General features: G+C 53.7%; 16 protein-coding genes across 16 annotated transcripts; 9 read left to right on the top strand and 7 right to left on the bottom strand.

Annotated features, from left to right (window-relative positions):
- Nucleotides 1–29,390: 29,390 nt before the first annotated feature.
- Nucleotides 29,391–30,793, top strand: E0L32_006237 (uncharacterized protein; the record flags this gene model as incomplete). The annotated part of the gene is made up of 3 exons (XM_031140848.1): nt 29,391–30,191; nt 30,249–30,554; nt 30,611–30,793. 3 exons carry the CDS (start codon nt 29,391–29,393, stop codon nt 30,791–30,793), a joined length of 1,290 nt encoding a protein of 429 aa, XP_030994975.1.
- An 11,779-nt stretch (nt 30,794–42,572) lies between these two features.
- E0L32_006236 (uncharacterized protein) lies at nt 42,573–44,970 on the bottom strand (the record flags this gene model as incomplete). The annotated part of the gene is made up of 5 exons (XM_031140847.1): nt 42,573–44,376; nt 44,437–44,588; nt 44,673–44,738; nt 44,824–44,896; nt 44,960–44,970. The coding sequence occupies 5 exons, from the start codon at nt 44,968–44,970 to the stop codon at nt 42,573–42,575; spliced, it is 2,106 nt and encodes a 701-aa protein (XP_030994974.1).
- Nucleotides 44,971–46,574: 1,604 nt separating this feature from the next.
- Nucleotides 46,575–49,938, top strand: E0L32_006235 (uncharacterized protein; the record flags this gene model as incomplete). The annotated part of the gene is made up of 5 exons (XM_031140845.1): nt 46,575–46,751; nt 46,835–46,919; nt 46,983–47,104; nt 47,171–48,776; nt 48,833–49,938. The coding sequence occupies 5 exons, from the start codon at nt 46,575–46,577 to the stop codon at nt 49,936–49,938; spliced, it is 3,096 nt and encodes a 1,031-aa protein (XP_030994973.1).
- A 1,098-nt stretch (nt 49,939–51,036) lies between these two features.
- E0L32_006234 (uncharacterized protein) lies at nt 51,037–55,285 on the top strand (the record flags this gene model as incomplete). Its single annotated transcript, XM_031140844.1, has 2 exons — nt 51,037–54,272; nt 54,352–55,285. The coding sequence occupies 2 exons, from the start codon at nt 51,037–51,039 to the stop codon at nt 55,283–55,285; spliced, it is 4,170 nt and encodes a 1,389-aa protein (XP_030994972.1).
- Nucleotides 55,286–56,532: 1,247 nt separating this feature from the next.
- Nucleotides 56,533–59,238, bottom strand: E0L32_006233 (uncharacterized protein; the record flags this gene model as incomplete). Its single annotated transcript, XM_031140843.1, has 3 exons — nt 56,533–57,777; nt 58,289–58,744; nt 58,822–59,238. 3 exons carry the CDS (start codon nt 59,236–59,238, stop codon nt 56,533–56,535), a joined length of 2,118 nt encoding a protein of 705 aa, XP_030994971.1.
- A 2,131-nt stretch (nt 59,239–61,369) lies between these two features.
- On the top strand, nt 61,370–62,671 carry E0L32_006232 (uncharacterized protein; the record flags this gene model as incomplete). Its single annotated transcript, XM_031140842.1, has 1 exon — nt 61,370–62,671. One exon carries the CDS (start codon nt 61,370–61,372, stop codon nt 62,669–62,671), a length of 1,302 nt encoding a protein of 433 aa, XP_030994970.1.
- Nucleotides 62,672–63,278: 607 nt separating this feature from the next.
- On the bottom strand, nt 63,279–64,884 carry E0L32_006231 (uncharacterized protein; the record flags this gene model as incomplete). The annotated part of the gene is made up of 2 exons (XM_031140841.1): nt 63,279–64,587; nt 64,688–64,884. The coding sequence occupies 2 exons, from the start codon at nt 64,882–64,884 to the stop codon at nt 63,279–63,281; spliced, it is 1,506 nt and encodes a 501-aa protein (XP_030994969.1).
- Nucleotides 64,885–65,570: 686 nt separating this feature from the next.
- E0L32_006230 (uncharacterized protein) lies at nt 65,571–69,244 on the bottom strand (the record flags this gene model as incomplete). The annotated part of the gene is made up of 4 exons (XM_031140840.1): nt 65,571–65,722; nt 65,781–67,523; nt 67,574–68,200; nt 68,254–69,244. 4 exons carry the CDS (start codon nt 69,242–69,244, stop codon nt 65,571–65,573), a joined length of 3,513 nt encoding a protein of 1,170 aa, XP_030994968.1.
- Nucleotides 69,245–72,335: 3,091 nt separating this feature from the next.
- Nucleotides 72,336–76,580, top strand: E0L32_006229 (uncharacterized protein; the record flags this gene model as incomplete). The annotated part of the gene is made up of 2 exons (XM_031140839.1): nt 72,336–75,365; nt 75,423–76,580. The coding sequence occupies 2 exons, from the start codon at nt 72,336–72,338 to the stop codon at nt 76,578–76,580; spliced, it is 4,188 nt and encodes a 1,395-aa protein (XP_030994967.1).
- A 7,946-nt stretch (nt 76,581–84,526) lies between these two features.
- Nucleotides 84,527–85,173, top strand: E0L32_006228 (uncharacterized protein; the record flags this gene model as incomplete). Its single annotated transcript, XM_031140838.1, has 2 exons — nt 84,527–84,651; nt 84,717–85,173. 2 exons carry the CDS (start codon nt 84,527–84,529, stop codon nt 85,171–85,173), a joined length of 582 nt encoding a protein of 193 aa, XP_030994966.1.
- A 4,950-nt stretch (nt 85,174–90,123) lies between these two features.
- On the top strand, nt 90,124–92,714 carry E0L32_006227 (uncharacterized protein; the record flags this gene model as incomplete). The annotated part of the gene is made up of 6 exons (XM_031140837.1): nt 90,124–90,276; nt 90,356–90,736; nt 90,812–90,931; nt 91,008–91,117; nt 91,373–91,813; nt 91,868–92,714. 6 exons carry the CDS (start codon nt 90,124–90,126, stop codon nt 92,712–92,714), a joined length of 2,052 nt encoding a protein of 683 aa, XP_030994965.1.
- Nucleotides 92,715–93,632: 918 nt separating this feature from the next.
- On the bottom strand, nt 93,633–96,441 carry E0L32_006226 (uncharacterized protein; the record flags this gene model as incomplete). The annotated part of the gene is made up of 2 exons (XM_031140836.1): nt 93,633–96,230; nt 96,289–96,441. 2 exons carry the CDS (start codon nt 96,439–96,441, stop codon nt 93,633–93,635), a joined length of 2,751 nt encoding a protein of 916 aa, XP_030994964.1.
- A 1,142-nt stretch (nt 96,442–97,583) lies between these two features.
- Nucleotides 97,584–98,531, bottom strand: E0L32_006225 (uncharacterized protein; the record flags this gene model as incomplete). Its single annotated transcript, XM_031140834.1, has 1 exon — nt 97,584–98,531. One exon carries the CDS (start codon nt 98,529–98,531, stop codon nt 97,584–97,586), a length of 948 nt encoding a protein of 315 aa, XP_030994963.1.
- Nucleotides 98,532–99,315: 784 nt separating this feature from the next.
- Nucleotides 99,316–103,306, top strand: E0L32_006224 (uncharacterized protein; the record flags this gene model as incomplete). Its single annotated transcript, XM_031140833.1, has 5 exons — nt 99,316–100,310; nt 100,384–101,021; nt 101,340–102,286; nt 102,338–102,979; nt 103,082–103,306. The coding sequence occupies 5 exons, from the start codon at nt 99,316–99,318 to the stop codon at nt 103,304–103,306; spliced, it is 3,447 nt and encodes a 1,148-aa protein (XP_030994962.1).
- Nucleotides 103,307–106,940: 3,634 nt separating this feature from the next.
- Nucleotides 106,941–109,017, top strand: E0L32_006223 (uncharacterized protein; the record flags this gene model as incomplete). Its single annotated transcript, XM_031140832.1, has 2 exons — nt 106,941–107,093; nt 107,152–109,017. 2 exons carry the CDS (start codon nt 106,941–106,943, stop codon nt 109,015–109,017), a joined length of 2,019 nt encoding a protein of 672 aa, XP_030994961.1.
- Nucleotides 109,018–111,032: 2,015 nt separating this feature from the next.
- Nucleotides 111,033–111,361, bottom strand: E0L32_006222 (uncharacterized protein; the record flags this gene model as incomplete). The annotated part of the gene is made up of 1 exon (XM_031140831.1): nt 111,033–111,361. A coding segment is annotated over one exon (329 nt), but the record flags the coding sequence as incomplete, so codon positions are not given.

Below are 111,361 nucleotides of genomic sequence, written 5' to 3'. Positions count from 1 at the left end.
AAAAGAACCGTGCATGATCAACCGCGCTGCCATGAGTGGTTCGACCAAGAGAGATGAGGAGTTGGTCGAGTCGCCGAAATGAAGGGAGAATGTGCGTGATCGGGTAACGTGCATCAAAAGTGACGAAACAAAAACCGGACACTAATAAACAGCTGCACTTGAACGAAAAAAGGTCGGCGAATGTTATGTGTTATTAAAATTTGATCACTGCACGCATGCATGTGCCGGGACGATCTCCCATGCAACTAAAGCCTTGACCAGATAGAGTCGCAGCAGCACACACACACACACACACAGGCAATCCCGAAGCAAAAGCAAAAGCCGCATTTCTTACGCTGCGCAAGCCCATCCCCTCGGCTACTGTTTCCACTCAGACTCGCCCTGCCCGCCGCCCGCCAGCCACCTCCCTGCTTTGGGCTGAGGGCAGCCAGCCAGTCTGTCACCTGCGCGCCGGGCTTGGCTTGCAGGACTGTGTCCTTTTTTGTCCGTTTCCTTCTTCCTCTCTGGAGGCCCGGGGATAGGCACCGTTCGTGCCGGTCACAGCACGCGATGTGGCCTGACAGTGCTGGCCGACACACACACAAAGAAGCAATGCTCCTCCATCGTCCGATGAACGGTCTCGTCTACCGTATTGGGACATGAAGGCAGCAGCTCGACAGGGGTCCCGGGGAAAGGTGAAGATGTGTGCCTCCGAAACTATTGTTGGCAAGCCTCGGGCCCCATCAGCTTGTCTCTGATGTATGTCGCCTATGTATGTATGTAGGTAGGTATGTGCCGTCATTGGCTGGCTGCTTGCCGACTGATAAGGCCAGGTCAAGATCGGACCCATAGCTACGCTCTGTGGAAACAGAAGCAGACTGACGTGCTTTCAGCGCAGTTGGTCCACCTTGGCATCCTCATGATCGCGTGTCACGCTCTCTTTCTCCTCTCACTGCCTCCGAAAGGGGCGTAAAGACCCATCATGTTGCGCGATTGCGTCTAACTCAGATGAGGATGTGGTGGTGGAGGAGGAGGAGGAGGAGGAGTAGGGGAGAAAGATACAAGAGAAGCATGACTAGAATTCCGCACATTGATAGAGGGGGGTTGCAACGCCGCTCCTGCACCACACTTACATATCTTAGTAGCCAACTTAGTTTGGCAGGCACAAGGAGCAGGAACCACTGCGCAAGTTGCAGCGTTCTCCATCAACATCTTTGGCGGCGGGGGCTGTCGATGCGGAGACGCTATTTGGAGAGCTCTCGGGAGGGGGACTGGGACGACGATGAGGGGTTCGTCCGGCCGAGCCTCCAACGGAGGCTCCCTCTAGCGCCCGATCGCGAGGCATGCGGAGCCTTCCACAGGATCTCACATGCAAGGGAAGACAAGATGGGCAACGAGCGCGAGATGCAGCGACGCCTGCCGCTGCCGCCTCACGACTCGAGCTGCGTCTAGCGTCAGAAGGGTGAAAAAAGAAAGAAAGGGAAGACAGGTGCCGCCAAGGGTAGGTAGGTAGAGGGGGGTGTATCTCCATCACAATTGCAAAAGGGGGTAGGACTGTGATGTACAAGTAGGTAGGTCGTTGGTTCGAGAATGGAACAACACGGGGAGATTGGCGAATGGAAGCCGTCCTTACACGCTAGATTGGCGTTGAGCATCACCGAATTGACGATCCAGCTAACCACGGACGTGCTCCAATCCCGTCGAAACGGACTGCAGGCCAGACGCAGCCATCAGGCCATTCTCATGGCTTGGCGGCACTCCAGGTCGTCCTCAAAGCGGGCAGTGGGAAGCGGGCCTGAGCTAGCACCGCGGAAAGGAAATAAAAAAGAAAACAAAAAAGAGCCAACTGACGGCGAGGCTGAGAAGCTTGGAGGCAATGAATGGGACTAGTTGCGTTCAGGGGTCCTGCCGTTTTCGTGAGCCTGTGAAGCTATTTTGAGCTAGCTTTTGGTCCGTCGATGGGTCCATTGATGGGTCTGTGTGTGGTCTGCAGTCTTGAGGGAGATGGGTGCATGCATGTTACACGTCCAGGGCGTGTGTAAGATTTGCTGCAAGCTTGTCTGGAGCAAAGAGTACCATCAACGGCGACGCGTCGAACGGGGGGGCCTTCCGGATGGCTCTCGGTGATCTGATCTGATGCTGCATGTCGCCAGCAAAAAGACGGTGCTGTTCTGGCCCCCGAGTCATGGAAAGCTCTGACTGGCTGATGGCCGCCTGGTTCATCCACCCCTCCTCGCTTTGGATCCTTGTTGAGCGTGGGAGTTGGGTATCGCCTCCATGCATATCGTCCAATATTGACAGGACCGGTCAGAGGCTTCGTCTCGATCTGGCGGGCTGCAAGCCGCCGACAAAGAAAAAGCAGCGTCTTGAAAAGGCAAGGTGCTGGCGTTTGGCCAGAAGCAAAAGCCGAGAAAGAACAAAACCAAAACATGTGAGACATTTTTATGACCGGTAAGCTAAAAGAGACTTTTGTGACAGATCAACTTTCTTCTTTTGGCTGGCACGCAGGCTTTTGAGTCTTCAGCCAAAACGCCAGCCAGCTGTCCCCTACCCTTGTTTATCCTTATTCTCAACTGACCACGGGCACCCAAACGGGCAATGATGGGCACGCATTCGCTCGAGCCAAAGGGTTCCGCCCCGTTGTTGCCCGTCCGCCCGCGCCGCTTCCGCTCACATCCGTACGCCATCCGCTCCGCTCACACGCGCAACATGTGGCACCAAAATCCAAAGGGCCAGACTCTCCAGCCAACCAAAGTAGATCCCCTCTTCCTGTCACCTGGCTCACTAGAGCAAGAGAAGCCCACTTGGAGCGGCGACACCACGAGGCGGAGCTTTGTATCCAGCGGTGGCAAAAAAAAAAAAACATCTAGACAGACGTCTAGGTACCTTTTTTGCGGAATTCTTTAGCCTCTCTCGAGAAACGCGTAAGGGCGTCGATACCCCGAAAGAGGAGGCGAAAGACATGGAAAACTTCCTCCAGACAACAGCGGAGCAAAAGGAGATAAGGCCTGGCCCGCTCGGGCATGCACTGTGCTGTCTTGTCTCGTCTTGTCACGTCATGTCTTACAAGAGTCTTGCCTGGGTCCTGGGGGAATGAATGCATCCCAACGTGCATGTAAAACTCGCCCGTTGACCTGTCCCGTCCCTGAACTGGCAAGATGGCAAGCTTGCGGCCCACGAGCCAGCCAGCCAGCCAGCCAGCCACAGCCACATCACATCACGGGACACGTTTGCTCCATACGAAGCTCTCCCCCCCCCCTTTTCAGTTCCCAAGAGGGCAGGCAGGTAGGTTAAGGAGGATAAGCGTATTTTTTGACTTTGTGATCGGTATGCGGGCGTGTATGTGTCGCCAGACGAAACCGGGGAAGATGAATACGCGTCGTTCAGCTGGATCGAAAAGAAAGAAAGAAAGAAAGACATAGGACCCCCTCCTCTTGACACTCACATATGCAAGGCAGGCAGCAGGCCAGGCGATGCCACTCCCTTGCCGTTCGCGTCGTCATTTTCTTGCATTTTCGAGACCGGCTCCGGCTAGTTGCAGTTGAGTCCGAGGGCGTGCCTGTTGAGATGGTCTCGACCGTGGATGGCGCTGCGCCGATCAACAACTCTGCTGAAAGACGCAACGCACTATTTGACCCCCATATCGGAAATAACGACCTGCTGGCTAGCTCCTGGTCTAGGAAAAAGAAGAAAGGGTAGTTCCGCCCCTTTAGGAACGGGTGGCTTCCGGGGTGGTTGTCAAGAGAGACCTCTCTGCTCGAATCCACGGCCCCTTCTCGCAGCTTTGCAAAGAAGCAATGGTCGAGACCGATGTACGTGTGTGCGTGCGTACTTGCGCTCGCGGAGGTAATCCCAATGCCCACGCCCCATCTGCAGAGCTGAAGGTACAAGAAAATCCACATCACACAGCAGGCTTTCTGGTATGTGTATGCTGGCCATGGTCGTGGGCCTGTTGACCGAGTCGTCGACGAGGTATCTTGGTCTTCCAGATCGGACTGCCACTCACTCCCACAAATGCCCTCTTTTGGAAGGGGAGTACTTTTCGCCAGAGATTGCCCGTAAAAAGAAACCCGCCGTGTGTCAGCGTGCAAGTAGCTTGCCCAAAACGAACATGCAAATGGTGCTGCTGCAGCCCACATCTGCCGGGAACCCGTATCAGCGAATCACGGCCCCTATCCCGAACGCCTCCCTCCCCAGGCCCCAGTGGCCCCAGTGGCTCCAGTGGAGGAGCAGTGGCAGCAGCATCCACTCTCGTTCTGCAACAAACAAACAACGCATACGCATATACATGTACAAGTATGTACGTACGTGGGGACAACAGTACGGCCCATAATACTAAATTCCCCAAACGACATCTGGTATTTGTGACACGAGACCTGTCGAAAGTGACAAGTAAAGCAGAGGAGGAAGAGGAGGAGGCATGTGTGTGAAGTGTGTTTCCGTGCGGCCACAGAACCTGTCTGTCTAGCGGGCATGCGAGGTCTCTCTCTCTCTCTCTCTGTGTGTGTTTCTGCGGTGGTGTCTGCTTAATCTGTTTGGATCACATCCATCCGCGTTACGACTCCCTCCCACCCATGTCAGATCGGACGGGCGGCTGGAGACGAGATACAGTAGGGGTTTCGATAGATTGGATTTCACATCGGCGATGCACACCCGCATCCATCCATCTGCCTGCCTGCCTGCCTGCCTCCATCTATTGCTCGACTCTGGTTTTCCCAGATTGCTCTCATGCGTCACACCACTCGGCACACAGACATGCGCAGCCCCCGGCCGTGACCTTGGCGCCCATTCAGTCACAATTCTCCTTGCATCATTTTGGTTCCCCTGCAACGCAAAGGCAGGGCCACAGACGCCACCCACCGCAACAACCGTCCCGGGGGGGTGCGCAAAAGGAGATAGAGGCGAGAGAGATGGCCGACTGCCGTGCGTGAACACCACAGCATCGCATCGGGTGGTCCAAACAAGGTTCGGGCGTGGCCCCGATATTGGAATGGGTGTGAAGAGATTTTGATGGATAACCGCAGACCTTGGCCTGGCACCACCACCCTGCCCACAACGTTTCTCACCAAACTGTTTCCGGGCCCTCGTCTCGTTTCGTGATTCCCCCCGGCCGTCTTTACGACCTGTCACTTTTCTTCAACGAACCCCCCCGTTGATGCCCTCGGTTTGCCTGCTCCCACCGGCCACCATCTTCCCGTGCCCTTTGGCCTAGGTTGCTTGTTTTGTTGCTCGTATGTTCGTGTGTGTGTGTGTGTGTGTGTGTGTGTGTGTGTGTGTGGAGAGAGAGATGCGGATTCGAAAGCACTCTAACCACCACATCACCCCGGCCAAGCTAAGAATAAACGTTGTTGGCACTCCATTGCCTTACATCCCATCCCATGCATCTGCACAATGAATCGAATCCAGACGCCTCCCCTCCTCCAGATTACTCGAGGCAATAGACCTGCAGAGCTGTCAATAAACGAACAAAAAGGCATTTGCACGCCCCAGCCATGTCAGCGCCAAGAACCCTGTCCGTCTGGTCCCTGGTCAATGAACACTCAATTCATGGTTCCCAGGCTCTTTGGGAATCGGTCCGACGATGTCTGTCTGGTGTGCAAGGCTAGGAGGGGCCCGTTGAGCTCAACTCATCGAGTCAATCGCAATACTCTGGGGCTCCAGGCTTCCAAGTGGCATAGAGAAGATCCAAGTTCATGTGCACGGCGTGAGATATCTGGTCACGTCCTTTTAGAGACGCGATGCTTCTTGTTCTTATCCTTCCTGTTCGCGGGATATGGATGAGATAAAGGAGCCGGTTTATGCAGAGGAAAGCCCGGTGTGAGAGCCACGGCTTTCTGGACGGTCTGGGCAAACCAGGTCCGACAGAGAAAATCAAGATCGCGGCAACAGGCACGACCCAAGATGAAAAGCCATGGCCCACTCGAGCCAGATCCCAGGGATCTGAACTGCGATGACGCTTGTCGTTTAGCCTGAATCCCCTCCATCGCTCCCACCAACGAGGGACCTCCCGAGTGGAGGGGAATGGCCTTGTTGACGACCCAACTTTGTCCGGGGTTGGGTGGGTAAGACGAGTTGAGCTCTTTCCCTTGTTAGTGACAGACCGCGAGGTGGTTGAGAACACCTAACTGCACCCCTTCCCGCGGGTTGGCAAGGCTTCTCCTCTGGCCCCCTTGGAGGACAACAACGACTGGGGTATGAGGCTGTCGTGCCATGGGAGGCCTAGAAGGAGACTACAGCTCATCTGACCAGCGCTAAAACCTCATCTGACCGCAACAGGGGCAAAAGTGGAGAAATTTTAAGTTTATCTGCCCTTATCACTATTTTCAATTTCTTTTCCGACCAGATCAGATGAGCTCTTATCAAGAGATAATAGATAAGAGAAGTAGCCAGATTAAATAAGCAATTTAAAATTGAATCTAACTATCTTCTTTAATATTCTTAACTCTATATCTTTATGATATTAATACTAATAGAAATAGCTTTAGAATTTTCCTCTTTTCTATTTTAATAAACTTCTTTTATATTTAATTCTAATTAGTAATAAGCTCTTATAGATTTTAATAATAATAATGATATTATTATAGATTAGATTTATAATTATATAGATATCTTAAGAGAGAAATTAATATATTATAATTAATTAGAAACTAATTAGATATAGATTACTTATTAGTTTATAATTAATTAGAAATTATTAGTATCTAAATATTAATATATTACTTAAAGTAATAGTCTTATTCTTATTTCTTCTTTATATAGATCTATAATTAATACTCTTTAGATTTAGGATTTAGTTTTTATATTAACTATCCTTAAATATCTAAAGATAAGTAAATATAGAGTCTATTATATTATCCTTATTATAGGACTTTATAATACTTAGATTAATAGCCCTAAGAATTATATATATAATTAAAATTAATTACTATATATTTTATAGTGGCTTCTAATTATTTACTAATTAATTATATTATAGCTTTAATATTCTTAAAGATAGATAGTAGCTTTTAACTCTACTTACTTAGCTTATCTTAAAGATATCCTTTATTAATATTCAACTTATTTCTATAGTAGGGTTAAGGTCTATAAATATCTTAATAAGAGGATTAAAGATCTCTCTTATTCTTCTATATCTAAAGAGATTTAGATAATTATAAAGAAGATTTAAGAGAGTTAAGGAGAGTTTATAATATAAAATAGACTGATTAGATAAGTATTTTCTCTATAATTAGTTTCTAACTAATATCTAATTAATTCTCTTACTTTAGATTTATATTTAATCTCTAGAAAGCTTTTCTAGAGAGGAAGGTCTATTAATATCTACTTACTATTTATAAATAGGTAATAACTAATAGTTAGATATATTATATATCTTCTTCTTATTATAATTAGTTACTAATTAATTATTATAGACTATTATTAATATAAGATTAATCTTAATTTACTATAAGAACTTTATATCTATACCTAGAACTCTTAATACCTATTTTTAAAAATATTTAGTAGTTAAGCTTCTTTTATATCTTAATCTACTTAAGAAGATACTTAATTCTAGAACTATTACTTTAATATCTATAATAGAGACTTACTATATTATTAATAGTATATCTTATTAGAGTAAACTATATAGTAGGCTTCTATATTAATTAGTAATTAATTATAGATTACTAATTAATTATTAGATTATATCTATTCTATAGGTTATAGTAAGATAGAGATATAAGAATATTTAGTTTAATAGAACTTTTTAATTTCTAAAGATCTAGTAGCTTATAGTTATATCTTAATAACCTTATATAGTATCTATTCTTATCTATTACCTCTATCTATAAGACTATTAGAAAAGATACTTAGAGAGCTTCTTAAAGTATATTAGAGGATAAATAATCCTCTATTAAGAAGGAGTAAGAAATCATTAGAAAGTTAATTAGAAAGTACTTACTAATTAATTCTAGCTGATTTTCTTACTAGTTTAGCTATAGCTAAATATTATACCTCTTATAATAGAAAGACTCTTATTAATATTTATAAGAGTCTTATAAATATTAATTACTTTTAGGTATATATCACTAAGTATAGATTACTTCATTCTTCTAAGGGTTCTAGCTTAGAGGCAGCCCTTTTTAAGTTTTAGAGATAGTAAGACAGTTCTCTAGATACTTAGGTATGCTTAATTACTAATTAATTATAGAGCCTTTACTAATTAATTCTTAGTATATCTAATATATTAAGATTATAGGACCTTAGTTCTTTATTATCTGCTTTCTTAAGGAATAGGTAGAACTTCTTTAATCTTATATATTTAAATTAATTTAAATTAATATAAACTATAAATATCTTTAAACATCTAGAGATAATAAGATTATTTAGGCTGTATAGTCAGAAACTTCTTAATAAGATATAATATCTTTATACTAAATAATTACTAATTAATTATAATATACTAATATTCTTTTAGCTCTACCTCTTATCTATATTATTATTAATATTAGTAATACTAATACATACTATCTAATATTTAAAAGGGTATTTAATATCTTTAAGATTTAATATAATTATTATTAGAAGTAGTATTATATCTATAGATTAAGGCTCTATAGAGTTATATTTAACCAGAATTATAATAATATCTAAGATTTAAATTAATTATAAATTGCTTATTAATTAAATGCTAATTGATTTCCTAGGATTAGGTATCTATCTCTCTATAGATGTTAACCTAGAGTATTATCTACCTAAATATTAGATCATAAACTATATCTATCTTTATTAGATTTATTTCTAGTAAGAAATTAATTAAGTTATCTCTTCATTATTAAATTTAGAGACTACTTAACTTTAAAGAAGGATAATAGATCTAATTAGCTATTAGTTAGAGGTCTATAATAGTATTTATTAATATCTTTAAGGTATTAAATCATTTAGTAATTAATTAGATACTACTTACTAATTAATTCTTATAGAACACTCTAATCCTAGGGTTGTTAAGTAGGCTAAATATAAGACTTAATAAATCATTAAATTAGAGCTAAATCATTTTTATTTCCTAATATAAGATTTTTAATAGAATAGTATTTCTCTAAATACTAATCTAGTAGAGATTCTTTATAAACAGGCCTATATTTAAAGTAGACAATATATATCTATTCTTAATTATATCAGACAGTAAATCTTCTCTTACTCTTAATTAATTATTAACTAATTCTATGCTAATTATATCTTTAGAAACCAGAAGCTTGATTCTTAGGTTATATTATAAGATAAGACATATTAATTATATAGTATTTAATTATTATATTACTCTACTAGTGTTTAAATACAGGCAGAGAATAGCATTTATTATAAGAGTATATAAGTGATCTATCTTATATTAAATTAATTACTAACTAATTATAAAGACTAAAAAGCATAAAAGATATAAGGCCTTTTATAGACACTATAGTCAATCTTAAGATTAAAACCTTAATAGTAATAAAGAGTTATTATTTTCAGTTTCCTTATTTAATATCTCTTAAAACAGCCTAAGAAGCAGTTAAGAGAGTAGTTAATAAGAGTATAATACCTCTTAACTACTTATTTATTATTTACTAATTGATTTTATAGGCATAGTTATAGAAGGAGTTAATAAGAGTATATTACTCTATATTTAAATAGAAATCACTTATTAATTAATTCTATAGATATAGTAATTCTACTAGATCCCTCTATTATATATCTACTTAAAACAGCTATTAGACTTAAGATAATCTATATTATTAAGAGATAGAATAAGAGAATCTAAATTAATAGAAGGCATAAGAAGAGTTTAAAAGAGAAAAGAAGAGAGAGAAGCTTTAATAAGAAAAGATAGAATAAGAGTATTAATAAAAGCTAGAGATAGAGAGAATAAAACTTAAGTTTTAATTATAGATTAAGAGGCTTAGGTATAGACTTAGCTAGAATTAATTATAAATTAATTATAGCTAGATTACTTCTTTACCTACTAAGGATCTTTAAACTATAACTAGATTATATACTTAGAATTATACTTCTCTACTAAAGGATATTTTTACTTCTTTTACTAATAAACTTTATATAGGTAGATAGTCTTATAAACTTGCTTTTTTAAGCTATTAATATCAATCTAGATGATAGTTAATTAATTTATAAATTATAATTAGTTTATAATTAATTTCTTATATTACTATTCTTTAGAAATAGGACTAGAAGCTTTACTTAAGTAGATTTTATCTACTATATCTTCTTTCTATTCTTTCTTTAAGATCTTATTATACTAGCTAAAGAATAAGTATAAGTAGAGAATTAGACTACTAAATAAGCTAAGAGGTTATTAGTACTTATTAGTCTTACTTATTATAGAGGTCTTATCTTACTTTAGAACTAATTAAGAAGTAATTACTTCTTCTTAGTATTTATTTTAAGTAGAAGTTAAAATAGAAGAGCTAGAAACTAGAAGAGAACTAGAAGTAGGACTAGAAGCAGGACTAGAATTAAAACTAGAAGTAGAACCAGAACTAGAAGTAGAAGTAGAAGATATAATCTAAGACTAGAACTATAAATTAATAAGTAATTTATAATTAATTATTAATAGCTAAGAACTTACTAATTAATTATACTAGTATTATATAGTAAGTTACTTTATAAGAGTTAGTAGCCTAGCCTTTTCTTCTAGTAGGGTTATACTATAATAATAAAGATATTAATATAGATTTATTAAGAAGGATGATCCTATTAGTATAGTTAATAGATAGATCTTATTTTAATCATCTTAGAAGTAATAGAATTATTCTCTAGAGTATATAATAATATAGCCTTATTAATCAGTTAGTAAATAATTATCTAGAATATATAAGAGAACTAGATAGTATAAATATTAAGCATCTTATAAGATAGGAGATTATCTAGCTAGATAACTAACTAGACATACTACTTATAGCCTGTAGAATCTCTATATAAGAATGGTATTATATTAGAGATAGATTAAAAATTAATTATAAAGTGATTAAGATATATCTAGAGAAGATAGAAATTACTTACTCTATTTATATATAGTATCTTATACTAGTAAATTATATATTAATAGAGCTTATTTTAGATTAATCCTAAAGAAATATATTAAGTAGAGTAGGTTTAGATATCAATAAACTCTATAGTATAGAATTAATTAGTATATAGTTACTAGGTAGATAATTAGTAAAACTTTACTAATTAATTTTAAGAGAGAGAAAAAATAAAGCTTAGTTATTATTATTATTAAATTCTATCTTCTTAAAGAGATTCTTAAAGATTATCTAGATTAGACAACTCTTATCATACTACTTAAGAGGTAGGCAGGCTAAATTAATTAGTAAATAATTAATAGAGTAATTAGCAATTAATTTAAGACTTATACTACTTCTTAGTAATATAGTAGTAATAAGAGCCCTATTATCCTATATGTTTATATATCTTAATTATATTAATTAAGAGTTAGTTCTTATTAATTATAGAGATATAGAGGAGGAACTAAAAATAGTTAGTAATTAATTCTTAATAAATTAGTAATTAGCTTACACTCTTAATAGTAGCAGAAGCATTAATAATAGTAGAGCTAGAGGTAGTAGTAGAGCTAGAGAGAGTGGCAGAGGCATAATAGAACTAGAATTAATTAGTAATTAACCCTACTTAACTTATAGTCTTATATATAGTAGGGCTAGAGGTAGTAATAGGGCTAGAGAGGGTGGTAGAGGCATAATAGGACTAGAACTAATTAGTAATTAACCCTACTTAGCTTATAGTCTTATATATAGTAGGGTTAGAGAGAGTAGTAGAGGTATAATAGAACTAGAACTAATTAGTAATTAACCCTACTTAGCTTATAGCCTTATATATAGTAGGGCTAGAGGTAGTAGTAGAGCTAGAGGGGGCGGCAGAGGTATAATAAGACTAGAACTAATTAATAATTAACCTTACTTAGCTTATAGCCTTATATATAGTAATATTAGAGGTGGCAGTAGAGCTAGTAGTAGAGATAGCAGTATAATAGATATAGAGGTTATAGAGAGGCTGAAATTAATTAGTAATTAATCTAGCTTAACTATAGGTCTTATATATAGTATTATTTAATAAAGAGTCTAAGATACTAATAATAATATAAATAGTATAATAAGTCTAGAATTAATTAGTAATTAACCCTACTTAGCTTTAGGCCTTATATATAATATTATCTAATATAGAGCTAGAGGCAGTAATAAAGCTAGAGGCAGCAATATTATAGATAGCATAATAGATAACAGTAAGACAGGCAGTATAATAGATATTATATTAGATAGCAGGCTAGAACTAATTAGCTATTAGTTTCTATAGACTTAGAAATCATCTTATACTCTTCTTAACCTTAATCTTAAAGGATAATAATAAGGCCTAAGTAGGGGTGGTGGTAGTAGAAGTATAGAGGATTAAAGGGGGTAGGATATTATAGTAGTGATATTTAAGCTATATATTTAATTAGTAATTATTTCTAATACCTATTAGAAGTACTTACTATAGTAATAATAGAAGAGCCAGCCCTAGCTCCTCTATTCTTATTATTAGAGGCACTATCTAAAGATAACACCTCCTCTAAAAATACTAGAGAAGGAGTATTACCTAGAACCTTAGGCTAGTAGAGGGTTTGATTAGGGTTCTGACTAGCTATAACCTTAATATACCACTCTAATAATCAATTAGTAAATAAATAAATAATTTATAATTAATTAAAATACCTACTATTCACCTAGATTATATATTTAGCTAGCTTATAGCTAGAGTAGTACTTCTTAATTATAATCTAATAATACTTCTAATAGTAAGTATATAGGTTATTAGCCTTAGAGAACTTATAGTTCTAATTAATTATTAATTGACTATACTAAGTACTTACTAAATAATTCTATAGGATATATATTAGGATATAGATTGCTCTTACTATCTTAGGCTTAGTAGTAAATCTTACTAGTAACTAGTATTATCTCATCCTAATTATTAGTTATTAGAGAAGAAAGCTAGTTATTAGAAGAATAGCCATTCTTAACATACTATTAGTAGGCAGGCTTATTCTTATAAAAGGAAGTTAAGAGTAATATAATTAATTAGTAATTAGTTCTATATATAGTTAGGTTAGTGATTATATAACTAATTAGTAATTAGTTATAAATATAGGTAGAAGAGGTAGAAGATTATAATATTTATAATAGTCAGAAAAAAAAGAGGGTGGTATAATTAATTAGTAATAGATTAGCTAGAAGAAAAATAAATTAATCTTAATAATAGTATAGATCTAAGTAATAAAACCTTAGTATAGTAAAACCTTAGCAATAATTAATTATAGGTCTTATTAGTAAAACTCTAATATAAACAATTATTAAAGGATTTTAGTATTATATATATTTATTATTAATTACTAATTATTTATATATTAGAAAAAAATCTAGTTTTTTCTATCTATCTATCCTCCTCTAATTATAATTATTTACTAATCTATTATATAAATATCTATAACCTCTCTCTCCTAGAATTATTTATTAAATATTTCTATTTCTAGTAATTAATTATTATAATACTATATAAGGCTTCTTCTAACTACTAGGCATATCTAGTAGTATATCTAGCCAACCTCCCCCCTCTTAAGTATAATATATATAATAAGATGATAATTATATTAGGTAAGATGTTCTACTGTTATATAGATAATAAGAGCTAGCTCTATATCTATATAAGTATAATTAATTATTAATTATTAGATAATATCTTACTAATTAATTCTAGGACTAACTATTTCCTAAGACATATAATCTAAGGGCTTATTATAGTCTTATCTATAGTATATAGGTTAAGAAGAATAAGTTAGATATTATACCTATTATAATTAACTATAAGATAGCTAGTATAGATATAACTAATTAGTAAATACTTTATTTACTAATTAATAATTAATATAGTCTAATATATAAATATTATAGTAGGTAGGATGAACTATAACTTCTCTTATAATCCAGCCTCTTAAGGCTAGACTCCTCCCCTCTCCCCTATTCCTATAAGAAAATCTCCTTATATCAATCACTTAGTAATTAATTTACTAACTAATTATAGATAGATATTAATAATAATAATAATAATAATAATAATAATAATAATAAGAATTATAGCCTAGATACTAGTAATACTACTAACTAGATATAATAATTAATTACTTATTAATTATAGGCTAGAGAACTAATATTTCTCTAAGACATACTAAATATCCTTATTATCTTCTTTAATGCCTCTATTATTAAGGTATATTAAATTAATTTTTAATTGCTTATAGCTAGATACTAACTATTAGTAGGAGAATACCTCTCTATCTCTAGCTAGCTTAGCCTCTAGTAGCTCAGCCCTTATTATCTTCTCTAATACCTCTACTACTAAGATATATTAAATTAATTTTCAATTGCTTATAGCTAGATACTAACTATTAGTAGGAGGATAATAACCCTATAGCTCTAGCTAGCTTAGCCTCTAGTAGCTTGGCTCCTACTATCTTCTCTAGTGCCTCTACTACTAAGATATATTAAATTAATTTTTAATTACTTATAACTAGGTACTAATTATTAATAGAAGGATAATAGCCCTATAGCCTTTAGTAGCTTAGCTCTTAGTGGCTTAGATCCTATTAAGTTAAGCTTCTTAATATATTAAATTAATTTTTAATTACTTATAATTAGATACTAATTATTAGTAGAAGGATAACTTATCAATCTTCTTAGTATATTAAATCAATTTTTAATTACTTATAGCTAGATACTAACTATTAGTAGGAGGATAATAATAACTCTATAGCTTCTAATAAAGGCTTATCTCTTCTATCCTCCTCTATCTAGAACTTTAACTATTTAGATAAGACTATTAATAAGCTTTAGAAAGCTATAAATAGAATTAATTACTAAGCCTTTATCTAGTATTTACTAATTAATTATTAATATACTTATAGCTTATAGATAATACTCTCTTATATTATAATAATAGCTATAGTTTTAAAGATAATAAGATAGCTTTCTTACTTAGTATCTATATAGATTAGCTAAGACCTATACCTATAATTATTTAGTAATTAGTTACTAAATATAAGGATATAGATAATAAGGCATCTAGTTTACAACTAATTAGTTTATAATTAATTATAAACTAAATAACCTATTAGCCTTAGAAGAAGTATGACTAGACTCTTCCTCCCTCTTCTCTCTCTATCTTAAACCTCTTTACTTTACCTCTTACCCTTATAGCTAATACCTATACTATAATAGACCCTTCTTATATTATTAGCCTAGAGACTATAAGTATAATTATTTAGTAATTATATAGTAATAGCTTAATAATTAATTTATTAATAGAGGCTCTAGAAGTTATTCTCTTATGCCCTCTACTTCTAGAGTAGTAAGTTCTAAACTAATAAGATGGTCTAGACTATTAATTTCTACCTATATAAGCCTAATAATAATATCTAGAGGTATACTTCCTATATTTATAAGTATAAATATAAGTTATAATTAATTATTAAGTTCTTTTTAACTTCTTTCTAATTAATTCTAAACTCCTATCTTTCTATTTAGTATAATTTAGATTATACTATCTAATATCTCTACTAAGACTCTATTATAGATATTAAGTCTTATTCTTAGAAGATTTATTAATCCTTTAGTAATTAGTTTTTTTTATATTAATTCTTTTTTCTTATTATTATATTACTTTACTATTATTATATACACTCTTTAATCCTCTAGATATTAGATTAGATTATAATACTATAAGCTTAATTAATTATAAACTAATTTCTAACTTATTTTTTACTAACTATATATCTTTTCTTATCTTTAATATCTATATTTTTATATATCTCTTCTTCTATTATTTAAATATTCTTTAAATAATAAAATAATTAGATTTATTTTTTAAATAAAGCTATAGAAATATTTTTATATTCTTATATAAATATTATATTATCTTATATATATTATCTTATATCTATATATAAATATCTATTTTATAATTCTATTACTCTATTTAAAATATTCTTTTCTTTTATAAATATCTAATATAATATATCTATTTCTTCTCCTTTTATTTAAATTTATATAGTATTTTATATAATAATATAATAAATATTCTAGATAATATAGAGAAATTTCTTACTTATAATTAATTAGTAACTAATTATATACTAGATATCTTAGATAACATACTCTCTTCTCTTATCTATTATCTCTTAATAAGAGCTCATCTAACCTGGTCGGAAAAGAAATTGAAAATAGTGATGAGGGTAGATGAACTTAAAACTTCTCTACTTTTACCCCTGTTGCGGTCAGATGAGGTTTTAGCGCTGGTCAGATGAGCTACACACTCGCCTAGAAGCCTCACTAGAGAGGACGACAAAAGTCGGACCATAATGGCGTCACACCTTGCACTGGCGCAGCGCGATCTATTGGAAAAAACCCTGCACTTACTACCACCATGGTGCTCTTTTCCTCTTCTTTGATTTGTTCACCACCATCACAAACGGCAAGGAAGATATTCGTATACGGGCGAACAGGTGCGACTCGCGCCAGCTGCACACGCCCCCAGGAGCGAAGCGTGGTGGGCGCACACACGCGCGCCCGCACGTACTTGTACAGTGGTGTGCTCATCCCCCGAAGGCGGCACAAGTTCATTTCAGATCGATCTGCAAGCTGTCAGCAGGCAGCATGTGCACCGCGCGCGCCTAACTATGCGACCAGTCCTGGGGGGTTGGGGGAGGGAATTGACAGGGCATCGTGAAACCGTGTCATTCCACCCACAGGATCCGATCCCAGGGGCCACCGTCTTCGCTGATTCGCCGACACATGCAGAGATCTCACCCATCGGTGCTTGGGCCGCATCTGCCGTGACGGTCCTCCGGTGCAATGTGCAGAAACGTGTTTCTATTTCCGAGCCTGTCGTCAAAGGTGTTGTCGACATGGCTCGTCGGCACGACTTTGGGCATGCCATTTGTTTTGCTTGTGACATCTGGAAGAGCAAGCACCACCCACCCTGATGGTTTCATTTGTTCCAGCGTACCTCAGAGCAGATGGGTACGACTCTTTAACTTCTCTCTCCTTCCCTAGTTGCAGCACACCCTCCCGGCCGGCCCGCAAAGAACTGCTTGCCAACACCGTCTCTCACCGGTTGAACCTGGCCCCATTCCTTCAGAGTGTGGGAGGTCTGCATCCATGCCTCAACTGGTGCCACATGTCATCCAAATGCAGAACCTTGCATCCACCGTCCGTCGCTCCTCGGGCAATGCCACGATAGGAAGCAAGTGCGACAGCTGGAAAGGCGACGTCGGCAGGTGAGATCTGGTGCCCCAAAGAACTTGCCTACGACACAGCATGGGACATGAGAGCTACATGGCCAATGACAATACGTAAGTCTCCCGAGAGTCTCGCCTGCCGTCATAGTTCAATAAGAACAACCCCGTTGTTCATCTTGGGGGCCAAAGACTCGGTAGGTACTCACGCAGTGATGGTCCTGTAATAGGTGCAATGCGATGCGTCCATGTCTAGAAATCACGCACAAGCAGAAGTCTCTGCAAGGATCGTCGTCCACATATTGGTAATCCTAGTAGGGGGCCCGGCCCATGGTTGAGGGATCAGTGCATTGTTCTGTCAGAAGAGGGTGCATTAGTTGGAAACCCGGGGATCGATCCTAGCGTCGAACCATCCATGCGACAACAATGGGGAGTGTTTCCAAAGGATGAGACCCGTTTGGTCTTCGTGCGTGCTAAAGAGAGCCAGGGTTAAAGTGCTGAGTCGATCCGCAAAGGATGCATGCAAGGGTTTGCCTTCCAACGGTCGACCAGGGGGGGGTGACAGCGGTGAGGACCGCCTCGCATTTTTGGCCTGTCACCTGGATCTGAATGAGCCGACGAGCCTTCCGGTTCCGTGTTCGAGAACCCTGAAGCAGTCGCTTGTGACCACCAAAGCAGACCAGAAACGTGCGGCGCGTGGCCAAGAACGGGGAATTTCCCCGATAGATGTGCACTCCCAGGAAGCACAGTACCGTTTCTGGGTGCTACCATACAAGGGTGGGCGTATAATCGGTTACGGGCGATGGTTGTGGTTGGCGCGAGCAGGGAGCAGGGTGACATTGACAGCTGTTGGTGATCAGATCAGGTATGACGGGGAGCCGATCTTGATAAGGTCCAGGATCAGCTTGACCGATCAATGCTCCTGCCGAGAGTGCACGGATTGATTAATTGCTTCTCCTGGTGCGCTTCATTAAGCAAACATACCACATCCAGTGCCCATGAACAGAGTAGCGGAAAAGCAAAGGCTACCTCTCCTGGAGCGAGTGTCGTGGTAAGCTTATGGGATTTTGGCCCGAGAGACAAATCCTTTTTGTTAATGGAGACCCCAGTGACGTGGAATCCACAATAGACCCAGGCTCGGTTTCTTTAGCAGAGGGATGCAACTGGCTGCATCCCCGTTTGTTGGACCAGGGGGCTCCTCAACGAGTGCCACGCCGCCATCCAAGGCCGAACCGAGTCTTCACCGTCGGGAGACGCCCGGTGAGCAAAAGTCCCCTAACCAGTCCTAGGACAACATGGCTCGTTCGAGACGAAGCCCCATCCCAAAGTTGCCTTGCCCTTCGATGCTACAGAGTAGTGTCGCAACTGTGACTCTGAGTATTGGGCCAATTCACCTGCGCTACACGATGAGCGGCATCGAGATTGGTGATCAACCGAAACACAAATAGGGAAGTGGCCGAGGCGTTTAACTACTTCCACCGGAAAGGAGGATGTGGTGAACCGTTGAAGGAGGCTTCGCGCAATTTCGCTTCCCGTGGTTGTACTTGTATGTGCTCCACAGCCTGTAGACGATCACATAATATATCGCATTGATTATTGCTGTTCCAAGGAGGTAGAAAGAACGTGAATTGAGTATGGTTATGCGAACCGTTGGGTACTGAGGCCCTGAGTGGTGGTGGGTGACGTATCGGTCTGACCAGCCCCTTGGCAAAGCTCAGGGCTCAGGGGAGAAGCCGGAGAACGTCTTTACTCTGGTTTGCTGGAAATTGTCCGATGAGATCTCGTTAGAACATAGATGAACCGGGTACGATCACGCACGATAATCCTGGGACCCATGACATGATGCAACATGAACCCTGAGCGGGGTTACAATGCTGAGTCAAGTCGAAACAGCCTAAAAATCCGGAGGGATCGAGTTGAGCCAGACAGGAAAATGTTTGTCAAAGAGAACGGTGGTTTATTTGGGTCCCGCCGAAAGCCAGCTTTCGATGCCGAATGAGAGCCAATTGAGGGACCTGTGAGCATTGTCTCCATGCTGACCTGAGTTGGCTGCGTGTGGCTGCGGGTTTACAGGCAGAGAAGATGTGTAGGACACTGTTGTGCAGGTGTAAAATGCCCAATGAAAACCAGTGGTGAACCCGCGAACTTCGGCATCTGGCCTGGAGTAAACCCATTGTGTCGGGGTCGTGCAACCGAATGCCATGGTTACTTGTCTAGGAGTTGACAAGGGTCGCGCGATCCTGCATCGATTGCCGCAAGCAACCGGTTGCGATTTGGTACGACCGGGCCTTGACCACGAGTGCGTACAAGCACAAAGCAATACTTGACACGGGACCAAGACGGTTGTACGGCGTCTGTGTGTGTGTGTGTGTGTGTGCGTGTGCGTGTTCGGCTCGGAAGGATAAGACACGAGCATATCAGGCCGGGATTGGCCATCTGCTCAGGCCATATTGACAAGAAAGCCCGAATAGGTCGAAGCTGCGAACCCACCAAGGGAGCTGGTCAAACTCCGGCAAGGGTTCAGATGGGCTGCGATGTATCAAAACACGGGGCTGTGTCAGTCGTTTCTGGGCGAGGAGAGAACCCGATAGTTTTTGGAACCAGGTTAATCTTCTGAACATTTGCCCTGAAACGGTCCTCATTCCAACATCGAAGACCAGGCTCTGGAGAGAAAGCTAACGCTCAGCAAGGCGTACTAGTTCGGAAGGCTTTCTAGATCAAGACTGGGCTGTATGCTTTGATCTCGACAACGAACAATCGTAGCTTCTTGGAGGTAAGTTAGTACCATTCCACTAGGATGAAGGGCTAAACCAAGGCCCACCACACGATGCGATGCTCCCAGTCAACTACGGAGACACTGAGGGATCCACGCCTAGCCCAGAATGGTATTAATAACCTCGATATCGCCTTGATTATCATCTTTCCTTTGAACGGTTTAGCTGGAGGGTGAAAGGCAAGGCGATGCCGGATGATCGGCTCGTATTCTCAGTCATGCGTCTGCTTAACAGGCAGTGACCACTCCCTTCCAATGGGCCTGGGGGAGCCAGGCGGTCGCACACGCCGCCGGCGTCTGCGAAGAGTTGGTGACAAGTCGCGTAATGCGCTGGAATGCACATAGCCTTGGCGGATGGGACAATCTCCAGCCTGCAGATATCAAACATCGGCGGGTTCAGCCCTGAGTCACTGAGGAATGACGAGGGCACCTGGTAAATGAAAAGAGGAGGGATGTTTCATAACGGAGCACTGGAGGGATATGCTCGAAAGTGAAAACAAAAAGGGCAAACAGTCGTTGTTTCGCCTTGCAACCCCCTCTGAAGCAAGGAAGGCACGACGCTAATGCCAATAATACCTTCCCACGGAGCACACAAACACGGCGGCGGCGGCGGCGGGCTAAACGAGGGCAGGCCCGAAGCGGGGCAAGGCATGCCTTCCTCGCGTGGCAGGTGTCAGGGAGTGGAGCCACGGCAGAGACAACCTAAAGAAACTCCCCTGACATTCCAGATTTTGGCAGGTCTGGGCCTTAACGTCCGCTAACGATTTGCCCGCCCCGTGGAAGGTGAAGAGAGACAGGTACCTAGATGCGCTGTATCTACAGTGCTGCTGCGCGTACGCAGGTGTTATGGTATGGCGATACTCGACCGCAGAACCAGAGATGGAATGGATTGGATAGACGCACCCAAATGATGTCGTCTGTTGTGCTTGTAGGAGCAAAGCCACTTGATCCAATGTAGACAAGAGCATCGTCAGTCTGGGACGTTCCAGCTCCCGGTCTCCAGATGCGATGGGAACCTGCACGTCCTTCTTGGCCGACCTCGATGTGCCGTGGGGCAGACGATACGGTTGCACTCAGCAAGGCGACCACCCCCCGGCCGTTTATTGTCATCATGCATCGGGCTTTTGCCAACTTTGCTTCAGGAGCAGTGCCACAAGGAGACGAATCGTGGTACTCGGTCGGCGCCAGTGCACCGACGCCAGCGACATCCCCTTCTCTAGAACCCACCTTTCTGGAGCCATATTGCCTGCGACCATTCAAGCGAGCGGTCATGTACGGAGTAACTCATGTCAAAGCGATGGACGACGTCGAGTCATACCGTTCATGTCATAGGCGAGCAGAGTCTCGGCATGCTCTCCTGGGGTGCAGTCAGTGGTGCGTTTATCGACGACGGGTTTCTTAGTTGACGGCTAGTCTGATGGCCTTGACCACGCTCTAAATCTGGGCAATCGCTTGGCAGGCCAATATCGTGAATCTCAACCTCGGGCTTAGGGAGAAGGATCAACGGTAGACAGGTAGATCCCATATGTACGCATAGGAAGAATGCTCCAAGATGGAGAGGGTGTAGCAGTAAAGCAGTGAAGCAGGCATGGTCCGTGGGCGAGTGAGTCCCCGACCTCCCCGAAAGATGATTCATGGTTGCAGTAGGCGATGCAATCTTGTGTCCGCCACGACACGACCCTGGATAAGACGGATAGGCCACGCCTGGCGATCCCATTCATTGTAGTGCAGTGGACGAGAAATAATCAAGTGCCCGGCGGTACATCGCCTCCTTGGGACCTGGCTGGGGTCGACTGGATTGGCGTGAGGAATGCGAAACGTACGGGGGGAGAAATCCTTCCGGAATAGATCATTGGGTGAGACGAGACGTCACCAGGCGAGATCTGTGGCAGGATTTAGCGGGCAAACCCACCTAAACTATTCGGCCAGCCTTCCGCATGGCCCAACAGCCCAGAGATTTGCTTTTTCTTGCTCGAACGCCATCGCCCGCCGGGGAGAGCCATCCCTCACCCATCCATCGGATCTGCCCTTGCTTTCCCATCCTTAATAGGTACTTAGTGCTGCCCCCCGCATACCTATCCATGGATCATGTCTCGGTGACCAAAATCTCCCACTGCTCCCACGCATTTGGCCCAAACATGCTTGGCAACCGTACGTAGGTAGGCAAGGGAGTGCCTGTGCCCCTGTCTCGTCCACAATAAACTACGTCAAGTCGAGTCCAGGACAGGCACTGACAGGAGGCCCCCCCGATGCAAATCACAATCGCACAATCCGTGTCGGGAAGTAGCTCCGCCATCGAAAAGAAAAGGGTGGTCTCAGCACGCCCGCAGCTTGCTCGGGCGCCGACGTGGCACAGAAGGGATCAGCTAAGTCAATGTTGGTTGCTTGAGAGGCCAGAGCTGGCTGCGCTAGAGTATGTACACAACGGGCATTCCTCAGCTTACCAAGGGGGTTGCGTGTCGGGCTTGTGCGTTTGGTGGGCTAAGCCTGTCCGATCTGCTTAGCTGCATCGATCTCATGCAGACCAGTGTGATGGCCCCGTGCCTTCGACAGTCTCCCGCGGCGAGGACTGTGAGTACCCAAGGTAGAGACAACCGGTCCGTAGTATTGTAGTCACATATTGTGGACGATTTATCAGGATGTTCAACGATAGTAGCCGCTTGGGACGCCGTTGTGGATGTACGCCCAGCCATCGGGGCGGCCACACTTGTCATTATCGAGGTTGGCATTGCCTGTCGGACCCCTTCAAATATCGGACTGGTGACCTGAAGAGGACTAGACGGCTGAGCTGGTATCGATTGCCCCAAGGCCGGGTGACAGGTCATGCAAAAGCCAGCATTTGTTTTGCAGCTAGCCACCGCACTGAAGGCAGGATTACGCGGTGGTGATCAGCATGATAATTGCTTGTCTTGTAGCGACAGCTACCCTCCACAGCCAACCGAGTCTAGTAGATCTTAAGTGGTGATACTGACATGTTGTGCGACCGCACAACGAGAGCCGGCTTCTGGCCTGAACAGTCAAAGTTGACGAGAGTGTGTTCGAGGTGCAATTTCAACCCGATGCGCTGTGTGTCCCAACCCTAGTGCCTACGGAGTCGGAGTATGCATCCCTGTCATGTCAAGACCGCTGACAAGATTGACCGCCAGTAGAGAGGGACATGCAATTTGCATAAGAAGAAAAAACAGCAACGAGAGTCGGCGATTAACCTTTCTTCTGCCGGCATGTCGATAGTGGTTTTGTCTCGGCCGGGATGAGAGTCCCAGGCCGCACTTTGCAACGACCGTCGCCTGAGCTCACATGACGAGAGCAGGAAGGAGGATACGACACCGCCACATACCTAGGTACTTATTCGAAGTTGACAGGAGAGTGTCATGATCGTGCGCATACCTAATCTGCAACAGAAGCTCCGCCGCAACGTGGACCGGGTGGGTTGAGCTACTGCCTGGCGATGCTCGATTTGGGAGTCGCGGTCAGAGCAAATGAGGCGATTCAGCTCATGGAGCCGGGGGCCCCGATCTTATTGGATTCGACGTTCACCTGACGTCTCCAGCTGGCGTGGGGAATGTCCTGATGCCAAAAGCGTTCCGCCGTCCAGTCATCCAGAGCGAGAGCCTGGTCTACTCCGTACTGGTCTAGATGCTGTGTGGTCTGGTCTGGAGTAGCGTGCAAAGGGCCTCAGTGACGATGGCCTATCCGCCGGGTGCAGTGACATGCCCGTGGCGGCATTTGCATTGATGACAGAGACATGAAATTGTTTCGGTGTAACCAGGCCGAGCTGGTTCTGCGGTATCTTGTCTATCATCTAGCGTGCGGGAGGTACTTCTGTCCTTTTCCACATGATGTGTATGCCGCCCCGAACAAGGTTTAGATTCGACTTTACCTACCTACCTACCTACCTAGCACACCCCTGTCTTGATCTGTTGACGGATGCAGAGACCAAACGCTGTCACGGTTTTTCTCCTGCCTGGCCTGCACGGCTTTGGTATGTTGGAAATTCGTGTCGAGAAAAAGGTTACATTGTCGAAGGAGAGGGGTGGGGCCGGCGAAGGGGGGGGTTTCCCAGGGAAAAGGGTGATGTTAGCCCCCGCTAGCGCGAGACCTCGATCGCCGACCAACCTTTCCCTTTCCGCCTTACCAGAATCCTGGGAAATCTCGCGTTCGGCCCCCCCTTTTTTTGACCCCAGCCCGCGCCGCCGCTGTTGAGATCGGGACTGTGGGCGAGAAACGGCTGTACCCTCCAGTCCTTTGGCAAGTCCACCAGGCCCATCGCTGGCCCATCGCTGGCGCGCGCTGCAACTCTGGCGAACCAAAGTTCGGTCATGCCCCCTTTCCCCCCACCCCCCTGGTGGCTTCCGTCTCTCTGAACCACTTCTAGCGGCTCAGTTGACGCACAAAACCCGCACCATTATGACGCCCTTCCCCCCATAAGTGTCCCCTCAAGCCCCCTAGACCATCCCCCCTCCCCCCCAAAGAAAAAACTAAGACCAGAACCCGCTTCCCGACTCGCAAAGCCAATCTTCGATCTGGCCCGCTAGAAGGCGTTTTGGCTGTGGCCAATAATAGTGGGATGGACCCTGCCTCCGGGCCACTAGTCGTCGAAAGTGGTACGACTTTTTCGTCAAGAGAGATGAGCCCATACCCTCCCAGACCCAGCTTCCCCCCCCCATACTGCCCATACTACGGTGCCCTCCGATGGCCTCGGCAACCCACTGTAAACCTTGTGCTGCAAGATGGGAATGGAGCTTCTTTTAGTGGTTTGCTCCCAAAAAAAACCCCCCATGGCCAGCCAGTCTTGGCCTTCCGGGTGAGCTTCCGGTAACGTGTTCGAGTCAGTTAACTGCAGTCGGGACTCGGACTGGTCGGCTTCTGAGATCTGATGTTGGTTCGCATCTTTTCTCTCGAGCAGTTGTTGTTACCTGCACAAAACGACCTCCGAAGTTGTGCAAATACACACGTCGCACGGCCGCTTTGCCAGCGCCAGGCGTCGAGGAAAGACAAGCTAGTGCTGTCTCGCTGACACTGAGTCCATCTGTTCTGCGTCTCGCACTGCCGAATTAGGGCATGGACAGCCTCTGAGGCTGCTGTTTTGTCAGGGTAACTTAGCTAGTTCGGTAGCCCTGTCTACCCTACTAGGTACAGGCGCCACACGCCGCTGTACGGGTGGGAAGCTCCAGTGGCAACTCGTGGAAACCCTTGGCTCAGCTATGGCTTCAACGGTCTTTTTATAGAGATTTACTCTGCGAATACGCATACGCGATGCGCCCTCTTTTCGACGCCGCTTCCATGGCCATTCCCGGATGCGCTCAGAACGGGGTAGATCGAACGTTTGCGACTGCATGCAGGCATAATCAAGGTTACTGCGCTCGTGATAGCTCACAATACGAGAGCTGAGGAGATCTGGCACGGTGAGAATCGCTGTGGTCAAAGCGTTTCTCGGTCAATCTACCATCCCTAGAGCATAGGACGACCTGCCGGAGTAAAGTGCGTGGCACACAGATTAGAGGTCCTGCTAAGGTGAATTATGTACAGCCAAACAAGCAGCAAAGATGTAGCCGTCGTTTACTGTCTGTCTTGTCTGCCGACTTGGCGTGCAGTATCTTAACACCATCGTCGAAGACCTACGAAGTACGAAGTAAGTAGGTGTGCTGTGCCAGACCGGATGCTTACTTTGGTATGATCTTAGTCCTGATGGTTCTGCATTAGTCGCACCGTCACACCGTCTTCGCCTCTAAGGGTTATCCATAACAGATCACCACCGGCAGAGAGATCGGACAACAGTTCCTACGTGTTTACCTATGGTCCTTCTTCTCCTCATGCCTCGAGTTTCACCTCTACCGGCCATCGTCCTGACAATGTAAGGTGAGGGACCGAGATTGCACCTGTGAGGTAACTCTCCTATTCCCCACCGGGCTCACACTCCTGGGCGGTCCCAGCATCTATCCCCATCCCGGAACAATCCTAGCACATCTGTCTCCATCCCAGAAACCAGATTTCGTTTGCTTCTCGAGATCCACTCCCGAGACTCCCCACACCCTCGTCTGGCTCCAAGGTCCAATGTCAGGGACAGGGGGGTGAGCAACAGGCCCTGTGCAGTCTTACTGGGTTCACCCCTGCTACTGCGGAATGCACTCCTCTGCACCAAACCAAAAGGGGGGCCCTGGTCATCCGTCGCGATAATTGCATCTGGCTTCCATCACCCCCCCACCCACACGCGAATCTGGGTTGCATTGGTGGGTCTGCGCCTTGGACGATGTGCCCGATTCCCACACATCAACATCTCAGAAGCTAAGGTGGGTGGACAGGGATTGATCCTGGTCCAATGATGCAGAGGATGCAGAGGGGATGCCATGCTTGCGGCCTGTAGGAAGTGCAGAAAAGCCTGGACAGTTGAGCTTGCGGCGGCGAGAGGTACCTGATGCTTGGCTGCAAAGGGCGTGCTGCATCGTACGTACATGCTCACTTGCAGATTGGATCTGTGATTCCTTTGTAGACTACGTACTTGGCAGACAAAGTTCCCTCACTTCACCCTGAAACGGGAGTCCTGCGGGAATGCTCGTCCGGCACCCAGACCAACTCACGACGTACGTCTGCTTGCAAGAACGGGGAGACAAGCGACTCCTGCCGGCCGACTGCCCCTCTCGACACCCTTGCGAGGTCGACGGGCAGAGAGACTGGTGGCTGTGTGGTGTTTCCTGTCGATATCACCGCATCCGGGTTCACTCGGTGCGCGCTTCCCAAGTCCCGTGGACATGATCTCGCGGTTCATCGATCCCCGTTGTGTATATGTGTGTGTATAGCTACCTCCCTTGTGTATGTACTAATGCATGAATGAATGGACGAATGCATGTACATGCAAGTTTGTGCTCCCCCATCAAGACCCTGCCCTCCCCTCAAGAATGCACCCGGAGATGCAGTTACACACCCACACCACCCAAGAGATCTGGCTGCCTTTTGCTTCATGGACTGTGGTTCCCTTCGTCATTGCGTTGGATCGTCTTCGTCAAGCTGCCAGCTTATCGTGGCAGCCAAACCCTGGCCACCCCCCCCCTATCGATCGTGTCCCGTCTCGTCCTGTCCTGCCTGTCCTTGTCCTGACCACCTATGTAACCGTGGATATCCACATTCACACATACATGCTATCCGTTTCTCGGGAATTGTTTCTCCTGGGCCATCTGCTGTTCTGCCTTGCACCACCTTACCTTAATCTTGCGCTTTAAACCTTACAAGCCTCCGTCCTTCTCGAAGCTTTCCTTGCTCTTCTTCCCCTTCTCCCCCCTCCCGCTTGGTTCCCATCTGACTCTCCAGCTGCCGTCCCTGGATCACCACCCTGGCCTCTGATCTGGGAATGGGACGGTGATTACCCGAGCTCTTGGACACAGGGCTTTTGGCTTGGACCTCTCTCTCTCTGGCCCGCGCTCTCTTTCTCTCTTGGTGACTTGCGCTGGCCCTTGTCTAGCCACCCTCGTAACTGCACCTAAAAGCTGCCTGGCGTCATTTCCTACCGTGGTTGCCGAATCCTTCAACCGCGGCGAATCGCGCATTCCCTCCTTGGAAGACACATGACAGGCCCGTTTAATGCCCTCCAACTCTCGAGAAAGAAGGGCTCCAACGGCCGCCATCGAAACCAACATCCATACACTCCATCCATCCTTCGACATCATCTCCACCAGCGGTCGGCGGCAATAGATTAGCCAATTCTACGCAGCCAACACCAGAGACCAACACCCTCGTTGGCGAACAGGTGAATGACAAAGCGTTTCCCAAAGCCAGGTAAGAAGCCGCCAAGAGCGTCCGTATTTGCTCCCCCTTCTGCCCCATCCATCCCCTCGCAACCACCACATCACTGGCGCGATCGACGGATCTCATCTTCGGCCACAGTCAGAACTCGGCCTAGCTCCCAGGTCCATCCTCGGCAAGCCAGTCCTTTGTTTTGTTTGGCACTCCAAACATCGTCACCCCGCCCTGTCGCGAGATCCAGACTCAGAGCAGGTCTACGCCATCTGAGGCCAAGTGGTATTGCCTGCACACCCCGGCAGGGCTCTTCGGCACCTGTCTCTCGAGGTCTACTAGCTCCATCATCTTCTTCTCCTACTGCCTTTGGCACCATCGTGTCCCCCTCTTCACCAAGCAGCAGCCGCACCAACACCCTCTCAGACACATGCAGCACGCAACACTGGCACCGCAACCGGACACGGGCGGCTTACACGGACCAGGACTCGATACAAGATACCGGCTTCCAGGGACGGGACCCTCCCAACAGCTCCGAGACGAAAGAATAACCGTCCACCCAAAGTCCCAAATCCCACAATCCACAACCCAGGCCCGCGGATTGCTGTCCGACCCACTTGGGGCCCAAATTGAAGGGTGGGAAAACAACGCCGCCACTCTCGTGGGTTGCATGACCCCCCGGCTCCCTTCTAAACCTCGCGCTTGAGGAGCCTGGCGGAAAAGAAGCTTTGAACACCCAACTGCTCGCCAAACCCACCCGTCTGATCAGATCTATCTTAGTGGGACCCGCCGCTAGTGCAAGAGACCCTCCCTCCACCGAGAGCGAGCCACCAGGCTTCATTAGCCAAGCCACCGTCACCGTCACCGTCACCGCTAGGTACCCTTCCCCAATCTCACACGCCGGCTTATCCTTCCCAGGCAAGTTCAGCCCTGGCCCAGCGTGTTGCTCCCTCTGTGCCCACTGGCGTGACTGCTACCTACCGACCGGCCTACCCTACCCTGCAACCTGGTTCCATACTTGATCTGGACACCTCCCACCACGTTTTTCTCGCACCCTCTCTCTTCAACTCTTTAACATCCCTTCTTTTCTTTTGTCTATACATAACCGCAGCTCCTGTCCTTGTCTTTCCTTGGTCCGAGCTGTCACCACCTATCACGACCAGAAGCTTACCTCAAGCTTTGCAGCACCCAGCAGACCAACAACGTCAACATTACAACGAAACATAATAATACCACCCTCGCTCCCTCCCTCCCATAGGTCGACTCTGAGCTTGACAACTCTTGCTGCTCTACTTTTCGGGATCAGATGTGTAGGGGCTGCAACTGGCTCCGCCCCGGATCTTGTTCACTTTGGAACGAAGCACTCAAGTCCCGCTATGGAAGCGGGCGGACTTGCTAACAGGCAAAGGTTGGTGCCGACTTGGGGAGCGTTGCTGCTGGCCGATTTTTTTTCGACCGTGCGTGTTGGGCCCTGCTAACACACAACCCTCGCTGTGAAGCGGTTTCACCTCTGCTAGCAACTCTGATCGAGATCGATACGACCAGCGCCCGAGAGACCCCGCGGACAGGTTACCTAGAGAAGGACCATCCAATATGGCCACAGCCGCCCTCATGACGCCCACAACGCCTTACAACCCTCATCAACCCCCGTCGGGGTTTCCTCCCTATCACAGCACACATGCAGCGAGTGGCCCCGGCATGATCTCTCCCGTTGATTCGAGGAGGACGTCTGACGACACGGAGAGCTCACATCGCCAATCTCTTCCTTCTATCCAGGAGGTCATCGGCGTCAAGTCATCGTCTTTCCCGCCTCAAGCACCTGCCACTGCCATGACGGGCTCACAAGGCCTTCCCTCCCCGTTCGCCTCCACCCACTCGCGGCACTTCTCCGACATGTCCCAGGAGAAGAACCCGTCCCCCAGAACGTTGCACCCGACATCCTCTTTCCCTCGAGCCGATCCTGCACCTCCTTTCTCAGATAGTCGGCCCCCAATGTCATCCCGGCCTGCACCTCCTCCGCCGCCGCCGCCTCCTCAACCCCTCGGCGCGTTCTCGCGGTCACAGCCTTCACCACCGACGAAGCTGGACCAGCACCCGATACAACGGCATCACGAACCTGAGCATCGTCTTGTCGAATCCCACCAACCCAATGGCGGCTACTCTCACCCACCCCCTCCGCCGCCGCCCGCTGCATACCCGCCGCCCGGCCAGCTACCACCAGGCCAAATGCCCCTTCCAGGTTATCCCATCTCGCCACCTCGCCACGGAGCTCCTTTTGATCCCCAGCGTCCACCGCTCCACCCGGACGAGAGAGACTACAATGGCAGAGACAAGTACGAAGCCACTTTGAACCGCCATTTCGAGGCATGGAGTTATGCGGAATATCTTGCCAAGGTATGTCCCCGCCGAACAACGTCGTATGCAGGGAATCACTCACTAACTCGCGTCTAGATCGGATCCGCCGCTCGAACAGTGTACAACTTTGCCGACGCCTACGGGAGACTGGCACAGGAGGAACATGGTGCCCACCCGATCCCACAGAGGCTACCGAGCGATCGTGAGCTCGCCGACATGGTCAGCAACGCCGAGTGGATTAAGAATATGCTTGACAACATCAGAAATGTGGTTCAGCAGAGCATTATGAACGAGAGGGCACGAGAAGGCGCAAGACCGAAACCACCAATGGAAGAAGAGGACGCCACAATGTACGATGCCAAGTCTGGTTACGGGCACCCAGAGGTGAAGAAAAGGCGTAATGTTAGTCTCTCTAATTCCTGGACGAAACAGCATCGTTCGCTAATCATGTTCTACAGCGTGCTGCACCGCCGGGTCGGTGTCATAGCTGCAATAGGATTGACACGCCCGAATGGAGGCGTGGGCCCGATGGCGCTCGCACACTCTGCAACGCCTGTGGACTTCACTACGCCAAGCTCGAACGCAAGAGACAGCTAGAGCTAAGGTCGATACGCCCCCGGCCCTCGGAGGAACGAAGTTGACAATGAACCAGACTTAATCCCACCACTAATTAATACGAATGGTCCGGTTCAGACCTCGGCAACTCGACGACACCTATGATTGGGGACTTTTCAGCCGGCATGGGCTTATCGCCTTCATTGCCACAAAATCAAAGCTTTCAGCAGGCGTGCATGGGTGCTTTTCTCGGCAGGAACACAAAAGAAAAAAGCTATTATTGGCGTGTATTGAATATTGGAGCCTCGCAGGGCTCATGGGGGTCGCCACTCGCAGGCTGGCGACGCAGACTCTGTACATACATCACCTTACCTATGGGATATCCGGCAACGGGGCGGATGGGCGGGGCTACGGCATCATGCGGCGTTTTATATCTCTATCACTTGCCTGCTCTTATTCTCTCTTTTTATCTTACCGTCTATAAAACATCTCTTTTGTTCTGGTGTAACCTTTTTTTTCTTTTCTTTTTTGGTCTCTTCCTCCTACTCGGGTTGGGGGTATCATGTTTGTAGAATGGGGAACTTGTTCCAGGCCGACGATGAAGCACCGGACGTGGACGTGGAGGCGGAGACGAGCCTGATCGCCCCTCTTGCTTTGCTGGGCCGTACATGTACCCGCTATCTATCAGCGAACAACCCTGCAGCAGCAGCAGGGTTCCTTTGGCTTCTGGATCCAAGGCATGGACACTTTGACACAATGGCATCTGGAGAGTGGACAAACGCCACAGCACGTCGTTGCGGGACTCGATGGTTCTTTTTCTTTGCGGCACTTTGCATTGAACTGTTCGTTCTGTGGGAAAACGGAATGATCGACAGATGGCAATGTGGGGGATGGGGGGCCTATCTATTGTTATTTTCTTTCCCCCTTCTATTGGATTCTCATGTGGATGCCCAAAATATCGCCTCCCCCCCCCCTTTTCTTTGGATTCTCTAACCGATATTCTCTTTTTTTCTACATTTTGATATATATATATATATATATACCCGATCTTTAGCGTGGAAAGAAGAGTGGGAAAAAGGCAAGACGTTGGTGATGGGAAGAGGAAGAGAGAGAGAGGAGAGAAAGAGAGATCCAATATGAGACTTGTTTTTCTTCGTTGAAACGTATGTCTTTCCCCTTGCGGCAAGCAAGCCAAGATGCAACAGTAAATGATCATGATATGGTTACTGGTGGTCAGTTGTTTTTTTTTGGGATTCCCCGGTACTGCCAAAACATCGGACCCAAAGTACGGATCTGCGCGGCACTGCCAGACGCCAGGTTTGCCGGGCATCTCTTGGCGTTAGTTATTAAGGGAAGATCGATATCCGTTATGATTCATGCATTCGTATGATCTGCTCTTCTCCTGACTTGCATCACTTCTTCCCACGGGATATCCCAATTGTTGAGCAGTCTAGAGAGGAGGTGATCGTGGAGATCGACAGGTACATAGAGAGAGAGAGAGCTTGGAACGTTTACGGTTGTACGGCCAGCACTAGGATCGCAGGGTACCTAATGTACCATGCCGACACAGGCGAGATTTTGTGGGCTTTCTTGTTTTAAAAGTGGTACATGACGATGGTGAAAAGGGCCACCACATACATGGGGGGCGGGGGCAGGCAAAGACAGGCCCCAGAATGGCAAGAAACGGTGCCCAAGGCGGAGGCGGAGAGGAAGAAGGAAAAGAAAACACACACAGGATCAATGCTCGTAAAGGGGAGAGAGTCAAGGATTCGATTCAACCAAGGGAAAAAAATAAAAATAAAAAGGGGGGCGCTTTAAGCAAACAGGGTTTCAATAGATTGATCGCGGTTAGCAGTCCATTGTCCACACTTTCGGCGGCCGGCGCGCGGCGCTAAAAGGGGGGAAGGGGGGACGTTCCCCAACGGCTTTGCGGCGGAACCATACCCATACAAAACGGACGACGATCGGGACTTGTCGCGCGATCTCACAAGATTTCCTGTCTCTCTCTTTCTCCGCCGGGCTCTTCCTTGCTTAGTTAAGTCGATGGCTCGGAATGTCGAGTCTGCATAATAAAACCGGGGGGCCCCTGCTGAACTCTGAGCAGAAGAAGTGAAAGATGCAGCGGAGAGCAACGATATCCGCACGAAGGATCTAGTAGTGGAACACTCAGATGGGGAACCGGGAAAGGGGACTCCTGGTGAATAGGTGTTCGCTAATGGAACCCCCCCTTCCACTGCTCGAGATCGAGCTCGTGTGAATACCTCATCCGGGGGGGCCCAGGGTCGCATGCATGCTTTGGAAACGAATCGCAAAGTTGAGCGCAGCATTTTTGCTGTTTTGAGCACTAGCATGGCCGACAGTGCAGAGGGGGGGGTCGGAGATTTACCCATCAGGTACGATCTGCCAATGGTGTGACAAGATAAGATCCTGGAATGAGGGAATATGGGGGGCCCTGCAGAGCTGGGAGCTGGGAGCTGGGGCTGGCGGCCGGGGTGTGGGTAGATCATTGTTCTGTCGGGGGTTTTACAAGGTAGACTGTCCCTCCCAATCGCGGTTCGCTGGTTGCTGGCACCCGGACGTCGCTCCGGATGGCGAACTCCAAGCGATGAATCAAGATGAACACTAATTCTTGATGAGCAGGAGCAGCTTTTTTGTCGATCGTATGTGGCGCAGCCCTGAAATGCAATCAGTCCGTGTCTCCTAGGAAAGAGCTGCCCTGTCAACGTCATCATCGTCGGACATTGCAAGAGCGTCAAGGCCGGGATCGCCATTCGCGCTCTTGAGACGTAGGGAACTTCTGTGAGGGCTTTGTTCCTTTTGCCTACGGCGGCGCGGCTTCGGGCCCTGCCGTGTGATGTGACTGATCAGATTGAAGCACGCTATTCGGGCGCAGGTTGAACTGGAGTTTCCGAGATTGTCACTCCAGGAAGCCGCTCTACCATCCGGTTGGGCGTTCACGTGCTGAATGTTGACCGACAGTCCGACAGCACACTTTGTCGACTTCCGGCTTTTCAACTTGATCCCTTTCACGTTCGGGACGAAGACCGTGATCCTTCAGGCTCGTCTTCGATCATAGCGTGGCAAATTTTTCTCTCGAGACGCCGATCATTAGGCACGCACTGATGAGATCGACGATCACACGGGAAAACAGCAGGGGAAAAAAGACGCGCGGATGGCCCTGGCGAACCGCTGTCAATTTTGTTTCCAGTGCCGCTAGGTGATCATCGGTTCTGGTCTAGACGGCCACGCTACCGTGTGATTGTCTAGACCGCGAGGTGCATTCTTGTCTGCCCCGGTCTCACAGCGTGCATTAGCTGACGCTGGAGCGAGCAAGGATGTGTTGCTGTCCTCGCGCACCATCTCTGTGTTGACCATCTGGCATTTCCAGATGCCAGGTCAGCAGGTCTGGTACCAATCCGATGCCCGCTTCGCATGTATAACACGGTTCCCCAGCAGGGCGCAGTGATACAAGCACCAAATAGTTATGTGATGTAACGGTATCAGTGCGTAGGTTTGGGTGTACTTGTAATGGTCGAGGCGACTGTTTCCGAGATCTAGGTGCCACATAGGAAATGATCGACCAACCTATCAGCACAAGGCATGTTGAAGAGGGGTGCATGGTTTTCATCGTCTGGCTCTCGCGCAGGCAGGCAGGTGAGCTACAGGATCGCCGTGCGTGCGAGAGGAGCCAGCATGCAAGACTTGAAGCAAACGCGAGGTCGTGTTGCAGCGTCTGGCAAGACGTGGCGAGCCGCCGGTGAAGTTATATCAAGGCGGTTGAGTCGGCCCTTGAACACCGATTGTGAGAGGTGATTGATCAGTTGTCAGATTCGTCAGGAGTCCGGACTCGGCCTAGATGGGCTTCCCAAGTGAGCATCACACGCCACGCATATGTGCGCATATGTGCACACATGGCGAACAAAGCCAGCTCGAAACATAACGGTCTGGCTGGGATGCCAATCTCCACATACCGTTTTGTCCGTCTCCTGTTACACGTCAAAAAGCCCGTCCTTCTCCTCCTGCCTCCCGCAAAGGCCCCTCCCTCTGCCGCTCTGTCAGGGGTTGTCGCCAAGACCCATAGCCAAGGTGCTTTGCCGTCCGCAGGATGGTGGCCGCATAACAGCTCGCATGAGACGTGCAGCAGGCATCGAGACGCGGCGCAGCCATTATCGTCGCTGTCGGAATGGAGGTGATACCTAGGTAGGTACCCTTTGGTCAGTTGAATCTGGGTAGAGCCCTCCCAGAACCCTCATTCACAACTGTTGAGGCTATCCAGCCCGTATGTTCTGCCATGTTCGGTAAGGTGCGAAAGAAGGAGAAGGCGTCAGCTCAGGTGGAAGATTCGCGATGTTTACTGAGGAAGGTAAAGGGCGAAAGGGAAGGCGCGAGGCCGTCGAGCCCTTGCAGAGACTTAGGAGGCAAGTGCGGGCGCCGTTGTGAACTTCCTCGCGAGCTTCCAGTGTTGCTGTGGGCAGGTGCAGATCAAGGGTCCGGACTAGGCTCGCAAGCGTTGGTTAGGCGAGAGACCTGTCATATTTCTTCCAAGGTTCCCATCGCCAGCACGACTTGACCGTACTGGTTTCGCTGTCCACATCGTATCGGCGTGGCTGCTGATCGCTCCTCTGGATCACAACAGAAAAGCGATCGATGGGATGCCATCAACTAGTGTGTGTCCAGACTTGCCAACCATGCACCTGCTTCGAGATCTTTTAGTCACCCACGCCACGAAAGCAACTTTGCACATCCCCACCCATGTATATCCCCATTCCTGAGCGACGGCGAGCTATCTACTGCAAGCCACACCGACTAAGACTCTCAAAGATTGGCACTATGTCTCATTCTCACCGAATTTGTCTCGGCAGCTTCACGCTCGGCGTACTCGCTGACCCCGCCAACGAGTTCGCACTGAGGAGGAAACGCAGAGGTCTTTGACCGCGCACGAAGCGTGCAATCCTTGCCAGTTTTCGCCGGGGAATTACTGGATGCGGCAATGATAGCTCTGATCATGCCAGTGCCCATGCAGGAAAGAAAGACGCGGCATAGGTTTGCTGATCAGCCCGCTAGAAGGGACGTTCAACACGCCAATCTGGCTCGACTACATTGTCTCTCGATCGGCACCAAAGGGTCCCGAGATTGCTGTGTACGTGTTGCAGGTCACGATCCCTCCCTCACGTTGCACAACAGGGTGCGTAAATCCTGGTCGTCGTCCTCAATAAGAGGAGCGTAACGTTGAGTCTCATTGCTGCCCAACCGCAGATTGCTAACGGCAATTGTCCACAGAGGATTCCTAGCGAGTGGTCCGTCCAGCTCCTCGCCTGTCAATCCCAAGCTCAATAGATACCCGATCGGCAACCCACGTCTTTGATGGAGATGAGACCCTGGATTAAAGTGGCTCACCAGCCGTCGCAGCCGACCACTCTATTACCTATCAGCGTGGCGATCGTAGCACCAGAATTTCCCGATCACTACCTAACCTCGAGGAACTGTCATGTCTTTCACCAAAGCTGAACACATACTGAGCTCGGAAATGCGTTCCGAACCGTGACCTGGCTTTTCTGCAGCCAATTCCGGGCACTTGGCATTGATTTCCAAGTCTTATTTTCTCGCTGTTGATGTAGCGATGAGCTGATTCGGTCTCTGTTGGGCATGGCTCCGTCCTGTAGCAAGACAAGTGTCGGCGCTAGCTTCACTCGATGCGACGCCCATCCACTCAGAAAACGGGGCACCAAAGCATCGTTGCGGTATGGCACATTGCCCCATTAACAATCTATCAGGAAGAAAAAGGGGGGAAATGGCAACTTTTCTCTCCTAGCGGAGCCCGAGCAAGATAGCCCAGATGGGTGCGAATGCGAGTCTCCAACCGTGCGTCGCCACGACTTGAATGACCCCTTCCGCCTGGGGCTTAGCATTAAGGAGTTTGCCTATCGATCTTTTGTGTTATAAGCTGTCCGCAATCTGTTGCCCGGCTCCAGGACACTCGGATCAAATGCTTCTACCCAGAGTGGGTTGAGTTTGGGCATCAACAAGAACATGCAAAGGAAACGATCTGCTTACCATAACGATTTAGTGCTTAGACCTATCCAGCCTTGGCCTTCAAACAGATACCTACATATGTACCCATCTAGGTACAAGGCCGGGCATTTCCACGTGGGGAAGGGTTGCAAGATCGGTTTAGATCCAATTTAGATCTGATCGAACGGGCTCGGGCGAGCCAAGGATGACAGATCCCTGGATACGGATACCCTCCTGGTCCACATAGGCTATAGCGCATCACCACTGTGAACTCCACCTGTTCAAACCCGCGCAGCCCGTCGACGAGACCTATTGTACGGCAAGCACGACTTCACCTAGGTGTGGCCGTCGAGCAACCAGAATCATATGTTTGCCAGGCGATCGTTTCGGCCAATCTTCATCAACATCATAAATGCAGTGGCCAACAGGAGGCCGGGACAAACTGACTCGTGGGTGCGGGGAACTCACACCCCACACCTGCCATGATCCCATCAGACTTCGGTGTGCGTTTCTAAATCTGTCCTCCCCGTTCTGCCGCTGTGGGGATCCTTCCAGGCTTTGCTTCTAGTCCGGCGTCATATTTTCCTTTCATCGCTCACGAATTTCACTAGTGCACCAGCGCTCGCTAAACATTTCCAGTTTACTCCGAGAAGCTGCGCTCGGTTGCGATTGTCTGTGCACAAAGGGCAGTGTATTCCTCTTGCGATTCAGCCAAGCCTTCGGGCCTTTTTCTACCAAGTGTCAAAATGTTTGCAGTCCATTATCCCGTTGGCTTCCTAGGCAGCTTGTCCGGCGGATTGTGTCATTTCCCAGGGCCTCAGAAACGGTTCATCGCCTAGCACGATGACATCATGGCGTCCAATAGCGGCCGCTTTACGAAGCCAGTGCACCAGTTACGATATGAACAGCAAGGGTTTGGTCGGTTCCGGCTTTGGGATGTTGGAAGATGCTAGGACACTGGATTAAGGGCATCGCACGCCCCACGACCACGAGGACGACACGAGGACCCCTCGATGTTGTCGATCATCGTCAGTTCATTTGGGCTGATGAGCTTCCCGCCCTGGTTGTCCAGTACGGGATGGACTCCCTGCTAGATCATCGCACCCCCCTGGTCCTCTACCGTCCTCTCTACAGCATCGTCATAGATGCTTGGGCACGGGCTTTCCTCCAAGTATGCGTTATTCCTGTGTCGGTTTGGTGGTGCCTCAATACAGGAGCTATCGGACGAGGTGCAATACTATGGCAATAAAGATGGATTTCCTACCCACATGCGCGAAAAGGGGTTCGCTATCGACAATCCCCACGTTTTCACAGTCCAATGTCCTTTGACAACAGGTCACTGATCCTAATCCAGCGCCGCTGTGGCCTTCAGAAAAGACCAATTCGGAAACGAGCTGAGTGAAAGTTGTATGGTGGGTGGCCTGCGGGAAATGAAAGTGAGACAGATGGGCTGATTGACCGTCTGTGCTCGGCCTCCCTGAAGGGAATACGGACATGGAACTGACCCCCCTCCCCCCAAAACACAGCTATCCTTCGACCGTTCTAGCGTCATCACCAAGTCATGAATCCCTTGACCGAAAGGTTTCCCTGATTCGGACGTCATGACGCCTAAGGAACGGCGCGGTCACCAAGTACCTGGTTCACGGCGTTCCTTGTTTCGACCAATGGCGGCCCAGGTGTTTCACGGCAGTTGCGTTTCCAGCAAGAGAGCCAAAGACAGACCTTCCCCTTGCGTTTCGGACGGACAGCTCTGAGAAGTGTCTATTCCAACATGGAAACACACCGATGTTGAATGCCCGCAATGCCTTAGACTTTGCTCAACGTCGGTGATTGTATGAGGTGCCCATCGCATCCTTTGTGATCATTCACACACCACGTAACTACAAGACGTAGGAACCGTCGGGTAAAACACACAGCAGCCCCCTCTTAAGATGATCTGCATTACAAGCTTCAGGTTCCGCTGGCCTGGAACTGATCGACAAGCGACTGCCCACACGAGGATAGAAACAAGGGGAAAACACGGGATCAATGCTACGTAGATATTTTGAGACTTGCCGAGACTATCCTGTCCTGGATCCCTTGCGCAGACACTGCAGACCGCAAACTTAGCCGAATACGGCAGGGCATTGTGATTGCGAGTTGTGCACGGAGAATAGGGGCATGATGCCCCCAGAGCTGTCCACCGACTTTGAAGTTAGACCACCACCCTGCGGGTGGCTTTCTTGGATGGATCAGCGTCAAGCTTGCGACGTCACAATTTCTGACGGTGTCCCCCAGTCCAGTCGGGTCCCTCCACGGGGAAGAACCCATGGTTTTCCCCGCGAAACTTCCCGTAATGTCCGGGGTCGGTCCCCACCACGCGGTCGGGACTCAATCCGGCGGTCAGAATCCCTTGGCCAGTTGAGTAGGATGTCTCAGCAGCAATACGGAATACCTGCCAGGCTACCTCCACCACCTCCCAGGGCCGTTTCATATCTTTGTTTGGGTCTAATAACGATCGCGAGTCTTTTCAAATTGCTCCCTTGCAAGCGTCGTGCCCTATCCCCTTCTAGACAGTCACTAGAAGTTTTCAGGTTGCCCGCCCGCGATTCGCCAGTCTGGAACGGCCTGATTAATAGCCCCGATCCGAAGAGGGAGCGAAAAGTGCATCTCCGCTCGACGTCCGGCACCTCCACTACCAAAGTTCACCCTCCTTCCGAGCGAGAGTTCAAGACACAACCGCCTAGTCCTGTTCGGTCTGTTGATCACCTGTGGATGGCGGTCACCCCAAACCTCGCACTATTACACATTGACGCACCAGAATGCAACGCCGTGCGACGACGCTCATCGGCAGATGGGCCGGTCACCTGACGAGCACCCTCTGCGTTCGCCTCTGGCACGACGGGTCTTGACTAACTACAATACTGGGCAGGGCTTCCTAGCCTAACGCATGATTCATCTTACTAAGGACCCCCGTTCTTGATCCTGCTGGTCTGGGGCCTCCACCAGGATGCGATAGCTTACCTAGTTCCAACGGGGGAGGCCGGCATGCAAATCCGATCCATGTGCTTGCAGTAGCGAGCGTTACGCCTGCAGGGTTGCAACTCATTGTCGATGCAATGCAACGAAGGGTGAACCTCCTCCACGTTGGGGCTCGAGCGTGCATGGGGGATCAAAGGCAAGGTGTTGCAATGTTCGTCAACTTCGACAGTACAACGGATGTGACCTGTCCCAGGTAAAGGATCATCGCTCTCGGAGCAAGGTCTAAGGCAGCCCCAGGGGCCCCGGCTGCTGCCGACAGACACTGTCGGATGGATGACGATCTCGGTTACGCAGGCAGGCTTTCCCTGTTGGCCTGAGCGACTTTTACGAAGTAGCCAAGTATGTTACGGTACTAGGCGTACTCTAGGTGCAGGCTGCAGAAACAAACCAAGGCAAGTAGGTACCTACTTGTACAAGACGTAGAAAAATGAAATTAAACCTGACTGGACAGAAGAGGTTTCAGAAGCGAAACGCCTTTCCTGTTTCAGGGAAGGTGAGGGCAATGTTCTCCATAGGGCGTTTAAGGTGAGGGGCCCAAAGGGGAAATGATCGGAACTCTCCGTCGACGACCCCTGGCCCTGGGCGACCTTGGTAGGCCGATGGAGTTTGGAATGTTTAAAGAAGATTCTGTCAACCAGGTAGGTACTCCGTCGGTGATCGCACGGTGGTGTGTACTAGTCCACACCCTGATGGACTTGGTCTTCTTCATCCTGCACGATGGCTTGCTGGTCGTGCATGCGGGGAAATGGATCATATCATCGCCGTAGTGACCCTGCGAAAATACCAGCTTCAAGAGGTTGGCAACTCGAATTTCCCTCAAGGTCCAGGCGGATAGCGCGCGTTGGATGTCTTGAGCTGACATCGCGAAGGGGGGACCTCGAGTCGCGGACGAGATCTCAGACCCTTGGAGTCCACTTCAACCGCCGTTGAGCGCTCTCTTCAAACCTGAGGGTCCAAAATCATCATATCATGCCCAATCATCTAGCATACCAGGCGTCGCTCTTGGTTTGAGACATTGCGGCACCAGAAAGATCCTCTCGGCTTCTAACCTAATAATGCGAGACCCGCCACGATGCCCCCCTTCTCATCCACGAACTCGTGGCGTGTTTGAAGTAACGAGAGGCTATGCCGCACACGTTCGTGCGTCGATGGTGGTGGGCCTGGTGCTGTTGATGCCTGAAACGGGGCACAGATCGATGGAGAACCGGAACCCCAATGTCCTCGGAGTTCTCCGCCATATCGTGAAGCAGGAGCTGAGGTTGGAGCCCTCGTTCGCACTAGACGAGATGACCAAACAAAGTGGCTAATAAGCCAGGCGAACAAGGTCCAGAAGCCGCCGTTCGACTGGTCTGTATGGGGAATCGTTTTGATAATGCATTGACGAGGTTGGTAGGAACCCAGGCCTGGCTCGACGCCACGCATGCCGGCGAAGAGGCATCTTCCCTGCAGCTCGGGTTCAGCTCCTGCCCAGCCCCATGCAAGAAGCACATGCCAGGAGATCGGGCTCTCGGCGTCGTGCCGACAAATGCTTGCCCGGGTTTCATGGGCTACTCTGTAACTTCGATTGCGGAATCGAAAACAATGACTTTCCTTCTCCCTTGAACCCTACCCGGATCCTTCTTTCACACAGGCATCTTCCCTGCAGCTCAATAAATCCCTCGAAAGTGGGCTTCCGCGCGCCCTCGGAAACAAGCTCCAGAACACCAGCTATATGCACTTGTAGCTGGTTTTGCGTTTTTTGCGACAATGGGCCCCCGATCCTTGGGCTGCGTCGAAGCAATCCCGATCTCGAGATGCAGGGGCAGGGCCCGAGCCGGGGAAAGAACGGGAAGAAACCCTGGCGGCAGCGGTGATCCATGCGTCGTTCTGCGAGCGGCGATGTAGGTACTAACTATCCTAATGATATCCCGGACCTGGTGATTTGGGGGGTGTGCATAGCAACTATGCCCATGGACCCCGACTTCCGTCATCCTTGTTTTAGGGACTTGGTTCTTGGAGGCGTGGTGTCGTTCAGGGAAGGACCATGGCTGGCCGGAATTACCGGGATGTTGGCATGGCCGAGAGAAAGAGGTCTGGTTGGGACTTTTGATCATTCTGGGCCTGAAATAGGGGGGTGAGGCTCGCGAATAGGTGAGTGTCGAGGACGGGCCAGATCAAGGGATGGGGGACTGAGAATTGCCATCGTATCTGCAAAGACATCTGTGATGGGGTCGGGAGCCCTGAGGAACTCCAAGGCGCGTATACCGACGCTTCCTGGAACAACGTGCAGCTGCTACCACTCTCTCCGCACTGTAGTCCAGAAGTCACGATGCGCTGGATTGTGAACACAGGTGGTTAAGTAGAGGGACTATACTCGGGCCCTCGGGACTTCTTCTAAAGTCACTCGTATGTCTTCTCAAATTTCTACCTTTTCTAGACTTTCTCTGCGGCCTGAGTGACTGTTCAAAGATTCTTCCATCTTTCCGGAAGAGGATAGCTCAAGTTCTCAAGGGTATCAAGGAGAGGAGGAAGGCAAGTTCTCGCAAAGCTTTGTACCTAATTGTGCTATCCTGCCCTTGCATATGGCCACGCAAGTAATATTTCAACTCTCCTTTTTCCTCCTTTTGACAGAAGCGCTCACTTCTTCTCCAGCGTTCGCAGTCTTGACGTAGGCAACCGCTGAAGTCTACGAGTGTAACTATGCTTCCAACGTCCAGCAACGCGAGAGTGACCCTTTCCATGCTATGAATGAACCCCTTGTCAATGCATCATGCCCCCCTTTTCCCTCCGTGACTAAAATCCCAACTCTGAGAAACAAGCAAAAAAAAAAAAAAACCGAACCGCCCCTGATTTTCACTTCCTGCACCGCGCCCGGAACTTGCCCAGCATCCTGTCCAGCCCGGGCACGTCGAGCCCCTTCCACCCCTCGGCCGAGCACTCCTTCTGCCCGATCTCGACCACGGCGCCGATGAGGTCCTTGGTGATCTCCTCCGAGACGGCGCTGTCGTGCCCGTAGGCCGGGTGCTGCGCGACGAACTCGCGGATCCACTTGGCCGCCGTCCACAGCTCGCCCGAGGCCCGCTTGCGGATGAGGTCCAGGTACGTCGCCAGCTCGCAGCGCGTCGCGACGTCGACGTTCATCGAGTCGAGGTAGCTCTCCACGAGCGGGATCAGGCCCGGGAAGTAGTCGCCCTCGAAGTCGTCGTCGTCGTCGTCCTCGGCCTCGGCCTCGGCCCCGGCCTCGCCGTTGCGCTGGCGGCGGCGGCGGCGGCAGCTGCTCGTGCCGTTCATGATCTCGTCGATGGTCATGAGCCGGTACTCGTCCTCGACGGGGCCGGTCGGGGTGGGCGGGCGGCTGACGGCGGGGGTGTTTGTGCCCGAGGTCATGCTGCGGGCGACGCGCTGGGGGAAGGGGTTGCGGCGGAAGTAGAAGCGGCGGTCGAGCACGGCGTCGCGGGCGTGGGCCGTCTGCATGTTGTCGTCGACGCGGGCGATGGGGATGTAGAAGTTGAGGTCGAAGGAGAGGACGGCGCGGGTGACGAGCACGAGGAAGACGGCGAAGGCGGCGTTCTCAAAGTCGGTGACCTGGATCTCCATGGAGCGGAACTCGACGCGCCAGCCGATGTTGTTGTCGGGCGGCGGCGGCTTGAAGCGCATGTGCTGCCAGTTGGTCGACTGCAGGTTCTCAAAGTGGTCCGCCTTGGCCAGGTCGAGCTCCTCGAGGTCCTCGGCGAAGACGACGATGGGGTCGCGGATGAAGAGGTGCCCAAAGTGCGTCGCGAGCCGGTCGTCCATGCCGCCCTCGAGCAGCTTGGCCTTGATGTCCTCGTCGATGACCAGGTCCGGGTCCATGTACTCTGGCCGCAGGCGCGGGTCCGTCGAGATGTACGTCGAGTTGGAGGCGTACCGCGACTTGGGGATCCTCCACCTGTCGTTTTTCAGGGGCTTCTCGCCCATCTCCTCTGCCGTCCGGTCGTCCACCGCGTTGCTGATCTGGTTCCACCGCACGTCGGTGTCGGCCAGGAAGCCCTTGTACACGGGCGTCGCCGCCGTCAGCGCCAGCAGGATCGGGCCCAGGGGGCTCAGCTGGTCGTACATCTGCCGGCCCTCGGTGATGTTCTTGGCCTGGAAGGTGATCTGCAGGCAGCAGCTGCCCATGCCGAACGCCATGGCGTCCATGTGGATGAAGTTGTCGGGAGCAGCCCCGTTGCGCACGTCGTCGTCCTCGGGCCAGTTGTGCAGGTCGTAGTTGACAGTCGGGTCCTTCCAGGGCCACGCCGTCTTCTCGTCACGGAAGACCGGTACGTTCACTTGTACCTTGCGGCCGCGGCGAGAGCGGATGTTTGCGGCCAGTGTGGGGAAGCGGATGTGCGGGTTGGCGATCTCGTCGGGGACAAACTGTGAGCGCAGCCGGGGTCCGGAGACGGGGTAGTGAGGTTCGGTGAACTCGCCAGGCGATCCTAGGCGTGGGAAGGTGGTGAGAGTGATGGGCCACTCGTCAGCACGCATGTGGTCCTTTGCAATGACCCTCCTCAGCCTCATGTTGTACTCGACATCCAGAAGGTCTTTGAAACCAATGCCCCACGGCTTGCCCGGTGTCGCCTCCAGCATGAACCTACCAAACTCCGGATGGAAGACGGGCAAGGGCTCGTTGGCCCTGATCTATTTGTCAGTCGCCGTCGGATGCCAATGTGGATGAGCATGAGACAAAACTCACTTTCCATCAGTGAGAACCTGCAGGTCAGGCACGCAGCCCCCCTTTGCGGCCAGGGCAGAATCGTCTGCCAGGGCTTCGAGGATCTCTGCTTGTCTCAGGGACAGACGCACATGAGGGTCGTCCTTGGAGTAGGTGACGACAAGGTATTCGACCTGCAGTTTCATGAGCCAACTGAAACATCACATTGCTTTTTTTTCCACTCCAAGCATTGGCTGCCGTGATATGAAGAAACCTACCTCATCACCCCACAACAAGGCATCACGCTCCTTGTATTTAGCCTTGTTCCATATCTCGAGAAGTTGCTATCCTCTCATGTTAGCGACTTTGTTGTCCCTTTCCATATCTTCGTGATGAGAGACGGAGATATGGCACGTGAGCTTCTCATACCTTGATGCCCCATTCCCGCACCTGCTGGGCCTTGAGCTTGGCTTCGTCCCATTCGAGGGCCGTTCCCAGAGCCCTAGGAAGCAACCACTGTTAATTGCTGCCGTGCTGGTTCACTGGCAATAGAGTAAATACTCACAGCAAACCCATGTTGGAAGAGGCGTTGCCGGAAAGCCTTGTGCGACTCAGAAGGAAGACTCCGAAGTTCTCCGAATCGAGATAATTGGGGCGGCGCCGGTGCTAAGCCGAGCAGGGTTTTCGTCAACCCGCAGCGCCAAGGGGAAAGGTATCGGCGCTGGAGCAAGCAGAGAATGCAATGCGCAAAAACCAAGCAGCCCTGGCGTTCTCTCAGAAGACACCTGTGACAGACGGGCAGTGAAGGATGGAAGGCTTTGAGTTTTTTTTCACAAGGTCTCGAATAATGGCAGGCTAAGGGCAGGCCGCTCGTAGGACCGTCCCGGAACGTCAACTGACTCGGCGTCGGCAGCCTTACCGGAATAGTAGGAGGGGATGGTGTCTCGAGATCTGATTTGCGGCGATGAAATCGTCATGGACAGCACGCAATACCTGGACAACGTGATTGGCGCGCACTAGGGTTTTTCGCTGGTGCTTCTGGAAGCGGATAATATGGGGTTTTATGTCTTCATCGACGCCGGAGCAGACACAAGGGCACGATGGGACTCCCGAAGGTTATCAATCAGGCCCGAAATCTCACTCTCGAATTCGAGACATCAGATCGCTTCCCGCGGTTCAGACTTCAAAATGGTAAAATTCTGTAATGGCAATACCTGCGCATAAAAGGCGCGCCTCCCCATCTACCGACCAAGGCGGGGCAGCGCAGCAACGCCGAACGCCGTTGGTGTAATCGCCATAGTGTTTTTAGGTCTGCTTAGAAATCCATTCTCGAGATTCTAAAGCCGCTGGGCAGCCGGAGAATGGGGTCCATTACAGAAGGGCGCTGGAGGGCGCGCTGGAGGGGCGCTTGCTCGTCCCGACTTCCACGGTTCGGGGCGACGAAAGGGAGAGGGGATCATCGAGCAGGTGGTTGCACTGCTCTCTCGGCACTTGCTCGAGGCATCACCATTTGTTTGGCTGGGGTGGTTGGCCACAGGTGGGAAGATCTGACGACTCGGATGGATATTCCACCAGGTGCGTAGAGGGGGACGGCATGAAATGAAACAGGAGAGAACTTGTAGGATGATGGTATGGGTGGAATATCGCATCGGAGCCGAGATGCGCTTCAAGTCTGTAGTCAGTCTCCTCAATATCAGTATCGATTTTCTGGAATTATTACTATTGCCAGCCAGTTCTCATCAGAGAGTGCAGTCAGAAAAGGCGAGAAGGACAAGGACCAGATCTTCTGCCTCAGGCATCCCATTCACAAATTTAGGCAACCACTCTCGTTACCCTTTCTTTGTGCCCGCCTGCAGCAGCCCCCCTTTTTAGCGTTTCTTGCTTGCCTACACCACGCCTGAGGCCTGACTGATGGCGGCTCTTAACGCGTGACGTGCGTGACGCGAAGCTACTAAATTTCCGCCCTCTCTCCAAGCTTGGGACAGCTCATCCACCAACCAACCAACCAACCAACCAACCACCACCACCACCACCGACCTTATCCCGGGATCACTCTCTTTTCATCAAGGCGTCACCCGGCCGTTGTTCCAACCAATTTTGGTTCAACATCCATCTCTCCCCCTTCCAGCCTTGTCGCTGTCCTCCCCAATTTCTCGCCATCGCCCCTCCGGTCAATCACCATGGCGGAAATCAAGATCGACAGCAAGCTCTTCCAAGAGCGCATCTCGCACTTTGCCAGTGCGTGGAAGGCTGACAAGCGAGCTGGCGATGCCGTCTTCTCCGGCGCCTCGTCCATCCTCATCATGATGGGCAAGGTTGAAGAGACTCCCGAGCTGCACAAGAACAATGCCATGCACGTAAGTTTGATCAATTATTCTGCTTGGCTCGGTTGTCGCGTGCGCCCGAAGGGTCGCATACACGGAACTAACTTGTCTCGCAGTTCTGGCTGCTCGGCTACGAATTCCCTACGACTCTCATGCTCTTTACCGTCGATACACTTTACATTGTGACCACACAGAAGAAGGGTATGCGCGATCGGCGAGGTCGAAGATGGGCGTGAGGATCAATCAGGCTGACAAGTGCGCTAGCAAAATACCTGGACCAGGTCAAGGGCGGCCGCTTTCCCGTCGAGGTTTTGGTTCGCGGCAAAGATGCCGCTGAGAACGAGAAGATCTTTGTCAAGATCACCGACATCATCAAAGAAGCAGGAGTAAGTCCTGATGCGCACACGTGGGTGTGAGCGACTCATGGATAAGCTGACATGTCTGGCGTCTAGAACAAGGTTGGCGTCCTGACCAGAGACACCTCCCGAGGCCCTTTCGTCGACGAGTGGAAGAAGACTTTTAGTGAGAAGTGCAAGGATGTGGAGCAGGTCGACATCGCCTCCGCCCTGTCCATTGCTGCCTTCGCCACCAAGGACGAGACCGAGCTGCGCGCTATGCGAACCTCGTCCAAGGCCTGCGTTGCTCTGATGCATCCTTACTTCCTCGACGAGATGTCCAACATCCTCGACCAAGACAAGAAGGTCAAGCACAGCGCCCTGGCAGACAAGGTCGAGAAGAAGCTCGACGATGACAAGTTCTGGAAGACGGTTGAGCTGCCTAACAAGCAGAAACTGCCCAGCGACTTTGATGTCGAGCAGCTCGACTGGGTCCTGGGTCCGGTCGTTCAGTCTGGCGGAAAGTTTGACCTTAAGTGGCAATCGGAGGTGAACAACGACAACCTGCACCCTGGCATCATCATCTCGGCTCTAGGCCTGCGCTACAAGTCGTACTGTTCCGCGATTGCGCGCACCTTCCTGGTCGACCCGAACAAGTCCCAGGAGAGCAACTACAAGCTGCTCTATGCAGTTCACAACTTGATCTTGAAGGAGATCCGGGATGGCGCCGTCATCAAGGACGTCTACAACAGGGCCCTCAGCTATGTCAAGAGCAAGAAGCCCGAGCTAGAGAAGCATTTCCTCAAGAACATTGGCTATGGTGTCGGCCTGGAGAACCGCGATCCCACCCTTGTCCTGAACGGCAAGAACTCGAGAGCTTTGAAGGATGGTATGACCCTCTGCATCACGACTGGTTTCAGCGACATCGAGAATCCCACACCGCAGGACAAGAACAGCAAGCATTACTCGCTCGTCATCACCGACACTATCCGGGTCACAACCGCTGAGCCTGTTGTCTTCACTGGCGATGCCCCCAGCGATGCCGACGCAAGCTCGTTCTTCTTCAAGGATGACGAGGAGGCCCAGCCGACCCCGAAGAAAGAGAAGAAGGACTCGCGAGTCGGTGCGGTCGCAACTAAGAATATAACGAGTACCAGGCTGCGATCGGAGCGCTCTACGCAGGTCGACGAGGATGCCGAGAAGCGGAGACGTGAGCATCAAAAGGAGCTGGCAACGAAGAAGCAGAAGGAGGGCCTTGCCAGGTTTGCCGAGTCCACCGGCGGCCAGGACGGCAAGGAGGTCAAGAAGTTCAAGCGCTTCGAGTCCTACAAGCGAGACAACCAGTTCCCTCTCAAGATCCGCGACCTTGGCATCGTTGTCGACGCCAAGAACAACACGGTGGTGCTCCCTGTCATGGGACGCCCCGTGCCTTTCCACATCAACACGATCAAGAACGCGAGCAAGAGCGACGAGGGAGAGTGGTCCTACCTCCGAGTCAACCTTTTGTCGCCGGGCCAGGGTGTCGGTCGCAAGGATGACCAGCCCTTTGAGGACGCTTCGGCGCACTTTGTCCGCAGTCTGACCTTCCGATCCATGGACGGCGATCGGTATGCCGACATCGCCAACCAGATCTCCAACATGAAGAAGGACGCGAACAAGAAGGAGCAGGAGAAGAAGGATATGGAGGACGTTGTTGAGCAAGACAAGCTGATCGAAATAAGGAGTGAGTATCATCAAGACTCGTCTGCAGGGGACAACCGAGGACTAACGCGAGTACAGATCGACGACCTGCGGTGCTGGATAATGTCTTCATCCGCCCTGCCCTGGAAGGCAAGCGTGTTCCGGGCAAGATCGAGATCCACCAGAACGGTATCCGCTACCAGTCTCCTCTGAGCACCCAGCAGAGGGTTGACGTGCTCTTCTCCAACGTCCGCCACCTCTTCTTCCAGCCCTGCCAGCACGAGCTCATCGTCATCATCCACATCCACCTCAAGGACCCCATCCTGGTCGGCAACAAGAAGAAGACCAAGGATGTGCAGTTCTACCGAGAGGCCACCGACATCCAGTTTGACGAGACTGGCAACCGGAAGCGCAAGTACCGGTACGGCGACGAGGACGAGTTTGAGGCGGAGCAAGAGGAGCGACGCCGCCGTGCCGAGCTGGACCGTCTGTTCAAGGCATTCGCCGAGAAGATTGCCGAGGCGGGCCGCAACGAGAACATCGAGGTCGACATGCCGCTCCGTGAGCTGGGTTTCAATGGAGTCCCGTTCCGGAGCAATGTCTACATCCAGCCTACAACCGAGTGTCTGATTCAAGTCACCGAGCCGCCTTTCATGGTGCTCACGCTCGAAGACATCGAGGTGGCCCATCTGGAACGCGTGCAGTTCGGTCTGAAGAACTTTGATCTCGTATTCGTCTTCAAGGACTTTACACGAGCGCCTTACCATATCAACACGATTCCCGTCGAGTCCCTGGAGGATGTCAAGGAGTTCCTCGACTCGTCCGACATCGCCTTCACCGAAGGTCCGCTCAACCTCAACTGGCCCACCATCATGAAGACGGTCACGGCCGATACTCACCAGTTCTTTGCCGATGGCGGCTGGTCCTTCCTGCAGAACGAGTCGGACGACGAGGACCAGGAGGAGTCCGAGGAGGAGAGCGCCTTCGAGATTGACGAGAGCGAGCTGGAGGAGGCGAGCGAGTCGAGCGAGGAAGACTCGGACTTTGACTCGAACGCATCGGCTGAGGCTAGTGACGAGGATGTTAGTGAGGAGGAAGAAGGCGAGGACTGGGACGAGCTGGAGCGCAAGGCCAAGAAGCGAGACCGCGAGGGAGGCCTCGAGGACGAGGACCGCAGCGGCAAGAAGAAGCAGCGACGGCGCTGAACGATCGCCTCCGCGGTCAGGAAAAAGCGGGTGTAAAAAAGGTGGTTTGTAACGCGGGATTTTTGCACAAAACATCACGGCGATGACAAAAGGAAGCGGAGGGAAATTGGCCATGTCTCGATAGTTCGTTTTTTTTTTGTTTGGGCTCGATCCCCATTGCGCGTTGTTAGGCCTCGAGGATTTGTCACGGGCGATGGTTATTGCCTGTCTTGATCATGGGCGTAGTGTTGTTAGGTATTTGTAGTCGATACTTGGGCAGGAAGATACGGAATACATGGGACTTCTCAGAGATGCAAGGGACAAGTCGACATTGAAGGAGCATCAATCACCACTGTATTTCTCGACATGGAATGGTCAGGTTTGTTTGTCCTTCTTGCGCCAGACCGGGCGGGTGTGCCACTGACCATTGCCCAGAATAATGCAAGCAGGTACCTAAGTTGTGTCATCCAGAGCTATCGCACAAGGCTGTTCATGGATGGTCTATCTCTACTAGTCATCCGTGGCATCGCACGTCTCTTCCGAGACCAACCACCACAGGCCTTCCTTATCATGGTGTCCCCGCTGTCGGGCGTCGTGCCCGATGATGGCGGCGTGGGGTTCACTCGATGGGTCCTCGAATGAATAATGGATGATCGGAGGCGGCGGGGTAGCTCTTGGAGCTAAATCGTACCCCAAAGAGCTCTCTCTCTCTCCACTGTCGGCTCGGAGGTGAGGGCGGCAGGCTCTCCCACCATTGCATTGAGCAATGACATGACGACAACGCCATTTGTAAGACAGACTGGACCTGGAGCTGACTAGATGCAGGTAGATATGTGTTGATCGTTTCTGCACTATCCTTTCTTTCATACTCGTTCATCGCCAACTGTGCCCAAGAATAGGCTCACTAGAGAAGCAGAAGAAGAACACGGAGCTGTCATTACGGAGCAATACTGGATTGTTACCACGGAATCGAGCTCGTGGTGTTATCAGGGTCAAGAAGCAATATTCATGCCATGACCTCTGGTTAAGATAAACAAGATCCTACTACATCATAGACTCGGTCGGTATACTCATCCCAACCGTTTCCTTCAAAAGCACAACCACCCCGAGCTCACGAGGATGGGAGCAACGGACAAGAAGGAGCGGGGCATCCGCATCGCCATCGACCGCGGCGGCACCTTCACCGACTGCGTCGGCAACCTCGACGGCGAGGACGTCGTCATCAAGCTCCTGTCCGAGGACCCGGGCAACTACGACGACGCGCCCCTCGAGGGCATCCGCCGCATCATGTCGCACTTTGGCGGCCGCGAGATCCCCCGCGGCGAGGCCCTCGACACCTCGCGTATCGACAGCATCCGCATGGGCACCACCGTCGCCACCAACGCCCTGCTCGAGCGCAAGGGCGAGCCCATCGCCCTGGTCGTGACCAAGGGCTTCCGGGACTGCCTCGTCATCGGCAACCAGTCGCGGCCGCGCATCTTCGACCTCGCGATCCGCAAGCCCGACGTGCTGTACGAGCGCGTCGTCGAGATCGACGAGCGCGTCACCCTCGAGGACTACGCCGAGGACCCGCGGCGGCACGTCACGAGGGCCGAGGCGGCGCAGGCCGGCTCGGAGGCGGCGCGCCGCAGCGAGCTCGTCGCGGGCCTGTCGGGCGAGGCGGTGCGGGTGCTGCGCCGCCCCGCCGAGGACGAGATCCGCCGGCAGCTGCGCGAGGTGTACGACGCCGGCGTCCGCAGCGTCGCCGTGTGCCTCATGCACGCCTACACGTTCCCGGACCACGAGGCCGCCGTGGGCCGGGTCGCGCGCGAGATGGGCTTCGCGCACGTCTCGCTGAGCTCGGAGCTCATGCCCATGATCAAGCTCGTGCCGCGCGCGACGTCGGTGTGCGCCGACGCCTACCTCACGCCCGCCATCAAGAAGTACATCTCGGGCTTCCAGCGCGGGTTCGAGGGCGGGCTGGGCGCGCGCGGCGTCCGGACCGGGGAAGGGAGCCGCGGGGCGCGGTGCGAGTTCATGCAGAGCGACGGCGGGCTGGTCGACGTCGACAGGTTCACGGGCCTCAAGGCCATCCTCTCGGGCCCGGCGGGCGGCGTGGTGGGGTACGCCATCACGTCTTATGACGACAACACCAGGATCCCCGTCATCGGGTTCGATATGGGCGGCACGAGCACGGACGTGTCGCGCTACGGGGAGGGGAGGTACGATCATACCTTTGAGACGACGACGGCTGGCGTCACGATCCAGTCGCCGCAGCTGGACATCAATACCGTTGCCGCCGGCGGGGGCTCCATGCTGTTCTTCAGGAACGGCCTATTCGTCGTCGGTCCCGAGTCCGCGGGGGCGCACCCGGGGCCGGCGTGCTACCGCAAGGGCGGCCCCGCCACCGTCACGGACGCGAACCTGTACCTCGGCCGGCTGCTGCCCGAGTTCTTCCCCAAGATCTTTGGCAAGAACGAGGACCAAGGGCTCGACGCGGAGGCCAGCAGGAAGGTCCTGCAGGAGCTGGCGGACCGGGTCAACGCTGAGTCCGGCAGGGACATGTCCGTCGACGAGGTGGCCTACGGCTTCCTCACGGTCGCCAACGAGAGCATGACGAGGCCGATCCGGTCGATCACGGAGGCCAAGGGCCACGACTCGTCCAAGCACCGCCTCGCGACTTTCGGCGGGGCCGGCGGGCAGCACGCCGTCGCCATTGCTGAGTCCCTGGGCATCAAGCAGATCTTGATCCACCGCTACTCCTCTGTGCTCTCGGCCTACGGCATGGCGCTCGCCGACGTGGTCGACGAGCGCCAGGAGCCAGAGTCCAAGGTCTGGCAGGACGACGGCGAGGTGGTCGAGGAGCTCCAGGCCAGGATGGAGAAGCTGCGGGAGAAGTCGCGAGAGGCGCTCCAGGACCAGGGCTTTGAGGATAAGGAGATCGTCTTTGAGGAATACCTCAACATGAGGTACCGCGGCACCGAGTCGGCGCTGATGATTGTCAAGCCGAGCGAGGAGGACGCCAAGGAGCACTTTGACGGCGCGGACTGGGCGTTTGGCAAGGCCTTTGTCAAGCACCACCGCTACGAGTTCGGCTTCACGCTCGACGACAGGGACATCCTCGTCGATGACGTGCGGGTGCGCGGTATCGGCAAGAGTTTCAGATACGACGAGAAGACGGTCGACGAGCAGCTCAAGGAGGTCCAGAAGAAGGACGTGCCTGCCGATAGGAAGCACTCTACCGCACAGGTCTACTTCGAGGGAGGTCGCCTAGAGACGCCCATCTACAAGCTGGAGGATCTGAGCGTGGGCATGCAGATCAAGGGCCCCGCCGTTCTAGCAGACGGCACGCAGACGATCGTCGTCGCGCCAAAGACATCTGCCCTCGTCCTCGAGACCCATGTGATTATCGACCTACACGATGATAAGAAGAAGGACGGCGACGACGACGACGGAGACACGGACGGCTCCAAGAAGAGAGAAGTCGACCCCATCCTGCTCAGCGTCTTCGGGCACCGCTTCATGGCCATCGCGGAGCAGATGGGCCGCGCGCTGCAAAAGACGAGCGTCAGCACCAACGTCAAGGAGCGGCTCGACTTCTCGTGCGCCATCTTCGACTCGGAGGGCGCGCTCGTCGCCAACGCGCCGCACCTGCCCGTGCACCTGGGCTCGATGGGCACCTGCGTCAAGCGGCAGGCCGAGATCTGGCGCGGCCGCCTCCGGCGCGGCGACGTCGTCATCTCGAACCACCCGTCGTACGGCGGCACGCACCTGCCCGACGTGACGCTCATGATGCCCGCCTTCGACGCGGCGGGCGACAAGATCCTCTTCTACGCGGCGTCGCGCGCCCACCACGCCGACATCGGCGGCATCACGGCGGGCAGCATGCCCCCGCACTCGCGCGAGCTGTACCAGGAGGGCGCGGCCGTCAGGAGCGAGAAGCTCGTGTCCGAGGGCAGGTTCGACGAGGAGCTCGTCGTCGAGCTCTTCTACCGCCGGCCGGCGCGGCACCCGGGCTGCAGCGGCACGCGCTGCCTCGCCGACAACATCAACGACCTGCGGGCGCAGGTGTCGGCCAACCAGAAGGGCATCTCGCTGATCGAGGGCCTCATCGACGAGTACGGCGAGCAGACGGTCGACTTCTACATGCGCGCCATCCAGGACAACGCCGAGGCGTGCGTGCGGCGGCTGCTCAAGGGCGTGAGCAGCAAGTTTGAGGGCAAGGACCTGTCGGCTGTGGACTTTATGGACGACGGGAGCCCGATCCGGCTGAGGGTCACGATCGACGCCGACCAGGGGGAGGCGGTGTTTGACTTTGAGGGGACGGGGCCCGAGGTGTACGGGAACGTGAACGCGCCGGAGGCGGTGACTTATAGGTGCGTATCAAGAACGATGCTACGGTTTGGGAACTACGAACCAGGGGCTAGCTAACATGGTTCATGAATCACCACGCAGTGCGATCATCTACTGCCTCCGCTGCCTCATCTCGGAGGACATCCCCCTGAACCAGGGCTGCCTCAAGCCCATCCGGGTCAAGATCCCGCCCAAGTCGCTGCTCTCGCCCTCGGACCACGCCGCCGTGGTCGGCGGCAACGTGCTGACGAGCCAGCGCGTGACCGACGTCATCTTCCGCGCCTTCGAGGCCTGCGCCGCCAGCCAGGGCGACTGCAACAACCTCACGTTCGGCTTCGGGGGCAACGTGTCGGGCCAGGACGAGGTGAAAGGGTTCGGGTACTACGAGACCATCGCCGGCGGCAGCGGCGCCGGCGAGAGCTGGGACGGCACGAGCGGCGTGCACACGCACATGACCAACACGCGCATCACGGACGCCGAGGTGTTCGAGCGCCGGTACCCGGTCCTCCTGCGCGAGTTCTCGATCCGGAAGGGGTCCGGGGGGAAGGGTCAGCACCGGGGCGGGGACGGCGTCGTGCGGGACATCGAGTTCCGGATCCCCGTGCAGGCGTCGATCCTCAGCGAGAGGAGGGTGCACAGGCCCTACGGCCTGGCGGGCGGGGAGCCGGCCGAGTGCGGGCTGAACCTGTGGGTGCGCAAGGTGGAGAAGGCGAGCTGGGAGACGTCCCTGAAGAGGCTGAAGCGGGACGAGGAGAGGAGGAGGAAGAATGGCGGAGGGGACGGGGACGGGAACAGAGAGGTAGAGGAGGAAGAAGAAGAAGAAGAAGAAAAGGAGTACGAGGAGCGGTTCATCAACCTGGGTGCCAAGAACAGCGCGCCGATGAAGGCGGGCGACCGCATCATCATCTGCACGCCCGGCGGCGGCGGCTGGGGCAGGCCTGGGGAGAAGCAGGCGCATAAGACCAAGGCCGATCCGCAGCATGCGTGGAGGAAGGGTTCGCATGCTGCAAGGGAGGATGCCGCGCTGCAGGTGTAGTGTGTGGTGAGCCAAGTGTAGGGTAGGTAAGGCTCTTGTCTTTGCTTACCCTTTTCTGCCTGCTCAATGCCACCACGTTCATGTCGTCTATTACGTTCTCTCCTCTCACACAACCACCTCTTATTCAGCGCCCCATCTCACTCACTCCCTCACTCGCTCACTCGACTCGCGAACACCCGCCCCGATCATCGTGGCTGTTTTCGTGTTTGCGCACCCCGATTGTCTCTGTGGCCAATTCTTCCGCTTTCTTTGTTCCACCCCACGCCCGGCTGCAGCGTCTCTCCCTCGCACCATTGGCTTACATCGACGAACGGCAGCCCATCTTGTTCCGCCAGCCCGCAGGCAGTGTTACATCCGGAATCTCACTCTAGGTGGCTCTCACCACACACACACACACATACGCACATCTGTGTCCCCCCCCATTTCGGATGCTGCAGGTGGTGCGTGAGCATGTAACTACGTGTTTGCTACTACCCATCCCCATCCCCGTCCCCGTCCATCGGCTGCAGGTGGGCTGGATCTCCTCCCGTACGTACTGCAAGGTGTCATTAGATACACCGCCTGTCCCTCTCCCGGGACACACAGTGCAGAGCCTGGTTGATTTCCGTCGGCGGAGAGCGGACACACAATGGGGCAGGCGGTGTTTGCCGTGTTGGGCTGTGCGGGCTTTTTCCTGTTGCTCACGCAAGCAAGCCGTAGCAGCAGTGGCGGCGGCGGGCACATGTCCTCTGCTTTGTTGCTATTTTCGAGAGATGCGGTGACTGTCTCTCTCTCTCTCTCTCTCTCTGTGTGTGTGTGTCGCTCGACAGAAATACATAGCCTTTGTGTATCGCACTTATCTTTCCATTGTCGCCTTTTTCTGCGCTGACTTGTCCCCCGATTACTTGCAATTCCGGACCTCAATTGCGGACGACGACGACAACGACATATCTATATACCGCCACCATGACATGAGGTCAGGCGAAGATCTACTGAGAGAGTGCGCTTTTCCAATCTCTGTCTGCAATGAAGTTCACGAAATACCCGCCCGTCCTGCTCGTAACCGCAGCCACCGGCGCGATGGTCGGCGAGCGATACGCCACCCTCGACCCGGAGGAGACGCCGATGCTGATCCCGCGATACTATCCCGCAGCGTCTCCTCCGCTCCTCGCGAAGAGGGACGGCGATTGCGCAAAGGACTCTCATCCATGTAAAGCCTTCTCCACGCACGATCCCAACCTGCACGTACACAGGCACACCCAACAGAGCTAACACGGACCCGACTGCCCCGACAAACAGGCCTCGACATCGGCGCGCCGACCCTCTGCTGCGAAAACACAAAGTACTGCATGCGCAACGAGGACACCCTCGAGCCGGGCTGCTGCGCCATCGGCTCCAGCTGCGGCATGACCCTCTGCAACACGGCCTCCTACGTCTGCAACGTGACCACGACCCTGCCCGCGACCGCCACTCTGTCTACCGGCCGCGGCTCCTCCCCGGTGACGACGACGACCTCCTCCGCCGCCACGCTCAAGGCGTGCTGCCCCCGCCGCTGCCCCAACACGTCGCAGTACCTCTGCGCCGCGGACATGGGCAGCGGGTGCTGCGCCTACAGCGCGGCCTGCGCCTCGGACAGGCAGTGCATCGGCGCGCCGACGCCCACGAACGGCATGCCGACGCGCGTCACGCCCGCGGCCACGGGGGGCGACTGCGAGCGGCCCGGGCAGACGCCGTGCCCGGCCAGCGAGGGCGGCGGGTGCTGCGGCGCGCTGCAGCCGTGCACCCGCGTCGGCGGGGCGGCGTACTGCGCCCTGCCGACGGCGAGCGGGATCACGGCCGTGCCGGCGCCCGATGACGACGACGACGGCGGGGGACTGTCCGACGGCGCCAAGGCCGGGGTCGGCGTCGGCGTTGCGGCGGGCGCGAGCCTCGTCATCGGCGGGCTGGCGCTGCTGTTCATCCGCCGCCGGCGCAGCGGGGGCAGGCGGTCCGACGCGTCTGCCTCCGCCGCGGCGGGTCCCGGCGGCGGATGGGCCGGGCGGCCGCCGATGAGCGACGCGGCGTGGGACGACATGACCTCCGACGCGGCGGGGCCAGCAGGCGGCTCCGGGACCGGCACTGGCACCGGCACCGGTAGCGGTACGGCGGCGGCAGCAGCAGCAGCGGGGGCCAGCAGCAGGGGCGGCCTGGGCGGCCTGGGCGGCCTGGGCGGCCTGGCGCGGGACTACACGGGCCCGGACGCGGTGGAGGGGCCCTACACCGAGGCGGGCGGCCTGCGCGCGGACGGCGACGGCGAGGTGCACGCCGCGGGCGGCGCGGGGTCGCCGACGACGGTGCGCCGGGCGCAGAGGCGCAGCCGGTCCGGCGTGCCGGCGGAGCCGCAGGGGCCCAACGACATCGTCGCGCCGGTGGAGATGATGGACTCGCAGTCCGGCATCGTGCCGAGCGACGGCGGCGGTGCGAGTCCCGTCGAGAAGGACGCGGCGACGGATACCATCGACGGCCGGTTCGAGCTGTACGGCTCCGAGGTCGCTTCGCCGTACCTGCCGGCGGCCGCACGGACACTAGAGGAGGAGGAGGAGGAGGCGCAGCGGCAGCCGCGGCCGCGGCCGCGGCGAGATACGCCGCCCGTGGTGTCGCCCGTGTCACAGTCGTCGCCGGACCTGGAGACGGACGAGGATGCGTACTCGCGGATCCGGTCCGGGGCTGATGAGAAAGAGGAGCTCTAGAAGACTTTATTATTGTTACAGGGTTGCCGATGATGCCTATGGTTCTATTTGCAATAGTAAAACAGGAGAAAAAAAAAGACAACAACGCCGGTCCTGTTCGGTATCGAAGATGCAATCAAAGAGGCTCGCTATGCAATACCTCGAGAACAAATGTAGTTTCCCCCTTTTTGCACCAGAGACCTTAGTCTAACCATTAACGCCGAGTATTTGGTGCATGCCGCAGACAGAACAGAACAGAATAAGATGGAGGACTGATGAGATAACGCGGTTGATGCCGAGGGGCAAATCAACCTACGACACCGCCAAAGGGAGTGCAGGTATGCAGGTCCCTGACGAGGTCTTCCACATTGGGCAGATGCCTGCCGAGCAGAAATTGCTTCTCCTCCGTCGACCTCGTGCCGTCGCCGTCCTCGCTGTCGGCCCTCCTGCGGCTGGTGGACTGGTTGTTGAACGCCTTGGCGAGCTTGCTAGGGCTGCGCTGCAGCATGGCGGGGACCGAGTCGCGCGAGTCTGCCTTGGGGATGGAGGGCACCTCGGGCATGAGGTAGAAGTAGAGGAACTCGACGAGCTTGAGCTTGACCTCGCGCGAGGTGGAGCGCGACTTGAAGAGCGAGGTGACGGTCAGCAAGCCGTCTAGGGCCTCGAACGAGCGGGTGTTTTGGGGGCAGTCGATCAGGGCGACGACCAGGGTGAGCAGGGTGGCGGACTGGATGGCTGGGCAGTTGACGGGCTCGAGGAGGTCTAGGAGGAGCTATTGCAGGAGTGCAAGAGTCAGTTGATATGGTCCAAACCAAGAATGAGAAAGAGAGGGCCAATCGGCAAACCCACATTCATGTATTGATCGCGCGCAAAGAGCAGCTTGCTCGGCGGGTGCAGCAGCAGGATGCCCTGCATGAGATCGAGAGCGCTCAGGATGAGCAGGTCGTTCTGGCCGTCGTTGCCCTTAGACAGCAGGCGGTCGAGGGTGCTGACCAGGCGCATGGCCACGTTCCACTCGAAGCCCTCCTGCAGCTTGAAGAACTCGCGGAAGGCCGGGTCGTCGGCCAGGTCGGAGAGCTCCTTGCGCGGGGGCGTCGGCGGCGGCGTGATCTCGTCGCCCGGCTCGGCCTGCCTCCTGCTGCCGCTCCGGGGGGCCGAGAGGCACATGGGCGCCAGGAGGCCCTCGACTTGGCGCAGACCCTTGCGGATCTTGGGCCCGTCGTACGAGGACAGGTTGTCGAAGGCGAGAGACAGGAGTGCTTCCATCGTGGGCGTGGTGTGGAATGTGGGAACGTATAGTCGAAATTTGCAGAAAAGACACAGGCGAGCAGGGTAAGGGACTCGGTTGGATATCAGTTGGGTCGGTCGCAGCAGATAACGCGATCGAGAAGCCGGGTGGTAGAACAAGATGCAAACAAGCACAAATAAACGACGATGATGTGGTGATAGTTGAGATTGGGCGTTGGGATAGGTAAAGAGGGCGATGATGCCGCTGACTGGGTGTTAATACATGAGCATGAAGGGCAAAAGTGGTATCAATAGGGGGAGCCTGAAGGTGGGAATCCCTAGAGAGAGGACGAGAGAGGGCCGAGACTGGAGATGGGAACGGTGATGGTTTTGACGATGTTTTCTTGTGGAGCGATAAATGGCACGGCAACGGGAGTGACAGGGGTCAGCGGGAAGGCCTAAAGTGGCTAGACACCCTCTGGACCACGCCTAAAGTGCTAAATGGCCCCCTGTTCCGCAGCGCTGGGATTGGAATGTTGGGGTTCGGCCTGGGCGACGGTGGGGCCATTTTACAGAGGCTGCAGTAGCCTCAGCGGCCTGTCCTCGAATTATCCGGGGTTATGCATGTCATTGGCAGTCAAGTGAAGTCGTCACTGGTCCATCAATGGCCATTCCTGAGAGTGTTATCTTACCGGCCCGGGTCGAGTTGATGATATCGATGGTTGCTGATGAGGAGCGCGGGGTTCGAATGCGTCTGGGTAACTACAAGCAGATATTATCAACGACAAGCTTTGTCGGGACATAAAGCACCCAAGCATACATTGGCAATGCTGTGTTTCCAGGGAGGAGAAGCATGCAGGCCTGAAACCGGGACTGATGCGTTGCGTCGAGCACCGAGCGGAGGCCAAGCAATGTCTCGCGAGCCACTGTGTACGAATCACGAACTCCAAGGTCACTTGAAACTTTAATGGCAGGCAATATGCAAAGTCAATTGAGGAACTGAAGCGTTTAAACCCTCGGCTCGGGGTTTCCTGTTTACGTTCGTTGCTCAGGTCAGTCTGGCTTCTACATATCAGCCGGGCCAGACTCTAATAAATCGCACAAGATCTCTGGAACTCTGAGAAACAAGAACGAAACCAGGAAACAATTGCGACACCGCCCGGGTTGAGGCGACGACCGCATAAATCATGAACTCCGTTGACCAGGTTTTAAGGTTTCTGCCAAGGGACCGTGCAGCGAGATGAGTGACTCTGGCTCTGGCGCGCGACAAATCGGGTGACAAGCTCCCCTAAATGGCCTGGTCTCAGACATCCATCCATGGATTGTGCCTCGTCACACCTATAGCGCGACCCGGAAAACAAAACAGTCACCATGCTGCATGCTTTGCATGTTCTGAAGTCTGCTCTGCTTCTTTCTTTTTCCTTTCTTTTCATCAATCTCGACGTAATCGCATCTGTTGCTGTGGCCCCCTCGTCACATCGTTGCAGACAGGTGAGTGTACCTATCGGAGCTACCTAGGTACCTAACTACCTATACTCCGTCCCTAGATACCTCAACTCTGCCCCTCTTCCAATGAGACGAGCTTCCCGCGATGATCAATCACATGCAACTGTTTGCACCCCAAGCACCCCCCCGCAAACAACTGTCCCTCCCTCCTCATGCTGGAGCTTGATTTGATTGATCAAGTGCTCTTTGCTTGCAACTTTGCTTGCAACCCCACCAGATCAACCATCGCCATACCCGCACCCGCATCCGCCTCCGCTCCCGCACCCTCCACACTTTGGCATCATCCTGCTGCCTTGTGAGCTCGATCGGGCCACGTTGGGCTGCGCTGATCCGGAAGGGCCCATCGCTAACCAGGCATCACCTGTAGAAGCTTCTCTTGTGCTCGTGACAGCGAGAAGGTACCCGGTTTTCCCAGCTGCTAGCTCCCGTTGAGAGAGCTAAAAAGTGGTTGACGTATCCACCTGCAGACCTGCAGACCGCAGATGCCGCCGCGCCCCAGAGGGCTTTTTACGAGGTTACGCAGTTGACACCGACGTCAGCAGTGAGAGAGAGAGAGAGAGAGACGGTACCTAGATCAGACCGTGCCTCGACCGACCTGTCCTTTCCCATCTTCTCCAACACACACACGCGCGCGGGCGGCAAGGGAAACACCGACCAGGCCACCATGTACTCTTCCTCTCTCAGCCCGCCAGCTCCCACCCCGAGCGCCTTCCTCCAGTCTCCCAACGCCATCCCCAAGAGAACCTCTTCCACCGGCCAGAACTCAATAGCCACCGCGACCTCAAACACCGCCTCCTCCTCCCAGCAGCACGCCTCTTCTTCTTCTTCTTCACATCACCACTCCCACCACCAGAGCCAGCCCTCGTACTCGTCCTCAACAACCAACGCCAAGCCCATCGGCGTCCTTCGACCCCTCCCCGAGAGCGACTGGCTCAGCCAGACCACCCGCCGCTCCCGCAAGCCCTCCAACGCCACGACCCCTACCCCGAGCTCCTTCCTCGCCAACATGCAGCCGCCCGGCCCTCCGGACCCCAACCGCTACGCCACCGAGGACCTCAACTTCTCGGCCAAGAAGACGTGGTCCGAGGACAAGGAGCGCGTGCTCTGCGGGCCCTTCGACTACCTCTACGGCCAGAAGGGCAAGGAGTTCCGCACCCAGCTCATCAGCGCCTTCAACGTCTGGCTCGACGTCCCCGACGAGTCCCTGCAGGTCATCACCCGCGTCATCGGCATGCTGCACACGGCCTCGCTGCTGGTCGACGACGTCGAGGACTTCTCGTCGCTGCGCCGCGGCCTGCCCGTCGCCCACGCCATCTTCGGCGTGCCCCAGACCATCAACAGCGCCAACTACATCTACTTTTTGGCCCTGCAGGAGCTGCAGCGCCTGCGCAACCAGAAGGTCCTGTCCATCTTTGCCGAGGAGCTGCTCAACCTGCACCGCGGCCAGGGCATGGACCTGTACTGGCGCGACAGCCTGACCTGCCCCACCGAGGACGACTACCTCGAGATGGTCGGCAACAAGACGGGCGGCCTCTTCCGCCTCGGCATCAAGCTGATGCAGGCCGAGAGCCGCTCCCTCGTCGACTGCGTGCCCCTGGCCAACCTGATCGGCCTCGTCTTCCAGATCCAGGACGACTACCGCAACCTGTTCTCCAAGGAGTACAGCGACAACAAGGGCATGTGCGAGGACCTGACCGAGGGCAAGTTCTCCTTCCCCGTCATCCACAGCATCCGCACCGACCCGGCCAACCTGCAGCTGCTCAACATCCTCAAGCAAAAGACGACCGACGAGGAGGTCAAGCGCTACGCCGTCAGCTACATGGAGGGCACCGGCAGCTTCGAGTACACGCGCCGCGTGCTCGACGTGCTGATCGCCCGCGCCCGCAAGATGACGGAGGAGATTGACGACGGCAAGGGGCTGGGCAAGGGCATTCACAAGATCTTGGATAAAATGGTTGTCGAATGACATCGTTCAATGTTGCATATAATTCGGTTGGGTGTGGTGGGCTGGCTGGCTGGTTTTCTTTTTCTTTGGTTTCAGTCGTCTTTGTTGGGAATTTGGTTGGGTTTTCTGGCCGGCCGGGCTCTTTGTTTGGTGCTGCACGACATTAACATACCCCCTTCCAGTTCCAACTGGTCCTTTTTTTTTGCGGAAATACCTGGGTTGTTTGGATGATTGCAGTTTCATGGGAGGGGGAAAGACTTGGGCTGCGGAAGAGGCTGTCTGTCTGGCCTGAGTGGACACGGTTATGATATCCCACGTCTTGTAATACGTTATACCCGCAGGAGGCGCGTGTGCCGCCCGCCTTGTTGTTAAAGCGGACTCCGACTGACCGACTCATTGCCGTGCATGTGAAGACCTGCCGTGTATGGTGTAGCAGAGCCTTGTCGTCAAGGAGTTGGTCATCAATGGCCACATTCTCAGACAGAAGCACAAAGCACAACATGAGCCTCATACCACGCTCCTTCATCGGAGCTTGTATTGTCCAAAAGTTCTCTAAGCAAATCCCATCCCCCCCCTAAACGCCGTCGTTGATTCCTTTTTCATTCATTCATTTCATTCCTCCCTCCCCTCAAGCCGTCCCGGTGATCTTCTTCCTCCTGACCATCCTCACCCACCGCCTCCGCCTCCACTCGCCGCGCCGGCCCATGCCCTCCTCGCCCTCCTCCCAGCTGACACCGGGCCTGTCCACCACCGGCGGCGGCGGCGGCAGCCCGTCGGCCGCGGCGTCGACGACGCCCGTCGCGCCGTCCCTCTCGCTGTAGATGTCGTACACCCAGCGCTCGCCCTCGGTCTCGACCTCGACGCCCGTGATGATGCGCTCCTCGACCCACTCGCGGCTCCAGAGGTCGAGCGCCCACTTCTTGCCGCTCCACTCCCAGCCGCGCGGGGGCAGGACGTCCTCGAAGAAGCGCGTGCCGGCGGGCCGCTCGCCGGCGATGCGCGGCTGCGAGAGCGGGTCGTAGGGGCTCGGGCTGAAGACCCAGGCCTCCCACTCGCCCGACGCGGGCGACAGGCGCTGCAGCTCGAAGATCTCGACCTCGCGCTGCTCGGGCGCCTCGTCGAGGGTGATGTCGGCGCGGACCCAGGCCTGCAGGAGGCCCTTGGCGCGGTCGCGCTGCGGCGCGACGTGCTGCGCGCGGGCCTGCTGCAGGGCGCGCGCGACGGCCGGGTGGCCCGACGCGACGGCGGCCCAGCCGCCGGCCAGGGCGAGCAGGCGCCAGGGGAGCAGGTGGGCGGCGATGGAGAGGGAGAGGCAGGCGAGGGCCAGGGCGACGAAGAGCGCCGAGGAGCGGGCCTCGTCCGAGAAGTTGGTCGCGGGCACGACGGCGTCGATGACGGCGTCGTGCGCGACCGAGAAGTCGTCCATGCTGTTCTGCAGGTCGCGCATGTTGCGGAAGAAGTCGCGCGAGAGCTCCTTGACCGGCTTGACCGTGCGCGCGGGCGCGATGGGCGGGCCCCGCGGCGAGAAGTAGTAGTCGTCGGCGGCGGCGTGGGCCTGGAGCTTGCCGTCGCGGAGCTCGCTGGACCGGGACACGGGCGCCGGGTGCCGGGCGACGAAGCCCGGGACCAGGACGCCGAAGAGCAGGAAAGCGGGCGGCAGCAGGGTCAGCAGGTAGGGGTCGAGGCAGACGAGGGTGTAGACGGCGAGCAGGGCGGCCGTGTGGGAGGGCCGGCGCCACGAGAGCAGCCGGATGACGCGGGCCTGGAACTTGAAGACGACGCCGATGCGCGCGTTGAACCGCCGGAAGTTGTTGGACATGGTCGTGATGTTGAACCCGGGCCGCTGCGAGTACGACGGCATGCTGTCGTCGGGCACGTCCATGTCCTGCACCTGGCCCGGCGGCGCGTCGTCGACGGGTATCACCTGCTGGAAGAGTCTGGGTTAGGGGAGAAAAAAAGGGGGCCGATGTTAGCTTTCATGTGCGCGACACCACGTGTAGTGGCATACTATTTCAGAGAGGAGGAGGTGCCATGTACTTGTCTAGGAGCTGGTCTTGCATGCTAGCCTTCTTCAGCAGGCCCCGGAAGCCGCGCCGCTTCTTCTCGGCCTTGTCGCCGTTGCCGCCGGAGCCGGGGGTGGATGAGCCCTCGGCGGCGTCATCTTCGCGGTCTTCGGGGTCCTGCAGGGCGGACTCGTCGTTGTGGATGAGGATGTCGGTCGTCAGGTCGTCCATTGTGATGAATTGGCGAGCACACCCGTGCGCGGCGGGCTGCTCACGCGATTACAGGCAATGGATGCGAGGCGAGGTAGCCGCTACTACTTCGGGCTTGATACGGTTATCTAGGGTGTTCGAGCATAGCGATGCTCTGTACGAGGAGGTTGCCGGGAAAGTTGAATTGCGAACCTGATGTGTGTAGTTGAGGAACAGAACTGCCTGAATCAGCTTGCGTCACATGTCAAAGTTGCCGACATTGAGACAGGCTTGGGCGCCAGTTCGTTTTGGCTTTAGCGCTAATCAAACGTCATTACCCCACGCTGGCTCCGACTGCAATAATACAAGTACAGGGTCGACATGGCTGGTGAAAGTTGAGCAAGACTTCTAGACCTCCAAGCCAACAAGAGCAACAAGAGCATCAGGCAGGCCATCCCATTGCATAGAATTGATCCTTCGATGGGTAGTGAAGTACGTATGTTACCAATCCGTCAACTAATCCGGCCATCACTTGACAGGCTATCCCACTACCGAGGTAGGTACCCAAGATTGATGGGTTCGATGATAAATGAGCAAGTACTTTTGTTGACAGTCGGTTTGGCTGCAAGTATGACAATATGGGCACTTCCTGGCCTGACTTCCATCGATCCTTGTCCGTGCAATAGTCTCTAAGCCTTAGTCCTTTGCCTCTTGACCGACCGCGTTATCTATCGTCTCTCACTTTGCTGCACCGTTTGTTCCGCATGCCCTTGACCAGCACTCGAGCTTGTAGTGACGGACTGGTGCAGATCACTGGGTGATGCCATCTCAGCATCTGGTTGTGAGCTCGCTGATGGCAAGGCAGCAGCCGTTGTTGATTCTGTAGATCAGACGAGTCAGCAAGCAGTGTATGATGCGGAAGACTTGTGTGAACAGACCTTGAGAGCTCTGAGTAAAGGGTAGGAATAGCTCGACGCAGTGACACGAGACACCCTGCCAGTGTGGTGTCTCGCGATGGGCTTGCTTTACTTCATCAAGCACCGTCCGGACCTCTTCGAGCCTACCCTGCCTTTCGTACAAACGACCTAAAGCTTCCAACGCGTCGTAAACGGCTCTATGATCCCGCAGCTCGGACAACCCTTCCAGTGCTCGCTTATACATCTCCTCGGCTGCTTTCAGTGTGCGCTGGCTGTGGTAAACATCACCCAGGTTGCCGTGCGTGAAATACGCGAGCCAAGCATCGACATTGGTTCCATTCTCCTCAAGTCCCGCCCTGGCTTTTTGGAATATCTCCTCGGTTTGCTCCAGCCTGCCCTGTTTGTAATAGACAAGCCCTAAGATGCCATAAATACTAAGAGTATGCAAGTTGTCTGGCCCATACAACTTCTCAAAGCACGCCAAAGCCCGCCGATACAGCGATTCAGCTTCTTGGTACCGGCCTTGATACATGAGAGCCATAGCAAAATTGGTGGATAGACGAGCAAAGTTGTCTTCGTCGATATCATGTGCATTCTGCAGGGCTACCAATGCCTTCTGGAGGTGCACTTCAGCTTCCTCCAGCTTTCCCTGTCTCCAATAGGCCTGACTGATGTTTCTGAGTAGACTGAGAACCAATGGATGGTCGCTGCCGAGAAATCTTTCCATGCCTCTTGCTTGTTGCAATACTCGAGTTGCCTCCTTTGGGCGGTCTAGCTCGAGGAGGGCGTGGCCGAGCTCGGCGAGCATCCGGTAGATTTCTTCCCAATCAGGTAACTGCCCGTGGAAACTCGCCAGTACTTGTTGACATATTCTTTCGGCTTCTTCGGGATTGCCCAGAAATCTGTAATTTTGTGCCTGGAGGATGATAAACCCGAGAGTCAAGCGATGCTGGGCCCCAAACGCCTGCTCCTGGCGCACCAATGCCCATTGGGATATTGCATTCGACTCTTCCATTCTTCCAAGGTCAAATTGCAACCAGGCGATATTGCACACGGCCGCCATTAGCTCTAGATCTTGCAGGCTGCCTTGTGGCTCGGGAAATCCACCCAGCCATTGCGCACATCGGCTGGCGTGGGAAAACAGCCGTCGATCAAGCACAACGCCAAGTAATCGACGAGGTTCCGCCAAGAATCCGACAATAGACACTGACAGCCTGCTGAACCGTAGCTTTGTCGGCTGATCAAGGCTATGTAACATCCATTGGTGCGCCACCGGATGGACGCTATAGCTCTCCTGTGCTGCCTCTGTCTCCTCGACCATGCAGTGCCGGATCAGCAAGCGAACAGCGTCAAGAAACCTAACGTTGTCACAAGCCAAGTCATGAAGCCAGGCTGGCCAGGATATAGGCCTGGGGTCATATTTCAGTTGAATTTCACGGGTTGCAGCACTTATGAGGCCGTGCCAGAAGTCCCTGTTGTCAAGGCATGCCCAAAGGCGGAGCAGGTCTGCCGCGTTGCTGTTCTCCTGTTCGATGATGCGGAACGATATCGTCCACGTTGTAGCGACACTGCGGTGGTCGTAATCGACAAGTGGCCAGTCAGGCTGGCCCCCAGCATTCATCAGTGAATCCCACTGTTTTCGGTAGAGCTGAAGATAGGTAGACGTGCTGATCTTGGTCTGGCATATGTAAGATCCAGCCTGGGCCAGCGCCAGAGGTAGACCATCGAGTGACTCGAGCAGCTCCTGGTCAGTCCTGTCCATAGCTATGTCCAGTCAGTCGTCGCTTCCTGTTCGGTCAAAGGGGAAGTCTTACAAAGTGTTATTTCAGACCACTTTTCGAATATGGCTCTTGCAAGCCCTGGGTCAACCTTCCTGAGGTGTTTTGAATCGCCAAGCTGCATGAGTCGCGACAATCGCGTCGTGACCAATATCGACCCATGGTCGCTCGAGGGGATGTACTGTCGGATATCACAGGCACCGGTCTCTTGACCCCCTTCCCAGTCCTGGTCGACATTGTCAAATATGAGGAGCCATCTGGTGTTATCAGGTCGGGAAAGCCAGGCTATTGTATTTGCCGTGATGGCATTTATTTCATCCTGGCTGAGCGAGGTTGTTATCGTTCTGCTCCTTCCCGGGATTTGGACTTCTGGGATCCTCTTCGCACATTGGACAAAGCTCTGTTTCAACTGCTGTTCGGATCTCCCATCGAGCCAGAAGATGGAGTCAAATGCGCCCTGATGTCGCCGGGCGAAGTTGGCAGCAAGCTGTGTCTTGCCAATGCCCCCAAGGCCGTACAAAGCGAAAATTCGTCGCTTTCGTATCTGGTCCGTATTGGGAAGGAGCTTCTTTTCGATCTCAAACATGTCGGTCGGCCGGTGCACATAGTGCTCGGAAGCAGGCACACCCTGGAGACTGAATGGTATTCGATAGGGGCTGTGGGCTGATGGCGAGTGTATTAGTGAGACATACCTAGTGGTAGATAGGATCACTGACTGGTGGGATTTGTAGGCACCCAGTAATCCAGAAACGCCTTCATACATGCTGCTGCTGTCGCTGCCGCATACCGCTGCCAGGTCTTGGTCTTGTGGCTGTCCGCATAGTCACAAGCCCCCTTCATCACGATACAAGGAAACACATCCCAAACACCGGCACTCTCCATCTCGAATGCGATGATACCCTCTTTCTTCGCGATAGCGTCGCGGTCTTCGCCCGACTTCATGACTGTGTCGCCCGAGGCCATGAGGCCGATGTGCACGGCAGGCTCTGTGTGAGACTGGCTGAGGCGCTTGCGTTGTACTAGCTGTCCGCTGCAGCCTGCTTCCACGCACGACTTTTCTTTGCCCTCGTGTCGGTACGCCGCTTCGAACAATATGTCGCACGCTGCGCCAGGGTACTCGGCCTCCAGATCCTGCTCGGCCTGCATGACACTCAGATAAGTAGCCATTTTGCTCTGTATCTGCTTGCGGTCATGCCGGCTCTTGAGCTTTGCGAGAAGCGAGCGGATCTCAGGGTTTGGCCTGCCCAGCGAGTCCTCCAGTGTGTCCTTGCGCACAAACTTGTCCGGTAGCCGGTGGCCGAAGTCGTACTGGATAACGCCGTCGCTGACGATGACGTCGCCGAGAACGATCTCCTTGCCGGCGTCGAAGGGGACCACGCCGCAGACGCCAACGACGAGAGCGAGCTTGATGCTGGGGAAGCTTATCTTGCAGTTGCTCGCGACGGTTGCCGCGCTGACCTTGCCCATGCCGGGCATGTGGGCGAGGACGACATTGTGGCGTCCTATCACCCCGGGGGTGTAGGCGTTGGCATCGCCTTCGGCCTTACCAAAGGGAGGGCCATCGTCTTCCCAGTGGTGGTCGAAGAGGGCGTCTACGGCATCGGCTTCGAGGACTAGGGCGCAGATGATGGCGATCTCGAAGTCTCGGCGGGACGCTGGCCGCGGAGGCAGAGGCCTGGGGTTGTTGGCCCTGTCGGCGTCGGCCATCGTCAGAGGATAACAAAGTCGCCAACGACGATATCAAGGTCTTTTTTGCCACAGCTCGTCACTTTGTGGTCTGGCAGGGAAGCATTGTAGATTCTTCCTGCTTTGAGAGATTTTCGTGACGAGGCAGCTCAGCCGCACAGCCTGATCCCCCTCTCCCAAGGACATGGCGCTTCCATCCTGTTCTGCGTTGTCGCCCAATCACGCAGCTGGCCCCCAACATGCAGGAAATCACATGAGCTTGGCGGCGGTGCCCATCTCTTGTAGCAGATGTATGCATGCTGCAAACCGATTGTAGTGACAACGATTCGTCTTTTACCTTGAGATGCGATCAGCGTGGCCATTGTTCGACCACGAGACTACCCGTCAATTTCAGTCAAAAGGATAACGTGCCATTACTGGCCATGAGCCCAGGCCATTCCACTGCCTAAGATATGCAAAGATGTATGCAATTGTGTCATCAAGGTAGATATCAGGAAAACAAATATCAGAGCAACTCCTCCACTGAAGCTCAAATGTTTGGCGATAATGGTGGGACCCAGTTTCATATTCGGGACGCGAACCATTTCCACGCCGCCAGACTGTACAGCCTTGGGGTTATCGGCAAGACATAGCCTGTCACATTCTATTCCATCTTCCGCTTAGAAGGGAGATTCGAAGAGCAATTAAAACAGACCTTTGTCCGGCGCACGGGGGAGACATTGAGTACATTGTCCTTACTCTGTGTGCCGAGGCGCGCTTAAGCTCATCAAAACATTGCGCTGCTACTGAGAACTTGACGGGTCTTTTCCATCGAGAGGCCAAGTAGCGCGCCACTCGGCTGCTGGTTAACAGAGTCAAGGCCAGTACTCCGTAAGTATCTCTTGAGTAGTATCAAATTGCAGAAATACTTGCAAAACCGATGACAAGACCCCGAGAACGGCTGGTCAACCGGGCAGGCGTCTGCAGGGCTGGTGGCATATTGCATACCTATCATCTCTATAAGGCAGCTGGCTGGGATGGACGGCATGAAGTACTGTTTACATTTTGCATGAAAGGCAAAAAGGCATTGCTGATGCGGATCCCGTTGCTCTCGCGATCGCAAAATGATGGGCGTTGAGGAGCCAAACCCGCCGAGCGCATCAATAACGGAGGCCTGTTAAGAAAACAAAAGCAGCACCAACAGAAAGGGAAAGAATGCGGTGGCCAAGTCAGGTGTGTGTCAGGCTTGATCAGTCCTGCTGTTGGTGCCGAAAGGGGGTTCGTTGAAGATCGTCGGTCAATCAGAAGCAGGCCGGCTGTGGTCTGGTGTGGGAGGGCCCGCCGCCATCCCGTCGTTAACAGAGAAACGCTAGGAATTTAGAGGCAAGGCAATCTTGGACCATCTCTGAATGGATCTGCGTAGACCCCCTTTCTGGACTTTTCTTGTTGATACTTGGCCCAAAACAGTGTACTGTATCAAGCATACCTAGGTACCTAGTTACAGGTCATGATATCAGACATGCGACCTCATTTTCTAACCGGTGCTGTTGCTGCTGCCGTCCGCCGGGCTGCAAGACGCAATGCAAGTCATATTACGGCAAACTGCTGGCCGTGGAAACTGGTCTGTGTAAGGTGAGGAAGGTAGGTAGGTAGAGGTAGGTACCTTTACTGCACAAAGCAGGTGACTACCTAGATGAATGCAAGATCTTGCGCCTGTTCGTCTTTCTCGAAGGCCGTCTTTGTTATTGCAACGACATCTACCTAACCCGTCTGATATCCCAGGGGCCCTCGTTGCCAGAATCAACAAATAACACAATCCAGTCAAATAATAGGCTGGAGATGACGAGACGAAGGGCAGGGGTCCGACGAGAGAGTGGGCGTTGTTTTGAAGAAACAAGACCGCAAAACGGTCGTTGGCCCCGTCAAATTTCCCGCTGGCTGGCGGTCCCTGACAGTAATGAGGTGGGTCGCCTGGCTCTGGCGTTAGCACGGCTGCTCTCCGCTACTGCATCACCCCTTAAAAAATCTACCTTTCGCGTTAGCAGGGTTAATTAGCGTCGTGTACCTCTCTCTGGCAGCCTCCACTGACGCGGCCCGAGCTAATAGTGGGCTCTCCAGCGCTGGAGCTCGTGCTACAGAGCCTACCGACACCCTTCTGGCAGCTGTTCACGGGTCCCCTCTCTCCTCTCTCTAGAGCCTTAGAAGTAGACTACCTCTGGCAAGCCAAGGTCAGCCGCCGCACCCCAGCTGCCACTTTAAACGGGGGAAAAGAGACAGACGGGCCAGAAACGGGCGTGCATGTGGTACTTCCCTCGACACTCCCTTGGGATCCCCCGTCCACTCACTCGCTCGCCCACCCATCCATCTGTCGCTACTCCCGCGCCCGCCCACCACACTTTTGCGCGATACCGTCCCCATTTTAGTGTCGCTCTCTCTGCAGTGTGCAAGTGTGTGCATGCTGCTGCACTTCAATCTCTCGTCCATTCCCTCCTCCATCTCCCTTGAACCTTCAATTGCAGACCGACGACCCGTCTTCCAGCCCGCCCCGAGAGCTGGACGCCGCACTCTCCCCCAGGCAACATACGTCGCCCGGCTTCACCCCTGACCACTCGCGCGCCAATTGCCGACACGATTGTCTGATGCGAACAAGTAGTTGATCGGAATGAGGTAGCCTTTTGAATGCACTCAGATCCTTGACCGGACTCTGAGCCCGGCTCCTGCTGCGACTGGGGACCGCTCCTCGACTCGTCCCGACCGATCAGCAAGGGGAGACGGCTCTCCTCTTGTTGGACGCTCAATCGGGGCGCTTTCGCTCTTTGTGTTCCTGTCCTCACTCCCCTGTTCCAGGGGGGACTCTGCCCTTCTCTCTCTGACGACACCGCTCGCGGGCTCTCCCCTATGTTTGCACGGGAGCACAAGATACCTGCTGGCCCCCGACCGGCAACCCAGTCCCCCACCAGGTTCGTGTCCAGAAAAACCCCAGTTCTCGGAGTCGCCTCCTTGCAACCTCCCATCTCCACTCTCCCAGGAGGAGATCTGTGGCGCTGACTTGCCCTTGTTTACACGCAGAGCCAGGCAGACCAACAGCCCGTCCAAACCGGGTCCCGCACCTACTCTTTCCACCAACGCTCCAATGCTCAGTGCATCTTCGTCCAACAACCACTCCCTCTTCTCCTTTGGCAGGAATGGCGGCGGCGGCGGCATCTCCAACGAGGCAGGGGAATCGAGCACCTCCTACGACTTCCTCCCCTCGGTGAGCTTCGATGACCTGCAGAGCAGTCTCGAGTCTGCCTCGACCGAGTTCAAGTTGACCCAGTTCCCCTCGCCCACAGGGAAAGGGAGCATACTTGGAGGCCAGAACAGCAGCACAGCAGACAAGATGGCCCAGCCTTCTGGCATCACGAGGAACGGCACGACCACGCGCGTCGCTATCCCCCCTTCCTCGACTCGCCCGGCCAGGTCAGGCTCCATCTTGCGGAGACCGAGCACGTCCAACCGACAACCTAGTATATCGTCGTCCGCTTCGGTCGGGTCAAGCATTGCTGATGCTCCAACCGCACCAGCTGCCATGAGGAATCGTCGCCAGAGCGCGTACCCCCCTGTCTCCAACAGCAATATTGGCAAGCCACCGAGAAAGTCTGTCGGTCCAGGAGTCTTTGATTCTAGCGATTATGGCCCTCGAGCTTCTCAGCGCCGACGGCCCAGCTTGGCATCGACCTCGGATAGGACAGTGTCTGGCTCGGCTCGGTCGTCGTTCGACGGGGGGAGTCGATATGGAGAAGGCGCGACGAGGCTGACAGCCTCAAGGGCGGCCAAGACGAAACCCGCCCAGCCTAGAATTGACACGACTGCGCCCTCCGCGGATAACAGTACCTTGACGGTAGATCAAAGCACCACGTCGATTTCGATGCCGCGATCACCTCGTGTTGGGAACAAAGGAGGTAATCCATCGTCCGCTAGCAAACGGATGTCCGTGATGCCCGGTACACATGCTTCAGGGCTGGGAGCCCGCACGATCAGCCCAACAGATACCAGGAGGATGAAAAGGATGTCAACGATGCATCACACCCGCGACACCACCGAGACAATCACCGAGCCGATGCCCACTGCGTCCATTCGATCCGTCTCGCGCTCGCCGTCTATGCTTCCCAGGAAGACGTCGACGCCTTCCTCGAACAGGACGACGCCAGACCCAAACCGAAAGTCCTATAGTTCCGGGCTTTCTGTAGGGTCGACAAACAGTTTTAACACGGTGCGCACATCGACTGGGTCGATTCAGCCGCGTCTGCAGCAGTCGGCGACGACTTCAAGGTTGCCAGCCCCCAAGGCGCTCAGCATTCATAACACGAACCCGGCAGAAGATGACGAGGACGTTCCTCCGGTGCCTGCCATTCCCAAAGTCTACGAGTCTCCCAAGGACTCGCCTGCAGAGTTATCTTTCCTCGACAAGCGAAAATCCAACCTAGCATTTGACACGAGCAGTATACACAGCAACTCTACCGGTAGCTTGTCCGGGCATCCGGTACTTGAACCGCCGGTCAAAATTCAGCGCAACCAGAGTACCCGCAAGACCGGACAGAACGTAACCTTGGATCTGGATAAGAAGGGAAATGTCTCACAGTCCAAGAAGAACTTACAACCACTACGCCTACCCCCTATCAATATTGGACCCCTCAGCACCCCTACCGCGACCCGGATAGCGGCCTTGCAGGAAAATGGCTCGGCAGATCGCAACGCCAACAGCCCGCCGCCGGCAAGGCAGATCGCCAAAACCCCAACGACGCCGATGACGGCCTCGAAGAGCTCCTTTTTCTCGCGACATCGTCACCACGATAAAACAGAACCCATCGACCTGCGAAGCAGCTCGTCCATTCATCGCGTTCGCAACAATGATAGCCCCCTCGCTGCCGACAACAGCAGTTCGTCCGAATCCCTCGTCACTGCTACCACGAAGAGTTCACTGCAGAAACCTTCAATCTCGCCGTTCCTCTCTTCATCAGTTCCCAAGGGTGGAGCGGAGCCATCATTGATGAAGAGATCCAAGACCGGCGGCGATTTTAGCAATGTGAACGACAGCACTATAGAGCCAGTGAAACAGCAGAAGCCATCTGGGCCGCGCGCCCCGGCATCAAGACCGGTCAAGCCCGTGGAGACAAAGAGCACCGAAAAGACCCCGGCACCATTGTCCAGCCCAGAAGAACCTCCCACGCCCTCCTCAATTAGCTCTCTGAGGCGTAAGCTGAGCATGTCTTGGAAGAGGGGCGGCTCTAAGCCTAGTCTCAGTCTTCCCGCCGGGAGCGTGCCGGAGAAGTCAACGGAGCAGCAGAGCCAAAGGCAAGACAACATGCCCCCACCACGTATCCCCATTTCGTCCACGGTGAACGCACTGAGCACCAACACAGCCGGTGCTTCAACCAACTCCAAGCCAACGACCAACTATCTCGATTCAAGGAGGAGAAAGAGCTCGGCCTCGAGTCTGAATGCAATCGTGGCCCAGGACAGGGCTCGGAATGATAGCTGGAATCCTGATCGTCACCACAAGAAGGACTCTAACGGCGACTCAACGGCGGATCGGTCCGTCCTGTCGCACAATTCGTCTGTCATGCAGAAGATCCTCAAGCCCAAGGCATCTACGAGTACAATTCGGCATCACGACGTTTGGAGTTCGGAACTGGACAAGGACGATCTTCTAGCCGAAGAAGAGATGAGGAAACTGGCAATGAGGCGCAAGGAGACGGAGCTCGCGGCAAGGACTCTGGACGCGTTGCGCAAAAGAGCGTCACCAAAGGAGCGTGTCAGCGCTCAAGACGCCATCCGTATCGCTATGCTCAACATCTACGAGCGAGGCGAGATCGTCGACTACAACGACATCTACTTTTGCGGTACCCAGAACGCGGCCAAGGTGGTTGGAGATCTCAACTCGGACGTTCCTAACTTTGGCTACGATGACGAGCGCGGAGACTACACGATCATTCCTGGCGATCACTTGGCGTACAGGTATGAGATCATCGACGTTCTGGGCAAGGGAAGCTTTGGCCAGGTGGTGCGCTGCATAGACCACAAGACAGGCGTGCTTGTCGCGGTCAAGATCATCCGCAACAAGAAGAGGTTCCATCAGCAAGCTCTTGTCGAAGTCAACATTCTGCAAAAGCTTCGCGAATGGGTAAGTCGTTGCTGCATATCTACCATCATATTTCTTTTTGCTAACACGGGCATGCAGGACCCGAAAAACAAGCACAGCATGGTCAACTTTACCCACAGCTTCTACTTCCGTGGACATCTTTGTATCTCGACCGAGCTCCTGGATATGAACCTCTACGAGTTCATCAAGTCCAACGCCTTCCGTGGCTTCTCGCTCAAACTCATCCGGCGCATGACCAAGCAGATGCTTAGCTCGCTCAACCTTTTGAAGCAACACAAGGTCATCCACTGCGATCTCAAGCCCGAAAACATCCTCCTCCGGCACCCGATGCATTCCGAGATCAAGGTCATCGACTTCGGCTCCTCATGTTTCGAAAACGAGAAGGTCTATACGTACATTCAGTCGCGCTTCTACCGCTCCCCAGAGGTCATCCTCGGCATGACCTACGGTATGCCCATCGACATGTGGAGTCTGGGATGCATTCTCGCCGAGCTGTACACGGGCGTCCCCATTTTCCCCGGAGAGAACGAGCAGGAGCAGCTCGCCTGCATCATGGAGGTGTTTGGCCCGCCCGAGAAGCACCTCATCGAGAAGTCGACCCGCAAGAAGCTCTTCTTCGACTCGATGGGCAAGCCCCGTCTCACGGTGTCGTCCAAGGGCAGGAGGCGCCGCCCGTCGTCCAAGACGCTGCAGCAGGTCATCAAGTGCGACGACGAGGCCTTCCTCGACTTCTTGGCCAGGTGCCTCCGCTGGGACCCGGACAGGCGCATCAAGCCCGACGAGGCGATCCGGCACGAGTTCATCACGGGCCAGAAGACGAGCGTGCCGATCCCGTCGGCGCTGCAGCAGCACGACGCCGCCCAGCGCCGGGGGTCGCCCATCAAGCGCCACAACACCGTCTCGGCGCCGAGGCCGCTGCCGGAACCGCCCGGCGGAGGCGTAGGCAGCTTCAAGGGCAGCGTGCAGCTGCAGCAGCCGCGCGGGAGCCCGCACAAGGCCGTCGCGGGCATGGGCCTGCCGCCGCCGCTGTCGACGTCGTCGTCGCGCCGCGTCTCGGCCGTTGGCAGCGTGGGCAAGCGGACGAGCACGGGGGCGGGGCTCGCTGGCGGCGGCGGCGGCGGCATACCGATGAGCGCGAGCAGCAACCTGCCCCGCGTGGCGAACCGGTCCGTTAGCGTCAGGCAGGCGGATCTCGCGGCTGCGGGGGCGACGGTGGCGATGAGTAAGCGTGCGTGATGACGGATTTGATTTGCGTGGGGGGATGATGATGATGAGTTGGGAGGGAGGGGAAGCGAGGATGGGTGAGGGGGGCTACGTTGCCAATGCCGCCACAGGAGTGAGTGAGAGTGAGCGAGAAGAGCTGGACTAGTTATGAATGGGGGGAGGGGGAAAGGACTCGAAAAAGTCGGTGGAAGTGAGACTATCATAGGAGGGAGAGGGGAGTGTGAAGTCCATTTGTTTATTCTTGTATGATTGAAACGAAAGAAAAAGAGATGGCATCGCGAAAGGCATAACACACGACATCCAGCTTTTTTTTTCTTCTCTCTCCCAACAACAACCCAGGCAAAAGCATTCACGGGGACCGACTTACTCACGACAGAAACAAAAACGACCACCTGTGACGAAATATTCTCGATGCGGTTTCTTGGCTATACGGGGTCTGTTGCGGTGTTCTTGCATGCCCTGGACGTGAGGGGGGGGAGGAGGTCTTGGGTGTTGACCACGACGTTGCTTTTCTGAACACCTTTTTTTTTCGGTTATTGGGGGATGATGATTGAGGGAGAGCATCGCGCAAAACACACACACACACAAAGAGATACCACCGGCAACGCCAGCAAGCAAAGTCAAGCATTGCGGCCTTGTCACGTTTCTAGAGCACTGAAATATGAAAAGATGCAGCTTTTTTGCCCCCCAACTTCTCCTTCCTCCTCTGTTCTATTGATCTATCCCGTCTTCGTTTGTGCGCGTCTCGGCCAGCGGATGGCCTTTTTTTTCTTTCTGTATTACTCGGGATTTCCCACGCATCGAGGTGATAGAGGACGGGCTGGCCGGCTTGGAAAGGGGTGGGAGGATGTTCGAAGGGAGCTCGGATAGTTCTCGGGCTAGAGGGAAACTATAGAAGGAGTCTCTTTTTGTCCATTTGACCTGTTCATTAGGGCCCTTCAAACGTCACGTATGTACACTTTCATAGGTGGCTTTCCTCATCATGGTCGTAAAGATGTATGCTCGCGAGGATCGAGGAGAAGGGAGCAAGGACGAGCGAGAGCAAGGAGACAAGACGAGAAGGGGGGTCGAGGAGGTACCTGTTCCCTTGACACAGAACAGACCCGGACACCCAAGCAAGAGAGGCAAGAGAAGAGCAACAGTCATTGAACGCAGACCACCCAGACTGCGCCCTCTGCTGCAGCATTGCATCACCAGGTCACCCGACTCCTTCCCCCCCAAACGTCCCACGGCCGAGAAGGTAAAGGCTGCCTTGTCGGGAAAAGGCCGAGCCAAGCAGGCTCCAGGTGCGACCATATCACTCTCTGCTCCGAGACGGGCTCCGGGAGCATGTGTGCTGGGGCGCGCGATGAAACATGAGTCCCAAGATAGTATCCGACTCTAGTCCCTCCGGCGTCCGGGCCAGCATGACGGCATGAGGAGGCGAAGAAGCGCCTACATCACACGGACGGCTGCAGGCGCGGACGAACCTGTGGAAAGGACAGAGGTCCAAAGAAAGAAAAAAAGATTATGAGAACTGACAGTCATACTTGCTTCCGTGGTTTGGGATTCTCTCTCGCGCCTCGCGGGCCCCCCCATCGTCTCCTCCAGACGCAGTCATGGCTTACACCTACCGTTGGTTGAGTGGCAATTATGGCGAGACCCTCCTCACCTCAGCTCATCCGGGCTGGGGGCCCCAATACAACTCTCCCCAGGCAACTAGTGACCCCTGCACAGCCATCATTTGATCGAGTCGAGCCCGTTTTGAGACAGGAACGGCAGACCGGTGAGAGATTCTTGTGAAGAGACCGGTTGAAAGCCAACGGGTGGTCATCATGGGGGTGGCAAGAAAAAAAAGGTAGTTCGATAAAGAACAGGTCACAAGGATAAGCGGCGTGCGGTGGTGCGACTACACCATGCAGGAATGACAGGCGGCGAGACATCAGAAGGGACAGAGAGTATATCGAAAAAAGGAAGATGTAGCTGCCAGATGGGACTAGGCCCCCCTGGCGTTCCCAGTACCCGAGTTGTCGGTACACAGGAATCTGACGAGACGATTGTCTCGGTAGAGGAGGGGGAGTGTGCGTGTACCTGTCAGATTTGCGATGTGCGTCGTAGGACGACATGGAGTGGTGTGTCGTACCGCCTGCATGGAAAGAGACGAGGAAAACGGCCCAGCTCTCCCTAGGGCTGAGCCGAGCATGTCAGCCGGCGAATGAGACTGCAGCGCACAGAAAAAAGGCCTAGCCAGTCGCAGTCTTGGCAGATCGCAGATGTGAAACAAACGTTGAATATCTTCAGCCCCGAGACATCGGCAAGGTGGCCGTGATGCCCATACTCGCCGTTCGAGACCCTCACGCTGCCTAGTCGCACAGGCGAGAAGCCGAACAGGGCTCGCCATCGTAGGCTTGCGTAGGCTTTTGTGCCTCCTGTGCCGCCGAGACACAAGCAGGGCAGGCAGGGCAGGCAGGGCCCTTCTGCCTTCTTTTCGGTGAGTTCTGTGTAACAACAATACCACCTCTGCCCAAGGTGCCTATTACACTCGTCCAAGATCCCGCGACTGGATCTCACGCCAGCGGAATCGGACCGTGATGACACTGGATGTAGAGGGCGAGAAATTAGCGCGCGCGCGCGGCGCCAGGGGAAGCCGGAGCAGTTCCCGGACGGCACGCAGCTCCGGGACGTATCTTGGGCAAGGATGAGGGGTGTGAGAAGAGGAAAGGTTCTTCAAAGAGTGGCCTCCGATAGACTCTCTGGGTGGTTGAGTCATCATGTTGTGTCTCCTTGGTCTGTCCTCGAAGAACAAACAGAGATTGATGGGAGATTCCGATAACTGGGTTTGATCTAGACCTTTGCTTACCTGGTACTGGCTGGCAAGGAGAGAGGCAATGTAGCTCGCCGTCGCAGTCATTGTCTTCCGCCAAGAAATAAGCGGCGGATCAAAATCAAGGAAAGCGTACCTCGTCAGGAGATGTTCCATAGATTTCATGGACGGCGGTGCTCAGGAGAAAGGCGACGCAAGGCGTACAGATTTCGGTAGACAGCTAGTTTCCGCTTGGTGCGATATATTGTCGACTTCGGTCAACAAGCGAGAGGTGCATTGCGGCCGACCTCATGATCGTTCCAAGTCCCTCTGGACCATCATGTCGAGTTGCACCATTGAGAAATGCGCCTGCCTAGAGTTCATGCATTAGCGCCACGGGCCTTTAGCAACTTCTACTAACCCTCCAGCAGTTTGAAAGAACCAGAAGGCTATTCCACTCCCGGGTTAGTGAGGTCATGCTTGGCTGCTGGATTCGGCGACTGTTGCCAGTGTGAGCGGCGAGTCCGGGGCGGTGGAGCTGGCAGCTCGTACTTGGGGGCTAGAAAAACACCGGCTGACAGGAGCCACGGACATGCGCCATTGGCCAGGAACCAAGGCTTGAGGCGCAGATGAAGCGGTCTGCATCATGAAATCATGTCCGTCAAGTTGAGTGTTTCATCTGGCCCGGTTTGCACTGGGTCGTCCTGCAGCATCCTGGAAAGGCGATTGTGGTGATTCTTCATCGAACAAACCGACCATCCAATAGCTCTTCGGAAGCTAAAATAAGTCGTTGTGAGGCTTGTTGTTCATCATGGCAGCCAAGCCATTGATTGGACGCAGTCCGAGACAACTGGCCACCCACCCCGCATCCCGATTGACTTGTCTCAGGTCGGCCCTGGACGGGTAGACTAAAGTAGTGGTCCATATGGTCGCAGGTGGGGGTTTCTCAGGGCAAGATATCATCCATCGCGGAGCTCGGCTCAGGTAGCTAGATGAGATGCAAAGGCCATACCGCTAACGGATAATCATGATGAAGTGTGTTTCTAAAGTTGGGATTGCTGTGGAGTTGAACTAGTCAGATTGGGCCCGGGTATCACCCGTGTAAGAGAGAGGCTAATAAGCTGTCCGTATCAAGATTCGCCCAGGATCAGGACTTCAGAGGCCTCACTAGCTTCGGTTTTGAACTCTGTTCCTGGAATTGCGCTTTCAGCCCTGGGGACATTCAAGGAACCACATATGCCATGTGGAGGAACGATGCGACGAACCGAATGAGTAAACCGAATCCGAGCAGTGGTGTACCAATATCGATGTGTCAGCCACAGAAGCCCCAAGTGGCTGGGAGCGACTGCACACCACCGGTGCGTCAAACATACCAGTCTGAAGAATTGATTCAAGTGAATGATCAACAGCCAGATTTCAGGGTGCCACGGAAATCCGAATGCGACCATCTCCGATCGAGTTCCAGTCATCTGGAAGAGGTGGTGCGCCACAGCGATCAGGCACTGTCGCGGGGTGAGGCTTGTAACATGGACAAGTATTCGTACTTGAAGGGACCACCTCGATTTTGACACTACTGCAGGACGTTGCCCTGTCATGATGGCCATTGGTTGCTGCTGCTGGTAATGGCCTCGGCAGTCGACCTTTTCGTGGGCAACAGTGATCGGCGAGCTGCATGCCGGTAGCCTCTAGCAGAACGAGGCTCCCCAGGCATCACTCAAAGGGAGGGTGCGCAATTGCTCGCCAATTGATCGGAACTAACCATCGTGAAATGTCTTGACAGGCATCCCTGGCAGGTGAAGGATGCCTCATAGGAATGCCAGCTACCTTTTTGTTGCAAGATTGGCACGACTGTGCCTGTGATGGCATGCGCTCGAGGAACTATCTATGAGACTGACACGTCGAGACCCCATCTGCACCAAATCCCAGGATTTCGAGCTGCTGCAAGGTACCAGTGTTGCCAAGAACGGAGACGTTGAAATATCGTGAATGTTTGGAGAGGGTGGGCATCTGATCAGTCGCAGAGGTGCAGACAATGTGGTTGGTGCCCGTTCCCCGGAACGAGCACGAGAGTTCTGATTCGACAGAGGCTCGTGGGGTGCGTACGATGGCCAATAATGCGGCCACAGGATCGGCCAGGGATCTCGACCTGGGCTGACGCATTCGGCGTTAGCCATGGGACCGGGGCAGCACAGCCTTACGCCGTCGCTCGATTAGGGCCTAGGGAGGCACTAGGAGATGAGGCATGGGACCCGGCTGCATTCAATCCTTTTGAGGAGAGTTGTCGTGTCGATAGCGTCAAGAATTGAGGCCAACTCTCGCGAAAAGGAAAGACTATGTTTCAGACCAGGGCCTGGTGATTGGTTGATTACCGCGCAACCCAAATCTGGTTTGGGGTATGTCGTTTACTTCGTAGATCTGTACCGATTTGCGCCCAAAGCTGGAAGCGTTTGTTTCTTATTTTGTTTTTTCTCTGTGACAGGATCAATAGTAACATGGGATCTAGTGTCGATAGTAGTGGATGGGATGATGGGCCAATTCGCTGCAGTAGGAAGGCGGCCAGAGAGGATCTGTTTGTGGCAGGCAGGCAGGCAGGCAGGCAGACATGCAGCTTCGATTGATGCTGGCATTGCGTCCCGTAGCTTCCTTCGGCTGGGTGTGTCCTGGAGGAGGGAGGAACAATCACTGGCCCGCGTGGCTGCCTTAGCTGGCACTTCGTACGTCTATTCTATCAATTCCAGATCAATGATCAAGTAATCGACATCATCCCGAGTTCTTGGATTGAAAGCGCTTACAGGGTCCAACTCACCAACGCGAGTGATGAAAGTTAGCTTTGAGGATTTGATATCTTTGCTGCCATGCGTCATGCTACTAGCTCCGTGCTCTTTGGTTCCCAGACAAGACATCAGGTCTCACATATCGGCGCGCTCTTCGACAATCCTCGCCGTATTGTGTGCTTCCATATCCATCCCAGCACTACACTCCCCACAGCTTTTCTATCCTTTTCTTATTCCTTCCGAGGCGATCAGGCATGGCCCCATTGACAAGCGCTGATGACGAAGCTAACAACCACTAACGGAAGCCCGCTGGCTCTGACTGGTCCGGTACTTGACAAGGATGTCGGCAGACCTGCCTCGCGCGGTCAATGCCTTGGAAAAGGTACTTGTCCATACGAATTCCCTTCCATGTTCCTCCATTTTCATGTGGCTGATTCCCGACCCAGCATTCCCGTCAGGTCCTCGCTCCTCGGGTGGGATAGCACGGAGGGCAGCAGCCCCTGCATGGCAAGCTGCGCTTGATTCTCCGTCTATTCCCAACTCAGGACGGCCGCCGTAGCCTGTCCGCTTCCTTTGTTCCCACAATACGACAGACGCAACGTCATCTCGTCATGCCGTGACGCCGAGTCCTCGTCTTAGAATAGACCTCCGATGTTGCCGCTGCCGCTGCTCCTTGCCTGTCTGCGGTGGGTCGCCGTCTTCTAGCAGCGCTGTACTCGCCGAGACTCGTGGATGTCAGAGAAGAAAAGCTGAAGTTGCACGCACACTGGACCTGCCGTCAGTGTCGCATATAGCATCTGCTGCAAGCTATGATGCACGATCAGGGCATTCCCATAAGCTGTTTGTTGCCATATACGGAAAAGGCTGTCCAGCGGCCTGACTCTTGATCCGAGGTGGGCACTCTGTGACTCCGTTGGGTGGCTTGGAGTCCCGGACAGCGCTTCCTCCACGACACAAAGATGTGTCCGAAGATGCCGTGCCACTCACAGATGGGTCCTCGCGGTGAGGCTGGTGACCAGGTCCCTGCCTGGCCAGCCGATCACATCCGGCGCTCTAGCCTGAACAAGCACCCGGCCATGCGAATTGGTCCAGTTTCCCATCTGCAAGATGCAAGGCCGCCAGAATTTAGAACACCCACCACAGCACCTGCGCCCCGCCCACCCTTGGCCTTATTTAGCGAACTTCGTTTATCGAACAAACACAGGCTGGGCACGACGACGGACAGAGGAAATACAGGACACATGCACACCACCCGCATGCACGTCCACATTGATCTCCCATCGTCGACACACCCAGATTGGGAATCTCGGTACTTTTCCTGCTCGCACACCCTCACCCCTCGCACCGCATATTCCCCCCCCTCCGCACACTCCCCCCATCCGCGCGCAGAGAGCCCACCGCACGCACGGCGGGCGTACCTACTTTCCAAACCTGCCTCTGAGACCTACTGCTGTAGGTACTACTCGACCTGCTTGTACCTGTGCAAAGCAGGTACCCTTGCACCCCTGCACCCTGGATCGACCCATCGACCCTCTCCAGCGGTTCCCTTGTCATTCTGTTTGTCTTACATGCGCACTCGCTCGTTTCGCTCGGCATCCACACCACACAAAGACGCCCACAACCCACTGTAAGGTAGGAGGGTAGGTACCTGCTCCGTACCCTTTGCCTTTGCTGCATAGTCGACACATCCGGACGACTGCGCCCGCATCCCAGCATCTCGTCCGGCCAGGTCCAGGTATTGCAGTCTGGAAGCTCGGTACTGGGCTCCCAGGCAGGACCTGCCCCTGCGCCCACCTGCACAGCGTCTTGCATTAGCTGCATACACAAGAGCATGCGGCCTTGGCCTAGCTTAACAGTCATCCGTCAGATTTGGCGTCACTGCCTAGGCTACCTTCCTGCCTCAACTTGGATACCTCAATGTCCGCCCATGGTCCGCTAAACCTCATGACAAAACCGTCTTCTTGCCTAGCGTCATATGGCAATGGCCATGCCAGGCTCCCAAAGGTTATAAGGCTACGATGCCTGCTCTCTATTCCCTTTCTGTCATGAGTCCACCTCCTCTCCATCTCCAACTACTCACGGGCCTACTCAGCCATAGGTGACCAGTCTTCACTTATCTTGTTAGGCCTTGCTTCTTTCCTTCTCGTCTTCTCGCTTGCCCTTGCTTTGTTGGCTGTGCTGCTTTTGTTATCTGGTTTTAAAACCCCAGACTCCCTTGCTTGTCCCGAAACATAATCCCCGTTCAACATCTTCCATACCATTGCCGCCTTCTCTCCTCGTGCCGGGATATTGACGTGCTGCTATCGACTCAAGGGTATTCAGACACCAACCCTGCCATCTGACACCCGCATGAAAAGCACGGCAACTCTCCTTGAACCTCCGTCACCTCTTCCACAAGCACAATGTGTTACCAGGTAGTCGAGCTGTACTCGGCCTGCAAGTGCCTCTACTACCAGCACGCCGTTGACCGTTGCGCCTCGTTTGGCCGGCCAGGTCATCGTATCCAGCAAAGAACCATATATGTCGGGTACGCTTGCAGCATACACGCACCGCCCAGCAGAGGTGGCTACTCGAACTACCAGGCATATTCAGACTCTGGTTACTCAAGTGGCCACTCCCACAAGAAGTCACATCAGCACTACCGGTGAAAAGTGTCGTCTCCGATGATGGGTTGCTGCTCGTGGCACTCGCCGCCGTTGGATCAGTTCCAGTTCGGTCACTGGGTCACCTTCCTCTACTCTTTCAGAATACCGCCTTCATCACTCGCGCTGCCACCTTCACAGCTCTCTTACTTATTCGTGGGTTACGACCGTCTGGGCTCGACCTCGAGGCCTACCCCAGGGTTGATATCACCCAGCGGGCCAGGTCTCTAATGGAGGCTATCCCGTCCGAACGGCTCGCAGCAAGGCTATCATCAGAGACAGGGGGCGAGTTAGCAGGCGCCACCGAACAGCAAAATGAGGCACGTGCTCTGTTCGGAAGCAGGCTGTTCTCTTCGCCTGCGCACGCGCCTGTCACAACTCTAGATGTCTCCTTCGCATCTTTTTAACGGGGCAACGAACGAATGGATTTCTTAATGAACGGACGATTACTCGGCAGTTCGGGGTGGCTTTTCATCGCATACGGCATACGGAGCATAGCGTGGGCACCGGACCCTGCATAAAAAACCAGCATGTTAGACACGATTCTTTCGGGTCTCGAGAATCGCAAGATTCGAGGTCCCTCGCCGAAACGATTCATGTCCTTGGCTTCTTTCTACTGTTTCTTTGGACAGTTGTACGGATTATGGGACTTGCATATGGGAATTGGACGATACCAGGCGTTATTTTGTTCTTGGGACGACGAGCACATGCGGCGTCGGATTGTGTCCAGCCTCAGTTGGGCTGGACACTGGGCTAATTTGGGGTATCTATGCGAAGAAGGGATTCTTTGGCAGGCGTTTTAGGATTTCTTCAGTTCTGGCCCGTGTGGTCTGGGGCTGGCTGTTCTGTTTTTCTACCCTCTACTCCTTGTTCTGCATATCTTTCTTGTTCTGGATTTCTTTTCATTTGGTCGCCACGCGCAATATCGGGTAACAATGTTACTCTCTAATCCCTGCTCTGGCAGCAGCAGCAGTATACAGGCGATGCTGTGGATTGAAGCGGCCTGGCGCCGTCGACGGAACGAGAAGAAGCTGGCCTATTACCCTCTCACCCGCCCCTTATGGCCTCTTAGCAACTTTTTGTACCACAGTTTCTTGTTGACAGTCTTCGCCCGAGTTCAAGCCAGCGGGACTGGTGTGTTACGATGGCATGGGCCCTGCGCCCCTGGTGGCTTATCGTAAAGGGATGAACGAATAACAAGGAAATGGGGCAGACAGAGTCGTGTCCTGTAACATCAATTTGAGAGTTTGTCAATGAAAAGAGAGATATTCTGTCAACATGCATTCGAAACTTCCTCCCGTGATTGGCCATGCCTTGATTCCTGCAGCATAAAATGCGCCGCAAGGTCGCCGCTAGGCACCCGAAGCTAAACTCCTGCCATGAGGCGATGAACCACCAAACACACGGGCTTAACCCTGGTCGCAAGTCGGATGAGGACCGGGCCTACTGGCCAGACCTCTCTGGTAGTAGTCTGGGGCTGGTTGGTCGTTGAAGGATCACTACAGCCAAGACTTTGCCGACAGGCCGAACTTGGTAATGGAATCGGTAGCGGGCTTAAGCAGAACATGGCGGTGGTGTGGCTAAATTTGGTCACCGTAAACAACGCAGCCGTTTCGGACCTCATACTCTATGTGTGCCATGTACTTTAAGCGCCCGGACTTGGAGGAGGTTCAATGACGAGAGGCCGAAAAGGGGGCGCGAACCTGGGCCTCGGCGTCGGTCTCTCGTCAAATCACCGCGCTCGCCTGCCCCGAGTCCAGAGTCGGTGATGGCGCGGCGGGTTTGTGGGGGCCAAGCACAGCCTTGCCGGGAAGTCCACCTGTCAGCAACGATCCGACCATTGGGGGGGTGGATGGGTGGGAAAGGCCAACACGGATGGTTTGTGAGGCGAGCACTGTACATTCTGCTACATGACGAGGGGAAACAAGAAAAGAAGGCAAAACGGATGGGTGAGAGATGAATGGGAACAATGGCCCGAGGTCGATGTCCTGAATACCTACTGCATGTAACTGACCTAACCTCGGTGTGGTGGGCATTCGATATGCAGACAGGCACTGCAGAGTAAGACATCGAACTTTCTCTCTCGCCTGTGTGCGTCTTGAACAGCCGGGGGTTCGCCGCATGCGGCACGGCAACGACTGACCTGCCTCGCCTTGCCACTGTACAAGCTGAAGCCTCGGCCTTTAGGACCTAGCCTAAGCTGCTGTTTGTGTTCCTCGAGGAAGCCTTGTATTGCGACAAAATCAACCTTGGCGAGAATTAACACACACTCTACTGCAATCTGACCAACAAACCTCTTGTTGGTGTAGGTATATAACATGTCAGATCTCAAAAAATTCCCAATGGCAGAGCCACGAGACCCAAGGAACTGGGAACTGTGCCCGGGGCAGACCAATATAGGATAGGCTCCTTCCCGTCTTGACCTGGCCTAACCGGGATGATGACGACTTATCATACCCAAAAGAACCTTGATAACTCTGACCAGACCAGGGGGGGTTTTGCATGGCAAACCACACATTGTCAGTCGGTCAGCTTGTCGCACACGCCCACATGTCTGAGTCTCACACCTTGCAGGGTTTCGGTCGCAGCTAGGACGGACGGCGGTGTTACCCATCACTGTGATTCGGAGATTACGCGAACGTGCATCTTCTGTGCTGCGATGTCGTTCCATGCAAGTCACAGGGTGGTACCTAATCGGGATGCGGTTGGATCCAGCTTTCTCTCTCTCTCTCTCTCTCTCGTCTATTCTCGAAAACAGATACCCTTGTTCTTCTCCATCTTATGGGCGCTACCTATTCTCGCTTCGGGGAAGGCCCGTCTCGCCGGTACCATGGCCGGAAAGGGTAATACGTAGCGTGGGGCTGACTTTTTGATTACGCCTGTGGTTTTTTTGTGTCCCATAAGCACAGCGTGCCATAGGGCCGGTTATGCTACGATGATTCGATAAGAACAATCTCTTTTATAGAACAAGCTACTGGGAAAGACTGAGATGGGGGGGAGGGCTGTGCTGGCGGATACTGCCGTCGTTGAGAGAAGTGCCGTCGGGCGATTCTCATTGGTATCTGTTTATATCTGCTCGCCCGGGAAAAGACCAGCCTGTAGCCCGTTTGAGTAATAACAATCGAGGGAATGCCGCAGTGCTGACTCGTATATTCAAGGGGAGGGAACGGATATGTTATAGGTCTTTGTGGAGTCATATCGCTGCGGAAGAGAGCGCCTTCTTCATTTTTCAAAATGATACGACGAAGTTTAGAACTGACAACAACAGACAAGATACCAACGATCTCTTGCCACTTTCTTTAGTGTACGGCGTACGGCGTGAGGCGCCAGTTTTCCTGTCAAAGTTTCACTTGGCGCACCACCAAGTGTTAGTGGCCTCCCCCCGCTTCGGGGGCCGCATGAAAAAGCAGTGGCACCAAAGCCAAAACACCCCTCTCTTCTCCAATGAACGGGCCAGCCCGTCCGGCGGAACCCGGGGTGCGGACCTCGCAGAGCGCGTGACTCCGAGTGGGCAGGGAAGGGCCCCCGGCTTGACCGGAGCCTCGTTTGATTACTGAGCAAAAGGGAAAAGGAGGTCGACACGGGGCAGGTGCGTGCTACAGTGCTACAGGGCCGCGAAACGGGCCAGTGGCCAATGAGTAAGAGTTGGAATTCCAAAAAGAGGGAAAAGACAGGATGATGGGGCGAAATCCATTTGTTGTTGCCCGTCCGGGGTTTATTGGGCGATATCTATCTAAACGCCATGCCTGCCTGACACGACGTAAGCCGGTCTCTAGAAGTCCGCTGCCTCCGGGCAGTCAGGCCCAGAACACCCCGTCGGCGACGTTACGTGATGCCCGACTTTCATCAGAGAAGACGAGTCGATTAATAACGAGGGTATGCCTTGACTGGACTCGCGACGTGGAATGCGATCCTTCCTCGATGCGAGCCCGCGCGGAAGAGCTGGGTACTTTGATCAAAGGTCACATTCTACAGCCTGTACATGCGATGGATGGCTCCTCCTCCCGGAAGGAAGGCAGGGAGCTATGCACACCATACAAGGTTCTGAGGTGTGAAGTCTGGAAAAGCTGCCTGCGACTCGTAAGTTTTTGTCGGCAGTCGGTTTCTGCTCGCCGTCCCCCCTCTCGCGTCTTCGTTGCCGTCACCAGTCGATCGACTCGGACGAGGTGACGACGAGAGTGTACGGGCGAAGGACCGTCAGACCCCCCCTCGGTGATGTCCTCCCCTCTGTCCATGTGCCAGGCTGGGAGGATCTGCGAGCCCCGAAAAAGCTTGGCGGATCCTCCGAGATTGTTACGTGCTCCGAAGATGGACTAGTAGGTGGCGAGAGCTCTTCCATCGCGTCTGTCTTGCTTGATGGTCCAGTGGTCACTGCCACGACTGGGACGAAAACTACCCAAAAGAGAATCCTTCGTATAGTCACGGGGACGGCGGGTACTGTTCTTGTGGTGGTCGTCTTTTTTTCCTTCTTTCTTACCGCCTCCCGGGGCATCCGTAGGATCCTTCTGGGGCCGGCCCGCGGTTCGGTCCCGCCCCGTGGCCTCCGGCGCCCAAGCCTGATTTGCTTGGTAAGGCCGGTTGCCAGGTAGACTTGCGGATCTGCACTAGGTAGGGACAAGCACCCAGGGTACGAATTGCACAGATCTAGAAAACAAGATTCTGGACCCGATGCTTACGCATTTCAGCCAGGCAAAGACTATCAGAGTTCTCCTTCGTGGCTCCTGAAGTAAAGCAGGTTGTTGACCAAGTTTCACCTCGGAAGGTCAGCGGATTACTAAGGTTCAAGGTTGAGTTATGACCTTCAAGGCTGCTGTTGAATCGGGCTCTCCGCAACTGTCCAGGGGTCCCTAGCGGGGAAGCTTAGGCGGGCTCAGAAGCTAAACATAGCGGTGATGATAGAAGCGTTCCAGTGGAAGTACCTACCCCACCACCCATAAACCCTGTCAAGTGGGCGTGCGTCTGAATAGTTGACGGAAGTTCATCAGGAGCTACCTCGATCTTAACAATCAATATCCTTGTCACATCCTTGCCTTGGAACTCGGAAGGGCTATCCCACCACCTAAATCCGATGGTCTTGATGGGTAGACAACTATTTCTGTTAGCAGTCCGGCAACTAATCTGCCCCTCACTTGCCTGTGCAAGGCAAGTATGGCTGTTAAAGTGCTGGTCCAAGCGTCGCGGGGTCTGCAAAAGCAAAGACGCGTCCAATGACACGCGCTTGCCTCGTCTCTGATCGCCTGGCAGCCGCACTCTGCGGTTGCCGTTCGCAACAGACAACTCGCAACCAGCAGCCTGACTCGACTTGAAGTACGGGCCAGACATATCATTGTCCTCGCGCTGACTTCAGGCTACACACCATGGCGGGGAGGCTCGTTCCGCAAAAGCGGGAAGGGACGATGGGGGACAGGGACAAGGACGGGAGACCTTCGAAAATGGCCAGGTATATCGAGAAAGGCCTGCAGCTCTACCACGAGCAAGGATACGACACCGCAGAAAAGAGTTTTCGGAAAGTATGTACTCATTCATGATGCCCAAATCGGGACAGGATTTGTATGATAAGAAAACGACAGGCCCGCTGACGTAAACCAGGCTCTTTGGAGGTGCAAATGCAACCAGACCCAGTACGACCAGCTTGTTGCCCATGGCATCGATGTCGGTACGATGGAGAGCGCAGTGACCGCTTGTGGTTGTCGCGACTATCGACCAAGTTCCCAGTCGTATATTGGATACTGTGCAGCTCCGGTGGACCGGCAACGAGGTTATCTAGGAGTGTATGCCCTCGACTTGAACTCTTTTCGACAACTGCTTCTGAAACCTTGCACTTGCGGCTCGGGTCAGAAGCAATGCCCAGAGAAAGAGCACCTTGATGCCTTGGACGGCCTTGCTGCCACGTACACTGCCCTGCAAGATCTCGACCAGGCACTGGAGTGTGCGTCGCAGATGATCACGGTTGCTCCGTCACGCCCAGATGTAAGACGAAGAAGGCACCTTCTGAACCCCCAAATCTACCTCAATCTCCAGAAAGAATGCTGATATTGTGGATAGGGTTACCTTCGTTATGCGAAAGCCCTGCGGGTTCTCAAACCAACTGACCGGTTCTCCCCTGCGGCCATGTTCAAGCAATGTTTGCACGTGGCTAACGATGCAGACGCCAAGCATGTCCAGGTATGTCGCCAAAACATCCATGGCGCCATGTAGTTCACTCTCCACGGAATTGGGAAGTAATATCTCTGACCGTCAGCAGATCGTACAGAAAAATCTGGCCACGCTCCTTCGCTTCGATCTCATTAGCCATCTTCCCGTGGAGCTACAAATACAAGTCATAAGCGAGTTGTCTGTGACGGATCTCAGGTAAATCACACTCCGTAGACCTGCCTTGCTGAGACAGGACCGCGTAGTCTTGGTGCTGATGTCTATTGTCCTATAACGCAGCGTTCTGAGACGCGTTTCGAAGACGTGGAGGACCATGCTTCTCTCGGGCCTGCATTACAAAACCCTCGATTTTGTCAAGGGCATGAATCCGCCTTTCAAAGCGCTCACGAGCCTGATCCATCATTCTCATCAATATACAGAGAAGTTATGCATTCGACATTGTTCCTCCTTCAGACTCGACACCAGGAAGCTGGCTCTCCTCCTCGACAACCTTCCATTTTTAAAAGTGGTCGATCTCGCAAATCCCTTTCCAGACTGGAAAGGCTCCGCGACACTATCGTACGAACCTAGTTATTTGTCTCGTCGTAACGAGGCTCTCTCCAGGGTCCATACCCTGCGGCTAGAGAATGTCGTCGACAACAACGAAATCTTGGCAGGCCAGCTGTTGAAAGCAGTGGCGGGCTCTCTGACAGAGCTCCACTTGATTGGCATACCAGCAGACGGTCCCGGAGCCTCTATTACTGTTCTACCCGACTTGCCTTCTCTCACTCGGCTGAAGCTGGTCCCAGGACCGGACCTGCCGGCCGGTGCCGTGAGGGAGGACGCGAGACCAATTGTGCCCATGGCGAGTTCTCCAACGATATGTCCAGATGGTCAATCAACTAACGATACTGGGTAGGATTTTCTGATTAGAAGGACCCCCTCCCTAAAGCAACTCCTGATCGATAGGTGCCGACCTCGGCGGAGCAGACTTTTAGCTACAGAAACACGTCTGCAGTGGGGGCAGCTGGAAGTGCTCATTGTGGGAGATCGTGTCTCGATGTGCTCCCAAGACCCCACAGGGATTCGACCTTTCCCCTGTCTCGGTCCTAAAATGCGAGTCATCGACATCTTGTCCAGGGACGATGCTGTGAGCTTCGGAGTACTCGGCCACCAGCCAGTGCTGTACGATCCAGACCGGCCCGAGCAAGGCGGCGACGACCCAAAGCTGGACAGGCTGGAGGTGTTCCGGTGCCGCGGCAGCCTCGACCCCCGCGACATCGAGTGGTGCATCACCCCGGCCATGGACTCGGGGACGCTGCACACGCTGGAGCTCAGCGGGGACCCCGTCCCGGACGTGCCCCACCCGGTCGACTACTTCACCCACTTTGGAGACGCGAGCAGGGTGAGGACGCTCGGCCTCTACGACTTCCGCTTCGACAACGCCATGTCGTACCGCAACCCGTACACGGGCAGGCCCTTTCTCGACTGGCTCGCCCGGTTCCCCGGCGTCGAGACCGTGTCGGTCTACCCGCAGCCGTTCGACGGCGCGGCCGAGACCATCGCCGAGCTGCTCGAGCGCACGGGGCCGGCGGCGGCGACGGACGGCTCGGTGGCGGGCGCGAACCGCGTCCGGACCGTCTACCAGGACTGCCTGCAGGGCGTGCAGATGGACAAGGTGCTGGCGCTGGCGGCCGTCAAGGGCGTGAACGTCGTGCGGACCAGGGCGCCGTACCGGCCGCCCGTCTTTCCGTACCCGGATCTGCCCCCTGCCGAGGCGGAGAACTTCGTTTCTCGTCGCATTCGGGATTTCTGAGTCTGAGTCTAAGTCTGGGCTCTCTCTCTCTCTCTCTCTCTCTCTCTCTCTCTCTCTCTCTCTCTCTCTCTCTTATCTAGTCGGACAGAGAGAGAGAGAGAGAGAGACATGAAGGAAATTCACAAGGGGGGCTGGATGTGTGCGGTATAGAGGCCCATACTGCTTTGGTTGGCTGGCCTCCCTTGGGGATTTACTGCAGAGCGCTTGGCCGGCTTGCCTTGACCAGCAAGTCTGTGTGAAGTCATGGGGACGGAGCGATATACCCCTACCCCCTTTGCCTTCGCTAGGCGTTTAATGATGTTACGAATGAATGCCAAGTCAATGATAGATTTATGGTTTGTGCAGCAGCTCTGTGTCTTTAGAAATGGGGAATTGACATATATACCTATCTACAGCAAAAAAAAAAAAAAAAAAACCTTTGCCTGCATATTTATGCCAAGGAAGCCATGCAAGTGAGGTCAGATTAGTTGACGGACTGCTAACAGAAGTACTTGTCTACCCATCAAGCCCATCGGATTTAGGTGGTGGGATAGCCCTTCCGAGTTCCAAGGCAAGGATGTGTGACAAGGATATTGATTTGTTAAGATCGAGGTAGCTCCTGATGAACTTCCGTCACCTATTCAGACGCCCACTTGCCATGTGGTCATCACCCTGAACAACACCTAGAATATGTAGACACGAAGAACGTATAAGGATGAAAACAATAGTTGAATTAGGTATTCATAAAACTCGTGCACTCATGACACATCATCTCTAATGAATCCAGAAGGGTAATTTTATACTGGCCGAAACAAAAAAAACAACTCCTCCCCTCCTCCCACGCCCTGCCCGACTTCCCTCCCTGCCTTGCCCGACAACCTTTACCGATCCCACGCTGACTTATCCTATTCATGCTGAGAATCCTGTTTCCCGTAATTCTCACCCAGCCGGCACCCCGGCACCACCAGTAATCAAGCTCTCCAGCTCCCAGGGGTTGAGCGTGCTCCGCCGCCGCGACGCCGCCTTGCTCACCCTCCTCTCCCGCTTCCGCGGCTTCTCCACCTTGAGCTCCGGCTCTCCTTGATCTTCTCCACCCGTCGTCGCGACCTCCTCCTCCGCCGGCGGCGCCACCTCAGTCTCCTCAACGTTGGTGGTGCCAGCGGACTCCCGAGGCCCGCTCCTCTTCTTGACGGGATCACCAGCGATATCTTCCGCGCTGCTCCTCGCGGGCTTCTTCCCCTCAGACGCAGCGGCTGAGGTGGCCGCATCAGCAGCGCCGACGTGCTGTCGGCCGAGACGCGCCGCCCGCAGCTTGGCCCGCACACGGGCTGCGTCAGCATCGCGCTCCGAGGCTGCGAGTTTGGCGGCGATGTTGGCGGTGGTCAGGGCCGGGCTCTGCGGTACGGCCGCGGCGGCGTTAGCGGCGCGCGGAAGACGCGAGTTGACCTTGGCCGGGGAGCGGGAACGCGAGCGCGACCCGGACTCTGCGGCGGGAACCGGCGGCGGTGGCATTTCGGAGCTGGATGAGGAGGAAGACGTGGCTGCTGGAGGCTGCGCAAATGCCAGTTCCGCCGCCTCGTCCCTGGGCGCGTCGGCACTGGAAGGGGAAGCTTTGGTGGCAGACTTGGGAGGAGGAGCTGAGGGTCTTGCCGAGTGCACCGGTAGCTCCTTGCGAGCTGTCTCGTCCCGGCCGCGCGTCGTGGTGGTCGGGCGGGTAGGCCTTGTGGTTGTCCTCGTGTTGCTCGTCGCTGCCGTGGCTGTCCGTGATGACGGGCGGAGGGTTGACGCCTGTTGCCTTGGTGGAGCTGGAGCTTCTGCCTTGTCCCTGGGCGACGCATGCCTACCTTGCTGTTGTCGCTGTTTCAGCGACGCAGTGGAAGCGACCTTCTTGACAGGCTGTCTGGAAGCCGGCCGCGTCGATGGCGAAGGCTCTGTTGTTTTGGCCAGGCTGAGCTCATCCACAGACGAGCTCGAGGCAGCTGATGCCGGGCGTCGAGCATCAGCCAGAGGCATCTGGCAAGGAGGCGGAGCGGCAATCTTGGGGGGTGCTGCCGGCTCGACAGCCTTCTTCCGCTCGACAGGTGCAGGCCGCTCGGGCCTTTTCTTGTCGGCATGCGGAGGAGGCGGTGGCGGCATCTCCTGGATATTTGCGGCGGCGACCTCGGCCGTCTTCTCCTCGACGATCGTGGTGAAGTCTCCCGGCCGCCTCCGCGGCTTCTCACCCCTTGCAACAGCACTCAAGCCACCCTTGTTACCCGACGAGTAGTTATCCTTCAGCGGGCTGAGTTCGGGAGGTGGAGGCAGTGGTGACGAAGGGAGTGATGGCGGCAGCATCGTAGACTGTGCCAAGACTTGCACGTTAGGCTCGTCTCTTTCAAGCTCACCCATGTCGACATCGTCCTCAAAGATGCTAGACTCGGAGTCGCTATCCTCAAGGCCATCGTAATGCGGGGGTGCAGGCACAAGATGCAGCGAATCTGAAGGGCTGGGAGACTGCTGCATCATCTCGCTGATCTCCTCATCCTCCTGGAGAGTGGCAAGACGAGGTCCAAGGCCCTGTGAAGTCTCTGCGACGTCCTTGACGCGCACAGGACTGAGCCGTAAGCCCATCTTGAGCTCCTCCATGTTGACCGGACGTCCACTAAGTGCCATCCTACGGCGCCAACCGTCGATCAAATGCACCGCCTCCTGCCACCGGCTCTCCATCTGCTCCCAGCCAACACGGAGACGATGAATCTCCTCGTCGCGCACAACCACCTCCTCAATCGGCACAAACGAAGGATTGGTCAGGATGGTGCGCAGATGCTCCAATAGTGCGTCAACCTCGGCTGCCATCTCCTCGGGGTTCGGCCTCAGCGATACTACGTGGCCATCCCCTTCAGCGGCGCCGTCTCGGTCAGAGAAGCCGCTCATCTCCTTCAAACTCTGGGTCGTCTTCTTCACCAAAGCAACCAGTGTTTCGTTCTCCTCGCTCAGGTTTCGCGCCAGCTCGGCAAGGAACGAGTTCGTCTCCTGCCTCAGCATATCGTACTCTTCCTCTTGTTCCGGGCTCAAGTTGGTCGGCGTCGGGCTCATGTCAGCGGTCTCGTCACCGCCGATATCACCTGTCACCGTGATTGTGGTTATTCCCGGGTTCCTGCGCTCGCCCCGCGCCCTGCCGGCATCTGCGACTGCCTTCTTCAGGCCCTCAATCTGGCGGTCCCTCTTCCGTACTTCGTTGGCACAGGCCGCGCGTGTCTGAGCACAAAGTGCCTTGGCCTTAGCAGCCTCATCTTTGAGTCGGGCAGCGCCTGCCTCGGCAGCACGGAGTTGAGCGCGCAGGGACTCTTCAGCTGCTGTGCTGATGTTCAGTTTGCGCTGTGTCTCGGCGTACTTCTCTTGCAGCCGTTGCAGATCGTTGGTCTGCTTCAGAGATTCGGCGCGAACGGTGCGCAAGGTGGTAGAGAGCGATTCCCGGTGCTCAGCGTCGCGCTGTCGATTGATGTGATCGTCAGCATCGCTAGTCGCAAACAGAAGGCCAGAATCATGTATGCGCTTCTGGATTATCAAAGAATACTGTAGGGCTTACATCGCGCCGGAGGATTAGATCGTTTACCACGCTCATGACCTTGCCCATCGTGGCAGCAACATCTCCGCCTCTGCTAGGGTCCGCAAAGTCAATGCTCTGGCCATCTCGGAGCAATCCGCGGGACAAGAGCTGGTTATTGATGTACAGCGACGCCGTACGCAGGTTTTCGGTCTCGATCATCGCGGCCTGCTTGCTCTGGTCATTCCGGACTTCGGAACGGATGTGGTTGCTGGTCGTCGCGCTCGGAGCTTGGGTGGTGGCGGCTTGATTTGTTTGAATGAAAGTTTCAATTTGCAATTATTGATACACTCCCGCGCGGGACAGGTGGGGATCCGCAAAGCCAGGCTGTATGCATGCACAAGACTGATTGATACACATGGAATAACAAGGCCCCTGGGCGATATCCTTGAGTGGTTTGAGGCCGGTGCGAAAAAGTGGCATGTGTTTGTTTAGCCTGGCTCGCCTGGCCTCGTTGCTGTGGCAGCAATCGCGACCCACTCTCGCGTGGAACCTGGTCCAAGTTGGCAGTCGCGACCCAAAAAGAGACCCTTGCAAACGTGTTCCTTCCTTTTTGTTTGGATGATATGAATTAGGCATTGATAAGTAAGTCATTGCGGCCGAGCCAGCCTGCCTTCTGTTGAAGCATGCGTGCTGGTTGGCGCGCCGAAGAGTGATCCTGGGCACGAACGGCGAAGGATTGACCCCTGTGCCTCATGATGATGAGATGCACCCAGGACACTGTGGTTTGTACAGGTCAAAATATTCTAATTGAATTGTTGGTCAAGACCAGGGTATCATATGTATGCGTCTCCAAGTCGACGCTGCTGCCACCTGGTTCCTCCTCATCCGCCGATGCAGGTGCTTCACTGGCAATTGGTTTCTTTCGGTGTGGCATTTACGGACTTCGATATTGCCGATGGACTCGGCGAAGACGTAAAGACGGGTATGACCCCGACTGAGGAGACGCATCCTTCCGTCAGATTGAATGATCTTGACAGTTGAGGCGAACAAGGCAAACTAGGCTAGTTCACGTCAGCAGAGTTCCGACTGGGTATGTCGAAAAGCTAAAGGAAAGCAATCGGTTTCAGAGGTGGTTGAGAAGATTGTTTGTAATGCGGTTTCCTTCATCTTCGATCCGTGAGACCACGGTTTCCCATGGCAGCACGGCTCTCTGATGGCCCCGCGGCATCATCATGGTCAGGCGTTGAGAAGGAGCAAGGAGAAGTGATGGACTCACCCTGTATATTGCTCGTGCAAGTCATCCACCACCGAGGGACATCTATGCTCCCACACATTTGTAACTCCTCCAGTGGTAGAGTCGATCATGCCTCTGGCCTAAACTTGCCTCTCTTCTCTCTCATGGCGGCGACCTTCTTTCGGTCCTCGTCAAACTTCTTCAGCAGCTCGGCCTGCTCCGCCTTCTTGCGTTCACGGAGCTGGAAGCGGTAGAAGTTGGTCAGTTCCGACTTCTTCTTGTCCTGCTTGGCCACCATCTTCTGGCGCGCCTCCTCAGCCTCGGCCTTGCCCGCCGGCCCGTTCCTTCCTCCACGAGTCACGGTGACGAATCCATCCTCGTCAGGCTCGTTGCGCAGTCGTTTAGCCATCTCGGCCGCTTCCTTCTCCCTCCTGTTGAAGACGGTGAAGAAGGCATCCACGGCGCTCTGGACGTCGACCTTGTCCGGGTACGCCATCTGGTTGTGGGATCTAAGCCATGCCGAACCCATGGCCGGCACCTTGTCCGACACGCCTTCTCCCCAAACAGGGTACTTCTTCGTCTTGTGGAGTTTCGTGATGGCCTTGAGGACCAGGTCTGCACTCTTCTCGTCTGCCATCAACGCCACAGCAGTGCTCCCGCTCCGCCGCAGGGGTCGAGACCATGTCTCCAACAATCTCGCTGCTTCCTCCTCCTGAGCTTCCTCCTCCTCGGCTTCGTCTCTCTTCCTTTTCTTGGAGAGAGCTGATAACCTCGCAGCTTGGCCGGGCTGGATGGCTGGGGTCTGAGCAGCACCTGTCTTCTCATCCTCAAAAGCAATGCTCTCAAACCTGCCGGCGCCAACGAGCGACACAAATAGAGCACGCAGATGAGCTTCCGTGCTGTCTATTGGTACATTGGTGACAAAGAGACTCCGCTCGTCATCTGGCGTTGGGTTCTTGGGCGCATTCTTGCGCACGTAGATGTGATGAATAACGGCTTTGGGATAAGATGGGAGCGCAGGAATGGAGAGCGGCAGGACAACAAAGTCGCCTATAGACTTTGGTATCGGTGCCATGGCGGAGTATGCTTACAGCTCAAATGAGCTGCAGGGATTTGAGCAGCAAGATCGCTGAATGGAGTCTCTGTTGGATTGAGAGGTCGTCACACGACTGGCAATGAACTTGATCTCAAAATCTAGCATTGAACTTTTTTTTGGTGATCTGAAAAGGCTCCACAAATAGCCGTGTTGGTCAAGTTGCCATTGGCTCAATCATGGAGATACCTACCCGCTTCTGACAGAGTACGAAGTAAGCTTCATTATCGATAAGAACTCCACGCCGGAACCAGGTTGTATTTGTACAACCGTGTACCGCGTCTTCAATTTATTCTTCCATTGCTCAACTCCAGACTTGGCCTCTACGATCTTGGAGCAAACGGCTTGCTCCATCATCTCACACCAACTTGGCCATCGTCGCGGTGGCCATAATGCTTAATCATGGCTTCTAGTACAGCACAGAGCGGTATGCTTCAAGGCACAGCGGATAGAATTGCCTGTCTTGGCAAGTCAATGCGCTACCGGCCCCCGCGGACTCGCTGCTGGTGCACCTCCACCTTGGTGGTCCATTATGTAAATTTCCTCGTTGATGTCAACGGCGGGTTTAGCTCAACCTCTGGCCATACTCGTCAAGATGGGATGTGACATATCTTTTCGACCATCTTGACATGAGAGCATATCTTCATGTCGAACATGCACCATTCATTGTTCCTCGTTCTATTACCCTGTAGAAACACCAACAACAATCCAACCATACTCGGCGAGGCTAAGGCTGTCGGTTGAACCTCGGACACGTCCACGAGCCATGAAATCAGCCCTCGGACAGGCATGGCGTTTCCTGTCGGGAGCCAGAGATGACTCCCCGAACTCGAAACCGCCGCTCTTTCTCGCCTTCCGATCCTCCAGCAACTTCATCCTGGCCACTGTCTGTCTGGCCATCTTCACGGACATCTTCCTGTACGGCCTCATCGTCCCCGTCCTACCCTACTCCCTCAGCGTTCAGGCTGGCGTCGCGGAGAAGGATGTGCAGACGTGGAACGCTATACTTCTTGGTATATATAACGGTGCCCTCTGCCTAGGGAGTCCCATTGCCGGTTTCTACGCCGATCACACGAGCTCCAGGAGATGGCCACTTCTTCTTGGCTTGCTTGCCCTGGCGGGTTCGACACTTTTGTTATGTCTGGGCAAGACGGTCGCCCTGTTAGTCATAGGGAGGTTGCTCCAGGGCCTCAGTGCCGCTATTGTCTGGAGTGTTGGGCTGGCACTGCTTGCCGACACCATGGGCGATAAGATTGGCGTGAGTGTGGGTTATGTGAGCATCTCGTTGTCTCTGGGACTATTCGTGTCTCCATTGTTGGGTGGTGCAATCTACGGCGGCGCTGGCTACTATGCTGTGTACTACATAGCATTTGCCTTCATCTTCCTCGACATCGTGCTTCGGCTCCTGATGATCGAGAAGAAGATCGCCCGGCAATGGATCCAGGAGGACAAGAATACAAATCCTGCATCTTCGCCGAAACCAGGAGATGCAGACTGCGAAGCAGGGATGTCGCACTCGGAGAAAGGCACTTTGGAAATCCCACAAGACCAGAATAGCACTTTAAAACCTGCACTTACAAACGAATTCGGACAAGAGCGGCCAAGCAGTCCGACAACCAGCCCTCTTCCACCTATCGGAGAATCATCTCCCGGCCCTGGGCAACCAGAAGGTGTCAAGAAAGTGCACCCTCACCTCACGCTCCTCAAATCCATGCGGATGCTAGCTGCACTTTGTGGCTGCGTCATCATCGCTGGCATCATGTAAGTCGCCGTCCCACGCAATGTGACGCAAACGAACGCAACCGCTGACCAATCCTTTCTGCACCGTGACCAGGTTCGCCTTCGACACAGTCATCCCGCTCTTTGTCAAGGAGACCTTCCACTGGTCCTCCACCGCCGCAGGCCTCATCTTCTTCTGCATCTTCATACCCGGTTTCGCGTCCCCGCTCGTGGGCATGCTGTCCGACCGCGTCGGCGCCCGCCCCCCAGCCCTGGCGGGCTTCCTGCTGACCCTCCCCCTGCTCGTCTGCCTGCGCTTCGTGACGGACGACTCGACGGGCCACAAGGTCCTCCTGTGCGCGCTGCTGGTCCTGCTCGGCGCCAGCACCACCTTCTGCAACGTGCCCCTCATGGCCGAGATCACCTACTCGATCGAGGCCAAGGCGGCGCGCAACCCGGGGATCTGGGGCGACAAGGGCGTCTACGGCATCGGCTACGGCCTGTACACGACGTCGTTCGCGCTGGGCGGCACGATCGGCAGCTTCATGGCCGGCTACGTCAACGCGGGCAGGGGGTGGTCCACCATGACGTGGAGCCTGGCGGTGTGGTGCGCGGGCGGCGTGGTCGTGTCGTTCTGGGTGGGCGGCGCCGGCCGGGCTAGTAAGCCTCGCGCCAGCAGGAGCAGCAGGAGCGACGACGCCGGCGGGAATAAAGACCGGGGTGTCGTCGCTGGCGATGGCGCTGGCGACGATCGTCATCACCGCTGCGGCGGCGGCGGGGGCGTTGGGAATGGTGGCAAGGGCAGGGGCGCCGCTCGTGTCGAGTCCGGCGGGCAGGGCGGCGAATAGGAATGCGTCGCGCTGTGCTGCGCTGTGGTCATGATGCTGCAAAAGTGCACATTCATGCTGATTACGAGCGACGGGCCTTTGAAAATCAGGACCAAAAATGGCAATATTCAATCTTGTCGAATCATCCCCGGTGTTTGCCTGCGTGTGAGAAAAAAAGGACGTGATGGCATTTAAATTTGCGCTTGCTCCTTCGCATGATGATGTGATTAAATTGGCACACCAGACCGTTTTCCCCCTTTCCCGCCCTTCCCTTCCTCGCTTTTCTCATCGGACCACACGCACATACACTCCTTTCTCGCTGTGCGTCTCGCTCATACACAGAAAGTTGCCCTCCGGATCTGGAAACTTGCCCTGGATCTCGTCCTTTGCTCCCTAGATCTCAATCTCAATCCTCCCCACGCCGCGACTAACACAAGACAGCATCGCCTCGCCCTTGTCCTCCTCGGCCAGCGCCGTGCCGCGGTGCTCCACCGTCCCGCGCCGGACCGCGACCCTGCACGTCCCGCAGTTGCCCACCTCGCACGACGACGCGACGACGTCGTCGTCCCCAAACGCCCGCCGCAGGCCCTCGAGCAGCGTCTCCTCCGCGCCGACCCTCAGCACCCGGCCGCCGCGGTTCGCAACCACGGCCTCGAACGGGTCGCCCGACGCGGCGTCCGCCTCGAAGGCCTCGAAGTGCACCTCGTCGGCGCCCAGGCCGGCCTCCCGCGTCGCGGCCAGCGCCTCGTCCATCATGCGCCGCGGGCCGCAGAAGCTGACGTGCGCGTTCCACGGCAGCGACCTGACGACGGCGCCGACGTCGAGCCGCTGGCCCCGCGACCCGTCGTAGATGACCACCTTGCCGCCGGCGTAGCCCTCGGCCAGTGCGTCGAGCCGCGCGCGGAAGGGCACGTCGCCGGCCGAGCGCACCGCGTAGTGCAGCGCGAAGGCGTGGTTGCACCGCCGCAGCCGCCTCAGCACCGCCAGGAAGGCCGTGATGCCGACCCCGCCGGCCACGAAGACGTGCGCGCTCGCGTGCGCCGCCGCGGGCACCGCGCTCGTGAAGCGCCCGACCTGGATGACGGTGCCCTCGCGCACGTCCGGCCCGTGCAGGTACCTGGACCCGCCCCTGCTCCTCTTCTTCCCGCTGTCGCGGTCGTCGTCGGCGAGCGCGACGCCCAGCTGGAACCGGTTCCGGTCCCCGTCCACAACTGAGTAGGCCCGCACTAGGCGGTTGGCCAGCCGGATCTTGACGTGCGCCCCGGGCTCCAGCGCCTCGGCCTCCGGGTCCGGCTCCACGGCCTCGAGCGTGAAGGAGGTGATCCGCGGCGTCTGGCGCTCCTTCTCGACGACCCGGAAGTCGAGCCACTTCTCCTCCCTGTCCCGGGCGGCCCTCCGCTCCTTGGCCCTCTGCCGGGCTATCCTGCCCGCGAACTGCTTCTTGCACTCCGCCCCGAACTCCTCGATGGCCGCCAGCTCCTCGATCATGTCCAGCCGGTCCGGGCTCCGGTGGAGGTACTCCTGGATCCGCTCGATCGTCCACTCCGGGTGCGCCCGCCGCCGCAGCCTGACCTCGTCCCCGGCCCTGATGCTCCCGCCCTCGAGGACGCGGTAGTACCACCCCGTGCGGCTCGTCTTCCAAGTGTTGGGCGCAAAGTTCCGGAGCTCGAACCGGTGGTTGAGCTTGAAGCACGGCTGCCGCGGCAGGCTGACCTGCAGGACCACCTCGGGGCCGACCGAGACGACGTCCCCGATGCACACGTTCCTCTCGTTCATCCGCGGGAGGACAAGGTTCTCCCCGAAGCCGCCCGGCACGAAGCGCTCTGCCGCGGACGGGTACTCTTTGCTCCAGGATTTGTAGTGCTCCGCGCAGTCTGCGGAGTTGTGTGTTTTATGAATTAGCCCGGCTGTTTCTTTTCTCCCCCTGGAGCATGAACGTGTAGAAAAGGTGCCATTCTCTCTTTCAAATTACTTACAGCCGTGGAGAGCCTTGTCAACGCCGCCATGGAACGTGGGATCGTGCTCGTCGCCAACGATCCCCAACGTGTTGACCTGGACGGGCCCGTCACAGATGGTCTTATCAATGCCGGATTCCACATTGACCCCCTTGAACTTTGTCATCTTCCCCGTGCGGACCTCGAGGACCGTGTCCACGGTGACGGGGGCGAAAAGGTCGACTTCTGGATCCAGAGCCATGGTGCGGAATTATGATGCTGCAGGCGCTGAGTGAAAATACGAAACCTCCGGGAGGAGGAGGTGATCTCTGAATAATCCAGGGCCACGTTTGGAATCCCCCATCGAAATCAAAGATCCCCGATTTTGGCGATTTTGGGCCGTGTAAGACGCGGGACGCGGCCTACAATAGAACGGGGCAGATCAATGCCGCTAACATTACAAACGGCGTCCAGCTTGAATGGGGTGGTCTTATTGACCTATCTCTGGTGCAGCATAACCAACCCGTCCGGACGAGGGCAAGGGACAGTGAGAAAGAGTGCGTCACTCGGCCCAAAGTCGCCCTTGGCTCTTTTAGGAAAGTTTTCTCTAGGAGTGCGCCCTGCACAGTACATGTACCTAGACTACTCATGCAGGAGATAAGACTTTGTTGACTCATCCTTCATACCTTGGGCGGGGGCGGGGCCGTTGCCCGTGTGTCTCCGCGGAGGCACGACGGGTCGGGGAACAAAGTCCAGTCGAGGACACGGAGCTCCGGCTTGGCGGCATCCTCGCCGGTGACAAACAGGGCAGCGCCGGCGGGATCGGTGTGCAGGAAAGCGTGTAGCTCCAGGTAGGGCTGACATACCAATGCATTGCGTATGCCGGTCAACAGATACCAACCAGATGCTTGAATGCTTCCTGCCTGCATGTTTGCCTGTCCCCTGGAAGCATGGAACGGCACCTTCCGATATACCTGCACCTTCGCTATGCGCATCGTAGCAACCGTATGATCGAGTGCCAAGTAGAGGTGTCACATGCAACAACTGCCCAAGGTGGTCTTTTTAACCTCAGACGGAAGGGGGAGAGCCGGAAGAATGGCACAGAGATCCTGGGCGCAAGGCTTTTTTTTTCCCCTTCGTGTGCAGTATGCGGTATTTTAAAGCTGCACAATCAAGATGGCCGGTGTTCTCAGAAAGTAGGCAAACATGCAAGACCGATCTTAGCCGCGAGATCGAGCTACTGTACCCCGACATCATCAGATGAGGCTGTATGGCCATTCGTCTGGCACGCACCACTCCCTGCATCCAACCCAAGAATGACGTGCAGCTAAAAGATCTTGGTTGCGAGCGTCATGCATGACAAGGCCTCATGTCTGACTGACCTCCATCGTGTAGTAGCCTGTCACAGATGGCGATTTGTCCCTTAGGGGGTGGCTATGCTTGACAGGAGTTGTAAGCAGCCATGGGCTGGAAAAAAAAACATGTGTTGCTGAAGAAAGTCACATGAGGGAGCCCGATAGTCTTACTATGCCACGACATATCTCTACGATAAAGTCTGTTGGAGGGCCGGCTTTCGGGCAGAAACAGCACTCCAACCCTCTTCTCCCGGGGACAGCTGGTCTGACCATAGACTGGCGAGTGCTGGCATACAGTGGAAACACCGAGGCGCGAGAAGAGGTGTGGCTTCTGTGGTACGAAATAACAGCATCCCTGTCGACCATGTTTTGTCTCTCACGGCGGAGTAACAGCAGAGGACTTTAGTGGTTCGTGGCAGTCATACGCCATGTGTCACGCGGACACGGCTGACGTTGCTGACCATGTTTGACCACCCTGGTGCTGGTCTTCGCGGCCCTTCTGAATCTTTGGAGTCTCGTGTAAAAGGATGAGCCCCAGTAACGCATGGTGATCGTAGATATAGAGGAGAGTAGCGGTGTACATTCTATGTGACTGTCATCATGTATTTCAGGGGCGGGAGGGAGCTGAAACGTAGCGATTGGGGAACGGAAGATGTCACATAGCAGTGAAGCATCCTGAGTGGACCAGAGGACTCGATATCGTTCTTGCTTTTTCAGCTCTGTTATATCATTGACCGTAGCAATCACTCGGAGCCAAATTCCTCGGCCAATTAGCTTCTTGTCATAAATGACCATAGCCAGAATGGTCAGATAGACTGTCCATCATGGCGAGGCCGCCACAGGGTGGACGACAGGAGCTGTTCGAGACACGTAGCTATGATGATAGGACTTTCTGTCCAGGCCAGTATCCTGACAATTTGCCCATCGACTCCAGAGGGCGGTGAGGCTGCCATGCCATGCCATGCACAATAGGAGGAAGGGATCAAGAAGAGGCGGTCAAGTCCAGTTAGTTGTCCCGGCTCGACTGTTGCACCTCCCAGGTGTTGGGCTCCGCACTGGGTCACACCTGTTCCGACTTGGTCCCTGTCGGAGGCCCACGGCCAGTTTTCCCCGTGAATCCATGGCCGTCATGGAAAGCGTCGAAGATGGTTGGCAACGTTGATTAGCCAGATGACGCGGCCTTGACGAGAATCTCGAGATTGGGATGGACAACTTTAGGGCTCATGAGGCCACACAGCGGCTTAGAATCCTCGGTCGGACAACACGGAGGAGGAAAAGGCGTGAGACAAACACGGCCTGGAAAGAAAATGTGGTCGAAGCCATCGATTGTTGTGCAATGGCTTGTCCAATACTTCCCGTTGTTTTCGTACAGACACACATCTTGCACTAGGCAAGCGTCAGCTTCTGATCCAGGTATGAGGCGGAATAACGTACCACTCGACAACCTTATGGAATGACATGGAAGCTGAGATTTCACGTTGAGCAAGCGGATGGTCAGACAAAGACAATTTCTGTGAGAAAAGCAGAACGTAGGAATGTAGGGAGGTTGAGGAATATATTCGGTACGATTCAAGGTTCCTAAGTCAGGCAGGTTTCCGCGGGATTAGATACAAGGTGCATCCAGAAAAGAAAAGAAATCCGAGGGCCTGATGCCTCCGGGAAACACCCCGACCTAGGAGGTGATGCGAGGATCCTGAATCAAAGGTCTTCAGAATGAAATTGGTATGTTCCACGACAGATTGCTTTGGAATTGTTTTGGAAGGGTGCTGGGTGTCGAATGTCTTGCAAGGGGGAGGGCAGGAGAGCGATTGGGAGGGGAAGCTAGGAGACGACAGAGCCTCATTTCAGGGAGGGGTCACTACCTACCAACGCACCATAAGGTACCTAAGGTCACATCCACACGACCCTTGTCCGTCTCAAACTTCCCCCCTCACACCCAGCAGCCTTCCGTTCTCAGACTTGGGTGCCCTTCCAAGGTTGTGTGTCCCCCCAAATCTGACCTCTCTAAGGCCTACCTATCAAATTAGATGTTTTTCCTATGACTTGAGCCGCATCAATACCTCAAGCGAACCACCACTTTCGTGGAGCACTCCCCGGCTCCCCGGCTCCCCACTCTCTCGCTTTCACCTTTGCTCCTGTTCACTGTTCACCTTTCATCCTTTCTTGTACGGTGACATGGCTGGAGAAGCTATCCCTTTCACACGAGTTCGACAAGCCATCCGTGTAGCGTACATGGCTCTTCTGAACAGGGTAGCGACCATGCTCACCGGTCGTCGCTTGAGATGTCTCGCCTGCAGGGCGGCTACCATGGGGTGGGCGTGAACATTGGGAACGAGTGAACAACCGATCAGGCTCTCTACCTAGAATCGTATCCGAGTTCAGCCTGTCCGCTATATAAGGCCCGCTCCCGTTCCCGCATGGCTCTCCGACTGTCCCTCTGGATCGTCGTTCCCGCATTACTCAGCTCCGTTCCCATGATTTCGTCAACCATTGTCTTTCCCCAGGCTCCAAGGTCACTGCATGGCGTAGCAAGACTTCCCGACAACTTGAGTCGAGATGAGTCCTGCTTTTCCACAGTCCCTACCCGCGGAAATAGTCGTCACTATCGCCAAGTGCCTAGATGTCGACGATCTTTTCAACCTGGCCCTGACATCTCGCCACCTTGGCTTTCTGATTCAAGATGACCAGGTTTGTCGAGCAGTGCTAGAGGTAGGCCGTCTCAGAGGGTCCCCTTTTGCATATGTCAAGTGCTCACGCCTCTCAACAGTCAACTGCCAACTCCATCTTTGAAGACATAACGCCTGGCAAATCGCCCTTATCAAAGCCGTACGCACGAGCACTCCGGCGACTGGCCAAGATGCGAAGAGCCATCGCGTTGGTCTCTCCATTCTCGGTCACCTTTGTGGCAGTGGCCGATCTTGCCCTCTACATCAATGGGATGCTCCTATATCTTGACGGGCTCTCGTTGAGAATGCTGGACCTGCACAACTCTGCAGATGAGGAGGCTGTTGTCGATATTCACTCCATTTTAAATATTGCCATTGATGGCACACAGCTCGTCTGCGATACTTTTCAGCCTCTTCACTACGCAGATGGCATCGTCTCCTGTCTGTGCCGCTTCCGCACACCGCTGCCGGAAGATTGGCTTTTGCTATTCAACCCTACGACTAAATGGTATAAAGGCATCCACCTGAATTCCGCTTTCAAACTTTTTGTGCGAAATAACAAGAACCACGTTCTATTTGGGACGCACACTGGCGCCAGCGAGGACAATTATAGAAGATGGGTTATTCAAGCATATGATATCTGCAACGACAAGCTCTTTGACCCAAGCATGGTTCTGGAGAATCTCCCCGGCTCAGATATCGGCAGCACGGTTTGCTTTGAAGTGTTCGGCGACTATTTTTACGCCCTTTCCAACGAGACGACTTTCGGCCTCGACGGGTTCGACTGGACCTCCTACTATCATTGCTTTCGATTCCCGGTTTGCCACCCGTCACCGGACAAGATCGAGGTGCTCGCAGAAGATATGCTATGGCGCAGAAAACACGCAGAAGGCCCTCTGGATGACCGCTGGACATTCTTAAAACTGGAACCTCACGAGAACACCAAGAAGTTGCAAATCGTGGAATCCAGAAAGGAGTGGCTTGGAGGCCGTAGCTCGGCTCGACGAACTTACTACACTCTCGAGACCAGCTTCTCGGAGACGGACCGGTACGTCGATGAGAAAGCTGCTGCTGCTCCGGCAGCCCAACAGAGCGGCGCAGACCAGTTCAGAGTCCTCCACGGCACAAGCGATGCCGAAAGCGCAAAGACCGCTTTCCAGAAAGAGGGCACGTCTGTCTCACCCCAGCGTTCCCCACATCACGTTCACCCGGGCGACGACGGAGCCTTGATCATCATGTCTACTCTGAGCAAGACATTCATACGTTCATATCACACCACGTGTTCTACCTTTATGGATCTCATCGACGAACCAAGCGACGAAGCGCCATTCACTCCAAGAATACGGCTACGGGCCGGGTCACGCAAGCTTCGTCCGTATACGGAGCGCAAAGCGAGTGAGAATGAGGGAAAGGGCAAGCAGGTTGAAGCCGATCTACAGGTTGCCGACAGCCTCATTTACCCCGGAAAAGAAATTAAACGCCTTTATCGTGAGAGCGAAGTGCGCATCTGGCCTCCGGAGAAACTGGCTGGTGTTGGAGGGCCCGACGTGGACAAACTGCATCAGGTTCTGGTCCCGCCTGGCTTCCAAGGCCAGGTCACAAATGGCATGTGGGACAAGCGGTCGCTCGTTTACTCCATCAGCGGTGCAGACCCGAGTCTCAAGGCCATTATCTTTATCAACTTTGACCCAGCCATCCGCCTGCAAGGCGTACAGCCGTGGTGCGACCGCGACAACTCGCCTCACGGCTCCATTACAGAGATCCCGCCCCCGGGCGACCCTTTGATGAAGACGAGCTCCTATCCCGGGGGCAAGGGCAAGGGAAAGCTGTCGATATCCGTCTCTCGGCCTGCCACAGCAGCAACAACAACGGGCGCCCAAAACCTGGAGTGGGTCAAGTTCGAAAAGGCACGATATCGGGATATCCAGTCTGGGTATGACTTCAGCTACTTGCCAGTTGCATCGTGACACACCAGTTCCGGAAAGCCTGGTGTCTTCCGTTGGACGAGCTGTGTCGTAATAGCCCTGGCACCAGTCGATTCACACGCGGGGCTACTTGCATCGGGGATGGATGGGGGACAAAGTCAGTGCAGTCTGGGATTGGGAGGGTCATGACGCCCGGCCAGGGTGCTGGGAGCTGGCTTAAATATCCTCTTGCATGGTTGGGACGCAATGAAACTGCATGGGTCGCGCCCCCTGCAGCCAAGATGAAGGAACGGCAGGAAGAACAGGGACAGTGGGATGTGCGGATGTATGCAGGAGGCCAAGATCGCTGATCGTCAGCTTCTCTCTGCAGATTTTGGAAGAGCATCATGATTATTATTTTTGGCGAGGCAATGTCCGTCCAGCTACGTGTCGTGTGAGACCCGGTTCAGGACTCCCTTTCCAACCCCCCCCCCCCTTTTTTTTTTATTCGCTGACGATTACGCCATCGATGTTCGCGAGGCAGACTTGTGATTCGGTTGGGCCGGGGTTTGCAGCAAACTGCAAGGGCGGGAACGCATTCCCCTTGGGATCTAGTTGCCTTGTCTGCCTCTCGGACGGAACTGCATTACCGGAACGATGCAGTGTAGTTGCGCACAGGAGGATGAGGCTCGCATAGCTCCCACGGCATGTATGGATGCATGCAGGCATGCGGGCACCACCCCACTCGAGTCTGCTTTTTTTACGCCCGGTTTGTGAACGCTTGAATTGGTCTCATTGGACGCCTTGCTTCCCGAGCTTTGTCATACATTTTCAGAACTTTATGGCCCCCAATAACGACATCGGATGGGGTAGGTCGCCCACGACTGCCTTCCCCCCCCTTGGATGGCTTGATGCATGTTGCATCAGGAGTTTGAGCACACTGCCGCCAGATAAGAAACGCCTTGTTTCAACAATTCCAGTGTGATACGTTCATCAGCGGAATGTAACAGAACAGCATTAGCTGTCGGCTCATATGGGGACTCTGTTCTAGAATCTGTCGAGAGATTGGGCCTCTTGCTCTCCCCTCCACATTTACCCCCAACCTCTCGATACGACTTGACCAAGCACATGATGTTGCGTAGGTTTCTCGGGGGCTAGGGTTTGACTCGTAGGAACACGATGACCTGTCCAACCCCCTCTTTCACGGACATTGATTGCGAGCCACGAGAGGAACAGCCTCGGATCAAGGCTCACAAAAGACCCAGGTGGAGACGCACTCTGCCCAAAATGCCGCGGCCAACGGCATTCACGGGCACACTTGTCCGCCAGGTACGCAGCCGGTGAGCAGAGCACATCCCGCCCCAATCGGCCCATTGCAGCATTTTCGTTGAGCAACAACAAAAAGACGCCCCCTTTTCCATACTTTACGTGCGAGAACTGGAATGTCGACGCCCGAGGCAAGCTCCCGTGCTTGTGCAAGCCCGACGTCTTTCCCACCAAAAGTGCCAAGTGCCAAGGTGAAAGTTTCGTAAATCTTACTTGATAGAAAGGAGCACTTTCCATTGTACACAGTCGAGGAGTCCTCTGGAACCGCCCGGTTTGCTTTTTGTGCGCAGCGTTGTTGTACCCCCTTCGCGACCTCGGGACTTCCGCGATTTGCACTAGGTAGTTGATAAGGCTGAGCCCGCTCATGTGACGGGGGTTCCGCAACGGGTGACACGGAACGACCTCCGTGAGGCTCGGGGGAGGTACGGGATCCCCACATCGGTGCTTCCTCACACAGAAAACCCTTTGGGATTTGCAGTTTTTTGTTTTGCCTGGTTATTGTTTTGTTGAGGGGCACGAGCGGATGTCACATCCCGTTGCACACGCTTGCATTTGTAGATGCTCATGGGATGCGTCCTCAACCCCCCCCGTAGCGACGTGACGTGGAACAATCCCCCTCTCCCTCCCGGCCGGACTTTCTTGGCCGCTTCGTTACGAGGGGGGGACGGAGTAGTTAGCCGTCCACCGAGGAAGAACCACGTCGTTTCTGTGAAAGCATCCCGCATGCCAGCCCAGCCTAACCCCCCCCTTTTTCACAGTAGAGATTTTTGCTGCTGCCGCCGTTGCCCTCCTCGTCCTCCTCCTGCTCCTCCCTTCCCATCCCCACCGCCCCTAGCAAGACCACTACCACCACCACCGCTCCCCTGCGCAATCTCCTCAAACACCCCGACGCCCTTGGCCCCGAGCCCCGTGGCCACGGCGACGGCGTACGCCCCCGCGGCCCTCATGCGCGCGCACCCGCCGGCGTCCAGGACGCCGCCGACGCCGACGACGCGCACGTGGCCCAGCTCGCGGGGGTGCTCGTCGAGCATGCGCCGCAGCGTGGCCACGTTGCCCAGCGCGAGCGGGTGCAGCGGCGCGC

This window comes from Thyridium curvatum (genome assembly GCF_004353045.1).
Source record: "Thyridium curvatum strain D216 chromosome Unknown NODE_35_length_383278_cov_80.659980, whole genome shotgun sequence".
Lineage (NCBI taxonomy): Eukaryota > Fungi > Ascomycota > Sordariomycetes > Thyridiales > Thyridiaceae > Thyridium > Thyridium curvatum.
The sequence above is the reverse complement of the archived record's forward strand: the minus strand, read 5'-3'. Positions and strand labels throughout refer to the sequence as shown.